At 52.9% G+C, this 142,289-nt stretch overlaps 1 protein-coding gene across 2 annotated transcripts; it reads left to right on the top strand.

Moving 5' to 3' along the window:
• Positions 1-26,238: 26,238 nt before the first annotated feature.
• On the top strand, positions 26,239-125,358 carry PAX7 (paired box 7; the record flags this gene model as incomplete). 2 transcript variants are annotated; one of them, XM_082865689.1, is made up of 9 exons in its annotated part: positions 26,239-26,323; positions 28,843-29,078; positions 29,649-29,778; positions 30,816-30,944; positions 79,717-79,916; positions 87,220-87,385; positions 88,540-88,742; positions 117,892-118,138; positions 125,243-125,358. In XM_082865689.1, the coding sequence occupies 9 exons, from the start codon at positions 26,239-26,241 to the stop codon at positions 125,356-125,358; spliced, it is 1,512 nt and encodes a 503-aa protein (XP_082721815.1). The 2 variants fall into 2 exon arrangements, with proteins under 2 accessions (XP_082721815.1, XP_082721814.1); XM_082865688.1 differs by having other exon boundaries at positions 30,810-30,944.
• Positions 125,359-142,289: the final 16,931 nt, after the last annotated feature.

Below are 142,289 nucleotides of genomic sequence, written 5' to 3'. Positions count from 1 at the left end.
GGTGCCAAGGGGAACGTATCAGCGTCTTTCCCTGGAAGACAAGACTGATGGTCCTAATAGTCCTGAGTAACAGGGAGGGAAGATTCTTCCCAACCAAATCTCAGATTGGGGAAGATGTTTGCCCAAGGTCACACAGCAAACCTGGCAGGTCCAGGGATTTCAGGACAGGATACCTGAGCCAGGGCTAAATGCTGTTCTCAGGGTCCCCTTGTCAGGAAGAGGGAGTCTACTGATCATTGAGGACAAGCGTGCAGAGGCCACACATTCCCACACTTTCTCTATTTCCATCTGTTGCTGCGATCACCTTGTTCTCACCCCTGGGAGCCGTCACCATTTCCCCATCGTGCTGTAATGCCTCATACAGAATGAACATTTGCCTCCAGAAAAGAAGGCACCAGGTGGAGCACGATGGACTTCACTCCAGCCTCACCCGGCAGGCTCACCCGGATCCAGCAACCCTGGTTAAAACAAAGGCACTATAATCTCTCCTTCACTATTGCATCTGAGCTTCCCCACAGCCCTGTGGGTTAGACTCTATGATGGTGCCCATTATACAGATGAGAAAACTGAGGACTGGACAAAAGTGACTCAGCTCAGAAGTATCAGAGCCAGGAGGAGTCCAATGGATGCAAGTCTGCCTGACTCCACAGCCCCGGCTCATCCCTGTTCTACGCACAGGGCAGTATCTGAGCAGGGACGGGAAGAAATCCAGAGGAAGGAAAGGGAAGATCACACACCCTCCCTGGGAACCACTGACCCATCCCCTGTACTTAGGCAGTCTTTTGGAAATTCCAGAGAATGTCTTGTTCCTAATCTCTCTTATAGAAAAAGATTTATTGGGGAATTCCCTGGCGGTCCAGTAGTTAGGACTCTGTGCTCCCACTGCAGGGGGCCTGGGTTCGATCCCTGATGGGGGAACTAAGATCCCACAAGCCGTGCAGTGTGGCCAAAAAGAAAAGAAGATTTCTTGGAGAGACAGAAAAACTAAGGCCCAGAAGAGGCTCCATGACTCTGAGCTTCCTTTCTGCTCCACCCATAGGATTAGAGTTGCCAAATAAGATACAGGACAATATTGGGGCACATTTACACTAAAAAATGGTGCATCGTGTATCTGAAATGCAGATTTACCTGGGCATCCTACATTTTTATTTGCTAAATCTGGCTACTTTACGTGGGACACCGCCCACACTTCTCCCATCCTTTAGGATTAGAAGAGGTGGGGTGACACGAACCCAGAATCGGTGTCACTCCCTTCCCAATCGGGGCTATATTCACCTGGATATCTGCGCCCTGCCGTGAATAAGCATTTGAATGAACACTCAGGAAACTATTATTTTCCACAAAGCGTTGAATCCCAGCCATCTCTAATATACACCCAACTCTCTGGGGTCATCAGAGGAGGAGGGAGTCCAAATTCTCTTCCAAACCCCAGGAATTCTCCAGGCCTCCATGTTGGGGCAGCCAGTGGCTCTTGGAATCAGCCAGGCCTGACCTTGTGACCTTGAGCAAGTCTTATCACCCCCTGGGCCTCAGTTTCCACATTTGTGAAATGGGAGCCGGTTCCCCCTTTCCCTGCAGCCCTAGCCCAAGAAACTTAGCTCCGGAAACATCTCCATGCCCCCCGCCCAAAGACAGGTCACTGTGCATCCGGGGCCCTGGCTTTGGTCCCTGTGACGGCCTCACGTCCCCTCCTCCCGGGTCAGATGGAGGGTTGAAGGCGGGAGGAGAGCCCCTGCCACCTGCCACCTGCCACCAGGAGATGCTGCTCCTGCCTCACTTCCGGTGAGCAGGTAGGCTCTGATGGACACGGCTGTGTGTGTCACATGTTCCCAGCCCCCAGTGTAGGGCCCAGTGCAACAAAATTCCCGCTAACTCTGATTAAACACTGTCCATGCACCAAACCCCACATAAAGCATTCTCTGTGGATTACCTGGTCTAATCCCCACAACCATCTCACACCCTCAGGTGCGTCCATCACCTGATGGTTAGAGAGTTACTTGTGCGGGGCTTGTCTGCCTCCCCCACTGGGTCACACGGGGCCTGCGGCCAACCATCCTGTCTGCACGGCTCACTGCCATCTTCCAGGTCGGGGAAATGGCCTGGCTCGGAGCAGGTGCTCAGGACGTGGTTGGGGAGGGAACCTAGTGCCCGTTATTGCCCCCCTTCTACAGGTGAGGAAACAGAGGCTTAGAGAGATAAAGTCAGTTGCCCAAGGTCCCATAGGGAGGATATTTTGAACCCCAGCAGCCCAACTCCAGAGCCCACGCAATTAACCCCCACCCCATACAGGGGGAGCACAAAGCATAATTGATGAACACATGCACTTATAAATGAATGAACGAATGTATGATTGCAACACCCTCCTTTCTCACCCAGTCCCCTTAGGGGCCTGTGTTTCTCCACCAGTGTGGAGCAAAGCAACCCCTTGAAATCTGGAAGCAAGCACAAGACCTAAGACCCTGACCTTGGAACATCAGCTCACGGGTCCCACTCAGAGACGGGCAGCAAGTGTCCTGAGTCACACAGCTCGGTGATTGGAGGCCAGACATCCCATCCTGCAGGCCCAGGCCCTGGAGCCCAGCCCTGCCCCCCAGCTCTGAGACAACCCTGTGCTTGGTGACAAAGCAGCGGCTGGGGGTTAAATTCAAGCCTTGCTCTTCACTCGCTGTGCTGTGTGACCTTAAGTGCATCATTGCCCTCTCTGAATCTCTCCCACTGTAAAATGGGAATACTGCTCCTGACACACATACCCCACCATGGGGGCTGTTCTGAAAATTAGGAAGTGAAACCACGGACAACCAGCTCAGTCAGAGAACAGAGCTCTGCTCAGCAAATGCCACCAGTCCCACCCGGCCTCTGGCCTCTGCCTTACAAGCGCTGACTGGGGCCCACCAAACCCCAGAGCCAACCTGACAACTCTGTGAAGTCTGCATCAGAGGAAAATAATTGAGGTTAATTCCTTAGCATCTCACACATACCACCCACCTCTCCTCCCAGCAGGCCGAGGAGGATTTATGAGTTAACAGCGGCATTGTCTTGTAAAGGGCTTTGAGATCCTTGGAGAGAGAGCCCTGGGGACATGGAAAGTATGAAATAGGAGGCATAATGGTATTAGCACCCAATTACTCGAGGATGATCACTCCAGCTCCCCCTCGTCTCCCTGTGACCTCCTCCATCGCCCCTGCCAGGACCATCTGCTTGCTGTGTGGCCTCAGGAAGTTCCCACACCCTCTCTGGGAGTCTGGCCTCATTAGCTGTCCTGAGAGCCCCTGCAAATCAACACGCCAGTAATGCACTGCTCCTGCCCCTCTGCCCCTGCGTGGCCCACAGCGCTACCCCAGGGCTACATCAATCACGCTTGGGTGTCCACCCAGAACGGAAGACGGGGAGCTGGCTCCCAGCCCAAGCTCCTTCCCCACCCCCCATGTTAGACATCCCCTGAGCACACGTGGTCAAATGCGTATCAGAGTCTGTGACAGAATAGCTCCCACTTAACGCACTGCAGCGGAGTACCTTCCGTAGCAAGGCATTTAATCTTCACCACAGCTCTGTAACGTACCTACCGGTATCATCCCCAATCTATGGATGAGGAAACCAGAGGCCACGTCCTTGCCCAAGGTCCCACAGTGAGGATGCAGGCGACCCAGGATTCAGATGGAGGAAGTCTAGCTCCTTTCCCATGTTCTCATACTCAGAACTTCCCCATGTGGGCACCTGCCAGCTTTGCATTTGCCTTGCTTATTAAAAGTGAACAAAGCTTTATTGAGCATATACTACACACCAGGCTCTGTGCCGAGTGCTTGTCCTTTATACCTAGCTCACCTCCCGGAAAATGGAGTGTTTCATCCCCAGTTTACAGGTGAAGAATCTGAGGCGTGGGGAGCAGTCCTTTGCCCAGGTGTCATGGCTGCAATGTGGCCGCTCCACTACCTACGGCCCCACCAGATTTCATATCCTTTACAGGGCTTTCCTCTCGGTTTGTCTTTCCACATGTTTGTGTGCAAGAAGGTGTCTATTTGGACTGGCCCCGATTTTGCATCCTCATCCGGCCCCGCCGGTCCTACTCTTTGCTGGGTCCCCAGTGCCTGGAAGAGTGACAGGCACACAGTAGGTGCTCAACAAATATTTATGAATAAAGGTTGGAAGGAAGCATTCTGTAGGCCTAGGAGCCCTCCGCACAGGGGTGGGAATCTTAGACTTAGCCTGAACGAGGGAAGGAGGCTGGGATAGGGGTGGAAACTGCTCAGAGAAGGAGAATCAGCAAAAGCATATCAGGGTAAGGATCCCTCCCTCCCAAAGCTGCACGATTTCTGGGACAAACGGGCGGCACAACTGGCACCCAGAGGGGGAACGCAGATCCCCTCCCCTCGGGCAGCTGGGGGTCCCGGGGTCCCAAATCCCCTGCCGTCGGCCATTCGGCCGCCCTTGCCCCCAGGAGCACGGCTGGCCCACTGTCTTTCCCATCGACGCCACGCGTCCCTTCCGGATAAATGCAAGTCCTCGCCTTCCTTCTCGATGCTGCCGGTGCTCTCCTTGCCTTTGCCCAGCTCCCCATCTGCCTTCTCCAGCTCCTCCACCCCCTCCCTGCCCGCCCAACCCCACAGCACCTCTCCCACCCATCACAAGCTAATTCCTCGGAAAACTTTCCTTGGGAGCAATTTCCACTTCTTATTATGCCCGCTGCGCCGGCCTAGCTCGGTGCTATCTGGCCCCCTACAGCAGGGAAGACGTCTGACACTCGCCTGGAATAGCAGAGGTGACAGGGGGGGCGGCCGCCCACTGGGATTACGATAAGGGCTGGCAGGCCGTTTGGTATGCCGGCCCAGGCCACACGCTCTCTCTTCCATATTGGGGTGATAAAGATGATTTTCCATGCTGGTCCCTATCTCCTATCAAGACCAAACATTCAAATGCAGCCCTACGTTTTAAACCCTCCTTCCCCCTGCAAGATACCACCTCCTCCAAAGGAAATTGAACCTTATGATTTGAAAGGGGAAAAAAAATTAATTGAAGTAGCCAGGTCATTCCCTCCCTATGACTCTCGGATTTAATGAAAAAATGGAGATGGTTTTGAAGCTCGGTGTGCTTGTGGGGTGTGGAGGGAGAGAGAAGGGGGCTGGGAGGTATTTATTGGGTCAGCTCTGAGGAGACTCCCCTCCATCAGGAGGGTTGGGGACAAGGGCACCGTGTCCCAACCCACTTGCCGGTGCTCTGACCTCAAAGTTGTAAAATCAGACATCAGTTCTCAGTCCAGGAGGAAGAGCTTGACCCAGAAGAGAGATGCCGGGTCGGGGGGTGGGCAGGGAAGGGGTGTGACTTCACTTCCCATCTTCATAAAATTTTCCCAAAAGAGAAAGCCTTCAGGAAGGTTTGGGTTCTTTTTCTTTATTATTATTATTTTTTTTAGAGTTTCAGAATTGTTTCCTGGGTTTGGAGTCCGTCAGCAGAATATTTATTGTACTTTATGGTACATTAGTAACGAGATTGTCTTCCCTTTCCACAGCCGACTTCAACCCCCCCTTCTATCTTGGAAGGAGAGTGTATCAAGTAGGAAGATTCCTTTTTTGCCAAAGTCAGCAGCTACGGCAGAGACACCCCAGCTCCCGGACGTCCGGCTGCGGTGGCATCACCCATGGGACCTTGGGGAGCAGGGGAGGTGGCCCTGGCTGGACCTGGCACCCACTGCTGTCCTCATTACTCTGGGCCACCGTCCAACCCCCAGCATCACCATCCCAAATTCTTCAGATGGCGGCAAGGAGCCCCTGCCCCTCGGGGTCTCCCCACGCCCCCAGCAGAGCCCCACACCCCAGAATGGCCTCAGAACCAGGCACAAATTACAGCCCAGACAAGCGTGGATTACTGGCCAGCAGGAAAGGGCTGGGGGGGCGGAGGCAGGATGGGGAGGTGGCCCATCCTCCCCTTCCTGCAGGAGCAAAGGGACAAAGGGGACAGAACAGAGACGCTGGCTGCCCAGCCAGCTGCCCTGCCCACAGCAGCTTCCCATACAGGTTTTACAGGTCTGCCGCAGGGAGCAACATGGCCACAAGCCATTAATTACAAATTGCTTCAGGGAAGGCGAGGCTGGAGACACTGTTTACACATCCCCGCTCCAACTTCAGGTGGAAATTCCTCCTCCGGACAGGATGGGCCCCAGAGCGAGCACTGGGCTCGGAGCAAGAGCCCAGCATATCCATCTGTTCGCTGGGTGATGTCGAGAGGGTCCCTGCCTCTCTGGGCCTCGCTCTTCCCCATCTGCAACAAAGCGGTTGGATTAGATCAACTCTAGAGATATTCCTGATTCTGATCCTAACAATAATTAAATAGTAATAATAACAACAGCCATAAGAACTACCACATGGTGAGAGCTGAAGGGTGGCTGGCGCCGTGCTGTCACATATATTATCTCACTGAATTCTCCCAAGAATACTGTGGGCTGGGTATTATTATCGTCACTGTGCAGATGAGGGAGCCGGAGCAGAAGTAGCAAGTGCGGCGGCCCCGGGAGGCGGAGCGAGGGCGGCGGCCCCGGGAGGCGGAGCGAGGGCGGCGGCCCCAGGAGGCGGAGCGAGCCTTGTCATCAGGCAGGCAGTGACAGTACCCAGACCTCTGTCCCGCCTGACTCCAAACCCTCCTCTCATGACTCTCGGTGTAACCACCTTGGATGGTTCTGCGCGTCTAGGATTATCCATTTATTTTCCAACTTTTCCTCATCAATTAAAACCAAAGAAAGAAATGTGTCTGGACTCTTAAGACTTCCGAGAGTTTCCTGTGCTGGGTAGTACTCTCCTGCGCCTATGCAAACGTCAGCTGAAAGATGGGGAAATCCAGGTCTGGATCTTTATTCTAGGAGGTGGGGAGGGTGTGGAGAAGGCCACCAAGTGCAGTTAGTGGAGGCCCCACCTGCCCACGGACCCTATTATCATGTTCCCCATCTTCTCTCCTCCTCCAGGACCCACCCCCCCCCAACCCACCAGGCTCACCTCTCCTCCCACTGCACCACCAGCATCTGGGGCAGGGCTTCTCAACTTCAGCACCACTGACCTGTTGGGCAGGTAATGCTATGCTGTGGGAGCCTGTCCTGTGCACTGTAGGACACTGAGCTCTGGTCTCTACCCACTAAATGCCAGTAGCTTCCCCCTCCTACCCCCAGAACTATGACAACCACAGTTGTTTTCAGGTATTGCTGAAGGTCCTTTGGGGGACAAAATTACCCCCCCCCATTCCTCTAGTAGCTAAAAGTACAGGGACCAGGTTACCCTGGTTCAAAAGTCCCTCTGCCACTTAGAGGATAGCATTTGGTGAGCCACTTACCTCTCTAAAGCTCAGTCTCCACATCTGTAAAATGGGGATGGAAATAACATGCAAAGACATGGTCTAAAGAGTCCATGAGATAAAGCCTGTAAGGGGCACATGAGGTGCTTAGCCCAGCACCTGGCAAACACGCTTAACCAAGGAAATGGTTCTGGGATGAGAGGAACAGATAGTGTCACCCAGAGAAGATTAACATCAGTGACAGAAGTCACCGGAGCCGGGTCTGATGTCTTCGTAGGCTGGGAACAGCACAGGCTGAAAAATGTGTGGACTTTGAGATCTAATCCTGAAGACCTTGCTGGTCACATTGTCCAGTCCTTTATCAGAAGACCCCACATCAAGGATGGTTTCCTTTCACTAGATCATCAGTTCTCAACCAGGGCAGTTTTCACCCTCAGAGGACATCTGGCATTGTCTGGAGACATTGTTAATCATGACAACTGAGCAGGGAAGGAGCTGGGAGATGCTTCTGGCATCTAGTAGACAGAGGCTAGGGATACTGCTAAACGTCCCACAGGACACAGGACAGCCCTCCACAACAAAGAGTCATCCAGCCCAATATATCACTGGTAACTAGGTTGAGAGACCCTGCATCAGATTGATTAAACCACTTGCTTTCCCTTTTTGCCTTGTGCACTAGGAAGCTCAGAGCAAAGTTCTCAGTTGCCATAGCTTCTCTCAGCCTAGGTTTCTGATTCAACTCCTTCCTCTACTCCCATCTTCAATCTTCTTTTATCCTTCTTTCAATAGGCCTACAAGGTTTTTGTCTCATTTAATTGTGTTTTATTGTTCTAGGGAAAAGAGGGTGTATAAACCAAACCAAAACTAAACTCTATTTGTTTTTTAAGTGATTTTTAAAGTTGTTTATGGTTTGCAGTTTCATTTATAACATTTCATTCTCTCAATAGCTGTGTAAAGCAAGCAGGTGAGGAAACAGGCTCAGCCAGGTGACTTTATGAGTAAATGATGAAGCTGGGACTTACACCTGCATTAAGTGAGTTGTTGGAGACTAAATCGTATTGATTTTCTTACACAGGGAATAGTAATAACTCTTAACGCATTATCGGACTTAACCAATTAATTTTCACAGCAACCCTTTTTAAAAAATGACATTATTACATTATTTCCTTTTTTAAGAGGAGGAAACCCAACATACCTAAGGGACCCAGGTGATTAGCACATTTGATGCTGTCAGCCCGTGTTTCAGCCAGCCCTGTCTTCACCGTGCTCCCTGCCCTCCCATCCGAGCCACCAGGCTGCCTGATGGGAACACCAGCCTCAAAACCGCAGATGTAGGGCTTCCCTGGTGGCGCAGTGGTTGGGAGTCCGCCTGCCGATGCAGGGTACACGGGTTCGTACCCCGGTCTGGGAAGATCCCACATGCCGCGGAGCGGCTAGGCCCGTGAGCCATGGCCGCTGAGCCTGCGCGTTCAGAGCCTGTGCTCCGCAGCGGGAGAGGCCACAGCAGCGAGAGGCCCGCGTACAGCAAAAAAAAAAACAAAAAAAAAAACCCGCAGATATAGGTATATGTGTACAATAGAATATTATTCAGCCATAAAACGGAATGAGGAGCCAATTCCTGCCACAACACAGACGAAGCAGGGAAGAGTTACGCTGAGCAAGGGAGGCCAAACACTAAAGGACACGTATTTTATGGTTCCACTGATAGGAAATATTCACAATAGGCAAATCTACAGAGACGGAAAGTAAATTAGTGGTTGCTAAGGACTGGGGTCAGGGGAGGAATGGGGAGTGACTACTAATGGGTATGTGGTTTCCTTTTGGAGGGGTTAGAATGTTCCAGAACTATACAGTGGTAATGGCTACACAGCATTGTGAATGTACTAAATGCCACCATACAGTGCAGTTTAAAATGGTTAAAACATGGGGGGGTTTTTTTGTTTGTTTTGTTTTGTTTGCGGTACGCGGGCCTCTCACTGCTATGGCCTCTCCCGTTGCGGAGCACAGGCTCCGGACGCGCAGGCTCAGCGGCCGTGGCTCACGGGCCCAGCCGCTCCGCGGCATGTGGGATCTTCCCGGACCGGGGCACGAACCCGCGTCCCCTGCATCGGCAGGCGGACTCTCAACCACTGCGCCACCAGGGAAGCCCAACATGGTGTGTTTTATATATATGTGTGTGTGTGTGTGTGTGTGTGTGTGTGTGTGTGTGTGTGTGTGTGTGTGTGTGTTTTCCCACAATTGTTTTAAATGTAAAGAAAGAATGAAAGAGAGACAGAAAGAAAGAAAGAAAGAAAGAAAGAAAGAAAGAAAGAAAGAAAGAGAAAGAAAGGAAGGAAGGAAAGAAAAGAAAGAAAGAGAAAGAAAGAAAGAAAGAAAGGAAGGAAGGAAGAGGAAGGGAGAGAGGGAAGGAGGGAGGAAGGAAGGAAGGAAGAGAGAGAGGGAGGGAGAGAAAAACCAGTCTGACTCCTCTGGGCCAGGAGTGTATGTGAACATCTTTTTTCTTTCTTTTTCTTCCATCTCTCCATTTTGGAATACTGTTTGCACAACAAACCAATCAAAAAAGGAGGAGGAGGAGGAGGAGGGGGAAAGGAGAAAGAAGAACAAAACAACAGCCCAAACCACTGGAACAGCTGAAGTCTCGCTGACGTTGTGGGGAATCAACAGGTCAAAAAGGTGATGCGATCGGTCTGTCAAAGGGTTATTTTGTCTACACAACACGGCACAGCTGGTTCGAAGTTTGGGGTTTTGTTTTCTTTTCCCTCGCTTTGACTGGCTGCTTTAACTTGGTGAATAAGCAATTTGAGAATGACTAAGGAAAAATAATATTCTTACACAAGCCCAGGTTTCCAAATTGCCCAATTAATAGAAGAGGGAAAGTCCTTTCTTTGAAGGATTTGGCCTCAGGCATTTGAAGCCAGCGTGAGTTTTGGTCCCACTCCAAGCGATGGGAAAAGGATGCAAGGGGAGCCCATGGGGCATCACTGTTCCCTGGGGCCAAGAGAGGAGGGTTTTATATAACAGGTGTGCCAGGGGGCTCATCACAGCATTATTTATCCTGGGGGAAGGGGGAAGCAGCCACAGAAGTCTCAACTGGGATAGCTAATGACACTGCACTGTATCCATACAACGGAACATGACGCAGCTACTAAATACGCTGTCTGGATTAAAACAAAGAAGAATAAAACAACTGAGAACATGAAGGTATGTTTTCCTATAGAGTTGAGTAAAATGGTACTTGAACCCACAGTAGGATTGCAAATGCAGGTGCAGGGAAAATATTAGAAGCAAATACATGAAAACAAGAAAATGCAGAGAATGATTTCGTGGTGGGCAGTCTTTATTTCATCCTACGTGCTTTGCAAAAAGCAAGTTTTTATAATCCAAAAACATTGTTTTCAAATAGTTTCCGGGAATATCAAGGACCAGCCTTCCCTTTGAAATGGCTTCTGGCTTGCAAATGGACTAAACTCTTTGCTCTATGCCTGTCATGGCAGCGGCAGTGGGGGAAATCCGGATCACAGGCAGAGAAGCCATTTAGCTGCAGGCTGCTCCTGGCCACCTCCCAGAGATGCTGCCTCAGCAGAGAGCAGCAGACAAACCCAGTCCCAGAGGGCAATGGAGTTTTGGAGGGGACACATAGCCTCCCTCTGGGAGAACATGGTCCCCTCTATTCTCTGGTTCCACCCATGATGGAATTCTTTCCCAGAGAGAATCAGGACCATCCTTTTCAATCTGAGTGTAGGTGGTTCTCTCCCCCCCCCCCGCACCCCATGCTGCCTTCTATCTAATGCTTTCCGTTCTTGCTTCAGCCGCTTAACTGGTCGGGTGTCCTTGGGCAAGTCATTTGAATCACCACTGTTAAAAAGAAATAAAGTCTGCCCTCTGTCGCCACGGATGCCGAACCCACAGATATGGACCCGCAGATACAGAGGGTGGGCTGTACTCTGTTGCGCTGCGCCATTTTACATAAGGGACGCAAGCATCCGTGACTTTTGTGCCCATAAGGGCTCCTGGAACCAAGCCCCCACGGATGCTGAAGAGGGGCAAATGTTCCAGTAAGAGTCAAATGCGCAAGTCCTCAGAACTCCAGGGTTGCCTGTGACTTTAACCCTGCATTCAGGCCACTCTGGTCTACTTAGTCACCTATCTGGACAACCCTCTGAGGCAGGTGCACCTCTACCGACGAGAAGCAGCTGCCCAAAGCCATACAGCTGGAAGATGGCAGAGTCGGGATTTGAACCCAGATCCCTGGACCCAGGGCCAAAGCCCCTTTGAATTGTTTCTCAGTTTTGTGTCTACATTGTCCCTCTGGCTAGGCTGCGGCTTGGCGATAAATGTCACATCTGTTTCAGTAAACATTTGTGACAAATCTTTAATAATAATAAACATTGATTGGGCAACTACTAAGTGTCAGCCCCTGCGCTAAGTGCTTTTCACGTATCACCTCATTTAACCTTTCATCGGTGGGCATTAGCATCCCCATTTTACAGGTGAAGGTATGAAGGCACAGTCAGCCAATATCACACAGCTGGAGAGTCAGGGGATCTGAACCCAAGAGGGTCAGATGTGTAGAAGATTAAGATTATTAGCTCTATGGCCTGGGATTTACAGCCGGGATCTATATAGGACTGGGGGTCATGGGTTCTAAACTGGCTGCCCTGGGTTGGTTCAGCCAATAAGGCCACCGGAAATCTTGATCCAAGGCTCTGGCTTACAGGTGGGCAGCAGTGCCCTGGGCCTAAAGCTGTTGGCGCCCTGGGTCTCCCACCACTCAGCAGAGGTTGGAGGGGCAGGGAACACTAGCCAGGCATGGACTGGTGGACACTGTGACCCCGCTGTAGGTCAGCGGACATCACCTAGCTGAAGAAGACAAGGTACGATGCTCTTTAAGACCTTGCAGCCCGAGCACATGGCTCACCGACAAAGTGTAGGTGTTCGCTTCCCAACTTTTCACACATCATGGCATGCACAGAAACTGATAATACTTGGGATAAATCAGACGTGCATCTGGAGGCAACCGGCTCAGCCCCCCACTCGCACCCCAAGTTTGGGGCATCAGATCTTGGCGCACGAGGTGGGAGGCTTGGTTCAGAATCATCCCTCCACTGCCCTCTCCCACCCCTACCCTCTAGGACTTACTTTTCAGTTGAAGGAAAAATAAAGAATTTGCCTCTGGAGGGTTTTGAAAGGACTCCCAGTTCATTCCAAGGACGCTCTGCTTTCATGCAGGTTCCTAGCTTTAGTGTAAAAGCTTGGGTGTCCGTGAGCACTTGAAGAAATGTTTGACTTTCCAATGAACACATCTGAATAGCCCATAATTCATATCAAGCCTCTTTTCCAACCACAATGCTCTGAGATATAGAAATCAACTACAAGAAAAAAACTAAAAAACACAAATACCTGGAGGCTGAACGGTCCATATTTCACAACTCACAGCAACCAACCCAGGATCAGTCAACACCTTCTGGTTAACATATCTTTCAGGGAATAAAGACAACTGAAGTCCACTTCTTTTATCTGTATCCGTCTGCATCTTCTATGGATTTCAGCCCACGTCAGTCTTTAGGGCACAGACATGCACAAGTGTGTACCCACACACATTCTCTCTTTACAATTCCGTGAGTTTCTTCCCTAAAATTAATCAATATATGAAACACAGCTCTGGGAACCTTCTCAATCAAACCCAGCTCTGGAAATTCAGAACAGAAGGAAATGTTCAGGTTCCAAGTCACAGATGCAGGCTTAGGGACCCTCAGACCCTATAATTAAACAGAGGAGCACACTGAGTCCCAGAGGGGAAGTGACTTGCCCAAGGTCATCTAGTGAATCTGTGCTGGATCCCAAGTGGGTCCCAGGTCCCCTGGCTCCCAGTCCAGCGCTGCCCAGAGAGGTACAAGAATCAAGGTCATTGTCTAAATTGCAAGGAGATGAATACACTTCTCCATCCCCGAGGAAAGCCAATGGAGGGAATCTTTGCAGGCACAGTTGCCACAGAAAGTTTTCAAAGATTTTCCTAACCTAATATATGTAAAGAAATCTTTGGAGAGCATTCCCCATTAATCAGTTGTCAGCAGCGTTCTAAGGGAGGGGAGGGGAGGGGAAACTAACGCATTTCCCAGAGCCTGTCTTCCGGATTTCAAAAACGAGTTTAGCAGAGCCAGTCACTTTGGGGGCATCTGAAAAAAATGAGAAATGCCTCTCACGCCGTCAAATACTCTAACCCAGCACCATAATCCCTCTGATTTAGTGACCCTCACCCTTTACATAAATCAGCATCATCTGGAAGGCTTGTTAAAACACAGATCACTGCCCCCCACCCACCCACCCACCCAGAGTTTCTGATCGAGAAGGTCTGGCGTGGGTCCTGAGAAGTTGCATTTCTAACAAGGTCCCCGATGATCTGATGCCACTTCTCCAGGGAACCACACTTTGAGGATCAGTGTTCTCTGCCATTGAAATGGTCCAGACAAAAGAGTGAAAAAAACTGCTTTTCCATCTGTTATTCATCTGGGAGGTGAATAACACAGTGGTCAGGCATAAGACTCCAAGTCAAGCAGAGGTATTGGTACCTGAGCTCTGACATAAGCTGCAGGAGTGCCAGCCCTGGGGCTGGCATATTGTGGGTGTAGGGTAAAGGTGTGTTTCTGGATGCTGTCTTGGTTGTTGTGTGGAGGTAAATCACGCGTAAACTATAGCAGTGCTTCCCCACTCCCTAAGTGGAAAGGAAGGGACAGGGTCTAGGAGAACCTCAAGAATGACCCATGATTCTCATTTCTTTGCCTTGATACTGGCTTGGGGGGTAATTAGGTGCTGAGGCACCAACATGGGCCCCAAGTCTGTTTCTTCTCATTTGTAATAACTTTCACGTGGATGTCCTTATTCTTTAAAGTTATTATCCTCATTATAGAACGTTTAGAAAATCCCTGGAGGCCAAAAAAAGAAAACTATCACCCGCAATCTCACCCCTTAGTTGTGCTTACTCATCATTTTGGTCAACATTATTAACATTATTCTGGGATTATTTTTCTTTATTAAAATTTATTTATTTTATTTAATTTATTTTTGGCTGTGCTGGGTCTTTGTTGCTGTGCGCGGGCTTTCCCTAGCTGGGGCGGGCGGGGGATACTCTTCGTTGCAGTGTGCAGGCTTCTCAGTGCGGTGGCTTCTCTTGTTGAGAAGCACGGGCTCTAGGTGCGCGGGCTTCAGTAGTTGTGGCACCCGGGCTCAGGAGTTGTGACTCGAGGGCTCTAGAGCGCAGGCTCAGTAGTTGTGGCACACAGGCTTAATTGCTCTGCAGCATGTGGGATCTTCCCAGACCAGGGCTCAGACCCATGTCCCCTGCATTGGCAGGCGGATTCTCAACCACTGCGCCACCAGGGAAGTCCTGGGGTTATTTTTCTACACATAAGTTTTTGGGGTTTTTTGTTTGTTTTTTAAAGTAGGATCATGCTGTTTTGAATGCTGCTTTTTTTTCACTCAATGTTTCATGAACATTTTGCCAAGTCATTAAAAATTCTGAGAGGTAGTATAGTTCAGTTAAGAAGACAGACCTTGGGGGAATTCCCTGGCAGTCCAGTGGTTAGGACTCAGCATTTTCACTGTTGGAGCCTGGGTTTGATCTCTGGTCGGGCAGGGAACCAAGATCCCAGCAAGCCACGCAGCGCGGCTGAAAAACAAATAAAAGACAGACCTTGGATCTAGACCACCTGAGTTCACACTGAGGTCTGTCATTGACTAGGTAAGAGACCAAGGAAAAGTTAACCTCTCAGTGCCTTCTATTCTTCCCCAATTGGGATGATAACGTTAGTATTTATCTCAAACAGTTGTAAGAATGAAATGAGCTAAGCATTTGGAATGGTCGCTAGCATGGAGTGAAAGAAACATTACCCAAATGTTACGTCTTTTACTACATGTCTTTGTCATGGTTCCAGAGTACTCCACTATGTGGAAGTTTCATAACATATTGGCAATATCCTCTTATTAAAGATTTTTTCCTGTTTTCCCTACAGTAAAAAAAAAAATGTGATGAACATGCTTATTATATCTTTGCCCGTATGCATGATAAATTCCTAGAAGTACAAAGTGATGGCCCGATGATGGTTCTAAACATTTCCAGAGCTCCTGAAACATACTTTCGAAGTGCCCTTCAGAAAGCTGATACCAATGTACTCTGCCACAAACAGTATATGAGAGTCCCAGCTTCCAGAACCCTCAGCAACCCTGGATAGTGTCATTTTCCCCCTCACAACTGCCACTGTGATGGACGAGCATGGTAACTCATTAATTTCTTTTCTTAGGTATCTGGTAAGACTGACAATTTTTATATGCTTCTAGCCCTCACATATGTCTTCAATAAATTGCCTGTCCATGTTCATTGACCAGGTGTTGTTCATCATCCTTATTGATTTGCAAGAGCTCTTTATATAGCAAAGACATTAACCCTTTGCAGCAGAGATGTTGAAAGTATTTTCTCCAGTTTTTCATTTGCTTCTCAATTGTATTTTTGGTGGGTTTTTCCACCTTGTGTGTTACTTCATTCTCCTCAGGTCCATTTGGTAACCAAGCAGGGTAGCCATAGCTTCCTCCCCCATCAGCATCTTTCCTGCCCAGTTCCATCAGCCTAGGGCCCATTTAAGTTTGTAGCCTGGGGCTGTCCCTTGGACTTACTGCCCCCTACATAATGAAAAACCCCAGATTGGAAAGTGGTCTCTCAGATCTCTCCAGAAGTCCAAGATGACCCCAAATCTGCTGGGCTCCTACCCCTGCTGGCTGCACAGGTCACAGGTCATCACGCTCCAATGAACCCCAAAAAGGATAACTCAGGCCCCCTGGTGATAGCAGTTGATGCCAGCCAACTGGTTTGGCAGCTTGCACTTCTAAATTTCCCTGATAACTTTTGGTGGAATGTAGGTTATAGCTCAGGACTGCAAGAGGAAAAATACTATCCAGTTGAGGAAAGCAATGAGAGCTGCCCTTACTGAGCCCTACTGAGTGCCATTCACTGTACGTGCCTTCTGTCTCCAGCAATCCCTACAAGCTAAGTGTTTCTGTGCCTATTTTTAAAATGAGGAAATGGAAGTTCAGAGAGGTTAAGTCACTTGCCCCAGGAAACCCAGCTCCTGAGGACAGAGACTGAGATTAAAATAGAGCTCATCAGGATTTAAAACCTGTGTCCTCTTGCAGAGCCCCACTCACTGGACCTACCTGGATTTAACCCCCAGTTTGCCACCTGATTGCTCTATGACACTAGGAAAGTTGATTCACCCCCTCATCTTCAGCTTTCCTTTATCTGGGGAGCATGATAGCCTGCCTCTATACCACACCATATTGAGGTGAGAATCAAGTTTTTAAAACATGGACATGAAAACCCCATAAACTGTGAAAGTGTTCAACAAAGGTGTAAATGCTAGATGAATTCCACAGAATCACTCATTCACTCACAGCCTTACAATTTATACCAACTTGTATCAACTTGACTCCATCATATATAGCTGGATACTTATATTTACAGGACAGATCACCAACCCCCTTCTCACCCTCATAATCACACTCAATCATTCACTCAACAAATAATCACTGTTTTCCAGGTCCTGGGGGGAGAGGCAAACTGGGTCTGTAACTTTAGGGAACAGAACTAACGCACGCACGTGCACACGTACTCATGCATACACCATGCACACACGCACCCACCACGCACACGTGCACACACATTCTCATCTCCGTTTGAGCTTTCCTTTTGAGCGTCTTTTTCTTCATGGCTGGGAACCTTGACTCCTCTGAGGTCTCAGAGACATGGAATCCCTGAGTTCACTTGAAACCGGGTCCCCACACCTTCCCCCTCCTCCAATGAGCCCAGCCTTCCCGACACATGGCAAACCCGTGTTCATCTGAGTCCCCATACCTGGGGGTACAGGGGGACCAAGTGTGGCCCTGCCCTTCCAGACGTGGCACCTCAGCTTCTCCCCAGCAGAGCATCCCACAGAGGCAAAAATAAGGCCCTTCGAGATCCACTGTGCCTGCCCTGCAGATTAGCTTCTTCTCTGCCTTTAAACCGACACTACTTGTGTCAATAAGGATAAATCTCAGAAACATTATGTGGGGCAAGAAAAGCAATTTTCAGGGTGAAATCTACAGTATACCATTACATAAACTGTAAACCCCACATATTTCAATGTAATAAGATAGTAAAATGATAAAAGCATGTATATTACTTTCCTGTGACTGCAGTAACAAATTACTACAAACATGGTGGCTTAAAACAATAGGAACTTATTCTCTCACAGTTCTGGGGGTCGCAGTATCACTGGGCTAAAACCAAGGAGTCACAAAGCCAAATCTATCCCTTACTTCCTTCAGTTTCTGGTGGCTGCCAGCATTCCTTGGCTTACGGCCACTTCACTCCTATCTCTGCCTCCACAGTCATAGCGCTGTGTCCTCTGTGTATGTCAAATCTCTTTTTTCTCCTCTCTTATAAGGGTACTTGGGATAATATTTAGGACCCTCCCAGATATTCCAGGATAACTTCCCCATCTCAAGATTCTTAACTTAGGCCCATCTGCAAAAATCCTTTTTGACTTTAAGGTAACGTTGACAGGTTCCAGGGATTAGGACCTGATACCTCTGGGGGCTGTTATTCAGCCTCCTTCAGCATGTATAGAAATGACACACATCAAATTCGTGACTGTAGTTTCTTCTAGGGGAAAAGAAAGAGAATGATGGAGGGGAGGAGAGCATGAGGATACCAACCGTGTCTGCAGGTGTCAATTGTATTTAATGTCTGTGTGAAATACTTAATAATTAAAAAAAAGAGTTTTAAACCCTGCCACCTCCTAGCAGTGTGACCCTGGGCAACTTATTCCCCATTTCTGGACTTTCATCTCCTCCTCTGTAATATGAGGATACTGAAACCTACTTCATGAGTGTGTAGGAGCATTCAATAGTATAATGTTTATAAAGTGCCTGGCAGGTGTCTGGCTCATCATAAGTCATCATCATTATTATTGTTGTTGTTGCCTTTCTGAAATTGAGGAGCATTTTCTACAGCACACCTATGCACGCGCATGGGCACGTGTGTGCGTGCACACGCGCACACATGCACACACACACACACACACACACACACATACTTCCTGAGTGAGATAAATAAGTTTTTCTGCTCCAAGCTCTGGTTTCTGAAACTCAGCATTGGTAGGGAGGTGGGGTGAATAGGTGAGCTGAAAACTACAATGGTGGAAGCGGGGTGGGGGGAGTCCCTTTGCAAAGGCACTTTTTGATCTGCTCTAACTGCCGCTATAGAGAATTAGATGGAATTCATTTTTATGATGAAGGAATTAATGGTTATGGAGAGAATCGGGTTCAGGTGGAAGACTTGAATCCAAAGAAGGGAATAAAGCCTTGAAATTCAAATGAAAAATTATTATATAAGCATAAAGGAAACCTATTTTACACCTGTAAGACTAAATGTATAAATATGAACCAACTGCTCCCTCTGGGAAATGGGGATTGTGCTTTTAATTCACCTAGACAAATATGAAGTGCTCTCTCCTTTCCATCTATACATACCAATGAAGACCTGGCACCTGCCAGGGGCTCCAGAGCACCCCCCGGACTGGCCACCTCCTCCCGCAGGCTAGGCACCTTCTGACTCCCCCAGAGCCCCCAGGATGGGGCTCGGCTCCTGAACCTGCATCCCTGGACAAGGTCATCTCAAAGGCTCCCTCCCAGCTCTAGCATGCTCTGGTCCTGCCGTCCCCGTCCCCCAACCCACCCCACCCGCACGGACTCCCCTACAAGATATAATATCCTACGGTCGTTAGGATATTTCAGTTCATTCATTCATTCAACAGCACCTGCTGAGCACCTGCCCTGTACCAGTCTCTGTGTTCAGTGCTGGTGATTACCCAGTTTACAAAACGGGGAAACAGAGGCAGCAAGAGATGAAACGGGAGCAGGAAATAGGGCAGGCTTTAGAGTCAAGGAGGCCTAAGTTAAAATCCCTTCCCTACCAGCTGATAGCTCTTTGACCTTGGACCAGTCTCATTTTGACCTTGGAAGTCCCTGAATCTCGGTTTCCCACTCTGTAAAACAGAGATGCTGAAATCCACCACCCCGAGTGGCTATGAGATTAAACGGGCTTGCCTGAATGCCTGGTGCAGGGTTGCCATTCAAAAACACTAGTTATTAACACTGGTGCCCAATGTCAAAGAGTAACGTGATCATTCATCTTAGCCCTTTCTCGATCTTAGCCCTTTCTCGAGCACGCTGTGTGTTCTAGCTCAGCCCCAGAACTACAGAGATAAATACAAAAGGAACCCCGTGGCCAACTATATAGAGGAAGCAGGAAGCAAGGGAGCCAGCACGCACTGAGTGCCGACAGCAGACCAAACATTAGCCTAGGTGTCTGCACCCAGCTTGCCACTGCTACTCAAGATGGTACAGATTGGCATGTTTTGAGTTCCATTTGAGCATCTTTCTCTATGCATATACGGCTATTCACCCTCCTCATGCTCCGAGAGATTGAGAAAGTCTCAGCCCACAGAAGGCACACCCAGTGTTCCACATCCCTACGAATCACTGGCCTCGTACGATTCAGGCCTAGATCTCCCAGCCTCTTCCCAAGTCCGGGTGTCCTGCTTGAGCTAGAATCATTCATCCATCCATTCATCCAATGAATATTTATTGAACATCTACTAGGGAAATTAGCTGACAGCAGTGAATGCACAGAACAAGTGCTCCTGCATCCAGGAGAAGAAAGACCCCTCCTCACTGAGTAGGCCAAGGAGAGGAGGACAGAGGAGCCCTAGGGACCAAAGGAACCCAATTCCATCAACTTCCCCTTAGCAGCAAGCCCATCTGAGGTGGGAACCCGGCAGTGTTTGATCTTTTCATCCTCATTCCAGTCCCACTCTACCCCCCAAAAGCCTAGGGGCCTGGAGGGAAAGTTCGCCTGGGCTTGTGGGCTTCCCTGGAATGTGTGCACAGCCACGAGCTCCGGGCCAGCCGGAGCTGGGAGCCGCCACCCCTTTTTGATTTGTTTAATGAAAATGCTTTGCCGGTTCCATAGATGCTCAGCTGTGATAAGGTAATTGTCTGAGGGCGCAGTCTACAACCCATTAACACTGGACTCGGTGCAATTGAACTTGGAGAAATGAGCTAAAGGGGCCGGAGAAGGCAGCCCAGTGCGATCTGACACTTGGTCTTCTGTTCAGGCAGCTGGAAGCTTAGGAGATTTCCCTCCCCAGGCTCCTCAATGGATCCAGCAAACAGAGATTTCTGTTGTACACACACATCCATCTCCTCAGATCTGCGTGTGCGCCTCACACACATAACACGCACACATGCCCATGTACACAGTCATTGGCTCTCATACACTCTTATATGGGTGCCCACATGCTCTCAGCCTCACATGTTCCCACATATACACTCCGATACACAGTCACCTCCATCCCACTCCATTCCGCTTAGGCCATTGGGGCCAGATTGGAGGGGCATTCTCCTCTTCCTGGGGAGGCCCTTTGCCCAAGCCAGAAAGGGAAAGGAAAGAGGGGTTAATGGGCAGAGGAAAGGTTTTCACAGATATTGGGGAACACACTGTAAAGATGGCCTTGACTGCATTTCTGAAAGCCAGTGGAAAAGCAGTTAGCAAGAGAGGGAAGTCCAGAGGAGCAGAGGAGAAGGGTGGGGAAGGCTGGGGATGAGGGGGGGCGCCCTAGCAGTCGGCCACATCCAGGTGAGTGACAGAGGCATCTTGGCACCTCTAGGCTTCAGCCTGTCTTACCTCCCAGAATTTCAGGAGGTAAGAGGTTCCCAGGACCAGCCTGAGGAGGAGGAGAAAGAAGAAGGGGGGTGGGGGAGGGGAAGGAGAAACGGAGGAAAAGGAATAGGTGGGGAGGGAGGAGAGGGAAAGGGAGGGGGAAAAGGACGATGGAGGGCCAGGAAGAAGAAGGGGGGGACGAGGCTGCCTGAGATCCCGATGAACAGTGGGCCTGGGAGAAACCTGATTATGAGTATTGTTTTTATTTACTTTGGGAACTGGAATCCAATGCATACGATTCTATTTTTCTGGGGAAAATTAAAACGTCAAGCAGGGACACATCCCAGTTTTCCATTTCTTCCTATTTGGGTTTGGGCATATATTTCAAGGTCACTCTGAGAATTAGCGCTACTTCTTAAGAGGAAAAAATAATAAAAGATGCTGGGGAGTGGGGAGGGGAAGGTGTTCTTTCCCAAGGGTGCCTCTTCTAATGCGGCCCTGAGGAATTCTGGCTTCCGGAACCTGGAGCGCCTGGAGGGAGCCTCCAGAGGGGCCTTTGTTCACGGATATCCCATTTCTCTCCCCACCCCCACCTCTCTCATTATCAAACATTTGAAGACTGAATAATTCCATTTGTCGATGTCTTTGGCCGCAGCCTCTGAAAATGCAAAAGGCCCCGCCGAAATCAAAACCGCTGGTTTTCAAGGTGGATTTATCACTCTTTAAAGGAAGATTTATTGGGTAATCGCTTTCAAAAAGTGCTCATAGCACAGGGATCTGAAAGAAGGAGTGTTCTCTCCCTTGGGCAGGGGGAAGGGACCACTGGCCACCTGGGAGCCTGGAAAAGGAGCCCCAGTGGTGGCCCTTACTGGTCTCATACTTCCCATCACTTCACAGCCAGAGAAAGGCCAACTTCCCCAGCTGAAGTCAACCTGGGGTCTTGCCCCGACCCTTGGGCCTATGTCTTTCTCTCCCATTTTAATTGGGGTTGGAGGGTTCCATTTGGGAACTTGGGGAAAGAATTCCTATTTTTAGCATTGTTGTGGCCCTTAAAAAAGAGGTGGGGGGAGATCTCAGACCAGACAGGGACAGGTGGAGGTAGGGGCCGTGGTTCAAGCCTTTAGAGCACTAGGACGGACTGATTTCTGCAAGGAGTGGGTGGTGGTGGGGTGTGGGATGATTGTGTGCTGGAATCAGCCTGGGCTGGGCCTGGACAATCTGCTTTCAAGAGTTTGAGGTAGATGCCAAACACAGGAGGGTCCCTTCCCAATGGTCTGTGTCCAGTCCCATCTGACCAAAGGGCTCCCCAGGGATTCAGGTCTGAGTTACAGCACGGAGAGCAAGGGAGGCCCGTACATACTTCAGGAAACCATGGAGTTGGGGGAAGCGGTGGACAAAATGGGCAGCGGAGGAGAGGAAACCTCCGGGGAGACGTCAGAAAGGCAAGGAGGAAATGAGACAGTGGGGGACAAAATGATGGAGGAGCCCATGAAACTGACTGTAGGGGGACAGAGAGGGACAGAAGAGTGTGTGTAACAGACAGACAGACAGATGGAGAAAGGGAGAGAGAAGGAGAGGGAGGAGGAAAGAAACAGGGAGAGAGAGAGAGCTTGGGGTGAGGGGCTGAAGGGAAAACTTTCCCAGCCACGTCCATCCCAACACACACCATCGCGCTTACAGCAACGACTGGAGGTCTTAGGAGTTGATTAACGTCCTATGGGGAGTGAAATGGGGCAAGGGGGTTAGCGAGGGGAACTGAGAGGAGGGGGAAAGATCCCCCCTCCAGCTGCAGCCGCCCCAGCTCCCAAGTGAACCCCCCTTTCCCCTGCTGGATGTGAAATCGCCATTTCACTCCGCCACACTTCCTAATTGTTGCAAAAATCATTTGTGAAATTGGTCTCCAACAGGCGAGAACGGCCAAGCTCATTCCGACAGACACCCCCCTTTCCCTCCCCCTCCGCCTGCCCAGCGGGAGGCCACGGAATCCCCCAGCAGCGGAAACGCAGGGCTGGTGCTGCCTGCGCGGGGTTTAGGGGAGTCTGCTCTGGGGGTGTCTCCTTCGCGACTGGACCCGCCGCTTTGAGTCTTCTGCAGCAGCGAAGGGCGGGAACCAGGCCAACGGTTAGGTGGCCCCCGCGCGGGTTGCCTAGGGTTCCAGTGTCCCCGGCTGCAGCCGATCGGTGACGGCCCTGAACCGAGGGGTCCGGCTTTGCGCTAGCCCCATTGCCGAGCCCGCGCCAGCGGCCAAGTCCTCCAGGAGGGACTGAGTCTTCAGCGGCCGCTTCCGGCACGCCCCAGAGGGCTTCTCTCACCACGGGGAACGGACCAAATCACAGCTCACACCTTCTTGTTGGGCGCGTAGAGCTTTGCTAAGGCAATAAGGAAGAGACTCCAAAATCTACATGCAGACACAGACCGTCACTTAGAAGCACACACTTACTCAGACTGGCATACAAGCCGACAGCAGACCTACACACACAACCCACCTTCACCTGGGTACAGACAGACGTGGGCGTAAACCTATGTTCACACACAAACACACTGGCCCATTCCACCCACAGACACAGAGAAGAGGTGCCTTAAATTCCTACTCTCCAAAACAGAAATTACTGGTGGATGAATGAATGAACAATATATATGTGTGTATATATGTGTGTGTATATTACATACTTAGGCTTGTGTGTGTGTATCTGTGTATATATATATAGCCACCTCTGGAGGTCAAGACAGGCCAGACCCTCCAGGAAGATGAGATGTAAAAGGGACTCAAGGCTGACTCGTCTTCCCCAGACATACACATCAGAGCTTAAAAATCATCTTCCAATCTCTCTTGGGGCCAGTGGATACAGTGGGGTAGCACCTCCCAAAAGGAAAGTGTCCCAGAAAACCTTGTAGGGTCCCTATAACTCAGGTAGCCTGGCACCCTGGTTTGGGAAAGGCACTCAGATGTCCTCCTTTCCAATTCTAAAGCAACTTGGCCTCCCCACACCTCAATCCTGGGGCCACTGGGGGCGTGTTTAACAGCTCTTCAGCAGGCCCCCATTTCCAGAAGGCCGCCCCCATTTCCAGAAGGCCGCCCCACCCCTCCATCCCCACCCCCAGCCGGAGAAGCCCCTGGTACTGGGATAGAGGGGAGAGGAGGGAGTTTGTCACATGCGGAGAGGGGCAAAGGTCACAGGTGAGGAAAATGGGAGGGGAGGGGGGCACGCGGGGGCCAGCCTGAGGAGCGCTCCCAGGCCAAGAAGAGGCCGAGCCCAGCACCGGGAGAGGGCGGGCAGGGGGCAGGCTGCGGGGCTGGGGGCGAGCTCGAGGGCTGGGTTTATTTTAATGTATTTTGCTTCCAGCGCTGGGCCGGAGACACTCTTTCCCGGGGGAGACAAAAGACCTGCAGCCGTGGCGCCCCGCCCCGCTGGGAGGGCGTTTCGCCCCCAGGACTCGGTATCCCCGGGCAGGGACTTCTGGTCACTCTGGCAGGGGGAGAGCAGAGAGCTGCAGGACCTCCCATCACCCCACTCCCACTCCCCACTGATTAACTCGGGCACCCTCCCCCTCAATCCAACAGTGGAGGAGCTCCGAATTGGGGAGCTCAGGGTGGTACCAAATCCTGACCGCCCCGTCCCCCCAACTCCCCACCCCTCTGGACCCCCAGATCCCGGGCACCCACTTGCTGTTCCGCCTCAGGGCACCGGACTACCTGCTGGAGAGGGGCTCTGGATGTGGGCTGGGGGCCCGAAGAGGAGCACGGGTTTAATCCCGGCTGGGGATGGGTGAGGGGAGGGGAGGAAAGAAAGAAACGGGTCCCTAACACTCCGCGGACCTCTTTCTAAGCACTAGGCCCGGCCATCATTCTGGGCTTCTCAGACTGCAGGGGGCCAGGCAAGAATGGGACACCGGGGCTCAGAGGCCATTTCCCAGAGAAAGTCATAAACCCCTCCCATGAAGCCACCTAGGCCAATTCCCGGTGGGCCCCACCGGCGGAAATTTCAGAGTGTTGTGAGTGAGATGAGGGTGAAGACGTGAAACGCAGCGGACTCCGATTCTGGGAGGCTCGAGAAGACGCGAGAATCCAAGAGAGCCACCAGCGGGAGGCGGGCATTCCCATGCAGCCGGACTGCAGAGCGGGGCCGTGGGCGACCGGGGACTGGGGACTCCGCGGACCCGGCCCATTCGTCAAAGGAAGACACTGGGACTGAGTTGGCCCCTCCCTACCTCCCCCAGCCCCCACTCCCCGCCGTTGCTCCCTCTGTTTTAACCGGCAGTCCAAATTCTCCCCCAAAAGCGAGGTGAGCCGGGGATCAGAAAAGAGGAAAAAAATATTCGTTTAAGGTTTCTTTTCGTTATTGGTCCTCGGCTGCCTTCCGCCCTGGCCCCCTTCCCTCCTCATGAATAAAAGAAACGTCCGAACCTATCAGATCTCATTCGCTGCCTCCCCTCCTCCTCCTCCTCGTACTTCAGTTGAGCACTTTTGCACAACTTACCCGGCGGATCGCTCGCCCCCTCGCTTTCCCTCTTCTCCTCCCAACCTCGTCACCCCTTATCGCCTCCCCTCAAGCCCAGAAACCCGAGAGGCACCTTCTTCCCTCCCCAAGTCTTCTGGGGGGCGGGGGTGTGAAAGCTGGTGTTTAAGGGAGTAGCGAGTGTGGTCTGAGAAAGAAGGCGTGGAGAGGAGTGGGAGAGGACAGGGAGGGAGGGGAGCGAGAGCGAGGAAATAAATATATAAATAAATACGAAAAAGAAATCCACTCCGCAGCCTCTCGGCTCAGAAACTTTGGCCCGGAGCGCGAGAGCACGTCGCTCGCCAGTCCGAGGCTGGGGGCCCTGACTCCGGCCGCGTCCCCCCCGAGCCCCGCTGCGCGGCGCGGCCTCGTCGTCTCCGGCTCCTGCCCGGCGCATCCGCCCGCACAACTTCTGGCCCAGCGGAGCGGGCAGAGGAGGCCTTGGGGTTGGTGTGTTTGTTTGTTTGAACTTCGTTGTCGCCACCTTCCCTCCCCCCCCCGCAACCTCCGCCCCTGCCTCACCCCCCTCCCCAGCTTCTGGACGCGAGCGACCGCAGCCGGGGGTGGGGGGATGGGGGTAGGGAGTGTTTGCGGAGGGGAGGGGGAAGAGGTTTAAAAAAAAAAAAAGAAGGAAAGAAAGAGATCGCAGCAGGGGTAAAGGGAGCGGACGGGAAGCGATTTTCGCCGACTCTGGATTCGTCCCCGGCGTGCGCAAGAATGGCGGCCCTTCCCGGCACTGTACCGAGGATGATGCGGCCGGCTCCCGGGCAGAACTATCCCCGCACGGGATTTCCTCTGGAAGGTAAGAGCGTCTGGACTTGCCTCGCTTCCCTCCTCCGCCAGGACCTCGAGGTCCTTGGAGAGGTGGCGATCTTCACGGGGTGGTGGCGGCGCCAGCGGCAGCAGGGGAGTCCCCTTCCCTTCTGGATCCAAGTCCGGGCGCCGGACCCAGGAAGTTTCTGGGACCGACACTTGTCCGTTTACGCGTGGGTTTCACCCACCGGCGGCCTCAGCTTCACAGGTCCAGGACTCTGGCCTTTACCCGCGGGGCTGAACTCCGAGTAGATTTCGGCTCCTAGTCAATTTCAAGTCCTAGTGAGTTTCAACTCTGTACGCTATTTTTAGATACTTTCCACCTAATACTTTCTCGGCTCTCTGCGTTCGCCAGCTACGTGCTTTCTACTCTTCATTTGAATTGTTCTTTTCACCTCTGGGATGGTCTTCCAGCCCCTTGTATTTCGAAATACCAACAATGTGTGATATTTTATGTCTAAACTAGGACTCTGCTTTGGGGTCTGGAAACTAACTTGAAACAATAAATAGTAACGATTTTCGCCCAAAAGTTTCCACTCGGGCTTCTGAACTCCGGAAATCTCTCGGGGGAGATCTCAAGACGGCTAGAGGGCAGGGAAATAAATGTACAGACAAGGGAAAAGTGTTAGTTTTGTAATGTGTCCTCCCTAAATATCCGGCATCCGGGGTGAACCGGCTCCGGGCTCCAGCAAGGGCTGGGAGCGCACCTTTCCTACGTTTTTGTTTTGTTTTCTTTTTAAACTAATAGAAGGCCTTCAACCTGTCAACTGAGGGATCACTTGGCTTCTGGGGGTAGGTAGCCCAGAATGTCAGAAGTGGTTAGAGAGAAGTGCGACTTTTATTTTTTAATTACTCTTCTTATAATTATATGAGCCCCTTGTGCGTGAAGGAGAGAGAAGGCAAGGAGGGGACGGATGGACAGGCAGCCTGAGATCTGGGGAGGCGGCGGGGGGGGGGTCCCTCCAGCAGCTAGACGGCGCGGGTCCCTGAATTAGACAGAGGCGAGGAGAGTGGCTCCGTGATCAAGTGCGCGCGAGCAACCACGCAGGCGGGAGAGCGCACAAGCCCGGGGATTTGCCGTAGCACTCTCCTGTAGCGAATGCAAGTAAAACAGGCGGCCGAGGACGCGCAGCGGATTAGGACAATATTTGCCCAACATGACGGAGAATACTGAGGAGAGCCGAGTGCCGGTCGCTAAAGAGGCTCTTGAATATAAAGTTGTGCGCTGGAGAGCTCTCCAGCGCTAATGGCATATCCCGCCACGGAGACCGAGTGACTCGGACTTGGCGACGCACGATTTCTGATTAAATCCGAGGGTGGCTTCAGACACCTACTTTTACGAAGAGGGGTGTGGGGACCGGCAGAGCCAGGGAGGAGGCGGTAGGAACAGCTCAGCAACGGAGCCTCTTCCCGCCTCCTCCCTTCCAATTATACTGTCAGCTCCCTCCACTCGGGCGGCTGTGAAATCGTTCTAATCTGCCAGATCTCCGCAGCCGCCGAGTCCCCAAATTGGGGGGATCGAGGCCGGATTAGTGCACCGGGTGTCCTCCAACCTTCTGGGAGGAAATTGTGTGGACTTTACATTAAAGCTTCCCAGGCGTTCTCCCCTCCCTAGCACACATCAGGCGAGCCTGTCTTCCTGGTTCCCAAAGTCACCCACACCCAGGGACTCTCGCCCATCTGTGCACCAGCCTCTCTGAACCTGCAGGGACAGTTCAGGGGTTTTTGAGGCCAAATGAGTATTTGATTAGAAGCTTGCCGACAATGGGGCATGTCCCCAAATCATCCCAAAACGAAATTCGAACTCTGAGAGGGGTTGGAAAGAAGGAGAGTCCCTCAAGGGACAGCCAGGTGCCCCCAGAAGCAGCAGCCAACGGCATTCTGTTGCTGGTCCCTCTGCTGTGCCTTGGCTGTTCAGTTATGGGTAGGACAGTTCTGCTGCCCAAGCCAGGGCTGTAACTACTAGTAATCAACCAACCTCTTCTGGGCCTCAATAAAATGGATCAGATTTGACCACTTAGAGCATGGAACTGACCAGATGGGCCACATCTCACCCATTATCAGCCTCTATAAAAGGCAAGTGGACCTGCCGCCCAAGCTGTGGGTCCAGAGGACCATTGGTCCCAGAGTCCCCAGGCTCCGCCAGTCTCTAGGCTCTGCCCTCTCACCTCTGCCTCTCTCCCTCTCCTTCTCAGAAGCATTCAGATCCCCCAGCTGTGTCCACATTCCCCATAGTGTGGCAGGACTGGGGACACACAGCATCTGTGGGGACTCTTGCAGCCAACCCTGACCCCTTTCTCCATCTCTGCCAGACCTTCCGTTGGCTTCATGACAGGTTTTTTCCTGACCTCCGAACTACCACAGCTTCAAACATGGGGAACTGAGATCTGCTCTCAGGGGTCTTGGGGCTCAAACAAAACTGGAGTCAAAAGGCCTGTGTACTCAGTGTCTCCTTCCCATCCTCACCCTGTGCCTCTCTTTTTCCTCATCTCCCCCTTCCTTCTCCAGTGTCCACCCCACTTGGCCAAGGCCGGGTCAATCAGCTTGGTGGGGTCTTCATCAACGGGCGACCCCTTCCTAACCACATCCGCCACAAGATAGTAGAGATGGCCCACCATGGCATCCGGCCCTGTGTCATCTCCCGCCAGCTGCGTGTCTCCCATGGCTGCGTCTCCAAGATTCTCTGCCGCTACCAGGAGACTGGGTCCATCCGGCCTGGGGCCATTGGCGGCAGCAAACCCAGAGTGAGTGTCTTTGCTGCAGAACTGGCAGCCAGCCTTCCCGTGGTTGGGGTATCCTGGCTGTGGCCCCTCTCTCTACCCTGTGTCATCCAGCAGCACCGGGGAGGGGGTCTATATGCTTCCTATGGGAAGGACAGTGGAAGAGGGTCCCCATTCCCAGACATCCTCCATTATTTGAATTTCTCAGGGATGGGGATAACTGATGTCCCGATTGCCTGAGAGGCCAATGAGTCATTCCTGTGCTGTCCCGACATCTTCCCAGACCCCCTATCACCATCCCAGACCAGGGGTAATCTTTCCCCAGTCTTGCCTGGAATAGTGAGGGGGGACCCCAGTCCTAATTAGGTTTCTATTTTATTACCTATCACCACCCTATTCCACATCCCCCAATCCCGGCCGCCTTCCTGGGAGCCAGTAACAGGTTTCTTGAAAGGATAAAGCCAATCTCAGAATGGAGGCATGGTGACCAGAGCCACCAGCCTGGCCTGGGGCTCTTGGGAGGTTGATATTAAAAGTATCTCCCTCCTCCTCCCCCATCTTTCCACTCCTACTCTCCCACCTCCACCTCTGAAGCAGGTGGCGACTCCGGATGTGGAGAAAAAGATAGAGGAGTACAAGAGGGAAAACCCAGGCATGTTCAGCTGGGAGATCCGAGACCGGCTGCTGAAGGATGGGCACTGTGACCGCAGCACCGTGCCCTCAGGTGAGAAGGCAGCTGAGCCAGCAGAACTTGCCCGGAGTCTGGCCAGGGCTCAGGTCATGTGGGGCTGGAGGTGGGAGAGGAGTGGGGATGATGGATGACAGGGAACTCAGAGAAAAGTGAGAAGGAAAAGAACCAGAGCGCAAAGAGGGTGAGGGCACAGGAGGGAATCAGAACTGAAAGGAAGATGGGAAGAGGGAAGAAGGAAAGAAAAGAAGTTAGGAAAGAAGGAGAGAGGAGGAGAAGGAAGAAAGAAAGGGAGAAGGACGACGGGAGAGAGGAAGGAAGGGAGGGAGGGAGGGAGAGAGGAGGAAGGAAGGATGGAAGGAAGGAAGGGAGGGAGGGAGGGAGAGAAGGGGGAGGGAAATGCGGAAAAAGTTATCCTATAAAGTTGTGTGGTAAGGGAAGCTCCCCTGGCGCCTTCTCAGAGAAGTGGCCTAGAGAGATGAGTCCATCCTAGGAGGATAGATTGTGATCTCCCTGGATCTTTTTCTCCAAGTCACCATTTCTATTCTGTTGCTGCCACCAGCCACCAGTGGGTCCCAAATGTGGAGGCCCTGAATCTTGCTGCCTGTGTGGGAGAAAGTGGCCCCAGGTGTCTGTGTGTGTACCTGAGCATTCAAGTGTGCAGGGCTGGGATGCACACCTGAGTGTGGGGACTACAGCATCAGGGGCTGGAGGGGCTCCAGGGAGGTCCTGGGGAGGTGGGTGTTGGTGTGAGTGCATCTAGGGTACGTGACAGTGGAAAGCACAAGTGTGTGCAAGGACGTGATAGGAATGCACTAGGCGGGTTCCTCTGCCACTGCCTTGCGACCGTGTGAGTGCCCCAGGTGTGAGTCTCTATGTGAGTGACTGTACTTGTGCCTCCCAGTAGGTGTACATGTTCAACGGTGGGGGTGGGGGGGAATGGGTGTGAATCCTCCTGAGTGTATTTAGGGGAGAAATGGGCTCCGCTACTTCTCCCAGAGTCCCAGGCGGCCCCGCTTCGCGGCCCCAACGACTTATACTCGCTCTTTTGCCTTTGAATTTCTGAGGTTTAGTGAGTTCGATTAGCCGCGTGCTCAGAATCAAGTTCGGGAAGAAGGAGGAGGAAGACGAAGCGGACAAGAAGGAGGACGACGGCGAGAAGAAAGCCAAGCACAGCATCGACGGCATCTTGGGCGACAAAGGTAGGGAGCCGTCCCGGGGCCGGCGACGCCCGAGCTCGCGTCTCCAGCTCACCAGGGTGCGGGCCAGTGGTGGCGCCGCCGCCACCCGGACTGGCGGACAGATCTTTAGCGGGAGGACTCGCCGCCCCCGGAGCAGCCGGGAGCCTCTCGGTGTGTGCGGAGAGCGCCCCCTCGGTGCGGCCCGAGGCCGGGTTGGGTGCGGAGCCCGCGACTCAGTTGCGCGGCGGAGCGGGGTCCTGACGGCCTCTGCGCCCCCGGGGAACCCGGCGGCGGGTTAGGGCTCCGGGCGCCGCGGACTACGCACCCCGTTGAAGACTCCGGGCCGTGTGTCCTCCGGGGCTGGCGTTTTGGCTGCTAGTCCGGGTGTCCGTGTCGATCTATTATTTATAGGAAACTTGGGCAAGGGGGCGGGGGGCGAGGAAAGAGGAACCGGCCCCGCGGCTCTCTAAATGAATTTGTTAAGCAGACCCGCACACGCTCTCTAAACGGTCCCTTGAAACCTCGCCTGACAGTTGACTGACCGCTGCAATCAATAAAAATTAGCGAGGGCCGCGTGGGCCGCCGCCTAATTCTCCGTCCTGTGACGCCGGGGCTGAACCGAGACAGCGCGGAGGTAGCGGGGGAGGGGGCAGAAGGGTGCACTTTTGAGGTGCTTTCCTCTTGGGCACGCGCAGGCGGGGCCAGGAGTTGAGGCCGAGTTCTCAGATGCCCAGGGTCGGAGGATCCCAGTGCGGGAGAGAGACTGAGGCTCCACACGCCCTCTCCCCGCTGCTAGCGTGGTTGCCGAACGGGTCTGGAGTCTGAGCCCCGCTTTTTCTGGAGATGGACTAGGGAAGGCGTTTATCTTTCAAGCGCCTGCGCGCCCAGGAAAGGGGACTGTGCTTTTGTTTATTGATGGGGTAAGTTTCAAGAGAAGGGAGAGTCCTTCCTCAATACCACTCCCCTCGCAAGTCTCTTTGAGACTTGGTTAAGTGTGCTTCAAGGGGGGACGCGGGTAAAGAAAGAAAAACGGAAGACCCAAAGTCACGTAGACTGACGGGAAAAGAAGCTACGGGAAGAGAAGCTAAGCCTCCAGACACACACGGAGGGAGGCAGCAGGCAGACAGGAAAGGCAGTGGCCACTATAACCTGCAAAAAAAATGGTGGATTTGGAAAAAGTGGGGGAGTGTTCAGAACCCTGAAACTTGTAAAAGAGCACAGTCTCATTTGAGTTTCCTTCCAGGGGGTTCTCCTCTCCTCGCCTCCCTGGAACTCCTAGCCTAGGTCTCCCTCCAGCTTTCAGTAGTCTCTCCCAACCTTGAAGATGAACTTCACAGACAAAGCCCGCTTCCAAAGACAACTCCCAGCGAGGCCCAGCCCTCACAGGCCTGGTCTGAGGGGGAAGGATGGTGGGGGGGGGGGGGTATGGGCGGCCCAGTGTGGGAGCAGTCTGGAGCTGGGGAAGAAGCGGGCTATTGACATTCAGGGCCCCAAGTGGAGCCCAGTCCCACTGGGGACAAAAGGGCAGGGAAGAAAGTGAGCGAGCTGTGCCTGGCGCCCCGCTGTGCGGGCCTGCCGAGGGCCTCGGGGCTGCAGCGGGAGGCGGCCTGGGGCTTCCAAGTAAGCCCCTGGCTCGGCAGAGGCAGCCTAGAGCCCGGGGACCCCTGGCGGGGTTGGGGGGGGAGGAGACCCACTCCTTATTTCAGTTCACATTGGAAAGGGACTTAGTTGAACTTCTTTTTCTTGGGTGGGGGGGGAGAGAACTTGAATAATCTTTCCCTGCGAAATACAGCGCAGCAGACACAGCTTCTGAGAGGTACCCCAGGAGAAGTGAAGGAAGTTTGGTTTTATTTGGAGACACTGTGTGTGTGTGTGTGTGTGTGTGTGTGTGTGGCAGGGATACCCCAATGTGCTTCCAATTCAGTCTGTAAGGAAGCACAATAGATAAATTTTTTCTGAGGAAGAAGGGAAGGGAAGGGATGGGAAGGGATGGGAAGGGAAGTAACGGAAAGGAAAAGGGTAGCAAGTTCGCTTTGGAAATCCCTTTGGCTCAAAGGAGTCCAGGGGTTTCCGGTGCTGATCTGGGCTTATAAAACCAGCAGAAAGGCAACTTCGCCGAATAGAGGTTTTCCCTGCAGTAGAACCAGGAACTTCCAAGTCTCCAAGGTTTAAGGAGGAGGCTGGAGGTTCCAGATTGGAAGGTTGAAAGTACTGGCGCTGAGTCTGGAGAGGAGTTGCAGAAATGAAATGAAAGCGGTGGGCCTGATGTCCAGAAAGCCCCGTGGTTTTTGAGTGGCAGTGGGCATGTTGGGCCCTGTGATTGGGAGCTGGATGGCGGTGTAAGCGCATGTCTCTCGGTGTGGCGGTTTGCCCACGGGCCTTTGGATCGGAGCCGTGGATTCTGTGTGGATATGCAGTATGATTGTAGATGGGTGTGATGGGCAGTATGACAGGGGGGACGAGAGAGGGTTGTCTTTCCATCTGTGGACAAATGGTATCAGCTCCGCATTTGAGTACCTTGGCCAGTGGCTGGCATCCCGGCGAACCACCCAGTTGGAAACACTCATCTCTCTCCCAGGCCCTGCATGTCAGTTTCATGGCCAAGTTAAAGGTGAAAAGACCTCCCAACCTCCACCCCAGTGGGCCAGATGGGGAGAGGCAGAGATACCCTTGGGCAGAGCGGGGGGGGGGGGGGGGGGGGGGTGCACACCCACAAACTTTGTTTTGGCTTCTTGCTCTTGACAAATGCCTTCTCCAGGGGTTGCCTCTCTCAAGGCGGGGAGCCGCCGAAGAAGGGGTTTAAGAGCTCTCCTCTTTAAGCGCTAAAGAGAGATCCCTCCCTGAGTCCGTTTTTTCCTATCGTCCGCTTGGCATTTAATAATGTTAAGACTTATTAGAGCTGGTAATGAAAACTGGGACTGCTGAATAGGAAACTGTGTTCGAGAGGGGTGTAATAGCTTCCAGGCATGGTAAGAAACTATTTATCCGCAATCAGTCCTCACTCTCAGAGTTTGAAGCACAAACGTTAAGTTGAAGGGTTTTAAAGCGATTAAATTGAGCTTTTATTTCTGTGCACTTTCATCTCTGAACAGCTCACTCCTGCTCCCCTTGGGCTGATATTCATGAGGCTGTTCATATTTTTTTTTTTTTTTTTGCTTTTATCCTTGTTAAGACTGAGTTATCAGGATTGTTGGTTGTGAGAATTCTCAGACCGCTTTGGATAGGGGCTCCGGCCATGCTCTGCACACCTGGAAAGGTTCCTTGCCCTCATCCACTTGGACTCTCTCCTCCTCACCCCTTCTCCGAGGATCAGGGGAGAGACAGGCAGGGACTCGACTGGTGAAGGATTTGAGGAGGGATGGGGAAAGAAAAAGATCTTCCCAGCCTGAGTCCAGGGAGACTCTTGTGGGAAATTTGATAGGGGTTTGCAAAGAGTCAAACCATTCCTCCGTGGGAGCCGAGGGAGTGAGTGTGAAGAAATAAGCAATAATTTAGAAAAGCAGTAACAACAGTAATAAAGAGTAGAGCACCAATGCCTCTTGCATCTGACAAGGCTCAAGTTTAGGCTGAAACTGACCAGATCAGACCACGTTGGTCTCTAGGGTAGAAGCCCAGCCAGGTCACAGTTAATATGAAATAAGGTGGAAATTCACAAGATTAAAAAGAAGAGTGTGTATTTGCGGGAGGGGTGGAGTGGCGACGTCAAAGTCCACCCGGGAATATGCTGACTTCCCGCTCTGAAAGACCATCTGAGGTGGAGGCCAAGGGTGTGCGTGCGTGAAAGGCAGATTTGTATTTCTTTGCATTTTTCCTTAATTTGTTTTTAAAGCAGCAAACTTACAGGTGTGGAGTGAGAAATGACGGAGAAGGATCGGAAAGGAGGGGAGAGCCCGAAGTGTCGGTTTGAGACACTTGTAAAAGGAGGTGGGAAACAATTTAATTTGGCAGAGCTGCGATAGCTGCTAATGCGGTTTTCGGTCGTTTGCTACACTGGAGGAAGCTGTTTTGATTGTGTGTACAAGGACCTGCCAAATTTAATTAGGCTCCGGGGGAGCGAATGAATAGGGGAAGGGGGGCACGGCTCCCCTCAGCCCACACCGTTTTTTCGGCTTCACACCTGGAAGGGGCATTGTTTACTGGCTGGGCGAGAACGGGAGAGGGGAGGGGAGGGGCCTCCAGGGAGAGGGGCCTTGGAAGAGGGAGCGAGGGAGGGGTCGAAGATAGTCCATTTATCAAGAAACAATCTGCATTGATTTATACCAACAAGTTCCCTCCTCTGTAAATGTGTGTTTACAGAAAGGTAATTGACACTCCACCAAATCAAAGGATTACCCCGGGTTGGCAATCTAATCAAACAGAGTCCAGGCGGGATTTGAGGCTGTTCAGAGTGGGATCAGCTTCGCATAATGGGGGCTCGGAGGAAGATGGGAGGGTGTCAGGCAATTCCCCGGCTTTAGGCAGAGCTCGGCGGTGGATATTCAGTGAGACCAGAGGGGGAGAGGGAGGGGGGTGAGGGCTCCGCCGCGCCGGGGTGGTGGGGGGATGGGGTGAGCGGAGAGGAGGGGTGCGGGGGTCTGAGGCAGATATCTCGGGGGAGGGGGCTCCGGGCGAGGGGCCGAACCCACACTGGGCTGACAAGACTCCCCCTTTCTTTTCTCCATCCCCCCAACCGAAGAAGAGAGAGAGGGTGGAGGGAGCTGGGACTAACGAAGAACAACAATGAGATAACTATTACAAAGGCGAACACTGGCGCGCGCGCTCGCAGCCCCAGAACCCGCGGTAAATAAACAAAGTCGGCAAACTGTTTGCCAGATAAACTCGTGCCTAAATCGAGTGTGACGGGCAAGGAGAGAAGAGACAGAAGGAGATAAGGTTGGAGGGGGAATGAACGAACATAATCTAATAGAAGACATTTAGAAAACAAACTTTAAACAAGGGAGAACAGGCGAGCGGAGGGTAATTATCCGCCCCAGAGAGAGAGGGACGCCTTCGGAGGGCTGCGGGTGGGGTCTCGGAGACCGGAGCCGCGGAAGAGCTGCGCGTTAGGGAGAGGGGATGCCTTTGGGACTCCGCGGGGGACCAGGAGAAGGGTGTCCGGGGCGCGCAAAGGAAGGGCTCAGCTCCCAGATTGAGGTTCCCGCGCAGCCCCAGTCTCCCAAACGCATTTCTAAACAGGGTGGGGTCCCCCGCTGCGAGGGCATGCGGGTTTTCTGTTCACCTCCGGGCACGCACTGCCACACACCGACTGTTTCCAGGCGTCTAAAAGACTCGTGTGCACGGCACAGCCGTTAAAGGAATTAGATATTTACCAGTTTGAAATAAGCCTGGCTAAGAAGAGAGAAGAGAGAGGGGACATTGAAAAGATGAGGCTGGGGGAAGACTTCAAACGAATTCATCATTTGGAATGGTGGAGGGGAGATTTACCAGACAGTATTGGGAAGTTATTTAGATATTAATAACACATTTTCCTGAGGCGCGACCACGGCAGCCATCTGCGCTGCTCTCCGAGCTATTTGGCTGGGTGAAATATGGGCGTCTCAAATGTTGGGAAGAGATAACGCAATCAGGCTAACCCTGGTCCTAAGACGGCATCGCAGCGTTAAACCCGGATTAACCTCCCCCCTCCTACCCCCGCGGCCCCCTCCCCTGTCACAGCTTTCCAAATTTTTCAGTGGAATTTACATGGAAGGATTTAAAAGCACATATAACAGTAGCCTTAAAGCAGTATGGTGATTATTGGGGCTTTTTTTTTTTTTAAAGAATGTCTTTCTGAAAATGATAGTTGTCGCATACTACATTTTATATAAATATACACACATATTTTTTAATATAGGGAAAGAGGACTGAGCAAATGAGATTTCCTTCTAGGCTGCTTCTTTGGAGTTTCTATTTACCATCTTCAGCAAAGTTGATGAGGCTTCATTCCTAATGGGCACCTAAGGATATAAGCATGAAATGTCCAAGACCCCTCCCTGGCTCTGTCCTGGAAGCGCATAGTCTAAAGCCAGATAGAACTCACACCACATAATAGACAGTGCCAGGTGAGGGGGAGCCTTCCTGCTACCAAGAAAAACACAGAAGAGACACCCCAAAGGGGAGGTTCTCCAGGGGCTTTGGGGCCTTGAAGGCCACGACTAAGGGGGGGCACATTCCAGGAATTCCAGAAAAATAGCTCGTCTCCCTCTCCCACTCCAGACTAATGAGGTAATTAGGAAACCCAGTTGGGGATGGGAATGAGAGGGACTGGAAGGTTGGGACCCCCCCCCCCAATTTTTGCTGTTGTTGGCCTTTCTTCTCCTTTCCCCCTTCCCCCAACTCTGGCTGAAAGAGGAAAGGTGGAAATGGGGTCAGCGCTTTCTGACCTGCTCTGGAGCGATTGGCCCCGGCTGGGGTCGGGCGGGGGAGGGAGGGAACTTGCCTTCCCAAATCGAATCAAGGCAGAACGGTGACCTAAGGGGGAAACTTCCCCATTAGTAGATAGATCTCTCCAGAACTTCAAACAAAGTGGGGGGAAGGGAGAGGCGAGGCAGGGAGGGAGTCTGGAGAGAGCGCAGGGGGAGCTGGGAGCAAGCGAAGGGGAGGGGCCTGAAGAAGGAAGAGAAGGGGTCGAGGGCAAAGGGGAGGTGAGGGCCAAAGGAAGGGGTATAGGGAAGGGGATGCCAGAGAGGGGTGGGCTGCACTTGGAACTTCAGCCCCGGGGGAGAGGAAAAGCGTCGCGAGCCGCAGCAGCCTCTAGAGGGATGAGGGGAAGTTGTGTGCACCCCAAGTCTCGCTCCAAAGAGGCCCCGAGGGCAGGCCGGGGCGCCTTGGGCCCTCGTGCCCAGCCCTCTATTCGGCAGCTGAGTGAGCGCGGGTTGCCAGGGCCGGAGAGCCCTGCGGGCCTGCTGAGGATGAATTGGTTCGACTTTCTGAGACTGCGGGTCGGCTCGTGAACCTTTCCAAGATTCGGTTGCCCGGGCTCTGGAGGTGTGCTGGGCCCGAGCCCGGGTCGAGGGCAAGGCAGGGATGGGCAGAGGCCTGGGAGACCCAGAGCCACAGCGGAGGGACGAGAGAGAGTCAGAAAGGAGGAGAGCTTCAGGAGAGAGAGCGCGCGCGTGCACGAGAAAATTCAGAGAAAGACCCAGTGCGGGACGGGAGAACCTTGTCTAGAGCTTTTGAGGACGCTGAGAAACGCGCCGGGGCCGAGGGAGGCGCAGAGCAGCCGGAAGAAAGACAAAGAGACGCAGAGGCACCGAAAGGCTGGCCTGGGACTGGGAGATCAGGAGAGACCTCGGGACCTAGAGACGGCCCGCGGGAGAGCGCGGGAGGAGAGGGCGAGCGCGCAGAGCCGGGTGGCGGCGGGAGGCGGGCGAGTCGCTGTCGTCCTTTTGATCCTCCGCTGCTTCTCCTTATCAGAAGCGCTTTCGGTGACACCGTCACAAAGGCAGTTCATCATATTACAGCGCGGCCGGGCGGCTCGCTGCGATCCCGCCGCTTAATTAGAGGAGAGCCAGTCGGGCCGGCGGGACGGGCGGGAGGCCGACCCCGAGGCGGGGGCCCGGGGTCCGCGCTCCGACCGGGGTGCTGGAAAGGGGCCGGCCTGTGAACCTGGCCCCGTCGGGACTAGCGGCGAGAGGGGCGGAGAACCCTTATTCAGAGCGCCGCTAAATCAATATCCCAGTCCGGGTTTCACTGCCGGGAGAGTGAGGCTCACCGCCTTATGGTTTTTAGCAGCCGCCCCTTCTAAGTTCCCAGGTTGGGGAAGGGGTGGCGCGCAGGCCACCATCCCCACTCCCCAGCTTCGGGACGCTGCAGACTGGAGGGTAAGAGTGAGGTTACAGCACTGCAGGAGCTGACGGCTTCGTGCTGCTCTGATCCAGTTCCTCGCTGAGTGTTCGATCCCTGCCTCTGATAGCCTGCTCTCCCAATCTCCAGCTGAGCCCAACAGGACGAATCTGGGAGGGGCAAAGTGCACTGCGCTGGGCCCAGGAAGTATACCGTCCGTCCTGCCCCCAGCTCACTAACAATGCAATCTTGAACAACTGTCTTAGCCCCTCTGGGTCTCAGTTTCCTTCCATGAAAAACCAGAGAATTGCACTAAGACAAAGATTCTTATCCTTTTGGGGGAACCTGGACCCCTTTGAGAATGGGGTAAAACCTAAGAAATTGGCTATTCACAGAGGTTCATACAGGAGGAATTTTACAGACCGTACAAAGGGGTGTGTGAGCTTCTAGAGGCCACACCCCATTAAGAACTTCACATGCACATGTTTTCTGGTTACTCTGGTATCCTTGAGGGAGCATCTGAGTCCAGGAGCAGGAACCCGAGCCCAGGAGGGGGAGATGGATGGTGGGTGGGGTGGGCTGGGGTGGGCTGGGCTGGGCTGGGCTGGGGGAAGAGGTGAGGCTGAGAGCCTGACCTCTGTCTGGCCCTTGCCGCTTCCTTCTCTTTCCAAAACAGAGGCAGTGAATCCCACCCTCCCATCCCCATTTGGTTGTTGGAGGAGTTCTTTATGAGGTTGTTATATGCAGAGATAAGCACAAGTGCTGTGCTCCCCTTTTGTATGTCTGAAAGAAAGAGACGGAGAGAGAAAAGAAAAGGGAAAAAAAGAAGAAGAAAAAAAGAGAGACATTTTCTCAGGGGGTCAATTTCTTCATTCATTCTGTAAAAATATTGTTGAGCACCTACTAGGTACCAGGCATTGTGTTAAGTGCCCAGGAATACCTGAGACATCAAGAAGGTCCCTGACTTCGTGGAGTTCTGAGCCAGGTGGTGGAGACAGAAAATAAACAGACTGTGCTTCAGTGCATGTGTTTGTGTGAGTGTCGACCCATTATGTCTCCCTGTGCGCCTGCCTCCTTGCCAGACTACCTATGTGTGTCTGGGCGTTTGTGAATGCCGGGGAAGGGGGAAATGAAGTGTCTGAGTGTGTGTGTTTGGGTAACTCTCCGGGCGAGCACAACAGCAGGATGTTTGGGGGCCCTTGCTGAGTTTGGCAGGCAGCCTCCAACCTGATCCCGGGAATCTCAGGCGTCAACCAGGGCCTCGAAGCGCCGCGGGTTCCAGCGGGGGGAGGAGGGAGGAGCAGCCCGGCCGCGGGGCTCCGGAGCCTCTGGCCTTCGCTGCGCTCTTTGTCTGACCAAAGATCAAAGAGGCCCCGGGATCGGACAGAAAAGGGGGTGGGGCGTCCGCACGAGAAGTAGCTTGGAAAACCGCCCCCTGAACTTTCCTGGGGTCCTTTCCGTGGGACCCAGACCCGACAGAGCCCCAGACGAGTGGGCGGCCACCTTTCCTCGGGTCCCTCTCCACGGTCGCGCGGGGTGACAGGTGAAGAGGATGTTATGGCTTCGGGTTCGAATTCAGACCGCGGGTCTCTAGGTGACTGAGGAAGGTGAAGAGAGGGCGACATTCCGCCGAGGTTTTGTGGGGTGGACATGTGTTTGCCCGGTGTGTTGTTTATACTTTTGCGTGGAGATGGGATCAAACCTTCCTGTTCCCTGGAAACTTGTCCAGGAAGTCCGCACCGAATTTATCTGGGCTGTGTAGACAAGAGCATCAGATTGAAGCTGGAGTTTCTCTGTAAAGCGACAACTTTGGGGTTGGGAGGGGTCAGGGGGCGTCTTAAGGAACCTTCTGGAACTGTCTCGTTCCCAGTGAAAGGCTGCAGAAGCGCCTCTATCCCCCGGAGTTGTAACACGGAGTTGTAACCACGGATACAACTGACGACGCTGGTGCAGCCGCAGGACCAGAACCTGACCCCCGAATTTGCACTAAGTCCCACCCCTGCGCCGCCCCGCCCCGCCCTTGCGGTCCTCGTCTTTACAGTTTACCTCCACGTCTGGACTTTTTGAGCTCGGATCCATCCTTCGGAGGGTTAAAAAGTACGACAGAAAAAAAGAAATTCCAATGTACGCGTGTGGGAGAAGGGGCGCAGCTAGGAGAAACCCTCTTCTGCTGCCGCGTTGTCCCCCACCCACCCCCTCTGTACCCCTTTCTCTCCAGCTGCCTGCAAATGCCAAAATTCAAAATCTCTTCTCTCTCCCTCCCATCTTTGGCGGTGGGAGAAGATTCTGAATTATTGCGCCAGCTTTTCTGGGATTTACTGGAGGTGTTGAGAGTGAACCCTAAGAAAAGAGGCTGTGGGACTTTCTTTAATAAGTGGGGCTAAACTTCCGTCCCTCGGGGTCGAATCGTGTTCGGGTTTGGACGTTCCTTTCGATGGCCTGTACAGGCAGGCGACAACAAGAGGTTTAGCTGGTGCGCTGAGAGCTGTGCGCCGTGGGCGATTAACGCGATCAATGCCCCTTGGCGTCTCCCCCTAAAAAACCCCCCAGAACAAAAACAAAACCCCCTTTCCCCTTCTGGCTGCGTGGTGGGTTTGAGTCCCGGGAGCCCATTTTGTAGTGTGGAGCCTTGCATCAGTGCCGGAGCCTCAGTTTCCCGATCTGATTAGTGGGGATAAGAGCCTCTCCGCACCTCCCAGGGCGGGAGGAAATCAGGACCTGGAGAGGCTCTTTGGAAACTGGTCAGCGGGTCCGAGGAGGGGGAGAGGGAGGCTCCAAGAGTTTCTCCTCCGCCGGGGCCGCCCCCTCCTCTCAACGCCCTCCCGGCACTGTCCCCGCTCGCGCCTCAATGGCCACTTTAGAAATACAAACAACTTTAGAAATAAAGTAACCAAACCCCCGAAAGGGGCTTTGAAGGGGCGAATGCCTGGTGGCGCTTTACTATGGTGTGGGCCGAGGCCCCGGCCTAATCCCGCTTTCATTTTCACCGACGGCCGCGGGGGAAGCGCTCCCGGCCTCCCGGCCCCTCAGGAGGCTGATTAGGCCACAAAGAGCCCCCATTATCCCGAGAAGAAAACCGGGGGGCGGCGCGGGGCGGGGGAGCGGGGGGAGCGGCCCGCCCGCGCCCGGGCTATTGACTTAGTGGATGAAGTCAAGAGCGGGCACGCTGGGAGCCCGGGAGGGGGAGGGGGAGGGGGAGGGGAGGGGACAGGGACGGGAGGGGGTGGGGTGGGGGCTGGCCCCGCGCGGGAAGGGGCGGGGAGACCGAACAAAACAGGATGCACAAAACCCCACAACAAAACCGAGCCCCGGGCCAGGGGAAGCCAGGCCCCGGTGGGCTGCTGAGCCTCTGCTGGGTCAGCTGCCCGCGGCGGCCCCCGGAGATGGGAGTGTCGCAAAAGAGCCTGGAGTCGCTGGCTTTCTTGGGAGGGGGTGGTGGAGGAAGCGAGAAAGGTGTCTGTCGCAAAGTGCTCCGTGGCTAGGGCGCACGCCTCTGGCTCTCAGGCCTTGCTTTCCTCCTCCTGAACCCGCGGAGTCGGGTCCAGAGGCCTCCAGAAGTCACCCCCCGCTGCGTCCACCTGCGGGCCTGTGATCAGTGAGGTCTGGTGGGCAGAGGCCACCCCTGTGAGATGCTCTAGAGGAGGTACCTGAGTGGGAGGTGGGGAGGGGGAAGAATGAAGGAGAAGGGGAAGTCCTGGAGCCTGAAAGATCGGGGTAACTTTGAGTGAGGTCTCCTGAGAGCCTCAGTGTTCCCATCTGCAAAACTGTCCCATGGATGACAACTTCACAGTGCGTTGGGAAGGGTCAACAATATAATTACATAAAACGCAGGACCGATTGGGAGACGATAAATATTGCTCTGCAATCCCTTCCACCTCCTCTTCTCCAAGGCCTCTTTCAATCTAGAACCCACCCCTCTATGGCTTCAGAAATAATAGGGGATGGAAATCTATAAGTGATCACCATATCTGGACTGGGGTGGGGCAGCGGGGGGTGAGGGCAGGTGTTCAGCCGGTGCCAATGAATAGTGTTCTTCCTTAACGAAAAGAAATCATCGGGCCCTGTGGGCAGCTCCTCATTCAACAGAGGCCAAGGGAAGAAGGCAGAAACAGAGCCCAACAGACTTGTTAGGGGTGTGGAGGGACTTTCCTCACCTGAGTTCTGCCCCACCCTCACTCCCAGATAAAGGCTGGGCAGCTTTGGCAGGCAGGTTGGGAAGGTGGGCACCATGTCCAGATGGAGGACACGGTGGAAGCATCCTCCGGGTGTAAAGGAGGCAGGTGCGGGTATGTGACACTGGCCCCCAAACACACCCCATCCCCAGTCATAGCTGCCCCTACCCCAAATAGGCTGGGTCCAGGCCCTGACCCAAATGACTTGGAAGCACTTCGAAGGCTGTTCATCCGTTCATCTCAGAAGTATTTATGAAACCCTTCTTTCTGTGAGCCGTTCTGGGGAGGATACCACCAGAGCCTCAGCTGTGGACTCCTCAAGGCTGAGTGAAGGAGTTAGGACTTATTCCAAGGGCAGTGGGAAGCCAAGGCAGGGAAGCAATGGACTGAGCAGAGAATGTACTGGAAGGTGTGGAGAGACCAGCTAAAAGGTTAATGAAAGAGAGAGGTACAGAGGGGATGGAGAGCAAAGGATGAGTGGAGAGATTTTAGAAGAGGGCGGGCGGCCCCAGCCTGGGACGGAGAGGAAGGGAGAGAAGCAGCTGTTTCCAGACTTTTCCACCTGATGCCCAGGTGTACTGAGCCTATGGCTGGCTTGGTCAGTTAAAGGGACCTTGGGATTCCTCTCTACGCCGAGATCCCAAAGGGTAAGACAGAGTTGTATAGACCTTAGAGGTCATCGGGTCATTTTACAGATTGAAAAGCTGAGGTCCAGAGGGCGTGGCCTGAGTGAGCCCAAAGGAGGAGAAGTAACCCTGGTCTGCTGGCAGTTGCACTGGTAAAGGAGAAAAATAAGCTGGCGGAAGTCTTGTTTCTAGGAATTCGAAGGCTTGGGGTGAGGGCGAATACAACCCTTTCCCATCTCTACAGTACGTCATTCTTTGTGTGTAATACGATACACGCTTTCAAGTTCCATTTCAGAGGGGAAAACTGAGGCACAGAGAAATTAGCCCAAGGAAGAAGGGAGGGGGGCGTTCTTCCCTAATAGGGTCTGCGGGACCCTGATGCCTTTACCCACGAAGCCTGAAGGGCACAGGTCCAGCTGTGCTTCTTGCCTCATCTGAACCATGCAGCCCCCACCACCCTCCGCATCCTTCAGGAACCCTAGATCCTCAGGCCCCAGGGAGACTATAGCCTAAGTCAGTACCCCCCACTGGGATCTTGAGACTTGACAGATGCTGAAGATTCGGTCCTCTGAGGGTCTGCTCATCTTCCCGAGAAGAGTCCTTTCAGCAGCCCCAAGGAAAAGTAACCACAGTATCTTGACCAGGGTTAGAATTCAGATGCCCCATGAAGAGAGGCCCTGGCTTCAACACTTAACTGCTGTGTAACTCTGGATGCAATTTCTCCGGTCTTTGCTCTGTTGTCTGAACAAAGGCAAGATGCAATCAGCCTAGTGGTTTTCAAACTGTGTTCCGTGGAGCCTTGGGGTTCCAAACAAGAGCTTCCGGGGTGATGCGGCCCACGAGGATCCTTCAGGCTCTGGTGCTCTGGGCGTGACTGCGTTGGAGGGGAAGAAGTCAAAACCAGCGTTGTTTCCCATTGATAGAGGAAACTCTGGTGAGACGGGGCTTTGTCCTAGGGAGGAGCTGAGACTACTATCCTCGGCTACTCCGGAGGGGAGGAGGGACAAGCTCTGTTTATGCCTGGAATCAGAGCCCGGGGCTGTGGTTATTGGTCTTCAGAGATAAGCTGATATTGCTTATCTGGTGACAAATGGTTCCCCTCCTCTTCCATTGCCCTGATTAGAGAACTTTCTCTCCTGGCTGGGAGGTCTCTCTGGGAAAACAGGCAGAGCTGGGCTGGTCTCTAGACAGTGGGGTTTACCTCTTGAGGCCCTGACCAACTTGCTGCTGGGCCAGGGGGAGGCAGTTACCCTCTCTGTGCTTGATTGGGGTACTGGTGGTGTGGCTGGGTTGCAGCATCATCTTGGCTTGGTCCTGGAAGGAGGATTCAATGCAGGGTGGGGGAGATGGAAAGACGCGTGAGCCAGGAGGGCAGAAGGGTGTGCCCCAGAGTCACCCAGGTGTTTTTGCCAAGGCTACGCACCTGGGCACTTTCTCGATTTGGGACATCGGAGGGAAGTGGCTTTTGGGTAAGCTGCCCAGGTCACTCTGATGGCCACCCCACCTGAGAGCCACTGGTCTAGTGCAACGCCTTGTTTGTAGATGGAGAAATTGAGGCCCAGAGAAGGGAAGAGACTTGTTCCTTGTTGCACAGCAAATAGAGAGCAGAGTCAGAACAGGGACCCAGTCTCCACACTGTTAGACCAGGCACCAGGAATGGAACATCTTCCAAAGTCTCTGGGTCCCTCACCTTTTATTAGTGTCACCTGCCCCTACTGAGGGTGTAATCTGCCAGGGCACCATGCTAGGAACCATGGGGCTGACAGGGAAAGCCCCCTACCTGTCCTGGTGTCCCCAACTCCTGCCCACACCATAGGGATGGCCTTCAGACACGCACTTTCATCTCAGCTCTGGGCCCTCAGCCCTTACATCCAAAGGGAGCCGCTGCTGGGCCACAAAAGGAACACTGGACATGGAATCAGTGAGACCCAGGTGCTGCCTCCCTGCTGTGTCCCCTGAGCAAGTTACTTCACATCTTTGAGCCTTAGTTTTCCCATCCATCCAATGGACATTAAAAATTACAGAAGGAGTGAAGGAGTTAAAACACAGAAAAGATGGCTGGCACATAGGGAGAATGTGATTAAAATGAGATAAAAGACCTGAAAGTAATTTGTGTGCGATAGGGGATCCAAAAAGTTTGCTGAGGGTTTCCCAAGCCAAACACACATTGTTTTATCAGGGGCTCTAAAATATATATGCATATATTTTTTCATATGCATTTGAAAGTTATATTATAAACGTAATATATACTTATAAAATTTCAAATCAGAAAAAAAGTATATAAAATAAAAACTGAGAATCCTCTCCTTCCCCAGAGATAATCTTGTTGAGATTGGGGGTATAGCTGTCTCATATATATATACCTAGATTATATCAGTATCCATCTCTCTATCCATCTAGATACAGATATGTGTTTAAAGGAAAGTGGCGTCGTGTCAGCTTAACCCTGGCACTATAGAGGCTTCAGGGGTGACCATGAAGCCCCAGAATTGAATTCTCAGTCGTGGGTATGTGTACGTATATATGCATTTCCCTAGGGAGGAATCCTTAGTTTTCCTGGGTCTCTTAGGGCTCAGGGTCCTCAAAAGGTTAAGCATCTCGAGTTAGGAGATTTGCAGGTGTCTGTCCTCTCTAAGATGGGGCAGGCAGAAGTCCCCCCCTCCCCCAGGCCCCTCAGTGCCTCCCCCTCCCCTTCATGCACCTGCCTGGGCTTCCGGCCTTCTCTGCTTCAAAGCGGCAGGCTGGGCTTTACCTGACTCACCTCGGAGAAAAGCAGCCTGGCTTGAAAGGGGGAAGTGGCATTTCAGGCACTTAATTAGACCCAGGACAAGAATGGAGGCTGGCTCTCGGGTCAGGCCAGGGGGGATTGTTGGGGGATTAACACCCAGGTAAACCCATCAAGGCTCACCGGCCCCTTGACAGCAGGCAGCAGAAAGGCTGGGCCAGCAGCCTGGAATCACATTCCCCCGGGGGTGGGAGGGGGACGGGGAGGAGAAGGAGGGCCACTCCACCTGCAACCTCCACCATCCTCCTTCCCCTCCCCCACCACCAGTGCCCCAGGAGAGTGGAGCTGGAACTACCACTTTATTCCTACAGTGATGTACTGAGCACCCACTATGTGCCAGGCATTGTTCCATGGGCTGGGAGAACAGCCTGGAACGCACAAGGCCCTGGTTTCCCGGGGCTGGCACCTGGGGGAAGGGAGGCAATGAGCGTGTCCTCAAGTAAGGAAATACTTGCAGAAGGTGGACAAGGGTTTGAAGAAGATAAAGCAGAGTGCTAATAGAAAGTGGCTGAACAGGGAAGTGATGGTAGGTGGGTTATCAGGGAGGCCTGCCTGGAGGAGGTGATATTTGACCTGAGACCTGGATGGCAGGAAAGAGGCAGCCATTTATTGAGTATCTACTTAGGAGAATAGCCCACCTAGAGCTGACTGTAGGTCAGGTGTTGGGTTAAGCCCTTTACAGGAATGAATGCATGAAATCCTCCCAAGAGCACCTTGAAGGAGGGATTATTAAGATGCTCATTTATAGATACAGAAATTGAGGCACGAGAAGGTGCTCAGCTCTTTGGGCACAAACAGGCAGGGATGTCTCATTGGAAGATTGGATGCCTGTGCTCTCAGCCCGTCCACCTCTTGACACTGTGCCAGGTGTCTCATCTCACCTAACCCCTGGCCCTGCCCCGTGGGTATTTGTTATCCCAATTTTGCAGTTGAAAGCAGAGCTCAGAGAGGTTTGCTCAATTCCCTAGAGTCACACAGCCAGCAAATGGCAGAGACAAATAGAATCCGGGCACCACAAACTCTTCCTGCCATGATGCACCAACTTTTGGCAGGCATCTGACTTTGGAATGCCCTCCACTGACTCACAGGGTCCTGTGTCCCTGGGGAGTGGCTTCCCCTGTCTCTAGAGCAAAGGGCTTGTCATTAACAGAAGATTCAGCAAGAAGAGGGCTTGATGATTTTTTTTTAATGGGGTACCGTGCCCACATTTCTGATTTGCATTTGGGCTTATGAACTGAGAAATCCCCAGTGGCCTTGGGAGTGTGTTGGAAGGTAAATGTTGGGATTGCTGTTAAGGGAGTGTTTTTTCTGGTGTGTATTTTGTACTGTGTACACTGTGTACTGTGTACAGTGTACTGTGTTTACATGGTTGCTGATGGATCGTATTTTGGGAGTCAGGGCAGACGTAGAGTGGGTCCTGGTTAGACTGGGTGGGGGGCTTTGTCTTGGGTCATTGGTATGTGTGAGTATGTCCTTGTGATATGAAGTGTAAGGACCGAGTGCGAACGTGTTCAGGGCTGTGTGGTTGTGTAGATATGGGTGTGCGTCTGTTGGCACTGTGAGGTGAATGGCCCTGGGTGTTTATGTACTCCTGGGGCTACACCATTTCCAACGTGCGCGGGCGCAGGTCAGTGCGTTTCTCTGTGGTCTAAATGCACTTGCCCCCATTTTACAGACAGCAACCGAGGCTTAGGGAGCCCAAGTCATCTGCCTGAAATCACCTAGCTAGTAAGTGGCTGAGCCAGGAAGGAAAACCAGGGCCTCCTTGAGTTCCAGCCTCTTTCCTCTGCTCCCCAGGAAGGGTTTAAGTGACAACATAAACGTTCACACGCCAGCGAGCGTAGATGCTGCCTTCTGTCCCGGGGCCTGGTGGATGGACGTGTGTGCGGTCACATGCGTGTCCCCCTCCTCACTCTGGCGTCTCGGTCTCTGCCCATCCCCTGGGCCCCCAGCCCAGCCCTGTTGCACGCAGGGCTTTTCTTTCCTGGGACTGCAAATACGCCAAAGATTAACGCCCGCAGCTGGCTGTAGCACTGAACAATGGCAAGACCTAGGAAGTGAAGAAATCACCAGAGAGGCACCACAGCCGCTGTCCAGAGTCGGTTCACAGCATCTGCCCACTTGACGTGGAGTGACCCATTCCCCCTCCCTTCCCTCCTCTCCCCGCTCCCCTCCCCCCCCACCCTGCCCAGCGCCATGCTCTCAGCTGGAAAGGGAAAACAGTCTGTAAAGAAGTTCTCACTGGAAAGAACACTTCTCACAAGTTCACCGCCTTAGACCAGAGATTAGGGGCCAGTTAAAGAAGGGGAGGGGCATCCCCTCCCAGAGGGAAATATCCAATAAATAATCACATGTGGGAGAGAGGGAGAGAGAGAGAGAGCTGGATGAGGGCGGGGCGGGGTGGGTCTGGAATCCCAGCTGGACACTGTGACCCAGCCTGGGATGTGTCAGCTCCAACTCTGTTCTCCTTAACGGACGACAAAACACAGTATAATAAAGCAAGACCAACGCACAGGGATGCAAAGCCTTTCTCCTTCCTGAATCTCCACTCACCCACTTCTTGGCGAGCAATGAGGGTGACAGACGACCCCTGAGAATTTCAGGGGCTACTGAGGCTAGTGGAGGGGAAAAAAAAAAAACATTGGATAGGCTGGAAGTTAGCCTGTGCTAATTTGCAAGGCTGTGATTATTCGAGATGAACAGATCATGGTCATTTCTAGCGGGATGCAGCTCTGGAAAACAAACTTGGGATGGTGGAGGACTTACTGTGTGCTGGGGGCAATAGTCCCCTTTAGGCCCACAATGCTGAGAACATCACAGGCTTTATTAAGCCCATTTTACAGATGAGGGAACTGAGGGTCAGAGAGGTAAAGTCACTTGCCTAAGATCAGATCTAGAAAAAGAGGCAGAAGGAGGTTGGATCCCGGCCTCTCTGGCTTTGGGTCCAGGACTCAGGTCAGCGCCCCCCGTGGCTGAGGAGGGGCCAATCAAAGGGAGAACTAATCTTGCTTTGCACGTGACTGTCATGACACAGTGACATCAGAAGCACATATGTATTCCTTTCTTTTTTGGCATAATTACGATTTAATTTTAACTCTGCTCTTTCATCTGCAGCTGGTCAGGTTTGTGCAAGCTCCTTCCCAATTCATCTCCACACCACAAAAAATGAAACAATACTATTTTAAAGGACGATGAAAGTCCCTTCTAGCAGCCAGAAGCCGGTCTCCCTGGATTCCGGTTTGCGCGGTCAGACACAAGGGCTGCGCCCTGTCCCAGCCCATGACTGAGAAGCTTAGAAATGCAGGTGGCGCGTCCCCTCCTCAGATGAAGCCACTTAATTACCATGCAATCAATATGCAAACAAGTGCCAAACTGGGTTTGAGTCACATTTCTCGTTGGGGACGCAGTGCGGGAGGAGAGTCCAGCAGAAGGGGGTCCCACCGGGGTGGGCTGGCAGGGAGGGGGGCTGCGGGATGAAGACGTGGGCTTTGACTGGGACCCAGGCACCCGTGGACCGCTCCGAGGCCCCCGGAGCCCCCAGTGTCTGGCATGGGGCCCTGCTCCCACTGAGGGGGCCGGGGTCCATGGCTCAAGGCTGCCGTCGGCGGGAGGGTTTCCAGGCCTGTCAGCTGAAGGCTGGCGGCCTCCGCTAATTCATTTGACTCGGAAATCTCAGTTTGACCAGGTCCCCCCTCCCCTCTTTAAAACAAACTCATTAAACTTGTCAACACTCATTAGGCCTGTAAAACATTGAACTAGAGCCACTGGGGAGACGTGGAGGGTGTGTGTGTACGTGTGTGTGTGTGTGTGTGTGTGTGTCTGAGAGCCTGCACTGCAAAGCTGAACCAGGACCTGGGAGACCCACTTCCAGGCTTGTTGGGGCGGAAGTCACATTCGTTTGTTCATCTGCTTCCCTCCTCCCGCGTTTCCCTTTCATCGAAAGCAGAGCAGCATAGGGCCCGAGGCAGAGCCCCAGAGTCAGAACAGACTTGAGTTCGAATCTGCCTTTGCCCATCTGGCTGTCTGACAGTTCCTTCTCCTCTGTGCCTCAGTCACCCCATCTGTATTATGGGTGATATCATAATAGGACCCATGTCACTGGGCTCTTGGGAAAACAGTGTCCATAAAGTCTTATGACAATGTCCGGCACATTTTAAAAGCACGACGTCTGTGGCTATTACGACTATTAATAATACCTTAAAATGTAAGAGGCAGCTTAGTTTAGAACTTGAAAACATGGATTTGATAAGACTTGAGTTTGGACCTCAGCTTCCTGTTACGGGACTCGGGATCAGGGATCATTTCTCTGAGCCTTGGTTTCCCCAAGTAAAATGAGAAAAAGTGAGGACAAAAATGTGTGTTAGAAAATAGGATAGTGGTGAGAAGTGAGTTAACACATACAGACTCAAAACTAGCACAGTGTCTGGCACGGTAGGAATCTTAGGAATAGCCTTTCTTTCTTGCCCACCCCCAATTCAGCCCACTCCCGCCACCTCACCGTGCAGCGTGGAACGGTGGGGGGGATTTCTAGGTCTTACTCCTTTGGGGAGGAGCATGGGGGGTACTTCCTACAACCTAAAGCAGAGCTTTTCAGGGGACTGGGGCTGGGGATTGAAACCGCAGGAGGAAAAACTGCTCAGAGGACAAAAAGCTGCCCACCCACCTCGCCCCGCCACCCCCTTGACTGAAAAAACACCTCCTCCAGTTTTTAAAAACTGCCTGATGGGAAGGAAACCAAGTGACCCCAGATCCCACACAGAAACTGGACGGAAGGCTCCTGCCTGCTGTCCCTTCTAAGCCACACTTTCCTTATAAGAAATTTCTTCTCTCACCCCGACGCCCTACCGGCGACGAACTCAGCCTTTCTTGCCTCCACCAAGGGGACCCAGGGCCAGCGGCCCGGAGACACGCAGATGGAGGCAGACCTGGGGCCCCATGAATAGCGGTTTTGTCTGGGCTCCCATCTAGGATTTGTGGCTGTAGTTGTGATGTGTTCTTTTTCCCTTTAAAGTGGGGTGTCTGCGGGCTTTCTCCTTTTCTCGCTCTTTCCCATTCCCCTTCTTATTGAGAATGCCTCCTCAAAAAAAAAAAAAAAAAAAGCCACGCCAGCCTTCTGCTAGTTTTCTTCTCTCTCTGAAAATGAGAACATCAGCTATTGAAGCGGATTGATGAACTCTTCCCAAAAGTTTATTAAGAGAAGGTTAAACAAAGGCCCCAAGGCCCGCGGGCAACTGAGCAGTCAGTATATATACTGGGCCCTTTTGTCCCCCCAGGGCCGACGCATGAATACCCCTCAATGGCCCTCTTTAGAGTGACAAGATCAAGCCAGACAACGGCTTGTTAAAAGGAACTGTTTCTCTTTCCCCCGGCCCAGAGCTCCGTCCCCGCTTCTCCTGCATTAATGTACATCTGCAGCAGGAGAAATAATCGGCTGGAATTCTGTCGGTTTTGTGTGGGTTTTTCTTTTTTCCTAAGTACACCCTTCCTCCTCTTCCCTGCCCCCAGCTGCCCCTCCTCCCCCAACCTCCCAGCCCCTCCCCCCAGCCATATGTTGCCCAGCACAGCCTGCTGGAGTCTTCGAGGGACCCCAGGGTGGGTGTTTCTGGAGAAGAGCGAGAGACCGGGGTCTCTTCCCGTCTGTCGCCATCATCCTAACCACTTTTATTGAGCACTTACTATGTCCCGGTGGCTGGAGGGGGGACGGATGTGTGTCATCCCTCAGGTGAGCTTTAACGTCGATGATGGTATTATTTCCCCCAAGTTGTGGACGGGAAAGTGAGGCAAGAGAGAAGGAAGAATCCAGCTGGGGTGCACTCCAGGCCTGACTGATGCTTGAGGCCTTGCCCTGTTTTTCAGGGGCTGCGCTCAGGACAGGGGTTGAAGCCCAAAGCAAATCTTAGTCCCGGTGAGATAGCAGCGGGCTTGTGAACAGGAGGCTATAGCTCAGCTCAGAGAGGATCAGTGTGTTTTGAGAGGGCAGTTGTCTGGAAGAGGCCCGAGCCCCAGGACACAGGGCTGTGGGAGAAGACCTGGCGGGGGTGCTGGGTTGGAAGTGGCCTCGCGAGAATCCTTTCCTGCTTATCACTCAGATAAGCCACTGTAAGGGGAAAATTCCAGATTCCCTCCAGCTAGGATGGGGAGTGTGTATGTGTGTATGTGTTTGTGTACGGGTCTGGCTGTGTGTGCATGTGTGTATATATGCGGGTACATGTGTGCAGTAGTGTGTGTGCCTTTGTGCGTACGTGTGTGTGCATGTGTGTGTGTGTGTCCCGCAGAGTCACTGTCCTAGTGGGTTTCCACGCTTCTGTCTCCTGTACCAGATTAGAACTTTCTTGGATGACAAGGACTGGTTAACTGTGCGTTATTCTGTTTTGATCCCCTCTGGTCGGTACAATGCTGTAGACAGACTAAGTGCTCAATACATGCTTCCTAGATCTGGAACTTTCCTGAGACACGTGAGCAGTCGGAGGGGAAAGGGGCAACCAGGCCTCTGCTGAGCGTGAGGCCCGCCCCTCCCTCTCCTCCCCCTCCCCTCTCCTCCTCCCTCTCTCCCCATCCCACACCTGTCTTAATTTGGGTACTGAGAGGCCTGAAAAGGGAGCATCCCTTATGACCATAGGCTAGAGAATTGGACCTGGATTACTTGCCTTTACCTTCTGAACAGCTTCCCTTGTAGCAGTGCCAGTGAGGGTGTTTGCAGTCATCCTCCCTGATGGTTTTTCCCTGGAGAAAGGGATAGACAGGGGAAGGGAAGGGGGCTTAGGCAAGTAGCAGGTGGAAGGAGAACACTGTTGCCTGGGAGCTAGGAGCCTGGCCTCTGCATCGGGCCTTCCCTCCCTGGTGGGGCAACAGACTGCCCCGGTTTGCCTGGGACTGTCCTGGTTTTAGCACTGCGAGTCCCATGTTCCCAGGAAACCCTCAGTCCTAGGCAAATTGGGATGGTTGCTCACCTTACATCCTGGGGTACAGGGGACAAGTCTCTTTGGCCTTGAGGCTCAGATACGTCACCATCAAGTAGGGTTATCTCAGCCTCATCCCAGCTTTGAGAAGAGGGACCGCAGAGGGACTTGGGAAAGCACGGAGAGCTGTGTGCTCGTCAGGCTGTATCTCGAGCGTGCTTCTTGGGCACAAGCCCGTGTGCTGGGTGGCTGAGGGGGGTCCCTGGATGGGTGGAAGTGGAGCTTGGGGCTAGAGCCTGGGGGGGAGCCTCTTCCCGGGAGGGGCCCCCAGGGTGGGCCTGACTCCCGTTTGGTGAGATGGCCCTTAGCTGTAGACTGCGTTCCAGGCCGGGCTCTGCCACTTGCCACCTGGGTGGTTTCAGCAGAGTCATCACCCGGCCTGTTGAAAGGGAGGTGAGAACCCCTCAAATCCCAGTCTGCTCAGAACAAAGCAGGCCTCCAACGAACGTTAACTCCTCCCTTCACTTCTGCTCTGCTCGTCCCCCCAGACCCCTTATTTTTTTCTGGCTTAAGGACAGAATTAGAGGGAAGAAAACGGGAAATCCAGATGCCGAATCTATCCAGAGACCAAAGCGGGTGGGGTTGAGTGAGGCATAATGGGGGTGGGGTGGGGAAGCGGTTGAAGTATCATCATATTTAAGAAATCTGCCTCTCCTCCCTTCCCCCCCCCCAAGATAAGAGTCACTGTTTCATGGATGGTTCAAGTCAAACTTCCACCAAGGAAGGGCCGTGACCCCCTGACCCCTGTAACCTGTATTTAGCACGTTCAAAAGTCCCTACTAGCCCCAGAGAGCTGACCTGGGCTGGGACCCAGGCAACAGGGCAGGCAGGGCTATAAACAAGCACGGCTCCTTGGGCTCAGGAATCCTGAGTGAAAAAACAGAAGGGAGCTCAGAGGTGGGGCGGGACCCAGGCTGTGAGCACGTGGCCGAGGAGGGGGTGTGTGGGGATGGAGAGGTGAGGGTGGGGGGGCGGGAGGATACCCGGGAGGTGGAGAGAGTTAGGGGAGAAGCAGTGGGCAGCCGACTCCCCAGATGAGAAGGTATTTCTTCTCTCCGACCCTCAGTTTTCTCACCTGTAAAATGGAGCTAAAAATATTGTTCTCATAGGATTTTTGTAAGGATTCGGTGAAATAATGTCGGTGAAAGGAGCTTGCATGAGCCTGGAGCACAATAGGGGCTCAAGAGTGCTAGAAGGGAAAGATGAAAAGGAAAATGTGGTAAAGCAGGGGCACAGAATGGGGCTGGGGGATGATTGAGGATTGAAGTAGTTGACGCCGTTGTCAGTCCATCAGTTAGTCTTTGTTGAGCTCTAACTAAATGCCAGGCGCTGGGCTGAAGCAGGGAACAACATGGGAACATCCGTGCCCTCAGGGGCCCCTTGTTTGGCGTGGGGGACAGACAGACATACAGATATGCCCCCCCCCCACGTTCAGTGTGGGAGGTGCTTGGGGTGGGGCACAGGGGCCGTGAGAGATTCAGGCTTTAAGTTTCATGAGGTGGAAATGAACTTATGGGCAAAGCAGAAATAGAGTCACAGATGTAGAGAACAATCTTTTGGTTACCAAGCGGGGAAGAGGGGAGGGACAAATTGGGAGATTGGGATTGACATATATACAGTACTATGATAAAATAGATAACTAATGAGAACCTACTGTTTAGCACAGGGAACCCTACTCAGTGATCTATGGTGACCTAAATGGGAAGGAAATCTTAAAAAGAGGGGATATACGTATACATATAACTGATTCACTTTGCTGCACAGCAAAAACTAATGCAAAGCGTTAGTTGTAAAGCGACTCTACTCCAATAAAAATTAATTTTAAAACACGGTAGAATAAGAAAAAAAGAGGTGGAAATGAATTTGTTTTTAGTTTTTCACTTTCCTGTGCATCTTTCCAAAACTTTCTGAGCCTCAGTCTTCTCATCTGTAAAATAGGGTGAATGACACCCAAAGTACAGTGTTGGAAAAAGCCAAGTGCCTGGTGCCAGGCCTGCACACAGTGGGTCCTCAGGGTGCAGGTGCAGAGGTGGGCCCGGAGCCCAAGCTGCCTTCCAGCTGCACACAGGAGCCAGGGCTCCGCTCCCGTGGCCGGGCCAGCCTTTGAAGCTCAGTGCAGCTCCTTATTACTGCAATTAATTACCCAGGACAATGGCGCTCAGCCCTGCCCTCTGCCCGCGCCTTCCAGTGGCGGGGGGTAGGCGGAGGGCTCCCTGGGGGGGGGGGGGGGGTGTTAAGCGGCTGCCTGTTTGTTTACGGGCACAGGAAGCTTTATTGGTTTTACACTCCAGCCTGTTTTGAAATCAAAGGACGTTTCCAGGGAGGGGGGTAGAAGCCAGCCTGCCGGAGCCCAGAAAGTGGTGTTATTTATTTTTTGGTCCCTGGTTGAGCACAGCCTGGTCTCGGCCTGCACCGGTGTCCTCAGAGGCTGCTCTGGGGCTGGACAGCAGGGGTGGGTGCTTTGCCAGGGACAGGGTGGGCACTCAAGGGCGAGGGGGGCAGCCTCTCTTCCATGAGCTGCTGGCAGGCTGGGGAGAACGCTGAGTCGGGCGTGGCGGGCAGGAGCCTTGGCTTCCCAGAGCCTGAAGTAAGCACTTCTGAATCGTGTGACCGGGGCCCTGGCCAAGTCATTCATTCTCTCTGAGCTTCAGTGATCTTGTCCTCAAAACAGACCTAAAGATGAGGACCCCAGCACCCTTGCAGGGTGCGCTAAGTGATGCTCAGCGACGTGAAAACATGCGGGAATCTTCATGACGTCGTGGAGTTTGTAGTGGCTTCTTTGTTCTTTCTTTAGTTCATTCATTCATTCACTTATTCTCTTGCCCTGTAAGAGAGGCTACAGCTGCAGGTCAGGCTTCTGCTTAGAATTAGACAAAAGAAAGCTGTTTCTAACATCCTATTAGTTCTTTATTATAAAAGAATTAACGTGCTTCATGTGAGCGCAAAAGTCAGACACCCGAAAAGGATACAGAAAGTAAAGAAAGTTGTCTTCCTTTTCTTTCTTTCTATCCTACAGAGTTAAATACTGTGAATAATTTGGGAGTCAGATCTTCTAGATATTTCTCTGCAGGGGAACGTGCACACCCGTACATATATTTATTTTGACGAAGTGGGCAATATGCACTGTTCTGGGCTTAAAAGTTCAGGTGTCAAGAAAATGTCAAACATCATTTTCTGGAGACTGGTACAAGAAGCTGCTTCCTCTGTGATGCCTCACGGGCCATGGGCTTTGTCAGTTGTTCTGTCACTGTTGATCTGACAAGTGAGACCTGGTGTGCTTTTGGCCCTGTGCCTGTCATTCTCACCTGTTAACTCCAGGAGCCATTGCTGCCCCTATTTCACAGATGGTTAAGACTGAGGACCAGAGAAGTAGAATGTTCCTTCAAGCCCCTTGCTAGAATGTAGCTGAGCTGGAATTTGAATTTGGGTTTTCTGATTCTAAGTCCTCTGGAATATTCTGGGGGGTGCGGAGGAGTTGGTCCCATCCTAAAACACAACTGCTGAGTTCCGAGGACAGACTCCAGATAAGAATGACCCGGCCCCATGGCAAAAGATAAGGAGTACTGACATTCACCTGACGGGCCAGGAACTGTTACGAGACTTTAACATGGCCTTGAAGTTAAGGCCGGCTGGTACCAGCCCATCCAAGATGGCTCACTAATACCACAGCCTTCCCTTCTCTCTCTTATTAAGAGAGAGCAGAGAGAAAAAAAGATGTCAACCCACATCTCATCCATTGGCATTAAGAACATGGGATCCCGGGGCCACAATTCCCTTTCCCATCTAGGATGGTGAAACTCACAGCTCCCCCAGATCCTTGCACTAAGATTGCGATTTGGAGCTGAAAGAAGCTTCTCCTGCATCAGATCCATCTCATATGTCAGCTCTGGAAGCATCTAGTCTGACCCTCTCACTTTCACAGATGGAGGGGCAAAGGCCCCAGAAACTTTAAGTGACTTGCCCAAGGTCATACGGCTAAATTAGTGGCAGCACCGGGACCTATTCCATCTTCCTGGAAAGAAGATCTCATCCCTCTGAGGCAGTGGTGACCTCTCTCCTGGCCCCCACATGGCCTATAGCCACATCTGGGTTTTTCCTTCCCAACTGTTGAGAGTATTCCAGACCCAGAGGAGGGCAGGAGGCATAACAAATGGGGAGCTAGTGACCTGGAAAAGGGAAGACAAAGCCTGTTTGGGGGAGGGTGGGGGAGAAGAGCTGCTCCCGGGGCTGAGGGTGAGGCAGCCGTGGTGGGAGTCCATTTACGGAGTTATCGCAGCCCTCTCCTCTGGCCATTACTTTACAGTTTACAAAGCTCTTCCGAGGCTGTGATCTTTACAGCCCTCTGTGGAGTAGCCTTGTCACCCTGCTTTACCTATGGGGAAATTGAGGCCCAAAGGATGACATCAGTAGCTCAGAGCCACACAGTAAGTGATAGAGTGTCAGTCCAGGGCTGGGGGGCGGGGCATGGGGCTTTGGAATCATCTAGCTCTCTGCCCCCATTTTACAGATGAGAAAGGTAAGGCCCAGAGGAGGGGAGGCCAGGAGCTCACTCTTTGAGGACCTCCTCCCCTAGACACATACTGTTCCCCGAGACATATGACAGGTGAACCCCAAATCCTGTGGGGAAGCAGGACAATGCATTACCTTCCCCAGGAACCATGCCAGCTTCCTGATGAGGCCCAGCCTGAGATACCATCCTTTACTTCCAGTGATTCTAAACATGGCAGTGGAAGGTGGTGGCTAAGCTCCCAGGCTCCAGAGGCAGCTAGACCCCGAATTCCAATCCTGACTGTCCTGTGCTGTGTGTCCTTGGGGAAACGACCTCATCTCTCTGAACCTTACTTCCCTCACTGTGGAGTTTCGTTACAGATCATGGCTGAGTGGTTTACATGATGTGATGCATACACACAGCTCAGCGGAGAGCCTTGACACACCTCTTGATAAACGTGGCCGCTGATTATTTTTACTTCCAAGACAGACTGAGAGGGGTTGAGATTGGCCCAGCTCTCGGCCCCAGTGGCCTTGACAACACACCTGTGGTACGTGCCCTTCCCAGGTCTCCAGCCAACACAGAAGGCCGAGGGACCAGGTGTCTTGGGCCTGCAGCTAGACAGATGTGGGCATGCGCAGGCTCGGGGTTGGGGAGGGGAACGCCGCAGAGCTGGTGAAGTTTCCTGCACCTCCTTTATCCAGAGACTGCTAATTTGACTCATTCTGTTTCAAAATAATCATTTAATCTGCAGCTCCAAACCTCAGGCCTATCCCCAGCTGTTCTCCACACAGTGGTCTGGTTTCAGTCCAGGGGGACCCTGAGCACGCTAGCCTGTGGGGACCTCATGCGCCCTCCAGAAAAGATGTTGTTGGGTGTCCAGCCCCAGAAGGGCTAAGGGCACAGGTGAACACCCCTGCAAGTGCCGCATTCCCTCTAATAGCTGCCCAGTAAGATGCTCCAGGGTGCGCCGGGGCTTGCAGCCTGCCTGCCCATCTTGGCTCCCAATCAGAGTCAACTCCATGGCAGCCGGTGACTGTGGGCAAGGCTTTGGGGTGGAGGAAGGGATTGGTGGGGCCCTGAGACGACTCTGGGAGGCATCCAGCCAATCTCGGAGCTCGGATACCTCCCCATTCATTCCCTGGCAAAGTCCTCGGAGTTCAACCCTTTGCCCAGGTGGTGCATGGCAGCGTTCCACCTGAAGACAGGCTTTGAAAGTCAATTATTTGAAACCGAGGAAGCCAAGGCCTCACGGGCCTCTCAGAGAAAACAAGCTTTTGGCAAGTTCAGAGAAAAGGAAACAGGATTGAATTTCCCTTCCGACTCACCTGGGGGAAAATTCAGACTGCTTGGTGGTGGGAGTACCTGGGAGCCTGGCTCCAGTGGTAGGCTTAGGGGCCAGGGGTGCTTTGGGGTCATCCAGAAAAGCCCCCGAGACATCCTACAGCTTCCCCCTAACAGCTGGTTCTAGGGCTTTGGACTACTAAGGTTGGGCAGTTCTTCCTTTGGTCTGACTTTATTCCCTCTTGCTGCAGATCAGAGCTAGATGCGTGTGCTGTCGGGCAAGCTGCTTTACCTCCGTGTGCCTGTTTCCCATCTGTAAAATGGAGGAGAATAATAATACCCACTCTGAGGTTCTTGGTCAAGTGTAAAGTCCTACAGAAGGGGAAGGGCTGGGGACAAGTTTGTTCTGCGGCTGGCTTCGTCTACATCCTTCAGAGACTTGCAGGGGAAGGAAGGATGCTTGGGACCACACACACCCCTGATCTTGCAGCAGCCCAATAAAGGGAAGTCCTTCTCCCAAGAAGCCTAGACCCTCACACAGTAACGCAGCACAAGGAGGACAAATTCCAGGAGGTAGATTCCGGGGGATGCGACCGCGGGGATTGAGGTTAGATTTAGGGAAATGCATGCTCATTAGTCTCTACAAGTCGTGAGGTCCTGGGGGTGAGGAGGAAGATTAGCTGGGGGACGGGGGTGGGATTTACTCTGAGAATGTGGCAGAGGCAGGGGGATGGTCTGAATGACCTCCCCAGCCCAGCCCAGCCCAGGAGCTCTTGCCTACCTGTCACCTTCAGCTGGGACCCCTGAGCCAGCCCAGCCAGCACCAGGGCTTGGGAAGGGTCCAATCTTTGCTCTTCTCTTCCCCCAGCCAAGGTCAATGGGACACATGATCCTGATTCTCCCCTCTCCTCTGAAATCTCTTAACCATCCATCTCTTAACCATGCCACCTCAAGAGCTAACTAGGAGACGGGAAATTCTGGAGCAAAGCCCAGGAGCCTTAGCTGCACAGGAGAGTCAATGGGGGAGCTTTAAAAAATCTCAGTGCCCAAGTTGCACCCCAGACCATTACATCAGAAGGGGGGCAGTGTTTTTAAAAAGCTCCCCAGGGGATTCTTATGAGCGGCCCAGGTTGAAAACCCCTGGCCCAGAATCAGAGCTGTGGGCATTCCAGCCACATGGATGCCTGAGCCACACCCTCGCAGGTTCAGCCTCCTCACCTGCAAAAACCAGACACCATCAGAACCCTCTTAGGCCGGAAGGCAGCTTAGAAGGGAGAGCATGTGAGAAAGCACGTGGTACCTAGTAGGTGCTCATTAAATGCTTGTTAAAATAATAATGGCTCCCAATCATGGAGCACACACTCAGTGCCAGGTATTTTGCATGCATTTACATAAGCTTTTTTCTGGACCTGGATGACTCCTGGGTTGGCACGTCTTTTCCCAGGGGGAGGGTTGCCTTTGTCCCGGTTTTGGACAAGCGGGTATGTCTGGAGGCCCTGGAGGAGGAGGACCCTGGCTGGTTCTCGTTTGGACACATCTTAGGTAACCTTCGGCAAACAGTGACTCAGCTGTAGCCGAGTCCCTTCCCCAGCCAGGCCTGTCTTCCTCAAGTTTCTTCCTGCAACATGTCAGGGCCCATGAGGATGTAGCAAGCGCCTGTGTCTGTTTTCCTTGGGGGCCCTTGGGAGGGATGGGGGTGAGGGACAGCGGGTCTCTCCTTTGCCTTCCCATCCTCAGACACTTACTTTACCTGAGCACCCACCTGCCTCCTGTATGCTGGAGCTCAGAGAGGCTAAGTACCAGCCCGAGCTCACCCAGGATTCAGACTCCCAGTTCTGGGTCTCCAAAGCCATATCTTGCTGGCAGCCTCTTAGTTCCACCTGGGGAACAAAAGAATGATGCTCTGATCCCCAGCCTGGCCGACACCACTCAGTTCCTGGCACTTAGCCTCACTCTCCTTTTTCTCCTTCCCTCCTCTCAGTCCTGGAGCACCCTCAGACTGGGGGTGGCAGCTGATGGCATTGCTTCCGGGTTTGCAGGGGAGGGCCAGGAGGAATTCAGGGCATCGTCTGAATGCAGAGCCTGCATCCCGAGTCAGTGGCCCCAGGACTTAGCTAAAACCATGACCATACTGGCAGCACCCTCTCCAGAGCCCTGTCCAGGAGGCCTGCTGTCGACCACCCCTCCTCCCGTTGCTGACATACCCTGAGAGTGTCTGTGGGTCTCTGGGACTAGAGGGGGCCCTGACACCAGTCCCGGCTCTCCTGCTGACTTGCTGTGTGACCTCAGGCAAGTCACACCCCGTCTCTGGTCTCAGTTTTTTCAACTGTAAGTTGAGTCCCAATGAGTTGGGACTCAGTGACCTCTCAGGTTGCTCCTAGCTTGAACCAACGGACTCTCTTGAAACAAAAAGGAGATTTCAAACATTTAGAGACCAAGTTCATCTGGGGAAGCCTCCCCTTCCCAAACAGGGAGGTCGGTGCCTGCACCAGACCTGCGATCAACTCACATTCTGCCTCTCTGAGCCTTGGTTTCTTCACCTGTAGATGGAATAATAATCATTGCAACATGTTGCCATAGTGAGGTGAGTTCACTAATCCGCAAAAAGCCTTTGAACAGCGCCTGGTGCATGGAAAGCGCTTCCTGGGAGCGGTAATGACCACTGGGAATGGTTTCTCTGCATTCCAGAGCCCTCCTCTGTAAAGTGCGGATAACAGTGCCTACCTGGTGGGGATATTGCCAGGATTAAATGAGATAATAAGTGCCTGGACCTCAGTGCCTGGCCCATGGTCCCAGTTACTGTAAACTGAATTATGTGTATGGGCGCAGCTGAGTCTTTCTCCCATCTCCAAGCCCCATCATGGGAGCAGGGGCAGTAGGAGCTGGGAAGTGGCGGGACGGAGGGGGTGTAGCCCTGCTCAGGGTGCCAGAGACACTCTGTCCCACATGTCCTGAGTGCCCAGGCCCCGGGGACCCGCTGTGCTCCACCACCCTCTTAGCCCACGTGGGGCCGTGGTCACGCCCGCCGCGCCCTCGGCGCAGCCCCAGCCCGGGCCTCTTTCTGCAGCCAGCTCCCCGACTCCGCCCTCTTGCTTCCCCTTGGGCCAGAGCTCTCAAATTCTAATTTATGAAACCTGTCCACTCAGAGCCCAGATCTGCAGCCCCCCGCGGGCGTCCGTCAATCCGTTGGTCTGTCCGTCCGTCACACGTCATTGCTGGTCTGGCTCCAGCGACTGAAGAGTGGGTGCCCAGCAGCCCGTGTGGGCTGCAGACTGTACAGATGACGGCCCACGCCTGTGTGACACCATCCACCTGGCTCCTGGTCCCATCAGGCTCCACTTAAAGGGATGTACCCTTAAATGTGGAGGGCGAAGGCAGAGCCGGGGATGCTTTCAGAAATGGAAATGGGACCCATTTGTTTATAATTTACTCTCTGACACTTAACGGGAACCCGATGGGACCAATAAAGGCCCTGCCCTCACCCAACTCCCACCTCAAAAGTGCTGGAGCCGGTCCAGTTCTCTGGAGGCAAAAGTATCTCAAAGTGGAGCGAACGGCTTTGCTCCCCCCGGCCCGCCCCTCCCCCTGCCCGCCCGCCCGCCTGCTCTCTCAGCTTTTGAAAGACTCTTCACTGTTCCCAAGATCACTGGGGCTGCCAGCCTTTCCAGGCTGTGGGGCAGGATGGCAGGGGGCCTTGCTTTCGAGGTAGAGGAGGGCCCAGGAGGGGTTTGGGAATGGACTATAGCATATTCTGGGCACAAGATAGGCCAAGAGAGGGGGCCCGGTGATGGAGGAGAATCCAGTTTTCAATTTTCCTCAAGAGAAAAACGAGTGCACGAGAGACAGAATAATTTTCCAGTGTGCAGGCCCTAAGTAAAACCTCCTTGAGACATTGTGAGTTATTAAAGAGGAGGAAAGAAAAGAAATTGTAAAATCAGTTTGCCTTCAGCAGAACGGTACAATGCACTCTTATTTCCAGGGGAATCTAATTAGAGGGCAGGCGGCCCAGCCTGTGGGGGGAATGAAAGCTGGAGGCTGGGTCTGGGAGGCCCCATGGGCTGTGTGGGAGGAGGGCTGCGAGGGTAAAAGTTGGGGTTTGGGGGATGCATTTCCCTTCCCAGCATCACGGGAGGCTCGACTTGCTTGGATTCGAATCTTGCATCTTGGCTCTGACGTATGTCTTTGAGTTAGAGGCTTGATATGATCATCTGTTTCTTCATTTAAAAATGGGAATGAAAGGGCTTCCCTGGTGGTCCAGTGGTTAAAACTCTGCGTTTCCACTGCAGAGGTCACGGGTTCGATCCCTGGTCAGCGAACAGGGATCCCGCATGCTGCATGGTGCGGTTGAAAAAAAAAGGGAATGATAAAATCCATTATTGCTGTAGTTGTCAGGATGAAATGAGGGAATGTATGACCTGAGCTGGACCCACACTGGGCCCTCTGGGTTTGTATATTTCTGTCCTTCCTCATCCATTACCTTACCCGTCTCCACGCCTCCGTCACTGACACCTTCCGAATCTCCAGGCACCTCGATCATCCCCTTGACTTTCAGAATCTCACGCCACCATCTCCCTCTCTTTCACCACTGACCCTCTGAATCTAGCCTCCAGGTCCCCTAGACTCCCGGTATCACACGTCTAGCTCAGCCTCTGAGGTCGCCAAGCCATCCCCCCCTCCTTCACCTCCTCCCTCGACCTCTTGCAGGATACTTCAGATTCTTTTAGTGTAAGATCAACTTTTTTGTTCAGAAATATATAACAGGAAGTAAAAGTCCCGTGAACTGTAAGCACGCGTGCACACACCCAGCGGGACCACGGCTAACGGTAGATGTGGGTCCTTCCACGTGTATTTCACAACGCACAGGATCCAGACCTTCCCATGATGTTCATCCACTTATCGAGGGCTGCATCCCTTCCCCCCAATGCCGCCCCATGCCAGAGGGCACTGGTCTTTTCAGCAACCCTATCAGGGTGATTTGGGGCAAGCACAGTACGGCACTGCAAGGAGAGGGGAAGGAAGCAAAGGACTGTAGAGAAAGGGGCATTGGATTGTGAACGTTCTCTAGTTTCCAAGGCCTTGTCACTGCCCTCACTTAGTGAAAGGCAGATGGAGGGGCAACGGGGTCTGACCATAGGTTCAGACTCCTGATGGACCTGGGTTCAAGTCCTGATACAGCCACATAGAGCTGTGTGACCTTGGATAAGTCATTGCCCCTCCTCTGAGTCTCATTCTTACAACCAGTTCAATATCAGTGCCTGCCAGCTCTGAGTGTTGTGGGATGAGGCCAGTTATGTGTGCCAGGCGTAGCACCTGGCACCAGTAAGAGCATCGCAAATGCCTATTATCACTGTTTTATCCCCGTGGAGTTTTATCCCCACTTGTTCACCAGAACTGGGAAGTCCAGTCCCTCACCATCTCGAAGCATGATTTTGCCCTCTGAGAACCACTATGTTTTCAGATTCCACCCCCTCCCTGCTGGTTTAACGTAACTAACCTATAGCTGGCCACATTTGGGGAAAATAACATTATTTATTCTATCAAGATTCAGCACCCCAGGGTGCGAGTGACAGATTTTATTTTTATTGATCAAAAAAAATTTTTTTTATCAAAAACACATCAAACTAGAAAAGGCGTAAGCAGCAGGATCAAATTGGATTTTAACTCCTTTAAAAACGGGCTCCTCCAACAGCCCACTTGCAAAGATGTCTGAGGCTTTGCAGGGAGGTGCTTGCAGTCCGGGGTGCCTGAGGGGTTCCGCGGCCACGGAGGCTGTTTTGCCACCATCCTTCAGACGCCGCATTAGCATTTGGGCCGCCTCTGAGTGGACCAAACATCTGGATGTGGATGAGGGGATTCAGTGGAGTACCTGTGTGTTGCTTTACAGAGCGTCAATCCTCCAGACCTCTTGGAACCGTGCAGCTGGCTAGCTGGGGCTTTCAGCCTGGTGCCAGGTGTCTGGCGATGCATAAATACATTTCTAATGAGATCATTGTGCAGGATGAGTCTACTTGCCAATAAGCACGTTGGCCTGAAGAGCAAACCTTCGTCAGCATCTGTCGGAACGTTGCAAGTTATTGCCGAGCTCTCAGCATATGGGGGCGGGGGGCAGTGCATTCATTCCATAAATGTGCATTTATTCACTCATTCATTCATTCATTCAGCAAATCTGTGTTGAGCTCTTCCCGTGGGCCAGGCCCTCTTCTGGGCAGTGGGAATAAAGCAGTAAACAGAACAGATAAAGGTCCTCGTTCTTCTGGAGCGGAAACATCACCTCTTCAAATAACTCAAGCTGGGAGGCTGGAAGATGGGTCAGGGAGGAGGCATGTGTCAGGCGTGGTCACTGACTTCAGCCTTTTGAAGTCACTGTTTTGATGCTGTGGCAGCTCTTTCCCCTGTTAATACCAGTGCACATCTGATTGCTGATGGTGGAGGGAAAGATGGTGGGAGAAGGAAGAGGGCTTAGGACAGAAGCCAGGGTAGATAGGAGTGGAAAGAGGTGGGTCCAGAGACTGGGGCAGGGCAGGGACAGGCTGGGCCCTGGTCAGGGTTCCAGACACCCAGGTGGTCTGTCCTGAGTCTGATGACCCAGCCACCGTGGCAAGCTGACGGAGCAAGGACCGCAGAGAAGAAAGTTCACCTGCCAAACTGGCCCCCCGCTGGGTCCCCCTGGGTGAGTGTCTTCTCCCCCATCATTGTGAAAAAGATCTAGGGTTTTGGTGCGGTGAAGGGCTGTAGGCTTGGCACTCTCAGCCGCTCTACCTCCATTGTGATAATAGCAAGAAAAGTATGCTTTTCCCTTTCCCTGGAGCAGCGTGGTTTTTGTTTGTTAGCTGTTGCTACTTTTCTTTGAATTTCTATGGAACAGTGGTTCTCCAAGTGTGGCCCCCAGCAGCAGAGGCGGTATTGCTGGGGTACTTGTTGGAAATGCAACTTCTTAGGCTCCACCTACTGAATCAGAAACTCCCCCCGGGGGAGGGGCCCAGCAATCTGTGTTTCCACAAGCCCTCCCAGGGATTCTGATGCCCTAAGAACCACTCCTGTAGGAGATGCTGGGGAGGCAGCTTGATTAACTTAAAACGTATGCGCTGGCTTTGGCCTGGAGCCCACCTTGGCTAAAGGAAGGCTTTGCCACTGAGCACCCGACAGGTCTCCACACCTTTCTGAGCGTTTACCAAAGAGCACTGGCCCTAAGAGATGCTTGTGAGGATTTCATGAACGGACACAATGCGTGTTGAGTTCCTGGCACCTAGCAGACCCTAAATAAACTGTGACCTCCCCCCGCTTCTATTACTGCATCACGTGACGGAAACAAACAAAAGATGAAAGTATTTAACAGGACAAGTGCTGATCACCTTTGAAAAATCAACCCCACCAACCCCAACAGCAACAGAATCACAGCATCTTAGAATTTCAGAACCACACTATGTTAGAGCCAAAAGGGGAGAAGTTAGTCCTGCCCCTCTTTTCACAGGTGAAGAAACAGAGGTTCACAGAGGCTGTGTACCTGGCCCATGTGACACAGCACACCAGAGCGTCCCTCTTCTCTCTCCACCCCCTTCCGGTCACACAGCCTGCCTCCTTCCCCCTTCTGTCCCGCCTGCTCACTTACTTTGCAGGAGGAGCCCCAAATGAGCCCCTCCCTAGCTGCCTTTTACGAATATCTTTTCAAGCTGGACATCTTGTCCATTTCATCCTCTGCTCTATCACCCATAGCTGGCTCAGAACCTACACCTATGTGTGGAGTGAATGAATTAATATCTGGGGGCAGGAGCCTGGACAGGAGGAGAGGTCATCGGGCCCTGGGAGCCCCCTGCCCTTGATGGGTGCGGTCGATGGCCTGCCGCCATCGACCCACCAGCATCCCAGCACTGGGACCTGGCTCCGAGCTGGTGTCTGCTTCAAGACCAAGTTTTCCAGGGCTGGGGCGTCCGCCTGACATAATACGTAACAGTAATTAAGAAATAAGCCGCCTTGCCCAGCTTCACAGCGATCATTTGGCTAAGTAACTACCATGGTCCAGTGCCTCAAAAATCACCAGTAGAGTACGCTCCTTATGGCCATAAAATTTCTCGTTTTCTGCCTTTCATCAGCCTCCCCCTGCAATCTTCGCCTTGCTTTATTTATACATTCGTCCTCAAACAATGGCAATAAACTCTTTCCCAGAGTGTTGCAAATCAGAAATTTGTCCACATTTTTCCACCACCTTCCACTGTGGACCTGCTCTGCCTGGGAACAGCCCAGCCAGGCCAGCTGGAGAGGCTGGGTTGCCGTAGATTGATGGGGGCACGACAGGATGGGCTTGTGGGGAGCGAGGGTGGGGAGCGGGCAGCAGGAGAATGCACCATGAAAGGCCGGGCTGCCCAGCGACCAGCCATAGACACAAGCGGCCCACGACCGGCTGGGGAGAGGTGGGGGGGGGAGGGGCAGGGAGGGGAGGGGGAGGGGCAGGGAGGGGAAAAGCCTTCCCCCACCTCCTTCCCCTAAGAGAGGAAGAAGGGTTGGGGACTACTGGCAAGCAGGGTTGGCCCTGGGCAGAATACGAGGGTCACGAAATCCACCCTGCTTCACCCCCACAGGAATCAGATGATCTTGGGGTGTCTTGTAGCCCACACTGCACTCCCAGCTTAGAATCCCAATCCCTTCTGGAGCTCCTCACTAGCCCCACCCATCATCATTCTTTCATCCAGCAACAGACATTTATCCAAAGCCCTACGTATGCCAGTGACTATACTGGGTTCTGGAGTGTGACGTAACGAATAAATCAGATACAGCCCAGGCCCCCTTCTCAGGGTCATTCTTAGAGACCCAGGAGGACCTCTGGTTTTCAGGGATGGGGAAAAGGGGGCCCAGAGAGGGGTTTAGACTTGCCAAAGTCACACAGCAAGTTGGTGACAAAGTCAGGAACAAACTTCAGGTTCCAGTCTGGAATCCCCTAGTCTTTCCAAGCAGCCCACAGGCTCCCTGGAGACCCTCCTCTGGGCAAGGTAATGGTCCCCTCCTCTGGCTGGGGTGCCAGCTGCCTGTAGCAGGCCTGGGGGTGTCATGTCTGCAGTGACTACCTGTATTTTAATCTGGATTTCCCGGAGGCAGCAATAGGTGGAGAAGTAACTCACGTTGAAGGCTTTGGTGTTGGTCTACAACAGAGAGGAAGTCTGTTCTGTTAGGTGGGCTTCCCAGGTAAAGCTTTCTGCTCCTAAGGAGGAAGGCTGGACTCCATTAAGCGACATTAAGGGTCTGACTTGTTTTTCCAGTGATCCTGCTTCACTTTCAAACCCACGCTCACAGCACTGCCCACCTGTATGAGTGGTTCTCTTCGAAGGCGGTAGGGTTCTGAGAAATGCTCTTGTTTCCGTGGCGGTGGACGGTAACTGCTATGGCTTTTGTCTGTGTGGGTCTGTGGGGCACCCAGTAAGGTGCACCTTGATATGCAATGTGATGTTAGGTTTCAGAGTTTTCTGGGAGGCCCATTTAAAGAAAGATGGAGGTGGGGCTGGATGGAAGTTGGACGGCTATAAATGGCTCCCGAGGGAAAAGGAATCAGCCCAGAGTCCCGAGAGAGAACCTGTGACTTTGAGGAAGCTTGAGTCATTTCTCCTTGTTGTGTTTGGGAGGGCAAGGTCCATGGTTTCTTCGTTTAACTGACAGCTGCAGTTTCCATGGGAGACTGTTATTAAGAACATTCTAGAATGATAGGAACTCAGAGCTATGCCCAGTCACCCCACCCTGGGGTAATGCCCAGTTATAACAGAAGAAATATAGTTTCCAGCTTTAAGAAGCTGCCAGTCTTATTGTGAAGGTGAAGCCTCTACTGTGGAGCGTCCCCAACTTGATGGGGGAGACCTCGTTCCCATCCTCGAGAAGTTCAAATAAACCTTTTGCGAACTGGATGATAAGATAAACAGAACACAGGCCGTAAAACATTGGGACTTCCCTGGTGGTCCAGTGGTTAAGACTACACGTTTCCAATTCAGGGGGCACAGGTTCGATCCCTGGTCGGGGAACTAAGATCCCGCATGCCGTGAGGTGTGGCGAAAAACTAAAAACAAACAAAAAACCCCACAAACTTAATTGTCAGTCCCCAGCAGGAGTCGAGGCCATGTGCTGAGAGGGTGGCATGGGGGGCAAATGCCACAGGGATTCCAGGAGAGCGCTCAGGGTGTGGCAGTCATGGAGGGCTTCCTGGACTAGGTGGACTTCAAGTCCAGACTTGAAGGATGGGGGAAGTGAGACAGTAGGAACTAGTGTGAGGGCACCATCCCAGGCCACCGCAGGGCACAAAGGCCTGGCAGTGACCTTCAGGGGAGGCACATTTGGGGCAGGGCAGGGAGGACCCTGAATGCCAGGCTCACAGGGGTCACCTTGATGGTGAAGACAGGGACTCAGGGGCAAGCTGCCCGGGTTTAATTGTCAGTCTGCCACTAAGTTAGTCCCTCTGAGCCTCAGTTTCCTCGTCTGTAACATGGGGCTCATAGTAACACTCACCTCTTAGAGTTATCATGGGACCGACCACGTGACTTACCACGAGAAAGGCACATAGCCCAAAACACATCAGCAGCTCTTTTAATGTTTATTCTCCTGTGGCCTTCCTGCCCGGTTGTGCTGTAGGAGACTTTGTGTGGTCACAGAGTCCAGTCTTCAGGGTTCAGTGAGCCCCAGGTTTAAGCCCTTCCTCAGAGCTGAGCCTGGAGGCAGGAGGGTTGATGGATGGAGCCGGGGTCCTGAAACCATTTTGCATCCCACCTTCTGTGACGACTTTCCAGTGGCTGCAGCCTTCCAGGCTCCAGCTTTGAGGAGGGGGAGTGGAGGTTGGGAGGTGGAGGAAGGAGGGTCTGGGCAGGCTTGACTTCCCAGGCGTGGGGTCCTTTCACAGTGGCTTTGTGGGGCTCTGACGGGTGGCCAAGCTGCCTCTTCCTTGCCGCCACGCAGGGCGGCTTCGTCTGGCCACTGGGGCCCCAGGTGCTGCCATTTCTCCTTCACTGATTTGGAGACCTCACCCCAGGCCTCTCCCAGCGCAGCTGAGTGCCTGCCTTGGTCCCTTCCTGCCTGCCAGCATTAGCGCCCCAGCTGGATGGCTTACTTGAGACCCTTGCATCTCTCCTCTCCATGGGCACCACTTGCTCCTGGGATGGCCCCCCCTGGGGATGGGATGCGGGGTCCGTGGATGTGGCTGGGGTTGTGCAAAGCCTCCACCGTAGGAGAATAAGGAAGGAATGACCAAGGGGTATTCGTTCATTTGTTCACGCATGCATGCATGCTTGCATTCCTTGCCTTCGAGTTTTGTGCCAGGCAAATGTGCTTTTGCCCCAGAGGTAGAGGAAGTTCTCATTGTATTCGGGCATCAGTCGTAACAGCAATAATAATAACAACTAACATATGTTGAGCACTTACTGTATACATGGCAGTGTTGTAAGCCTTGTCTTGCAGTAGTTCATTTAATTTTCACGTATGACGACTCTGTGAGGTCAGCGCTATGTGATTTTCCTCCTTTTACAGATGAGGAAATTGTGGCCCAGAGGAGCGAAGTAACTTTCCTGAGTGAGCAGGGCAGCAGGCTGTGGTCACTGCATCAGAGGCGCCCCGTGGTGATTTCTCGAGGTTTCCATCTGTGCAGCTACACCAACAGCCTGAGGGGCAGGCGGATGGCAGTTCTTCCTTCCCGTGGGTGGATGGGGAAATGGAGTTGTCACGAGGACGAGTGACACGTTCAGGGTCACACAGCAGGTCGGGGACTGAGCCCAGAGTGCCGGCTCCCCGCCTGCCAGGCTTCTGCCTGGATGAGAAGAGAGACGGGGTCTGCTCAGCCAGGGCTGGGGGGGCCCACTCTTGGAGCTCAGCCTCCAGACATAGTTTTCTCTCTTCCTTTCCTCCTTGACTCCCATCACTACCCCCATTTTAGAAAGGATGAGAATGAGGCTTGGAATTCAATCACACATTCAGTATCTAGAGCAGTAGGGGGCAGAGCCAGAATTCAAACTCAGGTGCCTCTGATCCCACAGCTTCTGTTCTGCCCACCTCTTCCCAGTGTCTGCCGGTGACAGGCTCGGCCACGCGCTGTGAGGTGGAGCCCCGTTGGCAAAGCCCCTTTCGGGAACTGACTCTGCTGTCTACCCAGCACTAATCACCACTGTTCAGCTTCAACCTCTTGCCCTAAGCAGGCAAACATTAGTTTTGAACTCTGTCCCCAGGAAGTCTCCCCTGACTGAGTGCTGGCTCAGACAGTTCCAGCCCTCTACCAACCCACTCTTCTCTCCCACACGTGACTTGGGCTTGGTTCACAGTTTGGTGCAGACAGAGCTCTGGATCCATCATGAGAAAACATGGCTCTGAAATCTGGAGATGCAACTACACAGTACCATTTCAAACAGTACTACTTCCTTCTTCCTAGATAGTCCCCTTCCTGGCAGGAATGTATAAAGAGTGCCCTCTAGTGCCTGAGGACAGGACCATACTGTGAGCATAGAAGCCACAATCAGAGAATACCCCATGTGGGCCTTGTATTTTGTAATGCGAACCGGCTACCAAAGGTTCAGAGTTTTTAAAAAAGGCAGCCTGCTGGGGTTTGATGGGGACTTCCGGGAGAAGGAAAAGTTTTCTCACGTTTAGGTTATGAACAAAGTGAGAGTCTCACCCAGTCGTCCTGAAGACACTCTCCTCCCTTCCCTCTCCTCCTGGAGTTGGCAGAGTGAAGTTGGGTCTCCGTCAGTCGCTGAGAAATAGCATAGGATTTGGAGTCAGACAGAACCTATTTGGACCCCTACCTCACCAATGCCTCCCGACCCCTCGGGAGGCCTCTTGGAGAGCAGGACTGAAATGAATCCACGGGGACAGTTTGGCTGAGCTCCAGCCGTGAGGGCACAGAGGTGGGCACCCCAGACCCAGATGGAGAGGGTGCCGTCCTCCAGAAGGCTTCCTGGAGGAGTGGTCCCAAACTGAGTGGGAAAATGACTAGGCTTGATGGAAGCTCACACTTGCTGAGCACGCGCTTGTCCCTGGCACTCTTTCCTGGCCTTAATATACTCACTCATTTACTCATTCCTTCCGTTATTCAACAAATATTTGGGTGTCCACTTTATGCCAAGCACTGGAGATTCAGCAGTGAACAAAAGAGACAAAAACGCCCAGCTGCTTGGAGCTTGCACTCTAGTGAGGGCCAGGATGATGCGGGGAGGGGGGTGGGGACGGGCAATAAAATGGAATATTTAGCATATCTGACTGTGCTATGTGCTGCGGAAAAACTGCAAAGCAAGGAAAGTGGTTCTTGGGGGGAGGGGATTCCCATCATTAACCATATTTTAAACGTGTGGAATCTACAGAATCCAAGCAAACTGTGTTGGGAGCCTATGCTTTTTTTTTTTTTTTTTTTTTTCTTTTTTGGTCGCGCCGCTGGGCATGCAGGATCTTAGTTCCAGGACCAGGATCAAACCGCGCCCGCTGCAGTGGAAGCACAGAGTCTTAACCACTGGACCGCCAGGGAAGTCCCAGCAGTGCTTTTCAATGCCCTGCTCCAGCCAGCAGCAAACTGCAGGCCAAGAGGGGAATGGGAAGGGTGTTCCGGGCGGAGGGCACAGCCTGTGCGAAGGCCCACGATTGCTGGGGCCGGAGACAACTGCTGGAGTCCAGGGAGAGATGGACAGGTTCTGGGGCAGGGCCAGGGTGGAGTGGCGGGGTGGGTTCGCAGCTAAGCGGGATGCTGAGTCACCCACTTCTGGGGCTGGGCTGACTGCCTGTGAGGCTTGATGGGAGAGCAAAGGGGTTATTAAGGACTCCTAAGGTCTGTGACCTGGATGCCTGGGTGCTGGTGCTGGGAAGGGTACCCGAGAGAAGTTTGGGCAGAGAAGGTGAGTGGGAGGGGTCGCTTCCAGGGAGGTGTAACTAGGGGTCTGATTCCCTCCTCTCCATCCACCCACTTCACCAGGCCTTGTGTGCTGTCTGGTCCGGCTCCCGCCGGCCCTACTGAGCTGCACGAACCCCACGCTGGTTACAGCTGAGCAGTTCCTGTGGAGGGGCTGGGAAGGCGCCCGCCACGGCCCGGGGCCCCCAGCTGAGCTGTAAATGACTTTTCCATTTTCCAAGACCTGCGCCCAGGCCTGTTTGGTATTCAGGGACACCCAGCCCACACTCGCTGGCTCTCGGCTCTGCCCGAATTACTTGATTAAAACGCATATCAACTATTATGTGATTCATTTCTCTGCTGCGGCTGTGAGCCGGCCTATGTTAAACTGTAATAAAGGCTGGGCTGGGAGGCTGCGGGGACGGGGGAGCTCAGGAGCGGGGTGGGAGGGCATCTCTGAGTTGGGGGGGCTGAGATAAGGACCCCAAACCTCAGGGCCAACTGCTGGCTTCCACGGATCTTCGATGACAAGGACTTGGTTTGGAGAAGGCTCAGCTCCCTCCCGCCTTCTGAGGGAGAGGTGGGTAGGTCCAGAAATTGTGACCATCTCATTTCCATGCTTTTCTTTGGCAAAAGGGAGAACAGAGAAAGTTTGGGAGGGTGGGATGGAGAAGAAGCCACCTGGGTTTTCATGATCAGAAATGGAATTCTCCATCACCTGGGAATTATAGCAAAGTTGGCTTTCACTGGGCTGGGAGTCCCAAGTCCTGGGTGTTCTTCCCGGCCTCACTGGCCTGAGACTTCACCGACCATCTGTAATATGGGGCTAATCCTGCCTGCTTGACACTCCATTGGGAGAGATTAGTGTCGGAACTATGAAAGGGCCTGTAAACTGTAGAGTGCATGCACAAGTATAGGCTCGTGACTACTGCAGTGTGTCAGAGTTTGAAAGGAACTTTCTGAGCATTCTGTCAAGCTCTATTCATTTAAGGAGGCTTCATTAGGCCCCTGCTGTGTGCCAGGCACAGTCTCTGCTGGACTCAAGGATCTCCCTGTCCAGTGGGACCAAGAGACCAGAAGCAGACCAGTTTGATGTCTCCCGATGAGCTCTGAGAGCTCCGAGGATGAGAAGTGAAACCAGCCTAGCCTGGATGGACCCAGGACACCCACCAGCTGGGTTCTGCAGGGTGAACAGGAGTGCACTGATGAAAGGGTGAGGCATTCCGAGCAGAGGAGGCTGGAGTTCAAAGGCAGGGAGGTGTGAGACAGCCCAGCTGGGTCATTTAAGACTCTGAGAGCTGGACAGGGAGTGGTGGGGTGAGTCTGGACATGTGGGCAGGGCCAATGATGGTGGGGCCTCGCTGGTGTAACTGAGGCCCCCCATGTCAGTGGCTGTGAAATTCAGCACGCTTCAAAGGAGGGGGCAGAGGCTGGGGTAGAGAACAGGAGAGCTGCCCCCCAGCGATTTTCTCTCCACTTCCATCAACCAGGCCTGAGCTGGACCCTGACCTGAGCAGACCTGCTTCCGTCCACCCTAAAGCTTTGACAAGCCAGACAGCTCTTGTCACCCGCTCATCCCTTATTCTATCCTCAGGCTGCTCTCAAATCACGGAGCTGTCTTCCTTGTTTATGCCTGTCCTGGCCCCAGTTCATCTGGAAGTAGTGTTTCCTCCATCAGACTGGGAAATTCCTATCACAGGGGTGAGGCCTCCTCCACCAGATTGGAAGCTTCCTAGGCCAGAGACTGTTTTCCCCCCATAAGATCAGGAGGGCCCCAAGGGAGGGGATGTTTCTTCCTTGCTCTGTGGTGGACTCCTCACATCCCTAAGCAAGACAGGATCTGGGAACCCAGAGAGAGGGTCCCTCATCATATTCCTCTCCTGGGGCTATCCAGACCAGCTCCAGGCTCTGTCCCACCCCCACTGGGGCCTTTCTATCCAGAGCTGCTTCAGAGCAGGAAGGCAGGGGCTGCAGATGGCCAGGAGGCTGCTCCCCCACTGGTCACCCCAAATCCAGTCTCTGTTTAATGGATGTGAGCCCGTGTCCCCCTCCCTATATGTCCCTCACCCTGTGCCAGCTGCCCAGGCTTCACCAAGAGGCAACCAGCTTCCAGTGCATGGAGGACTCAGCCCCAGCCAGCAGGGCCTCTCTGTGGCCAAGTCCACCTAATCCTATTAATTTAACTCAGAGGCTAAAGGGTTCCCAGGGGTGGGGAGGGGGAGAGGCAGCACAGGGGAAACCAAAGTGAAGGTGATGTGGTGGCAACAGGGCTCTTTGTGTCCCTTCTCCCAGTCCAGTGGGACCAAGAGACCCATAAACAGGCAAGTTTGATGTCTCCTGATGAGCTTTGAGAGCTCCAAGGATGAGCAGTGAAACCAGCCTGGCCTGGATGGGCCAGGAAGGCTTCCTGGGGGAGGACACCCACCATCTGGGTTCTGCTGGATGAGTAGGAGTGCGTTGATGATCCTTTTTTCTGTTATTATCATCGTTATCCTCATCAATAATAATAATCCTTCACGTGCCCTTTACATGTTCCAAATTACTCCCATAGTCTTCATTTCATTCTGTCCTCACAGCAGTCCGGTGAGGCATGCAGGGAAGTATCATTATCCTCATGTGTACCTCCAAGACAGTGGAGGTCCAGGGAGAGGATGCAACTTGTCCAAGGCCACACAGCAAGGCTGGAGACAGCTCAGAATCCAGGTGTCAGGCCTCCCAGAGAAGGACTCTTGACTAGACCAGAGCTGCCCCAGAGGGTCCCCGAAACTCCCTCTCAACCTGTCCTTCTGCCCCATCCCTCTCCAGGAATGAGCATGGGCTTACTGGCTATGTGGCCACTCTCAAGTTACTGAACCTTTCTGAGCTTTGTTTCCCTATTTGTAAAAGAACCAATAGTGCCAGCTTCATAGACCTGCCATGAGGATGGCATATCAAAGAGTGGCTCCAACCTAGCATGGGGGGTCTCTTCCGCTGGGATGGACCAGGATGGAGGCGGGAGATCTTTTCCAGGGGCCTGTAGTCACAGACTGTAGTCCAGCTCTCTTGAGATCTCTCTGGATCTCCCAGCTACTGGGACACGGCCCTGCTCTCCCCACTCAGCATCCAGAAGGTTGTTATGGCAACCACCATCATCCTAGTGGATCATTCCAGATCTTTTCAATCAACAGAGACTTGTGGGCCCTGCTCTGCCTTCTTTAGTCTGGGTTTCCATCTGGGTGTCTCTGGGCTCGAGGAGATCCCAGATCTGTGCTCAATAAGGGGCAGGAGGGACAGGGAGATGAGGAAGAAATAAACACAGAATTCCATGAGGCACCTAGAAAGCCAGAAGTACTTTAGATGGCAAGAGCATCCAGTGCACCTGGGGCCTGACTGGGCACTGAGGCTGGGCAAGGTCTAGTAACAGAAGCACCTTGAACTTACCTCCAGTCAGTCATTTGCTAACTGCACTCATGATTTTGGTTACAGTCCTACAGCCTATTCTGTTATTTCCTTAATATTTTACTTGGTGCAAAAGTATCTTTAAAAACTGAATTCAAGGGCTTCCCTGGTGGCGCAGTGGTTGAGAGTCCGCCTGCCGATGCAGGGGACACAGGTTCGTGCCCCAGTCCGGGAAGATCCCACATGCCGTGGAGCGGCTGGGCCCGTGAGCCATGGCCGCTGAGCCTGAGCGTCCGGAGCCTGTGCTCTGCAATGGGAGAGGCCACAACAGTGAGAGGCCCGTGTACCACAAAAAAAACAAAAAAAAAACTGAATTCAAGGAAACAAATTCTCTTGTAAATGAAATATGCCTGTCACGTCCTATAAACAGATGGGAACCATAAAAACAAATATCCTAAAAACAAACAGTGTCATTTAATTCTACCTGGAGACTAGTGCCTGCAGAAAGATCTTGAGGCCTGTCCTCTCCTTGCTAAAAAGAGAGACCAGCGGCGCTAAAGACACGCTGTCCTGTGGGGTAGCCACCAGCCCCGTGCGGCTAAGTAAATTTGAAGGAAAATGAAATAAAATGAAAAACTCGGATCTTCAGTTGCACTAGACACATTTCAAGGGCTCGGTACTACACGTGGCTGACGCTACCGTATTGAACTGCACAGACCTAGAACATTTCCATCATCACAGAAAGTTCTATTGGACGGCACTGCTCTAAACTGAACTGAGACTTAATCAGGCTGGGGGTTCTCCCAGGACAGGGCTGTGCCTTCTCCATCAGGCTGGGGCTCTCCATCTCCTCCCCAATCTGACCTCACAGCTCTGAGTACGATCTCTGCCCATAGGTTTTGCCCCCAACAGCCCTGCTCCCCATCTCAACTCCTGTCCGAGCCCAAGGGTCCCCACTGGAGGACAGAGCCCGGTGTCCCATTCCCCATCTACAGGCTGGCCTCCCTTGCTGCCTGCCAATCTCAGCTCTCTCCTTCTGAGGCCCCATGGGCTCTCTCCTTGTCAACGTCAGAAAATGAAGTTATGCAGTGAGTTTCAGGAAGTGAATCCTTGGGATTACTTGTATTTGGCTCTGAGCCCCAGAGGTGCTGGGGAAACCACCCCAGCATGCCAGCTGTGACCGTTCTGGCCTCCTCTTAGTGACAGGGAGCTGGGAAAGGGCAGGGGGGTGGCTGAATCCGACCCCAGGTGTCTGCCTTTAGGGGTGAGGCAGGCAGCCATGAAGGCAGGTCTCCTTGCCATTGGTTCCCTTGTTGTGTGGCGTCACAGTCAGAAGCCAATGAAAAGCAGGGATGACCTCCCGATGGCCGTGTTAGCAGGATGGGGGAAAGGGGGTCTGGGGCAGAGGAGCATCGCCTCTGGGGGATGCAGCCCCATGATGGCATCACGCTTCTTGCCCTTTGACACTCCAGGCCTTTGCACATGCTCTTCCCCCCACCTGGAATGCCTTTCCCTTCACCTCCACTTGACATCTAAGAGGTTGCATTAGGTGTTGTGTTTTTTTCAGGGATGGGGGACAGCTGTCCCTTGTGGGAGGAGCCTAGACCTATCTGTATAACCAACATTTGAAGCCACTGGGTAAGAACAGGATGGGGGACAGGAGAGCAGGGTCTGAGTGTGGGTGTGGACACTTGCTGAGGGACTTTGGGTGTGTGATGTTACTTCTCTGTGACTCAGTTTCTCCCATCTGTAGTGTGAGCACATGATCTCTGAGGCTCTTCCAGCTTGACGCAGGTGAGCTTCCAGAACACAGCTTACGTAGTCTGCACGTGACACATAGCAGGTGTTCTGTCAATGCCCTGGGGAATGAATGAATGACAAAACCTAGATGTACTCCACAAATATCAAAGATGGAGATGGAAAGGGAGGGGAGAGAGAAATGAAGCAAAGGGAGAAAGCAGGAGTGGGGAGGAGGAAGACCATCTCTGCCGCTTTCTCTTCTCCCTTCCCTGGTTTCCTCTTCTCACCAGCCCCCTCCCCCATGCTCCTGAGGGTGCAGCTTCAGAGCCCTGGCTAGGGGGCTCCTTGCTAGCATTCCTTCTGCTGGATCAGGGATGGGCACGAGGCCCAAGCTTGATGGGGGTGGAGAGTCGGTTCAGCCCCCAGGGTGTCTTCAGCCCTGACGGCCAAGGAGCTTGATCAAGCCCTTCTTGCAGCCTCCATCACCTGGGCCTGGGACAGAAGTAAATTCCTGTCCTGACAGCCCATCCAGGGCCCGACTCCTGGGCTCTCTCTGCACAGAAGGAAAGGCCTTCACCTACCCCTAGGCTTCAGGGTGGAAATTAATGGGGATGATGTGGTGGGAGTCATGGCTATGGTCAAGGTCATCAGGTGAGGTCTCCTCCAGCCTGTAAGATCACTCAGTGATCCTGGAACATCCCAGGAAGGGCCTGGGTGTGGGAGTCACGTAGTCCAAACGCTTCATACTGTAAATGGGGAAACTGAGACCCAAGGAGGGGAGGTAGCCTTCCTAGGGTCACAGTTCGGGGCATCTGGGGGAGAACCAAGCCTGGAATCTAGGCTTCCTGACTGCCAGCCCTGGGCACAAGCATTTGCTCCCTTCCTCCAACCTTTCCTTTCTTCCTGCTTCTTCCTTTCGTTAGTTTTTGCAATATTTTCGAAAAATGCAATAGTGTCATTGTTTAAATGACCATCATTTAAGAAATACTAAACTATAAATAAGTTTTAAAAAGAAAACAAAAATTCTGTCACCCTGAAGGTTAACATTTGTTGGTCTTTTGAGTGTAGTGTTCTATTTTTTTTTTTTTTTCCAGAAGTGGGATTGATCTCCACACACTGGTTGTACCTTGCCTTCTTCTTCTTTTTTTTTTTTTTTTTTTTTTTTGCTGTATGCGGGCCTCTCACTGTTGTGGCCTCTCCTGTTGCAGAGCACAGGTCCCAGATGCGCAGGCTCAGCGGCCATGGCTCACGGGCCCAGCCGCTCCACGGCATGTGGGATCTTCCCGGACCGGGGCACGAACCCGTGTCCCCTGCATCGGCAGGCGGACTCTCAACCACTGCGCCACCAGGGATACCCCCTTGCCTTCTTCTTAAAGTCAGGTTTATTGAGGTGCAGTGAATATTCAGTAAAATTCTCCCCCTTTTGGAGACTATAGTTCTAGGAATTTTGACAAGTGTGTTTCATCACGAAACCATCCCGAGTGCTATCTCATGGACATCCTTCCGTGTCAGTAGAAATAACCTAAATGCCCAACTACAGGGGTTATTTTTTTAAAGGAATGGCTGGGCCAAAAGGTATTTAACCAATCCCCTAAGGTTGGGCAGAGAGGTTGCTTTCCAGCCTTCACGCTGATAAATAGTGCCGGGGGGAACATCCTTCCTGTGCTCAGGAGGGATCTGAGGCTCAGTGCCGTGGTGGCCTGCACAAAGCACCCCTCCCTCTCACCGGGCCCCCACCCTCTTCCTCCCTCTCACCTGGCTGTAGGCAACCGTCTGGATGAGGGCTCAGACGTGGAGTCAGAACCCGACCTCCCTCTGAAACGTAAGCAGCGCCGCAGTCGGACCACGTTCACAGCCGAGCAGCTGGAGGAGCTGGAGAAGGCCTTCGAGAGGACTCACTACCCGGACATCTACACCCGGGAGGAGCTGGCGCAGAGGACCAAGCTGACGGAGGCACGCGTGCAGGTGAGGGGGCGCCTGGGGCTCTGTGCTGTGGGCATCATCCGGAGACCAGGATTGGGAAGGTGGGAGTGGCCAGGGTCAGAGGGTTTAGTGGGCACCCCCCAGGGTGGGGATGGAGGTTCTGCAGCAAGTGATCCAGGAACCGTGTAGGCAAGTATTGCCCTGGCACTTGGTACAGAGTAAATGGGCAGCGAATGTTCACTGATTAACTAATCCCTAGGCAGTCCCTGGGAAGCCAGGAGCCGCAGTGAGGACTTGGATTGCCGACAAGAACTTCGTGGGGGGGCGGGGAAGGGGGTAGGAGGGATGGAGGGAGAGACAGAAAGGGAGAGGAGAAAAGGGTGAGGGAGGGAGGAAGGAAGGACATTGGTTCAGCCACAAGAGAGGGAGCTCAGGGAGTAGAAAAGTCTCCAAATCTCTGAGGAGGGGAGGAAGTAATCAGGACACACATTCCAGAAGAGACATAGCTTCCTAAGGTGGGTAATGAGTTTCCTGTTATGGGAAGCATGCAAGCCGACTGGGAGCATGTTCCTGGTGAGTTAGAAGCATGCCGGGGAGGGTGGGCAGGCCTAGAACACGCCCTCTACACCCTCAAAGTGCGTGGCTCCTAATCAGTGGGCCTGGGGGAAGGGAGGGCATGGAAAGAGCAGAGTCTGTCTGGGGTTCAAGGCCTGCAGTGGGGTGGGAGGACTTGCTTCCGCTCCCCAAGCTGTGCTCTCGGATTCCACGAGGTCTACAGTTCTCTAAGTCAGAGTCTCTAGGGGCCCGGCTGGGATGGGCTCAGGCTGGGTGCAGAGGAGGAAGAGAGGGGTCTGATGAGCAGCTCCTGTGGGGGCCCATTCTTGGCCTGGCTTCTCTGTGAATGGGGGAGGCGGGTCTACAGAGGTCCCGCCCCCAACTGTTCACTGGGGGCGCTTCTGTCTTATCCAAGGGGGACCAGCCTTGCTTGGGCACCTACCTTATGCCAGCAGCAGTGCTGGGGGCTACTCCCACGTGACCTGGTGGAAGTGCAGACCGCCTTCTCAGGTCGGGATGGCCACTCCCCAAGCCGCAGGCACAGAAGCTGAGGCTCAGAGAAGCGACATGGGGGGGATACAGAGCTCAGCAGAGGCTGAGCTGGGCCTGGAACTCAAGCCTGATGGATGCCAAGCCCAGGTTCTAGCCATTCAGAAGGAAGAAATGGACTCAGAGCCCGGGATTTGAAAAGCAATAAAGTTCTAGAAGCAAACTGGCATTTAAGCAATCCGGGGACCCGTGTACCTCCCTCTGCCCTCCCCACCCCCATCCTGGAGTGGGGGACCCTTGGCTGCCCCTGAGGGAGATCCTGAGGGGAAGGGGGCAGGTGGCAGCAGCCAGCTCATCTCATTCCTTCCCCTCCTCTCCGGGGCGATACCCGAGCCTGCCCCCCAGCCCCCAGCCTCCCTCCCCCGCCTCTGATCCCCCTGCAGCTGTTCCGGGCACATTCCTGGGTGCTTCCTCATTCCCACGTCTGGTGGCCATGGCTGCTTCCCACCACCTGGAAGCCTGACCGCTCCTTGTAAAATTTCTTGGCTGTCAGGGCAGTGCTTTTATTGGCCCAGGGGACTCAGAAACAGGTGTCACTCAAGGTCCAAGGATGGAGGGGGGCCTGGGAACAGAGGGGGGCAGCCAGAGCTTAGGCAGACTCACAGTGAGGGGACCAAGGCCGCCGTCCTCCACCTCCCCCCTCAGGCTCTGAGCTCCCCCGGGGCGGGGTGGGGTCTCCCCCCTCAGGCTCTGAGCTCCCCAGGGTGGGGCGGGGTCTCCCCACAACCCTTAGCCTGAGAACGTGGCCTGATCCCAGCTGAGGAGGGATCAATACATGTTGAGTTTTTAAAAAATAAATAAAGGCGGACCCCAAAATCAAGACAGGAATAACAGAATATTTGTCCCAGAGAAGAGAAGGCTTGGAGGACACGGCTGCTCTGAGAGGCCCCTCGGAGCGGTGGGGAGACCAGGGCCGATAGGACCATGTCCTAAATCCCATATAAAGGTCTGCAGGGACAAAAACACAAGATTGGGAGCCACAGGCCGGGTTCCCATCGGTTTCTGCCTCTGATCAGCTGTGTCACCTTCAACAGGTCAGCTTCCTTTCCTGAGACTTAGTCTCCCATCTATAAATAAAGGGATCAAGCTAAATGAGCACTAAGACTCCTTAAAGCTCTAGGATCCTAACTTATTGACTATCAGAGCTGTCTTGTGAGGTGATGAGATCCCTGTAACCGGAAGTGTTCAAGGAAAAGTGCAATGTCCAGTGGATCGGAGACCCTGGTGAGAGGGTTCCCACTGTGGACAAGGGAGCAGGGACCTGAAACCCTCTGAGCACTGCTTTGGTTTTAGGGCTGTATACTTTTAAGGTCTTGGCGTCTGATTCTAAGAGCCTGTGATTCTGGGATTTTGCAGTCCTATGCCATCACGTTTCAATGGTGCCGGGAGACGGGATACTGGAGTGGTTCAGAGTGATCTCGGAGCCAGACGCCCATGTGTGAATTCTAGCTCCATCACTTACTCCCTCGGTCCTCAGTTCCCTCATCTGCAAAATGGAGATGACAAAAGTAGGGTCCACTTTGTTCTGAGGATTAAATGATTGCACGTAAACACACAGACACAGAGTCAGGAAGTGCTTGGCACACGGAAGTGCCCTGAGTAGGGGCCATTATTATTAAACTCCACCTCTTCTTAGTGGTTCCAATTCTGGCCACCCTTGAAACTCCAGGGTCATTCATCTGACAGTCATGTTGGGTACCTACTATGTGCCAGACACGGTTCTAAGCACAGGGGATTCAGCAGACAAGAAATCCCTGCTGTCATGGGGCTGATGTCCAAGGAAGCAAGGAAGCAGGCGGGGTTCTATCAGTCAAGTACGTCACCCTCTCTGCCTCCCTTCCAGCCCTGCTCCCCAGCAGAGGGTCGGGAGCCTCCTGGTGAAGCCCCGCAGGGCATTATACGGTGTTATATGGTACCCCCGATGGCTGGTGGAGACGCCCCATCTCAGCCCGCAGAAAGCCCAACCACCATGAAGGGTAGGAAAGGGGCGTGAGGCAGGAGGACGCATGCCTAGGGACCAATGACTCCTTTCCCTGGAAGAATCTTCATTTCTAAACAACTGGGGTCCCGAAGCCAACCTTTGCATACATCTTCCTTGCAGGTGAACAAATCTGTTTCGCCCTGAGCTCCAAGATCCCTGAGCCTGTGTGTTTCTTCTAGAAACAGAGGCTGCAGGTCTGATAGGTCCCGAGGCCACCCCAGGTGTCTCCCACAACTGCCTATGAAAACATCTCACCCTTCAGATGACCAGCACCAAGAGACCAGGGCTGTGTGCAACTCTTTACATATGGCCCCAAATCAGAACCCTGCTGTTTGCCTGGGGGTGGGCTGGGCACATTCTGAACAGAATTGCATTTTGGAGGCACTAGAGGGACTGGCTAAGTAATAACTTACGCCACATCTTCTCATTACACTAGATGACATTTATGATGCATCTCTACGCGCCAGGCACGGCGCTCAGCACCCTACATACATCATCTTCATCATTCTCACTGTAACCCTAGGAGGTAGGGATGATTCGTCTCTCCATTTCGTAGGTGAGAAACCTGAGATTTCACTAAGAGAGGCAACTTCCCAAAGACACACGTAATAAGTGACTGTCCTGGGACCCGAGCCCAAGTCTGTCCGTCGTGTTCTTTTCCTCGGTGCTACATTGAAAGAAGGGCCAGGTGAAATGTTCAGCTCGGTAAACTGATGCTTCCTACAGTGTCCTGCTACCAGGGCTAGGTGTTGAGGGAAGGACCAAAAGTAAGTAATAAAATCCAGCCTCTACTTTTAAAGAATTCAACCCTGAGCAGGGATTCTGGGTGGGACACTGGGGCCACCACTGTCCCTCCTGGAGCCTCCATTTCCCCATACGTAAATAGGAAGCTTGAAGTACATACTGGCTAAGAGCCTTTCCAGCTCAGCCATTGGAGGCTTTCCAGCAGAATAAGAGTTGTAGATGCTGTTCTAAGTAAACACTTTGCCTGTGTTAACTCCTTTGAGGTCCAGAACCACCAAGAAGGTAGGTGGTTATTAGCAACAAAGAAAGTGAGGCCCAGAGGAGTAATGGAATTTGCCCATCTTAGCTAGGAGTCAGAGGCAGGATTCAAAGCCAAGCAGTTGGGCTCCAGAGTCCCTGCTCTTAACCATCATGTCACACTTTGTGAGGACGGAGGTGCCTGCTGTGGTGGAGGCAGCCCTGGGGAGACAGGACAGTGAGGAAGAAGCGAGGAGAGGAAAAAAAAAGCAAAAGACGTGTCCTCTCCTCCAAGAAGTCCTCCTGGATGCTGAGAGGAGTTGGAAACCCCTCCTCAGACCTCCTTATAGCGCCTTGCGTGCCACCTCATCTGAGCTGACTGCACCAGAGAGCAGCTGTCCTTTGACTCATCTGTCGTGTGCCCAGGCCAAGGGCAGCTTGAGGGCTGGGACTGTGTCCTGCTCACCTTCTATCCTTACTGTCCTGCTTGACACAGAGTGGAGTCCCAGGAACAGTTTGAGGTGGGAAGGAGGGAAGTAAGGAGGGCGTGAAGGAGGAGGGAAAGGAAGGGAAAGGAAGGGAAAGGGCGAGAACACTTCCAACTTGGTTGAGTCCTCTTTGTTTGAGGAACAGATGACCCATGCCGAAGAAACAGCTGCATGCAGTGAAACTAGAGCACGGCGTCCCAAACTTAAGTCTTTCTCTGACCATCTTCAGGACTTTGGCCACGTTTGCGTATTATCTGTATTGTCATTTACTTTTTAAAATAAAATTAGTGTTTTTTTTTTTTTTTTTTTTTTTTTGCGGTCTGCGGGCCTCTCACTGCTGTGGCCTCTCCTGCTGCGGAGCACAGGCTCCAGACGCGCAGGCTCAGCGGCCATGGCTCACGGGCCCAGCTGCTCCGCGGCATGTGGGATCTTCCCGGACCGGGGCACGAACCCGTGTCCCCTGCATCGGCAGGCGGACTCTCAACCGCTGCACCACCAGGGAAGCCCCAAATCAGTGTATTTTAAAATAAACATGCATATCACTCTCATAAAAAGGAAGGCAACTGGAAACACTCACACAAGGGAAAACAAGACAGCATGGGAAAGTCCTGCCGGAATACATCACCTGCCAGGGCGTCCTCCCTGTGCTTTAAACAGGGAGACTGGCAAGTGTTAGGAAGGATGCTGAGCGCCAAGCTGAGACTGTCTCTTCCACACGCCCCAGGCCCAGAAGAGATGGGAGTGGTTCAGGGTTATTTATCATCTGTGTCACTCGCCTTTGGGGATGTCTCTCCACCTCGGAGTGGAGGAGCCCCACCCTTTGGGAAATGCTGATTTAAACCAAAGCCGTTACCCACACCCTCCGTCTGAAGCAGGGAGCAGGTAACACTGCCTCAGTCGGACTGGCAGACATCCATCCCGCCCAGGGCGCCCGTGGGGAAGCCCTCGCTGCCTTGGGGAGGTGGGGAAAAGCCAGGACCTTCATTTTATTTGGGAGCCAGTTTTTGGTCTTGATTTCACTGCCACATCTCCTTTTTCTGTGAATCCTTAACGGGTAAGAGCCAGCTGCCCTGTTCATCCAGCTTGGTAAGCTGAACACTGTTTCTCCCCTCGGAGAAAGGACAGCGATACCAGGGGCCATAAACACCCCTCCGTCCCTGCTGAGACCGCCCTCAGGTCAGCAGACATCGTCCAGAGGTTTGGGTGTCTTAAATGATACATGCCAGGGGATCCGTGTCTTCACCCACCACTGGGGGGACTCCCCACTGAGCCTTGTGGCCAAACACCAGCAAAGGCACACCAGAGCCATCTCTGCCTTCCACTGTTCATTTGTTTGTTCGTTCGTTCATTCATTCATTCAACAAGTATTCCTGTAGAGCTGTGAGCCATGGGCCAGGAATTCTTGGCTTCTGCCTGTGAGGCTTAGGGCCTGAAGGGGAAACAAAGAAACAGATAAAGACAATAATTGTTTGTATGAGGCCAGCTCACAGCTGGAGGCCTCCTGGTAGAAGGGGATGGGGACCTGCCTGGACTTACTTTTGAGGCAGGGATTCCTCATTGGAGCAGGGGGGAGGCATTTCTGCTGAGCCCCGCAGGCCGAGGAGCCAGCCCTGGAAGAGCGTTTAGGTTGGAAGGAACATCGTGTGCAAAGTCCAGAGGTGGAGAAGCATTCTCTCACAGCAGCCCCGTTTTGCACACTCATTCTTGTATTAATATTTCTCTGGCTTGTCCCAGGGAATTTGCTGCAAATCCAGACACGAAGGTTCTAGGAAGTCAGACTGATTGAAGTTTGAACCTCACATCTATTACAGACTAGCGGTGTGGCCTTGGGCAAGAGATTTGACCTCTTTGAGCCTCAGTTTCCCCTTCTGTAAATGGGACTAGAAGGGCAGGCCTCACGGGTCTATGTATGGACAGACGTACGAAGAGCTAGCACAGGTCTTGGAGGAAAGGGAGATCCAAAGATGTTAGATTGGGCTTCCCTGGTGGCGCAGTGGTTGAGAGTCCGCCTGCCGATGCAGGGGACACGGGTTCGTGCCCCGGTCCGGGAAGATCCCACATGCCGTGGGGCGGCTGGGCCCATGAGCCATGGCCGCTGAGCCTGCACGTCCGGAGCCTGTGCTCTGCAATGGGAGAGGCCACAACAGTGAGAGGCCCACGGACCGCAAAAAAAAAAAAAAAAAAAAAGATGTTAGGTTATCTTCCCACTGGTGCTTAATCAATCCCTGTGTCTGTGGAAGGTGGGCTTTCCTAATCAAGGGGGCCCATGCAGCGAAAGCCAAGCAGGGTCTCAGGCTCCTGACAAAGAACTAGCTTTCACATCTGAGTGTGGCAGGTGGGTCTCAATTCAGGTGGGTTCTGGATATGCGGCCTCCTCCTTGGGGGCTTCCTGGAGGAGGTGAGGAGTGAGCGTGTGTATGAACAAGGGTGGTCACACATCTTTGAGGGCGGGAGCAGCTGCAGGGAAAGAGCACTGGACTGAGAGTCACTCAGACCCGGCTGTGCCTCTCCGACCCACCCTGTCACGTGGACAAGTCCCCCACTCTCTCTGGGTCTCAGTTTGCTCATCTGTAAAATGGGGATCATGATAATGACCTCTTCATTGGGCGGTCGGGAGGACAGAATGGGATTGTACCTATGAAATCACTTTGCAAACTGTTCCGAGTTGCAGGGAGGTGAGGATCTCCTCCCACGGAAGAGGATGCTGGCTGGATGGAGGGTATAGCCGTGCCTCAGCTCCCTGCCAGGAGCCAAGCTGAGGGCTGTCCATGCTCCGCTCTCCATCCCCCAGGTCTGGTTCAGTAACCGCCGTGCCCGCTGGCGTAAACAGGCAGGAGCCAACCAGCTGGCAGCATTCAACCACCTTCTGCCAGGCGGCTTCCCGCCCACCGGCATGCCCACGCTGCCCCCCTACCAGCTGCCAGACTCCACCTACCCCACCACCACCATCTCCCAAGGTGAGTGCGCAGCCCCATCCAGGCATCTCAGCCACACCTTTTCATTCCCCTCCACCCCCACCCACTCCTTCCTTCCTTAACAAAGAAAGAATAAGAGGGTGTTTGGTTTCTCTTTAATGGCTGTCTGGCTGCTTTCATGGGGACAGACTATTAAGACAGAAGAGATGGGGTCCTGCCCTTGAACTACTAGGCTCTGCACCCAGGTGAAGATAAACAAGGTCGCCTCCAGGCACCTGTTTAGAACAGAGCTTCTCAAGCTGTAAAGTCACATGCATCTCCTGGGTCTTATTAAAATGCAGAAGAGATGATGGTGGGCAGAGAAGAGTAACTCCCCTCCCGCCCTGGCTCCTGGCCCCCAGTCTGCCCTCCCCTTCCCACCCTCCGCCCCCAGCACACATTAAGAATCCTGCTACTTGACTTCTGCCTCGTGGAGCCCCGTGGCCTCCTCTTAAAGGACTGGCAGGCTAGAGTTCTAGAAGCTGAGGAGAGGCCTCCCTGTGATTTTTGATGAGAAATTGAACTGTTGCCAATGGTGATGGTCCCATCTGCCGGAAGGCCTACGTGGAGGGGCTGGGACAGAGAGGAAGAGCAGCCCCGCAGCTAGGAACAGAACGGCAGTTCAAACTCTGACCCCCCACTCACTAGCCTTGTCACCTTGCACAAGGGCCCTGAGCCCACTGAGCCTTAGTTTCTTCATCTGTAAAATGGGAATCACTATTGCTTCATACCCTTAGACACTGTTTGTAAAAGCACCTGGTGAGTGGTCGGCACTCATAAAGCGCTATCGGGACAGGCCTGGGCAGATTGACACAGTCCTCATGGAGATCTGACTTCCAGTCCAGATAATGTTTATTGAGCACCTACTATGTGCCAACCACTGAGAACAAGGCCAGCACATAGTAGGTGACTAGAGGTTGTCTGGGATGTTGATTGGCGGTCAGTCAAGACTTGCCAGTCCGTAGCGTCCTGCCCAGAAGCCAGTCGTCCCATCCCAAGTAGCAAGAGAAGGTGGTCCCCTCCCCTCTCCATCTGATGGATGGAGGCTGGGAGAAGGAGGAGGCTCAGGTCTTGCCTTCCAACCAGGAAGTACTTGCCCTCCCTCGCCCTCTGGGGTGAGGCCACTTGCTCAGGCCCTCTCCTGGGTCTCTCCACAGATGGGGGCAGCACTGTGCACCGGCCCCAGCCCCTCCCGCCGTCCACCATGCACCAGGGGGGCCTGGCTGCGGCCGCTGCAGCCGCAGACACCAGCTCTGCTTACGGAGCTCGCCACAGCTTCACCAGCTACTCCGAGAGCTTCATGAACCCGGCAGCGCCCTCCAACCACATGAACCCTGTCAGCAATGGCCTGTCTCCTCAGGTAGGTGTCCCCACACCCCGCCCAAGGTTCCATCACCAGATGATCGCCAGTCCAGCCAGCGAGGGCTCTGGGGGACACAGCTGACTCTCCCTTGGGGAAGAATGGCTGTTGGACACCTTGAGAGAGTTTAAGTGGGAGGCAGGGATGCTCCTTCCACCTGTACTTGTCACTATTCTGTGACCCTTCACCCTGGGTTTATCTTCTTCAAGCCACAGACCTGGGTGACCCAGCGGGCAGATGCAGAGAAAAAGTTTCCATCACAGGTTTCCATATTTCTCACCACCCAGAGCTTATTAAACTGGCCCATCACCCCCCTCATGGCTGTTCAGTCCATAAAAGTCAGGCATTTTCAGCGCGTTGATGGAAGCCTTGCACCATTTCCTATGGGATGCTGACTGGTTGGGGCTTTGTTCTAGAATCGGGAGTCTTTCCTGGATTCCATCCTGGGCTCCATCTCCCACTTTGGTCACTAGGAGTGACCAATGAGTGAAAGAAAGGACCACGTACTACTGGTGGAGAGAACTGTGGCAATGGGTGGGGAGGGGAGGGATGGTTCTAGCCTGGGAACTCTACTCTCATTGGGTCTTGGAACTCTGTTTACTCACATGTGGTCGGTTGCTGGTTAAGTCACTCATTGCCTGATGGTGCTATTAGAAGCGGTGGGACCATCTTCAGATGAAGCCAGAAAGACAAGTGTGAGGCTGATGTGGTTATTGGAGGGTTTGGGGAACAGGACTCAGTGATGCTCGAAATCCTAGTAAATTGGAAGAACTGCTGAGCTCATTTTTGTCTCTATAACAGACTCTCAAATATCTGTGGGGGAAAGAATTGAATCCAAGTCTCATTTTACCTTGCCTCCCATTTTCTGAGACACCTCTGTCATGTCTGTGGTGAGAACACATGGGGTGCAAACTTATCTGAACAGCTGTAACGTGGTAGAAAAGGTGAGGCTTGGAGGGGGTTTAAATCCCAGCTCCACTGCTCAGGGTGTTAGGCTAGTAAGCATCTTTGAGCCTTAGTTTATCTCCCATTAAACAAAAGAGTAATTAAACAGAGAGCTGCTAACCTCCTAAGAGGGGTGTTCTCTGCATTCAATGTGCTAACAGGTCAAAGCACTTAGCACAGAGCCTGGCACAGAATAGGGGCCAAATAAACATTAGCTCTCTCACCCCTGCCCCGCACCCACCCCCACCACCCCGGCCATTCCAGGACAATATAGGTAGTATGAGAAATGTGTTACCTAAAGAAAAGGACCAAAGAGAAGGTCAGCTACATCCCCCCAGGCCACTTCCACCCAGCTACCTGTTTTTGTAAGTAAAGTTTTATTGGAACACAGCCATGTCCGTTCATTACGTATTTATTTATGGCTGCCTTTGTGCTACAACAGCAGAGTTGAATAGTTTCAAAAGAGATCACACGGCCCGTAAAGACTAAAACGTTACTGGCCCTTATAGAAAAAACTGGCTACCGTTGGTCTAAAATATTCCCCCAAATGTTCGATTTCTGCATGTTTGGGGGTCATTCCTATTTGCCTCAATTAATGTGTGTCGTTGAGGACTAACTGTGTTTCAGTTCCATCATTTACTTATGGGTAAGATCCCTTTCCCTCTCTACACCCCAGTTTTCTCATCCGTGAAATGGGGTGATGTTAGCCCCTACCTCATAGGGTTGCTGAGGACTGAATGAGATGACCTAGGTAAAGCACTTAGGCCAGGTCCAGTGCAGAGCTGAATGCCCGGTGAACCCACGCAGCTGAAGGGAGAGCTCCCAGGGGTGAAGCAGCAGGTCCTCGTGGGCCCCACATTGGGAGGGTGATGCAGCCTGTAGACCAGAATGTCTTTCCAGTAGAACCTAATTGGCCTCTTTGGGTTTCAAGGCCACCAGCGCCATCTCATTAGTGCCGAGGACTAACTGGCCAAGCTAACCTTCCAGAGCCAGGTTTAGACATGACAGGATCCAGAGCTGGCTGGGTAAGGATGGCTGCAGAGACCCACAGTGTCCACACTCGAGAATGTGGTCCAGGCCTGGCCTTATGGTACAAAACATATTGGAGGAAATCTGAAGAGGGGTGTTGAGATCAAGTGGGCCTCCAGCTCACTTTACAGGTGGGGGGCTAGGACACGGCGGCTGGGCCAGGCCTGAGAGTCCGGGGCCCCTGGCCCCCTGACCACGGCCTTCCGTGTACACCCATCTCCACGTGGGCTGAGGTTCGTCCCCAGAGCAGCACTTCTGTCACAAGACAGAGGAGAAAATAGCAAATTAAGGGGCCCCTGGCCTCCGGAGCCTGTGGTTCAGCGATGGTGTTAAAGAGGAGATGTTCCGCGCACTGTCTGAGCCCAGAATTGAACCTCAGGGAGGGAAGCAGAAGAACGGAGAGAGCCTGACCCACTAAGGTGAGCAGCCAGACCAAACCCGGCCTTTTCCCCACTTGAGCTGGACCCTCACCCCTCCTCTGAGAGACCCTCAAGGCTTCCGCCCCGTTCCTCAGGGCAGAGGGGCTGTGCGGGGCGTGACGGATTGCGTGAACTTTGGAGACCCATCGGGAGGTTCCCACCAAAGGTGTGAAGACAGATGGAGGGTCTGCCAGGGGCCGAGGGGACCAGGAGGTGAACAGCTGCTAGAGGGCAGGGAGAGGGCTGCGTGCGGGGCGGACGTGAGGGCAGGGTCAGGCTGTGTGTGCTTCTGCGTGTGTGAACCTCCGGGTTAGGCTACAAACACTTCCTGAAGGAAGGGGGCAGCGAGGGGGTGTTTAGGGTCTTATACAGAAATCCCTGGCATTTCCCTGTACTCCTTCCCCCATCTGACAGGCCAGCTACACATGGTCAGCAGTCTCTGTGGTCTTGGGGTTCTCCACGAAGAGAGGTTCATTACCATGTCTGTCTTCCCAGCAGGAGGGGTTTCTCCATAGCTCACCTGGGCAACAGGGGGAGGATGGGCCCCACTTGGGCTGCGGGGCCAGCATACCCCTCCCTCATCCAGGATCGCAGGTCCACGGTTGCCCAGATAGCCTCGGCCCTTGTTCTTAGAGAAGCCCAAGGGGATGCGGTCGGGGACCCAGCTGGGGCTCTGCCGAGCACCTGCTTGTCTCACCAACCGGCTTGCCGCTGCCTGGAGAGGACCTGCCTCCTCCCCGTGGGTTGCCCCGGGTCCTGGCCTCAGACCCAGCCTGGGAAGTGGGTGCTTCCAAGCCGCAGAGCCTCCACGGAGAGTCTGCCCAGCAGAATCTCACAGAAAAGCCATTTACTCATCTAAGCTCTGGGCCTGTCCTCTGGCTCTAACATAACACACAGCTATGGAGTGCCGGCTATGGGCCAGGCACTGTTCTCGGCACTTGGGATAAATCAGTGAACACAGGGATGAAGGTCCCTGCTCTAGTGGAGCTGGCAGTGTAACAGGACAGACAGACAATAAACATAATAAAACAGCAAGGCATGCAGCATGTTTAATAACAACGTGGACGAGGACAGCTAAGCTTTCTGAGCCGCTGTGATGTTCTGACCCTGTTCTCAGTGCTTCCTATAGACTAATCTACTCGAGCGTCAAACCCTGGGTTCACCCGTCGTTTCCAGAACCCGAGATTGTACCCGCTTACACTGCCCTCCTGCCTCTCAGAAACGCCCACACATGCTCTCTTTTTGAGAGACTGGCTGGCGGCGAGGAGAAATCATCTCGGAAGCCAGTCCCTCCTTCTCAGTGGAAGGGAAAGCTCCTGCAGCCCATGTCATGGATGAGAACACTGAGGCCTAACTCAGGTTAGGGGCCAACAGGCAGAGCTGAGTCATATGAGAGGCTTAGATGACCTTGAGGCTTGGTTCCCTCGGGGCCTAGGCCCTCACCCACCCCCAGAACCCAGCCTGGTAGGATTAGGGACTCAGCACGTGGATGGCCCTGGCTTTGCTTGGAAACAACTCTTAGAAGCAAGCTCAGGACAGCTTAGGACAAAAGGACCCTTTCGTGACATCACTTCGAGTGATCTGATTCCTGCAGGTGGATCAGTTCATCCCAGTCCACGTGTAGGAATCACGAGCAGGGCACAATTTTAAGGGCGGTGGGCAGAGATAGAAAGGGGACACTCAGGTCCTTAGAGATTCCCCGGTCTGATGGGGGAGACACAGCCCCCAACCTGAGGAGCTCTCAGTCTGAGAGGAGGGACACGACTCTGTCCTCAGGAAACCCCTTGTCCTTAGACGCCCCAGTCTGATGGTGGAAGCACAGCCCTGTCTTGGAGAGTTCCCAGTGTGATGGGGGAGACAGGCCACGGGGGCCATTCATAGCCGCAGCACTGACCAGTCAAAGCTCCCAAGCAAAGCATCAGGATCAAGGTTCTGCCGTTTCCGGGGTCACGTGAGCTGAAGGCCACAGGCAGGCTGCCCTGTGCTGGGGTCTTCTCCAGGGCCTGTGCAGGTGTGTTACCAGGGGCAGCCCAAAGCGGGAGCTGCCTTCTCCCCCAGGCTTTCTTAGATGCGGACTATCAGAGTTGGCAGTGGAAACTGAGGCCCAGAGAGGGGGAGAAAATTGCCCAGATCACACTGTCAGGTTAGCAGCTGAGCTGGGACCCGCACCCAGGGCTCTGGACACCTCACCCACAGCTCCCGCCGCTTCATGGGAAGGGGGCGTTTGTCTCCTGCCACCACCCCTCCTCTTGCCTCTTCATGACGTCCCTTGCGCATCGTCCCCTTTGTTCCTCTCTGGAGCTTAACGTGGAGGAACCTGTAAAGGGATTTACATATTTACAATTTCCCCCATGTGGAATTAATGAAAGATAGTCTCTAAGTGTGAAGTTAATCACACGGCTGTGATCACAGTACGCCAAGCCTCGTTGTCCTTTCCCCCCTATAATGGTTACAGTGACGGCTTACGTAGAATGAACGCTTACCGTGGGCCAGCCGTGAATGGGTTAAATGTCATACCGGCTCTCACTCAGCCAGTCTTGGCGGCTACCTTGTGACCTTGGTTTACAGATGAGGAAATGGATTTGTCCAGGGTCATCCATCCATCCGCCCATCTAACAAGTATTAATTAAGCCCTACCACATGCCAGGCCCCGTGGTAGGTTCTGGAAAGTGGCAAAGCTAGGATTCAGATGGTCTGGCTCCAGAGCCCACTAGGCTGTTCTCTTTTATCTGCCCCGTTAAATTGGTCCTGTGGTCCGTATGGGGAAACTGAGGTCTGAGGCCACAGTGGCAGTTAACGGCATGGTCAGGTTCATGGTCTACACCTTCAAGCTCCCCCTTCCTCCCTAGACCTGTAGGAATAAAGCTCAGGGCTTTTCAATTCTTTATGAATGGGGTCTCCAGAATGCCTCTGCAGGGTGGAGTCCCACCACTGCCCTCCTGGCATCCTTTGAGGCCTCCAGGGGAGCCAGTCCAGCAAGGAAAGACACCCCATCAGCTGATCACCTATGGGATGCCACATCCCCTGTCAGCACTTTGCTTCTGTGAAGTTACTCTGGCCCCACAGAACTTGGGAAGAGAGACTCAGAGAGCTTAAGTAACTTGCTGAAGGCCACAGAGCAGGTGAGTGGTGGCGATGCAATTCTAAGGCAGATGCGCCTGACCCACGCACCTCACCTTCTCATCACCCTCAGCGGGATGAGATGGAGAGACCTCTCACACCGCGGACCTGAGCCAGGGCCCTTCGCGCGGTGGCCACTGGAAACTCCCTTTGCCTTTTTCTCCCCTCACTTCCTCTGTGTGTTTTTTTCCCCTTTATTGGCGACACCGCGTTTATAATAAGCATTTAAAATGAGTCTTGCTGGACCAGGGACAGGGAAGGAGGAGGGCGTAAGAGATTTGTCGGCAAGAAGACGGGGAGGGGGATTGTGGGGTGTTAAATAGCCCAGAATTTTTAAAAAACTGATGCAAATCACTGGTAGGAGAGAAAATTATGTGCAATTACGTCCTGATATTGGAAGGTTTTGCCTAGCCCAGGCAACAAGATCTCATTAACAAGCAGAAAATAAGATTGAAATGGTGTGTAAAAGGGCTGAAAAATGAATTTGAATGCTGCGTTTGTCCACAATTACCCCCTCCTTCACACATATTTTATTGCAATTTTTTTATTATTCTTAATCTCTCCATTCCTCAAAGCAGATTGGGGACATCCTGGCATTACTGGGGCGTCGGGAGGAGGTGTGGAGGATTTCCTGCTCCCCTGAAAGGAGACCCTTCTCTCGCACATTTTCCAAGGTTGGGTTTTGGAAGGATCAGAATTCATTTCTCCGGCTTAGCGGGTTGTAGGAACATGAGGCTTTAACCCCAGCCGAGTGAGCGCGCCTCTGGGCCCCGCCCAGCCCTTCCTTTTCCTCCCTTCCCGGCGGCCCCTTTGCCTCCAGCTTCCTTCCCTTCGCCTTCTCAGGGTCCCTTCCAGGCTCGTCCTTTCCCGGGAAGTCTCTCCTGGGAAGCCTGGGGCAAGAGAAACGGCCTGACCTCTGCCAACAAGCAGCCCTGAGTTGGAGTTCTGGTTCTGCCACTATCTAAGTTGCTGTGTGGCCCTGGGGCAGCTTGCCTAACCTCTCTGGGCTTCCTTTTCCTCATCTGTAAAAGGGAGTGATAATCCCTACCTCTCAGGGGGTGCTGTGAGGACTAAGGGAGATTTGAGTACAGTGCCTGGCACGTAGTAGGTGCTTAATAAATGCTCCACCCACCTCCCCCGTCTGTGCCCTGGCCTCCCAACTCTGTTTTACTGCCACCTCATTTCTTCTATCTCTTTCTCCCTTTCCTTCCCACCTGGAAAATGCCTGAGTTGGTTTCCAGTCTTGGGAAGAGAGGGTGACAGGGTGCAGGTGGCACCCCTTTCCGCAGAAAGCACAGGAAAGGCCATCTTCCTCCCTCTGCCCTCAGGTCCCAGGGAAAGATGAGCTGGGATGGAAGGAGTGACCGGCTCCAGCTGGAAGGACAGGCTGTGACGCTGGTTTTTCCCAGGATTAGGGGAAAGCTAACTGAATCACCTCAGCCACCTACCCATTGCTCATGGTGACCACTGGTGATGGTGTGGGGTCAGGGGTCAGCTTGTGGAAAGGACCAAGAACCTGTGGCCAGATTTTCTTGGACTTGAAGCCAAATGCCCTTTTGCAGTATCTGCCCTCCCTGACTGGCTTTCACTGCACCAGTAACAGCCCAGCTCCCAGACCTCCCCCACATCAGCCAGCCACATCTGCCAGCCTGAGTCACAGCCCCGATCAGGGTACTAATCGGAGGTCGTGAGGAGCGTCCACTTACCTCATCAGGCCTCCGCACACCCCCAGTGCCCCTTCCCCATAACTCCCGGCCAGGCCCACCCCGGGACAAGGATGAGCTACAGGCTCAGAGAATCAGCCGTGGGGTCCCAGGCGTCCTCAGTCCTTCCAGCCCCTGGGCAGACAGACCTGCCAAGACCCTGCTCTCATGTCCAGCTCTGCCTTTGGCCATGGTTAACCCACCTCAGTGGGAAAAGCTGAGTTATTTCCCCCCTGGCGGCTGGCCAAACAAAGCCACCTGCTCACGTCAATCAGAGGCCCAGCTCCAGCCCACAGGGAGAGGCCTGGGCAGAGCCTCGTCTCCTGTGAAAACAGACTCGTGTTTATGTCTCTGCCTTTCTCACCCCCTTTTCCTGGGTGGAGGGGACTGAGGGGGTGGTGGACAGAAAGACGAGACCGGGATCAGGAACTTTCCAGAATACTGGTGATGGAGGCGGGTCATGCCTGTGTGCAGGCCCTGCTAGGAATTGGGGGGTCTAGCTTATGGCCTGGCTTCTGGGTGACTGCGGGATCCTTTCTTTTTTCTAAAGATTTTTTGATGTGGACCATTTTTAAAGTCTTTATTGAATTTATTTCAGTATTGCTTCTGCTTTTTATGTTCTGGTATTTTGGCCCCAAGGCATGTGGAGTCTTAGCTCCCCAACCAGGGATCGAACCTGCACCCCCTGCATTGGAAGGAGAAGTCTTAACTACTGGACCGCCAGAGAAGTCCCCAACTTTGGGGTCTTTTTACCATTGAGGGCAACCCTGGCTTTTTCTCCTTAGAGGACTGAGTGGGATTCTGGGAAGACGGCATTTTGAGCTCATCTCCCGGAGTCTGGACAAGGGCTGTGGATTGAGGGCTGCCCTCAAGGGATGCTCTGGGCCTCTTTTTTGTCCACTACTGATACATCTATAGCAATCAAGACCCTATACCGTGAGAAGATGTGGGCAGGAGCTGACCTCTGCCCCTCCCCATGAGCAGAGTAAGGCCTGGTATAAACAGGTGGGAAAGAGGAGACCTAGATGTTTCCACACACCATTTGATGTCAGGGACCACGGTCTTCAGTAGGACCCCAGGCGAGGCAGTGGTACTCTGTGCATGGTGATTCGTTCTAGCGACACATAGAACTCAGTGTCTGGCCCATAGTAGGCCTCCAGCAAGTGGTGAACCCCCAGGAGTATTGCAGGCTTGACTACACACAGCTGTGGTCCGTACCCAAGAGAGTTTTGAGGCAGCTGATCAGTTAGTTTGAATGTTAGTATGTTCAATTGCCTTCAAATCCATTTCTCTGGCTCCTGTTATTAACGCAACGTATAGGGAGGCGCAAAAGGGAAATAACACATGGCTGTCTCTGCTCTTACCGAGTATGTTTTAGGGGAGACAGTACTGCCCCCATTGCACCCCCAAAGAGCAATGAGAGAATCAGTTATTGGCAGTTGAGAGGGATTTCTGGGCAGACAGGGCAGGAAGAGCGGAGGAGTCTGGAAAAGGGAGGGCATTGCCGAAGAAGGCTTCCTGGAGGAGGAGTCTCAAAGGGCAAGGTAGCAGTTGCTCAGGGCAAAATAAGGGAAGGGGTAAGAGGTTGGTGCAGACTGGACAGCAGCAAATAATATGGCAAAGGCTAAAACAGTGTCTAATTCAGATACATTATGGGCTGAGTGAAATGATCATACAGACCAGGTTTTGGATCCCAGGTCTTCTATACTTACTTGCTATGTGACCACAGGCAAGTTACATGAGCTCACTGAGCCTCAGTTTCCTCATCTGGAAGATGGGGCCAATACTGGTCACCTTGTGGGATTTTGAGAAATAAATGAGACTATTCATGTGAAATACCTAAAACTATGCCTGGCAATAGAGGAAGAGCTTAATAAGTGACAGTTTTTCCCTCTTTGCTTCTCCCTGCCCTAATTAGAAATTGGGGGCGAGGGGAGGGAGGAGAGATGGATCGGGAGTTTGGGATTAGCAGATACCAACTATTCTATATAGAACGGATAAACAACACGGTCCTACTGTAGAGCACAGGGAACTACATTATATCCTGTAATAAACCGTACTGGACAAGGGAGAAATTGAATTAGCCATTCTTTTCTGGGACTGGAGGTCCGGCTCAGCCCAGGCCAGGCCTGGTCACTGGCTGGAAAGTCAGGCGATCTGAGTTCCCTCCAGACTTTGCTTCTAACGCACTGTGCGACCTTGGTGGATGCCTCTGCGCTCTGGGCCTGAGTATCCCTATCGGTGCAATGAAAGTGAGAGGCCAGCTTCTAGTCAGGAACCTTCCTGATCAGAGTCCGTGATTCCCGTGGGTTCTTTGTGTGAGCACGTGAGTCCCAGCCTCTAGGTCTCTGGGTGGGGCCAGCCTTCCTCTTCACCCTCCTGGGGCCCCAGCCTGGGCCTGGGGAGCTTCCCAACAGGCTGGGGCTTTAGCCAACCAGACCTGCCTGGCTTGGTGGGAAAGAATGCAGATAGCGGATTTGTCCTTCTTTCTGATTAGCACGGGGCTGGGGCCTCTGAACCAGACAGTCCCGGCAGATAGAGGGGAAGAAAATGAGAGAGATTAGCATTTAATACAGCAGGCGGACTCAGAACTGCTGAGGCCCGTCCCTGGGGTCCCCAGCAGGAGGGAGGCCTCTGGGATGGCAGGGCAGCCGGACCTGGGAGGCCAGGCACGTACCCAGATGGGAGAGGCAGGAGTGACTTTGAGGGTCCCCAGAGGGCCATACTGTCCCCTGCCTCCAAGCCTTAGCACCTGCTGCTCCCTCGGCCTGGGTCTCCTCCACCATCCTGTCATCATCTCAGACTCACTCTTACTTACTTTTAAAGACTTGGTCCCTTCCAGGAAGCCCTCCTGCACCCCCTTATGCTGGGTTAGTTGTGCTTTCCCTGTGCATTGATCACATTTTACCAGTACATTAAAAGTACCTGTGTTGGTAGACAAATACTAAGTGATAATAATAATGGTTCCATTTTCTGAACCCTTATACCACAGGCCAGGTGCTGTGCTAAGCCCGTTATATGGATTATTCCATTTAATCTTCATAACATCTCCTTTGGACGGGGAGGGCCTGGAATGATCTCTGTCTTACAAATGAGGTGGTGGACAGTGGCACCATGCAGTTTAAACAATTTGTCCAAGGTCAGGAACTAACAAGTGTCAGGGCCTGGACTTGAACTCAGACTGCCTGGCCCCAGTGACCATGCTCTTAGCCAGTACATGTCACAAAAATGGTCTGTTTCCCACTCGCTGGTGAGATCTCTGAGGGCCCCAAACTCTTTGATCTCGGCTATTCCCAGTGCCCTAAGGGGCAGGAGAGGAGAGGCGTCAGGATACCAGCTCTGGAATCCCTGGGCCTGTGCCCAATCCCCAGGACCATCACTTCCTAGCTGGGTGCTTCCAAACAGGTTCTTCTCTGCCTCGGTTTCCCCCTCTGTAAAGTGGGGCTAATAAATACTTCCCATCTCATGGAACCAGTCTGAGGAGTAAGCGTGCTGACAGATGCAGAGCAGGTTGGCATCTCGCACGATGCCGGGTAGCTGTTTGCAGCTGGGGGCTCCCAAGGCCACACAGTGAGCTGGCGCAGGGCCAGGCCCCCAGCTAATTCTTCTCAGCACCTTTGAGTTCCCCTGCTCCTTCCTGCCTCCCTGTCTACCCTCCTGCCCTGCCCCAGCCTCAGCCCCAGGGTTCCCCCCTCTCTCCAGACCCTCCCACCAGTCCCTTCTCTCTGCTGGCCCTTGCCCCAGCTGGGAACATTTCTCCAACACCTTCAAGGGCTTGGGACAGGTATTTCGAGCTGCCCTGGGAGTTTTGCTGTGGGGTTGAGGCTGATGGGGAGGAAACAGGCAGAGGAGGCCCCTCTCCTGGGGCTTCTGGGAGTATCTGAGACCTGGGCTAGTGTCCCCCAGGCATCGCGAGTGACCTTTGGAAGGTCAGGCCTGAGTGCCACCCCAGCTCCTGCGGGGTAATTCGGCCAGTCACCACCACTCTCTGCTTCCCTTTCCTTCTCAGTGACGAGAGCCAGCACTTTCTTTGGAGGGAGGACAGTCTCCACCCCAAGCCCTGCGCAGCCAGACTGCCCTCCCCCGTCCTCCTCCAGCCAGTCTCCTCTCCATGTGCCCTCCCTCAGCCCAGAACTTTCTCTTGGGCCCAGCTGATGGGAAATTAACCGCTGCCATCTTTTCTGCACTGATTTTCTTCCGCTTCCTTGTTCTCTCCTTTTCCCGTTTCCTCCCCCCAGTCCCCAGCTCTCCTGCTCCTTTTCCCCTTTTAGCCCCATCTGCATCTGACCCTCTTTTGCTCCATCCTTCCTTCTCTCAAATCCAGTCCCCTTCCCCACTCTCTTCCCCCTAATCTCTCTCATTCTTCTCCCGGCTTCTCCCGCAAACACCTCTTCTTTCTCCCCATCCAGCCCCTCCCCGCCCCCTCACCCTCTACCCGCTCCCGTTCTGTGTTCCCTCTTCTCCCCTTCTCTCCAGCCCGCTGATGGTGAGCTCCAGGCAGGGACCGGGCGCGGTTCCGGCCCGGCAGACCCGGGTCGGGGCGGGGGCATCGAGGTGGGGGGATCGGGCGGGATCCGCGCGGCCGCCCCTCCCCGCGCTCCGCCGCCTCCACCGCCGCCGCCGCGCGCCTTTGATCCATGGCCCGAGGCCGCCTGACAGTGGAAAATGCGGGGAGACAAAACCACTCAGTCAGAGTGATTCCCAACAACTGTCTCCCCGAGATAAGGACGCACTCGGGCTCGGCGGCCTGCTTAATTCCTGCGGCCCGGGCCTGAGATCGGGGAGCAGCAGCGAGCCTGGCCGCCGCCCGGAACGCCGGTCCCGGCGCGGGGCTTGCGGTTGTTGCGGGTTCTGCCTCCGTCGGCCCAGCTGACGCGCGCACCGTGGCTGGTGGCCGGTGGCCGAGGGCCAGGGGAGCGAGTGCGCTCCGCAGACAGGCACTTCCTTGCTTGGTAGCGCCTCCAGTGAGGGCTTCCTCCCTCATTCCCATCCTCCACTCAGTCGCTCCTCTTAGCCAAGGATGCACTTGCTGGGATGTTCTCACCCTCCCTTCTCATCCCTTAGCCAAGCCCTCTTCACTTCCTCCCAGAAGCTTCCCGTCCTCCAGTCTGGGTGGCCGCACTCCTTCCCAGGGTAACAGATTTGCCTCTGAATTCTAAGTTTCTGGATACTGCTCTCCCCCCCTAAAGCAAGAACCAGGCTTTTCTGGGGGCGCGTGGCCCCAGCACAAAGCCTGGCTCATAGCAGGGGTCTGATAAACAGCGGTGGGCCCGCATTGGACACAGCATCCATTGTATGCCCAGCCCCACGGTCCCTGCCTTCAAAAACCTTCCAGTTATTTTGGCAAAAGAAAGCAAAGGAAACCAGGCGCCAGAAGCCTCCACAGAGGAGGGGATGCCCCAGACAAGAGGGTGTGGGGAGGTAGGGAAGTATCTGTGGCCCCCGTACCCACCTGACAAGAGAAATATGTTTCTCGGGGATGCCAGGCTAGGCTGGACTGGACTGACCAGCTGGAGGTCCACCTTGGCTTTCCCACCACCTTCCTTGGCAAACTGGGGTCTACCTTGGAGGTTCAGGAGGTGACGAGAGGTCAGATTAGGTAAAGGGAGAGCAAAAGGGGACCTTCACAATCCCAGCCTAAAGCCCCAGGGCGCTGTCTGTTTGGGACAGAGAGAGCCAGCATGATCGGGGTGATGACAGGGGCCAGAGGTCATGGGGAGGCAGAATCCCCATCTCTGGGGTGCAGGCAGGATCTGGTTTTGTCAAGACTATTGGAGCGTGGGTTCTTAGAATGGTGGGGGATTCAGTTAGAGTCAGTGGTTCTCAACGCTGTGCATCCGAATGATCTGGAATGCCTGTTAAAAATCGAAATTCCCAGGCTCCACCCTGATGGGTCAATACAGGAGCTCTGCTGTGTAAAATATAGCTCTTCTATATTTTAAAGAAGGCACCATCTGAGGCAGCTGGGGTGAGGTCTGGCACATGGAAAGCACCGGATTAGTGAGCCCTCACCTTGTCAACATCGCATCAGCACCTTGACCCTCAACCCCCTTTCTTTAGGAAGTGACTCAGGGGCAGGGCTGTTTGAATTGAACTGAGACCCCTCTCCAGCAATCTCTGGGCTGGAAGGCTCCCTTGAAGTAGTTAACCCACTGCCTTCTTTTATAATAGAGACACCTGCGGTAGCCCTCCACACTTCTCACCGCCTAGAAAGACTCAGGGATTAGCTGGGCTTTTCCGCGGGCACGGTGGGCGTGGCAATGGCCGGATCCTTCCAGAGGGCTGGTGGACCGCACTTACAGTCCTCTCTGCCTCTGCTCCAAGTGGCACAGGCAATCCCTGCTTTGACACAAAGCCCTGGGCAACCTTTCCAAGGATCGAGCACCAGGCAAGGAGAGGGAGACCCGTCCCTGCCTGGCTCCCGTCCCTCCATCCTGCTCGTTTGCTGGGGGCCAGCAGAGAGCACGGAGACTCAGCATGCGGGCGACCCTCTTGCCAGACCGGGGTGTGACCTGCGGCATCGGAGGATTAAGGTCCCACGAGAGCCCTGGCAAGTGTCTTGCACGAAGGGGACGGTCCAGGCTGAAATTGAGACGTGAAGCCTGGGGGCAGATGTTCCTGAGCCTCCCCCAGGGGCTGCCTTCCCTTCCCTATCACAGATAATGCCCCCCACCACGCCTGACTGCCCAGGCATCCTTCCCTGAGCCCCCTGGATGCTGACTCCCACCGCAGCCAACTCCAGTCTCCCTCTCTAGGCCTCTGGAGGAAGCGGCTGTCCCAGCTGGGGTCCCACCCTGCTTTGGCTCCCAAAGAAATGGAGTTACTTCTCTAGCACCTTTACTGTTCATAATAATTACAACAAATCCCCGATTTGTTCAGAACCAGAGGAGTCCACGATGTGCTTTTGCCCCCATTAGCTGTTCAGTCCTCACTGAGCCCTGAGGGCCTGGAATTGTCAGAGGGGCAAAGCTCAAGGTCAGCAGCAAGGGACAATGTTGGAATCCAAAAGCCAGGTCCGCCCAACGCCAGAGATTCAGTTCTGTCCTCTGTGCTGGGCTGCCAGAACAGAACCCTGGCCTCTCCAGGTCTGGTCTGCACTTGAACAGGTGCCCAGGGGCTTCCCATGTTGAGGAAAGCTTGAGAAGTACTGGCTAAAATGACCTCGTTATGCCGTCCCAGCTCTCAGATGCCCCATAAGCTCCTTGAGTGACTCAGAATGGACCACCCTGGGCAGCAGAGGAAGGGGAAAGGAAGGGGCCTTGGAGGGAAGCCGCCGAAATCCCTCAGAGGAAGAAGCAGGGGAGCAGAGGAGATCGGCTGAGGGTTCCTCCAGCCTGTAGTCCAGTGCTGGGCTGACAACCAGTCCGACCAGGGTGCTGGCCTGGCCTCCCGGCCTAGTGGCCTCAATCCTGGCACACTAGGCTCCAGGGCTGATTTGGGAGGTGCCCCCTGTTGGAGGTGTGTAGGAGCGGAGGGCAGAGGGGCATGAATGTGGACAGACAGACCCACAGACCCATAGAGAGAATCAGGGTGTGAGATGCTGGTGGAGAGAAGGGAGGTCAGTCCAGACAGATACACAGAATGGTCAGGGAAAGGGAGGGATGGAGAAGCGGCGGAGGCAGAGGGAGAGAGGCAGGATGAGAGAAGAGACAGAGAGAAACAGAGAGACACCCAGAGACCAAGAGACAGAAATGGGAAGAAAGACAGGGAGAAAGAAAAGGAGAGAGAGTGTGCAGACAGGGGCTGGGATGGGGAGCAAAAGGCAGAAACAGGGAGACACCGGGGTGGCGGCAGTGATGGAGATCAGAGGCACAGTTGGAGGGAGATGAACGCACAGAAGTGGGATGGGGAAGGGAGCCCAGACAGGAGGGAGGACCCCAAAGCTGGAGGAGGGAAGGGGCAGAGGACTTGAGGGAGACACATACCCAGCTCTGCAGTCAGACTCAAGTGTGAATGCCAGCCCCACCTCCTCCTAGCTGTGTGGCCTTGGGGAGGGAAGGAGCTTTACCTGGGGTTCCTGCCAAGCACCAGTGGGACATGGGAACCTGCCAGAGCCCAGCTCCTCTCCATGCTCCTTCTCTCCCCTATGGTCCAGGTGTCCATGGCAGGGACCTTTCCTCAAGCCCAGGCCTGAACCCCAGATGCCCTCCTCCCAGCCCTGGCCTCCTGGTGTGGCAGTGGTTGGTCTCCAAGCCCCCAGAGCCCAGGGTGAAAAGTCTTGGCCTTTTGATGAGTGTTTCCCTTTAGTTCCAGATGCCACCCTGACAGGGGCTCCCCTGTGATTAATGTCCCCACCCCCAAGGCCTGGGACCTGCCCCTCTTCCCCAAGCCAGAGCTGGTGGGTGTGTGGGCAGCTTAGGGACCGAACCTTCCAGAATCACCGCCTGGTTTTCCCTCTTCCTTGACCCTTCCTCAAAGCCACCCTCAGAGGAGCCAGTTAAACTCAGATGAGCTGAGTTTTCATCCAAGTCCCCGTTTTCTCATCTGTGTGATATTCATAATCGTGCAGCCACGGTTAGGAGGCTGTGTCAGCAAAGGGCCCAGAATCCCTTGGGGCAAAGCAGAGAGACCTCTGGGAGCCTGCTGGGAGGACCCTACAGCCCTGATAACAGAAGCACTAAAGGTGGACATAGGGCATAGAAGAACAACTTTGGTTCTGACAGTGACCCCGGGAGGTGAATTAGACAGTCATCAAACCATGTAGGGGGCATACAGGCTTCAGCCATTTGAAGGATCTTATACATAGTGGCAGGGGAGGGGACCATGGATCGTTGGGGGTACTGCCAGGTGGTGTTGGGGACTTCTGTCGGAGTTGGGGACCACAGTTGGAGATACAGGTTGAGTTCAAACTGGTCGTGGTCAAATGGGAGAGCTTTATTTTAGATAATAACTCTCCAGCTGGGATGGGTGGTTACGAGCTGTGTGATCTTGAGCAAATGACTTGACCTCTCTGGGCCTTGGTGTCTTCATCTATAAAATGTGGATGACAGCAGTACCTGTTTCACAGGGTTGTTGTGAGGAGAAAATAGGTTAACACGGGAAATGCTTAGGACCCTGCTTGGTATGGAGTAAGCACTGAAGCCTGTTAGCTGGGATTACAGATGGTTACCTTTGGAAGTGCAGTCAGCGCAGGGTCATGGAGTTGGATTGTATTGGGAGTTGGGAAACTGGCTGCATTGGGGTGCATGTGGTAGAGGATGGGGTGGGCACTCCATTCTGGTTCCTAGCCCACCTTGCCCAACCCCCTTCTCAGATAACCCAGGGCACCGCCTTCCCAGCCCGCTGCACCAGCAGAAAGGTGCTGTCTCCTCCCGCATCTCTCCCAGCCTGGGGCCTGCAAAGAGACAGCATCTCTCCGTGACTGTCCCCAGACTCTTGTTGTTTGGTACATCGGAGCCGTGGGCACGTTTCTGCTAATTTTGTGGCTGCCTTTATCAAATGGGGATTCACAGGCGCTTTATCCTCGATAAGTGGATTAGTCGGTGAGCTAAACAAGATGGTGTGGGACGCAGGGGCTGCTCCGGAGAAGATATTTGTTTCGCAAAGAATGGAGCCGCGTTGCCTTCCCTGTGCAGGGGAGGCAGGCAGGGCGGTGGAGTAGCTGGAGGGCCGGCCCTCTGAGCTCCTTCTCCCCGGCAGGGGAGCCCTAACTCTTGGGAACTCCCTACAGGGCAAGCAGGAAGTGGGAGGGAGGCTGGGTCCCCGGAGAACAGGGTCCCTCTGGGGAGGAGAGAGTGGAACCCCGGGTTCAATCCAGCTACCTGTCATCCCTGGGCTCATTTGGAGAGTGTCAACTCCCTGGGCGGCAGCTTCCTCCCTATCTCCTACCTTCTGATGCCCTTGTCTTCCCTCCTCCCCTTCCTCCTAGCCTTTTGCTTCCCTTTTGTTTCTTTTCTTTCCTCCCTCAAATACCTCCGAAGGCTTTTTGCTAAGTATCGTGAACCCAGACACGGATGAGACGTGGTCCTTGCTTTTACAGACAAAAGAACAAAACCAAACCCAGAAGCCTCCAGACATGGCAGCAAGAGGCAGCCCTGGTTGCACACTGGGCTACTCAAAGTTCTCTCCAAAGTCCAAAGTGTGTTCCCCCGAGGCCCCGGAGGTGGGCTGTAACAGATTTGTATGTATTCGCTTTAAAATGCAGGCTCATTTTGCATGCTTTGCCCCTGTGGAGCTATATTTGTTGACCATCACAATAAAATTAATTAGCGTCAGGGCGAGTCGACACTCCAGGAAGTTGTGCCATGTTCTCTCGTGACTTGGCATATGGTACATGACGCCATGCAACGTCATGGATGTTGAGACTGAGGGAGAGGCAGAGATGACTGGATGTGTGGAGTTTGGGTGACCAAGAGGCTGATGTAATCGTAGACAGATACAGGGAGTGCAGGAGGAGGATTGGATCAGGGTAGATGTATGGAGGTCAAGGCCAGGGGGCTGCCCAGGAGAGAGCTCAGGGCAGAGATGTGGATTTCAGAGGCCTCTCTCTATAGAGACTCGGAGACGGAATGATATGCTCAGGGGGGAGAGGAGAGAAAGCGGCTGGGAGGATGCTTGGTCCAGCTGTTCCTCTAGGCTGGATGAGAACACGGGGGGACCCACATGTTTTCTTTTCCCCCTCCACTTCTTCTGTGGGTGGCTGGGATGTTGAGGTCCCTGCTCTGTGCTGCAGCAAGAATCTGGTTGAGGATGAGGGGGGAGCAGAGACTCTAAGAATGAGAGAAAAGGATGGAGCAGAGCATCCCGGGTCCCCAGCTGGTCCTTAGCAGCGTCTGTCCTCGCCAAGCTGCCTCCAGCTGAGTGTGATTTTGCTATTTATTTACATGTAATTATTGCTATGAGGTGCAGATATTAACGCTGTCAAGAGCAATTTGCTCTGACATTTTTCACTCACTCAGTGCCCCCGCCACTCTCGATGGAGCCCAGGGCTCTCCCAGCCCGGGCCGCTGCTCGCTCGGTGGCCGGGCCGGAACCACCCAGCCGGCAAGGAGTGGCGTCAGTGAGCTCACCCGGCTCCTCCGCAAACTCATTAAACTTCGAAATTGAATTTGGTCTGGGAAAGGGCCGGCTGGGCCCTGCTCCACCCAGCCGAGGCTGGCTCAAGGCCTCCCTGCCCTGCCTTCCCCCAAGAAAACTGGGCCGGGGCTGGGCTGGCCGGGCAGGGGCTGGTGGCTGAGGCTGGCAGAGGGCAGCTGGTGAAGACGGTGGAGGGTCATTGTCAGAGAGGTGGGAGAGAACACAGCCGCCAAGGCGGCTAAGGCATAAGGGTCAGGCACGGCGGCTGGAACCCTCTCGACCCCATTACTGACTCACCCTACAAGAAAACCAGGCAGCTCTAACTTTGGGGGACGTTATTGCAATTGACTGCTATACCCACCTAACAAAGAGACTTCCCTCTGGGGCCCGGCAAGCACCTTAGGCAGCCTGCAGGGTGTGGTACCATGCGTGTAGGAAAGGTGCCGAGCTGGCCCTGCGGTGGGTCCCGGAGATAGATGCTGGAAAGAGAATCGACTTTGGAGTTACACCTTCTGAGTTCAAGCCCCAGTCCACCACCTCCTGATTGTACAGACCTGGGTGAGTTTTTTTTTTAGCTCCCCTGAGCCTCAGTTTCCTAATCTGTATTGGAACAGCCAATACCCATAGTTCATTGAACCTAAGGCTGGCCCTTTCTTGATCTTTTCAGAAGACCTCAACAAAACCTTTGCACACAGCTGGTGTCATTGCTACCACAGCCGTAGCGAGGTGCTGTGGATGGTGAAAGGCATTCCAGTTCTAGAAAGATGAACGTCCACATTGTTCTGACAGCTGTGGTAAGGAGTGAGTGGCAGTGCCGCCCGCCCGTAGTAGGTGCTTAATTACGGAAGGCGACGATCAGGTTTCCTTGTGAGCCTCTTGATAACCAGGGGCTGTTTTATACAAGAGGACACTGAGGTTTGTTCCTTTTTTCACTCGTTCTTTCCACTTAAGGGACTTTCTCCTTGGAGAGGACCAGCAGGGCCTGAGCCATCATGGCCGTGAGTCCCTAACGCGTTGTGATACGTGCCAGCTTGTCTGCCCAGGTACTAACGAGGCCTCCCTGCCACCACTCACTCCCTGCCATGGCCAATCTGCGTCCTCGTCTCTGGTAATTACTGAGGGGGAGAACTCCCACCACGCCAGGGGGCCCGAGAGCCCAGGCTACCCTGTCCCCCTCCTCCTCTCCCAACCTGGGCCCGGCCAAAGTCAAGGAGGCCCCCCCTCCCGCCTCAGCCCTCCCGGCTCCCCCTCCTCCCTTCAGCTCAGCCAATTAGGCCCCTGACACCTGGAGCCGCTGACAAACTGTTTCTGTCACTTGCTCTCTGTCTTTCATTAGGGCCGCAGAGGAGGGGGAGCTGGAGGGGAGGGGGAGGAGATGGGATCTTTCATGCTTAGTAAGGCCAGATACATTAATTACAAAACGGCCATTTGCCGCGTGAAAGTGTGCTAATTAAATTTATGCAATCATTATCTTTAAATAGTCATATCTTTCCCGGCGATCGGCCCCTTCCTTCTCCAACCCCACCACCGCTCTGAGAGCGGAGTTGCGCTAATCCCCATCCGCCATTATCACGCCATCAGAAATGGTCTCTGAATCCCACCGCACCCCATCAGCTCCAGCACCCACCAGGGACCAGGAGCCCTTGGACCCATCCTGGCACAGACCCCTTCAGACTGGGGCCAACCCAGGATCCACCTAGGGAGGGGGAAGCCAAAGTCTGCCCCCACCCCACCAGTGTTTCTAGATGCTTCTAGAAGTTTCCACATATTTGGAGGTTGACATCTTGTAGACCAAACACTGGAAATTTGTGTGTGTGAGAGAGAGAGAGAGAGAGAGAGAGAGAGAGTCTTAGCTTCTTGGACAATGAGTGGGAAGTTGTTCTGTGCATCCCGCCATTTTCGAAACAGCCTTTAGCTAAGCCGGCAAGGACCCCTGGGGAGAGGAGGGACCTTCCGTTTATTTTCATCCACCCAACTCTGTGCCAGGCCCTGTGCTGGGGATAAAAGATAAGTAAATTCATTCATTCACGGATTCACTCACTCAATAAATATTTGTTAGACGTCTACTGTGTGATGGGCACAGGGAGTAAATAGGAGAGCAAATATGCCTCTAGCCGCTCTTGGTCCAATCCAAGGTCAAGGTCAGTCTGTGCCCAGGGGAGAAAGGGGGACCATGGCAGGGCGGAAAGTTTTCTCTCAGTGATGCCCTTTTTTGACTTTGTCTCTCAGAGTATCTCCCTTCACACACCAGGAGGTTCTTACCACAGCCTTGGCTGAATCCTTCCTCTGCAGAAATTATCCTCCCTGCTTTCCTCTCCCATCAAACAGAGCCTGACTCCTGAGTCTTTTTGGGTGCAGTCTGTGGAACTCCCACGTGGAGGCAGGAGAGAAGCTGGTGGACTCTGGCGGTGGGGAGGGCCCTCCTGGCCAGAGGTGACAGTCAGGGACAACCTGTTTCCCGAGGGCCCTCTGAGCTTCTGAGGTCCCCAGGCTCCAGTGTGTGCCCTTGGTGAGATCAGCTAGAGGGGCAGACTGGACATGTGCCCAGACACACGTGCTGTACCCATTAGCAACACTCACACGTGAGAATCACAAACGGTACTCACACACATGAACACACAATACTATCACACGAACTCAGGAGCACACATACAGAACTCACATCTGCAGACGTACTCTCGTGTACATGTGTGCACGTATGAGACACACATGCACACACAGACTCACAAACACACATACAAAATTCAAATATACATACACACAATACTTTCACGTGCACCTGCATGCGTACACACCCACGCTAGTCTCACACATGCAGTATCCCCCATATGCTCCCGTATAACACACACACACACAACACACACACATGCACAGTGTTAAGAAGGACCCAGAGCCACATATGGTAAGTGAAGACCACAGCCATTGCAGGGCAAGAGTACCGGACTAAAAGTCAGGGGTCAAGGGTTCTTGCCCTGGTGCTCATCCCCTAGGTGATTCTGGGTGAGCCCCTCCTAAGCCTCAGTTTCTTTATCTGAGAAATGAGGTAACAGCGCTTCATAGAATGGTTCTGAGGCTTAAAGGGAGATGGCTTTGGAAACGGTAAGGTGCCGTGCTCGTGCAAGAGAATGGCCTTCATGGAAGACTGGGTGGGGACATGCGTGAGGGGAACAGGAGCCAGGGGGCTGGGGCTGGGGTCGGGCAGGGGAGGGATCCTTGCTTGGGCACCAGCTCTCCTGGTTGGCGGGGGGCTGCTGTGTGAGATGTGGCTGGTGGAGGGCGTGGCAGGCGAGGGCCACAAGCAGAAAGATGGAAGGCGAAGTGGGGGGCGGCGACAGGGGGGCCTGCGGGAAATCTTGTTCGGATACTCCAAGTCAGCACCCAAAGCCCATTACCGCTGTCCACAGGAGGCAGGGAGAGGGGAGGGGGCCCAGATCCTCTTAGCGGAGAATTGAGCGCGAGAGAGGGGGAGCAGCGGTGGTGGGCGGCTATCCGGGTAGGTGATTTCTCGCACTAATCCCAGCATGGAGCTGGGAACAGGCGGCGGGATGGGCAGGTGTGCGTTTGTGTCATGTGTGCCTGCGCTGTGTGGTGTGTAGGTCTGTTTGCCCGTGTGCATCTGCGAAGTGTGTGGATGGTGTAGGGGCGGGCAGTTGTTCATGTGTCTCATTCTTTGTGTGTCCGTGTTGGCTTGTCTGTATAATGCCGTGCTTATCCCGGTATGAGTGTCTGTGTGTACTCTGTGTGCGTGCCCGTGATTTCACCCACATGGGTGTGGAGGTGTAGTAATACTGTGTGTGTAGCAATAATAGTGATGATCTGAGAGCAGTGGTTCTCGTAGTTGGCAGCATACTAGAATCATTGGAGGAATGAGCTTTTCAAAATCTCGATTCCCAGACCCTCAGACCAACTAATCAGCAGCTCTAAGAGGTGGGGTCCTGGCATCAACATTTTAAGACTCTCCAGGTGATTGCACTGGGCAGCCAACATGGAGAAGCGGTCTCCGGGCGGAGAAACCCCAGGGTAGCCGCCCTGTGGTTTCTCCCCAGCTCTTAGCCTGCCCTTATGGGGTTTATCTGGACACAGAGGTGGACTTCAGACCCCAGACCCTGAGAGACCAGGGCAAGTCATGAGCTGGGCTTCCCCGGCTCATCCTCAGCCTGGGACAGTCTGTGGTCCAAAGAGACATATTTCATGTAATGCAGACGGAAATTGTGTTCCATTCCTGGCAAGCTGTGCCCTTACCTTCTCTCCCTGACAATGGGAACAGGCTGCTCCCCAAACATGCCCCTCTCAGCTCTTGTGGAAGTCAGGAGGATGAGTTAGTAAGCGGGTGGACCAGGCAGGGCTGCAATCAGACCTAAGGCTTGGAGATCAAAGCACTTGTGTGCCAAGCGCTGTGTGCCAAGCCAGCTGGTCACTTTGGGGCCAAACCGGAGCCTACCGGCAGGAGGGGTGGCCGTCGTGAGCCCCAGGACCAGCTACACTGCCGCTAGTTTGCGGGGACAACTCTGCCCGAGTGCAAACCATTGCCCCTCTTTGAGCCTCCGTTTCCCCATCTCTGAAGATGTGCCAATCTCCGAGGTGCCTCCCAGCTTTCATGTATGTATTTAGATGTGCTTACGTGCAGGTGTGTGCACAAAAGTGCATTGATGAGTTTAAGAAGGGTAGGTGGGTGTACGTGAAGTTTATCATGACAGTTTATCAGAGTTTTGATGAAAAGCCATGTGGTGATCTGGAGAAGAGGTGTTTCGAGTTGTCTCACCTTCTGGGATGCAGGTCTGTGTCCCTGTGGAGGTGCAGTGTGGGCTGCTCTGTGCAGTGTGTGTGTTGTGTGGGTGTGTGAATTCTGGGCCTCGCTAGTTCTCAGCTCGAGACTTCATAGATTCGCCACTCTCTACAAATGAGCACATTCAGGGACCCTTGGGGACCAAGGCAAGCCATGCACTGGGCCTCCCCAGACCATCCCCCGGAGGGGTATGATGTGTCCACGTGACACATGCCTTGCTCCCTTTCCAGAGCGCAGGCAGCGTGATGCTCCGTTCAGAAAGCACCCACTGTGTGCCAGGCCCCCTGGGGGAGAAGAGATGGAAAAGACAGGGTCCCTGACAGGGAAGAGGGCCCTGACAGGGAGGAGGGCCCTGACAGGGAGGAGGTCCCTGTGTCTGCCTCGTCTCAAGCCATGTCCCATCTAATCCAGGTGGAATGTAGGGGGAGAGGAAGAGGAGGGGGAGAGCTTACATTTACCGAGAACAAATAACACGCCCGGCACTGCGTAAGCATCCTATGTGCATTGACTCATTTAATCTTTCCAATAACCCTATAGGTAGCTACAATTACTATCATTCCCATTATACAGATGAGAAAACTGAGGTCCAAAAAGTTAAAGAAATTGCCCATGGTCACAGCTAGTCAGCGGCAGAGCAGGGATGCCCATGCAGATATCCTGGCCCCCAATGCTGCAGGCAAGCCCCTCAGAGCACTCACTGGCCGAGTGTCTTTGGGGAAACCGCTGTCCCTCTGAGGCCTCAGGGTCCCCTTCTGGCATTGCAGACGCGGGGCTCCCCACCTGCTGCCTGGTCACTGGTCCCGTGGTCCTTGGCCTCATTCTAACCCCAGTCTCATCTCCAGGTCCACCGTCCCGACCTCACCAGTCTCGGCCCCTGCCCCTCCCTCCCCCACTGCATCCTGCCATGGGCCCACTCACCCACCCTGAACCTGGCCATGGAGCCCCGATGACGGTGATCACCCCTTCTAATTGCAGCCTCGCTCCCAGAGCCACGTTCGGTTATCACAGAGGGTGCAGATCTCACAGCTCAGCCTCCTCTGTCCCAGGCCCTCGGGGCCAGCTCAGGAACGGAGGGAATTAATTACATTTTTCCCATCCCCTTCTTTTAAAGTAGGGGAGCGCCGGCACGTCCCGGGGGAGGGGGCGGTGAGCAGAGGATGTGGAAGGGGGGCTGGTGCTTGGCTCCCGCAGCCCCCACCCCCCAAAACCTAGAAGCCTCTCCCCGGCGGCAGAAGGTGGCGGGGTGAGACCGGCCCCTTATTGATTTAGTCTGGTGGAGGCTGGGACTGATTTAGAGCAGAGGGAGAGGAAGGGGCTTGGGGGGGGCATGGCGGGTAGAGGGGGAGAGGAAGGGATGGCTGTCACTCAGCCTGACAGACAGCCCAGAGATTTGCCTTCAGATAAAACCTTACAGATGTGGAGGTCGGTATTGATTTTGAGTTAGTAACGGTAACGTACCAAGAAGTGATACATTAGTGAAAGCAAGGTCACCGGGGAAAAAAGTAAAACCCACCGGGGGAGAGGCCTTAGCATACTTGAGGGGGTGGATTACCGCATCAGACCAGGACTTCCTCAAGTTCAAAAGTTTGCAGGCCCCAGACCTCAGCTGGGCCCCTAACTCTGGGCAAACGCTTCCTGCTTCTGCGGGCAAAGAGGGACTCCCGGGGGCCCATGGGCCAGCCACAGGCCGGCGAGGGCCACGTAGGCCTGCGGGGCTCTGTGCAGTGCGGTTGCCGAGGGCCTCTCTCTCTCTCGTGCTCTCCAACACAGCTTGCTGTGGGGAAGGAACACAGCTAGGGGTCAGGGAGACACGGGTTCAAATCCCAGCTCTGCCACTTACTGGCGGTGTGATCTCAGGCACTCCTTTTCACGTTCCTGTGCTTCGATTTCCCCATCTGCAGAATGGGGGTAATAGCCCATTTGCTGGAGAAGTCATTCAGTGCTCCCCTCTCTCACCTCTCTTTATTTATTTATTTACTTTTTGTGGTACGCGGGCCTCTCACTGTTGTGGCCTCTCCCGTTGCGGAGCACAGGCTCTGGACGCGCAGGCTCGGCAGCCATGGCTCACGGGCCCAGCCGCTCCGCGGCACGTGGGATCTTCCCGGACCGGGGCACGAACCCGTGTCCCCTGCATCGGCAGGCGGACTCTCAACCACTGCGCCACCAGGGAAGCTCCCACCGCTCTTTAGATGGGTCCAATCCCATCAGCTTGGAAGTGGTCATGCCTTGAGACAGGGGTTGGATGCAAGGGAAACCCTTTGATCCCCAGGCCTCCAGGCACTCTGGAAGAGAGCGGGCACATGCTGCACATCCCCCATTCACACCTACCCCAGATGTGGATTTGATTTGCTGTCCCAGGGCAAATCCCATTGAACAAGTCCCATTACAAGGAGCGCTCCCTGGGCCTGAGCTGATTCTGGGCTGTCTCTTAATGACCCAGGGTCCAAGCCCCCCAAGCCACTGGGCACCACGTGAGCTCCTTCTGACAAAGCATTCCAGGAAGGCTTGCAGCTCCGAGGATCTTCAGTCTTATCGTTGACCTTCTTGCTGTGTCTCAAACCTGAGGTGTTCCAACCTCAGGGCCTTTGCACTTGCTGACTCTTCTGCCTGGAAAACTCTCTGCTCTGTCTTCCCTTGGCTGGTTCTTTCTGGTCTTGCTGAATCTCACCTCTCTGGGGAGGTCTTGCCTGACTACTCCGCATACTCTATTTTTCTTCCAGAGCGTTTATCAGTATCATAAATTATATTATTTGTTCATTTATTTGTTGTCAGCCTCCTTCACTCGACTGGCAGCTCCAGGAGGTCGTGGAGCTGCTGCTGTTGATTACTGCATCTCAGCGCCTGGCTTAGTGTCTGGCACATATTAGGTGCTCAATAAATATTTGCTAAGTGAATATGCATGAATTCAATGGGATTTTCTGAGCTTATAGTATGTAGCAGGTACAGTGTAGGCACTGAGGCTGCAATGATGGATGAAACACAGTTCCATCCTGCCCTCAAAGAGCTCACAGTCCAGCCCTTTCTCTAGCCTGGCACATAGTAGCAGTCTGTGAAACGTTTGATCAATGAGTAAGTGAATGAATGAAGGCTGTCTTCAGGAAGCACTATATGGTTTGGGATAGCTGGGCCATAAAGTGCAAGGTAGGAGTGGGTGGGAGGAGTTGGGACAGGCAGGTAGAGGTCCAGTCACAGGAAGACTTTGCCCTGTTTATCTGGGGGGTACGAGGAGCCACAGATAATTCAAGCCGTCAGATTTGGTGGTGGTTGTCTACAGGGCTCTGCCTTGCAGGATGAGTGCTGGGTCTATGCACAGCTCCCAGCCCATCCCCCAAAGCACCCATCTCCTCTCCCTAACCACAACCGCTTTGTCCCCTCCATCCCATCCTTTCTGGGGGTGGCATCTGGGTGCTGTGCAGGAGGTAAGGATTAAACTGGGGTCTCACCAGAGCTGACAAACCCTCACAAGAGTCTCCCAGCCCCACACTTGTCGTCTTGAAGGAAAAGAAATGGGGGCCTGTGTTGTTTTCCCCAAGCCTCTAAGTTTATTCCCGGGGCCCAGGCCTCCTTGAAGGGAAGAGCAGGGTTAGTGTTGATATGGGGTAGGGAATGAGATGATGGTGATTTTCTTAATTTAGATGGAAGGTGGGAACCTGACAGGCAACCTGGAAGAGAATTGGTCTCCTAACCCCAGGGCAGTGTGAGATTCCTGCGTACCGCGCCCACCCCCGCCAGGCCCACCAAACACACACACCAGCAAATTCCTCAGACCCAGGACCCCATCTCAACACTCCAAGGGCAACAAACCCAGCTCAGCGGTGCCAGACGCCCTCACACACCGCCCCCTTCACCGGCCCCTCACCAGCACCCCTGGGTGGACCCTGCCATGAGAGAGGCCTCGGAAGTATGTTCAACAAAGAGTGGGTTTGGGAGAACTCGGCTCCCTAAAGACACCCAAACTAGTCCAGGTGTCTCCTTCTCCCAGACCCATCCCCGTGTGTCTTTGCCATCTCACTGGGTTGACACCCCATGAAGTCCCACCTAAACCCCGCCCCCAGCTGCGGTGGAGACAAAGTCCGGCCCCAGCGGGCCTGGTGCCCTTGACTTTGGCTCTGGGAGAGGGTGGAGAAAGAAAGGACAGAGGAGGGATGACCCCCAGGGCTGAGGGGAATGTTCTGGGTACACTGTGCGAAGAGTCAGGGGGAGGCTGTGCTCATGGCATTCCGGAGGAACCAGGCACCCCAGGGGTGAGGGACCCCACTGCACACCCCCACCAACAGCTGCCAGGGAACAAACATCTGGGGTGAGAACCCCTACCGTGGTTAAAACCCATCTTGGAGAGTCAGACTTGCCATTATCGGGGGAGTGGGGTCAGGCCTGGACTGCTCCCTGGCAGACCTGCTGTGAGATCTGGGGAAGCCACAGCCCTTCGCAGGCCTCAGTTTCTCCATCCGAGAAATGGGCCTTATGGCTCCACCTCACACCTCTCTGCAGGGCTCTGCACTGGGAGAGTCACACGAGTCTGTTGCTAAGAGGAGCGAAAGGTAAGGAGAAGGGGAAGAGGAGCATTAGAGGATCTGGGGCTGCTGATACCTGAGCACTTTCCACACACAGAGCCTGTCTCAACCTCCCAGCCACACTCTAAGGATGGGGGTGGTCACAGGGGTTAAGGGACCCCTGGCGGCTGCACAGCCAGTAAGTGGAGGAGCTCAGTGTCTGCCCCTGGCCTGAGGATTCCACATCCATGCCCTCCACCCCGCCCATGCCTCATGCCTGTGGCAGGGATGGGTCAAAAATGGGCAGGTGAAAATTTTCACAAGGTGTCTAGTTGGCAAAAAGATCATTGCTCCAATGCCCGAAGCCTGCTTTCTCCCCAGGGGGGTGCGTGGGGACATCAGAGAGCACACCGTGTGCCCAGCATGGATTGCAGCATGGCCCTTCAGCTCCGTGCTGAGCAGATTATCAGCAAGACTGACCACCCCGGCCCTGGGGCCTCCCTCCCCATAAAGGGTGGCATTACCAAGAGGCCATCAGGATCCCGGGCCCTGCAGGTCAGGTCCACAAGGGCTGCCTCTTTATCCCCCTCCCCGTCATCTCTCCTGGATTGACCAGGACACCCCACCTGCACCTCCCCCCGCCCGCACCTGCTGCCTGCACCACCTTTCCTACTCTATCTCCAGTAGCTGGGCCACCGGGATGCCTGGGCGCCCTCCTCTGGGCTCCCACAGCCCCCTCTGCTGCCTCTACCATGCCCCTCATCACTCCATATTCTGATGATCTGTTGCTAGTTGCCACCCTCACCAGACCCAGAGACTCCTCCGGTCAAGGTCAGGGACCATGGCTCTTCGTCCTCTGAAGTCCCAGGGCCCGGCCTGAGGCCTAGAGCCATAGTCATCATCAATGCATGTTTGTTGAATGAATAAGTGAACACACCAATGAACCAACACCAGGTTTTTAAGCTGAGTTTCTAGAGACAAGCCTCACCCTGTCAGCTGGGGTTGCCAGCACTGATGGTGAGTTCCTGTTTGCTAAACCAGGCCAAGCAGGAAGGGGGTGATGGTCACAGACACCCGGGAGCTGGCAGAATCAATGCTATTTGAAAGCATTGGCCGTGTAGGGGCAGAAGCTCAAAGTCAAGAGCGTAGTAGCACAGGATGGGGGAGTAAAGCTGGACAGATCCAGAGTCTTTAACCTTTGTGTTGGAAGATGGGGGCATCCCAGTCTGATGGGAGAGACATAATTAGCTGGTTCATTCATTCATTCAGTCAGTTATTTGTTTATGCATGTATGCATTCATTCATTCAGCAGACAGAAATAAGGTGTCCCTCAGAGCCAGGCCTAGGAATAGAGAGGGGAACTATGCCTGCCCTCTGCCCCCAAAAGCTCTCAGTGGAGGGAGGCTCCATGGGCCAGGACTTGACCAGAGAAACTGCTAACCATCTTGCCCACAAAGGCAAGCAAGCCACGTAAATGGAGGAGCTCAAGGCTGCAGGGACCTCAAGGGAGCAACTCCAGCAAAGGCCTGTCCGAGGCCAGCCTGGCATCTCCCCTGTTCACCCTCGCGTCTGCCAGGTCCTTCCTCCGAGCCCCGCATGCCTGCCATGGCGCCAGCACTGACGGTCTCTCCCCCGCAGGTGATGAGCATTCTGAGCAACCCCAGCGCAGTGCCACCGCAGCCCCAGGCCGACTTCTCCATCTCTCCGCTGCACGGCGGCCTGGACTCGGCCACCTCCATCTCGGCCAGCTGCAGCCAGCGGGCTGACTCCATCAAGCCGGGAGACAGCCTGCCCACCTCCCAGTCCTACTGCCCGCCCACCTACAGCACCCCCGGCTACAGCGTGGACCCCGTGGCTGGCTACCAGTACGGCCAGTATGGCCAGAGTGAGTGCCTGGCGCCCTGGGCGTCCCCCTCCCTCTCCCTGCCCCGCCCACCTCCAAGGACCTCCCCCTTATGTGTAGAGAACAGCAAGGTGGTGCTGGGGTGCTGGTGCCCATTTCATAGGTGAGGAAATGGAGCTCCAAGAAGGCGGAACGGCTGTCCTAAGATGATGCTGAGACACTCCTACTGTCTTAGAGCCGCGCTGCCCATAGGAACATAATACGAACCACCAGTGTCATTCAAATTCCCTAGTAACCACATTTTACAAGTGGAATGATTTTTACTAACATTTTTTATGTAACCCAGTATATCCAAGAGGTGATCATCTCGATGTGTAATCCGTACAAAATTAGTAATAAGGTTGTTTTTACATTCTTTTTTTCGTACACGGTCTTTGAAATCCAGCCTATTTTCATTCAGATGCTATTTTCATTGGAAATACTTGATCTGCATTTAAGTTGCATCAAATTTACAACTGAGGAAGTAGATTTACACACCCAAGTTGTTCCAAATATACTGAAAAGTTTCCCAACCACTAAATCAAAGCGAATTTCAGTTTTTAAATTTAAGTTGGATAAAATGAAATCAAAAGGTAACATTCAGTTCCCTGGTTGCCCCAGACACATTTCAAGTGCTCCGGAGAGCCACGTGTGCTGGTGTCAGACAACGCCCGCGCCTGCGTGGGAGATCCTGCCCCTTTCTCCCCGCCCCACCTCTGCTATAGGGCAAGGCAGTATCTTGAGTTATCTCCCCTGCGCCCATCCTCAGCCTTGGTTTCCCCAAACCGTGAGCTGGTCTCAGGCGCCCATCCCAGCTGCCACACCCTTGGCACCTGGCCTGGGGTCAGACCCTCAGACCAAAGGCTGCAAAAGGCGGGCTGGGCCACAGCCTCCAGCTGGATGGGGATGGACGGACAGACGGACGGGGCAGCAACAGGGTCAGTCAAGACAGCCCGGGGAGCCAAGGTCACAGGCTGCCCCTCCTGCCCCGCCCCCGGCAAAGGCGTCACCTGCTGGTGTCAAACCAATCAGAAGGGCATGTGACAAGAGGGTGTGACCTTCCAGCCCCAGGGCTTTTCTGTGCTTCTCTGCCCTCAGTGTAGCCCTGACCCAGCCCCACTGACCTCTGCTTCCTAAGCCCACACCCACCCACCCATCCTCACGCAGCCTTGGCCTCCACGGCTAAATGAGGGCCAGCTGTGCCGGCCTCCGCCTCCCAGCCGTGTTCGCAGCCCCTTCCCTGTATATGTGCGTGTTCACATACGTGTATCTGGGCGAGTGCGAATACATGCGTCATGGATACCTTACAGTTTGTGTGTGTGTGTGTGTGTGGGGGGGGGTGGGTGTTTCGGCATGCATGTGTAAGTGCACACATCTTGCGTATAGGTGAGTATGTTTATATGTATATATGTGAATGTGTGAGTGGCACATGTGGGTATATGTGTATATGACACACGTGTGTGAGTATAAATGAGCATATCGTGTGCACGTGGTTGCATGTGGGTTTTCATGTTAACACTCCTGCACACGTTTGGTCATGTGAGTATATGTGGCTACAACCCATATGCACGTGTGTTGAAGTGTGTACATGTGGCTCAGTGTCTATGTAGGTGCCTGTGTTTGACCTACGTCACTATGTGGAATGTATAACAAATATGTGTGCATGTGTGTAGGGGTGTGTGTAAGTGTACGAATATGTGTTGCAGTATGTACATGTGTGTTCAGCATGTACATACGCTGGAGTGTGTAAGTGTGTGTATTGGGGAGTGTGTGTGTGTGCAGAGTACATACGGCTGTGGGTCTGCTTGAGTGTGTGCATAGGTGTGGCTGTGTGTACTGGTGTCCAGTTGTGCATCTGGGTGTGAACACATGATGCTGTCTGTGTGTATAACTGGGTGTGCATGTGTGTGCATGGGGTCATAGAACACACGTGTGCGTGTATATCTGAGAGCAGGGTGCCTACATGTGCACGGGAGTGTTTCCAGAGGGGCCAGGGTGACCCCCTGCCCCAGCCCGTGTTCCCGGGCACGGAGCGGGACACACATGCTCTTGATAAAGAGTTTAGAGCAGCTCCAGTGGCGGCGGCGGCAGCCCTGGCCTGGGGCAGGCGTTAGTCACACCCGGAGCCCTGTGCCCCACTCCAGGGGCGCCTGCCCAACTCGGAAATAAAATTAACCCCAAAGTCAGCACGGGGGCCGCGAAGGAGGGGGGATCAAAAGGAAAAGGGCCCAGGAGGCGAGAAAGGAGTTTTGTTCCCCTTTGCTGGGGAAAAGCTGGCCAGTGATTTCCTCCCCTGTCCCTACTCACCCTCCCACTCACCCCTCCATCCTCCCTCCTCCCTCTGGCTCCCCCTCCTCCCACTCACTCCCCCTCTAGCTCCACCCTTGCTCCCCTGGCTCCTCCAGGGTCTCTCAGAGCACCTCCTGGGCCACCTTCTCCTGCCCTCCCAACTCAGACCCCATACCCCTCCACCCACCCCACAGAGGCTCCAGGGGCAGGCTGGGAGGGGCCTGAGGGAGAGTCTGCCCCTCCACCACCACGGTGTGGGCAAGTCACCTGCCTCTCTGAGCCTCAGTTTTGCCATCTGTGAAATGGGGGCCCAGGGATTAGACTCCATCGTCTTGATGTTTTCCCCTGGTACCATCCCCCTCACCTTTGACATCCTGGGACAGCCCAGGGACACACGGTTTTCCCACTGACCACTGCCCCATGTTCATGGGTGGCCAAACCCACCTATGACTGGGCTCCCACAGCTCATGTGTGAGAGCCTCATGTTCCAAGCCGTGCTGTGTATGCCCAGGGCCACCTGTCATCTTCTCACATCCGTCCCATGCATGAGGTTAGCCCACTGGGCACTGGGCGAAATGCATGTTCCTCATTTCGTGTAATCCTCAAAAATCCCAGGTTATTTGCTCTCAGGTTACAGATGCAAAAGCTATGGCTCAGAGAGACTAGGAACTTTCCCCAAGGTCACACAGAAAGTGAGTGATGGACTCCAGGTCGCCTAGCTTCAAACCTAGTTCTCTTTGGGCCAAACCACAAACCTGTATAAGATCCTGAGTAACGATGCACACCTTGACCCACCTGGGTGTGGGTTCATGTGCACAGCTTCACATGCACCTGTGCATGGACAGAGATTTATTTCTCTGTGGGTATTCACTAATGTGTGTCTATACATAGCTTCAAGGGAGAACTATTCAAGATGTATGTGTATAAAGAAAGGAGAAATAATGGTTTCTTGAGCATCTACTATGGGTCTGGCATTCCATCCTGACGGCCACCCTGTGCAGGGTGCAGGATTATTCCCATTGGGCAGATGAGGAAATGGGATCCCAGAGAGATTGGCTGCCTGAGATCACCCGGTGGTACGTATCGACGTGCACACGGCCACACCTTTAGCCACGGAAAGCATCACTTTCAGGTGTGCCTGGAGTCACGTGGGCCAAACTCTTAAGCAGCAGAGTCCACCTCCTCTTCCCGGGCCTCTCATCTTCCCAGGGACACCTTCACACCTTCCCTTCCTGCTCCCTGCCATCGTCCATCCATCCGTCTCTCCCTGTCCCTAAAGGGGGTGGGGGCAGGGGGGCAGGGACGGGGCACATGGCAGATTAATACGGCCCTGGTGTTCCCAGAGGCCAGGGCCGTACTAATGATGGGGCTGATAGAACGCAGAAGTGTGAAAAGAATTTTAATAGATCTGACAAGTCTAATAAGAATTTGTGTCTAGAAGGGCCCTCCTCTGGGGCCGCGGGCTGACGAGACGCTGACGGCTGAGATCTGTTTACTGGTTGGCATCGCTGCCACCTCTCCTGCCAACTCCCGATTAATCTAATTTGAGACATTTAGAGCCCAGGCTCAGGCGCGCGGCAAAAGAGGGGAGACGCAGAGAGACAGGAGGACAGGAAGGGCCATTGACAGACGCCATAATGAGAAATGTCACAGCCCTGCCCCTCGCTGGACCCCGGCCTGACCCCAGGGAGAGGCAGACTCTGCGGGATGATGGGTGCCCTTGAAGTAGGCTGGGTCGTAGGTAAATTTTGGCTTGGTGTTTCCTCGCTCATCTTGACAACAAGCACCTACTGTGCGCAGGGCTGTGGCTGGTGACAGGGAGAGGCTAAAGAGGAAGAGACAGAGTGCCCAGAGGCACAAGCAGGACAAATTCAGGCTCCTCCAGCTCCCGTGCCATGCGCGTGCCTCTGGGCCAGCCATCTTTCTGAGCCTTGGTTTCCATGTTTGTAAAATGGGAACAACCGTATCTAAAGCATGGGACTGTTGAAAGAATCAGATGAGATTTTGTCCGCCTAGTACCTAGTGGTTCCCATCCATCATTGTTATTCAAAGCCAGGCCTTTCTGCCCCACCTGCAGGAAGAGCTGTGCCCTTAGACGAGTCACTTCCATTTCCTGAAGTAGAAAATGGGGCCATTGCAGGCTTTGGGGTATAGAGTGTTCCGTACACTCTGAAGTGCTGTACACGAACAAGGGTGATGCTATAGGAGGCTGCTGGGTGGGGTTGGTCGGGGATGAGTAGCAGCTGGCATCAGACTGCCTGCATTTGAATTACGATTCCATAATTTAGGAGCCCTGGGATCTTTCAAGTTATGCAGTCTGTCAGGGCAGGGCCTCAGTTTTGTCATATGCAAAATGGGGATGATAATAATAATACCAACCTCACAGAGTTGTTGCGAGAATTTTAAATGAGATGATGCACATGAAGTGCTTAAAACAGGACTGGCAGAGAGCCAGCTCTGGGGAAACGTTAGCTTCCCCTCTTCCCCTTCCTATTATCACCCTGACAGTGAGGGCTTCTCGTGGGCAGGACCTGGAGCCCAGATGAAACTGGCTCCAAGTAGCTGAGATGGTGTGGCCACAGCTGCCGGGTCCTCCTGAGGCCAGAGATGGGAGATTTTCCCACCCTCACCCAGAGCAAGGGCTAGATACAAGGCAGGCCACCACCACTCTGTCCTACCTGCTGGGAGCCTGGAGGCTGAATGACCTCAGAGGCAGCACCCAAGGGGCCCAATTCAGTCCCTAGAGCCTGGGAAGCTGAGGGGCACAGGGTCCACACACTCCAGAAAGACCCCAGGGCTCTTGCACATCCTTTAGGAATCTAGGAGGCCATGCCCTGAGCACTCTGTGCCTGGCATCTTAAAGCCCATTATCTCATTTGATTCTCGTAACAGCCCTTGAGGAGTCTGGAATTTGTTCTCCCCATTTTACAGTCAAGGAAACAGGGCTGGAGAGGCAAAGTGATTTGCCCAAAGCCACATGAGCAGGAGGTAACTGGGCCTCTGAATTACCCCATTCACTGTTCCTTTCCTTCTTGCCACCATCAAAGGGCATGTCTGCTTACTAAGCCCCAATCCCGGGAGCCCACATCTATCCAACTCACTATGTACCAGGCACAGTGCTAGCTAACGACTTTACATACATTTTCTCATTTAATCCCAATTGCCCTTCAGCCTAGGTGCTATGATTATCTCCCAAGGAACCTGAGGCTTGGACAGGTGAGTTGGTATGCCCCAAATCACACGCTGAGAGTTGACAGGAGCGGAGTTTGCGTCTAGGTCATTTGAGCCCCTAGGCAATACAGCCTCCTGGAGCTCAAATTATTTTTTAGAATTTTTTTTTTTTTGGCCATGCCGGGTGGCATGCGGGGTCTTAGTTCCCCAGCCAGGGATTGAACCTGAGCCCCCTGCAGTGGAAGCGTGGAGTCTTAACCACTGGACTGCCAGGGAAGTCCCACTGGAGCTCAATTATTGATACAGCCCATCTCACCTCCCCAGTTGCACTCCAGCCATGCCCATCACCTCCTGGCTCTACCCACCCATCCCAGGCAGGAGCCCCCAACTTTGAGGAGACATGTAGAGTGTTACAGGGCCCCTCAGTGGGCAAGTGACAGAGAGGGTGTTGGGCCAGGCCTCGTGATTCCTACCATAGTCCCCTCTCCATCTTCCTCTCGCCTCTGGATCCGAGGGGTCCAGGGGGTTGGATTGATCACAGCCACAGATTCTGGTTTGGGAGGTGGCGTCTCTGTGCCTTTCAAGAGGCCTTGGTCACATGCCAATCGTCATTTGGTCAGGGATGATTTCTGCTGCAGCCCCAGGCAGGCACAATTAGGACAGTGAGGACAGAACACACGTAGACATACCTGCACACACATATGCACTCACCCGGACACATGGACCTGGCTTAGGTAGAGCTCACCTGTGCAGTTACCTGTACATGCACAGGTGTTCCCACTGTTTTTCTACACATGTAGGTGCACACCACTCACCCACATCAGTGCACATGTACATGTACTAGTGTTGTTCGTGCCCATTACTACATCCCGGAGATTCTCGTTTCCACGGTTCACCACACGCAAGTACACACCCTCAAACTCTCATTCTTCTCCTCTGGGTGACCGGAAATGACAAGGCTGAACGTCTCAACTCCCTGCATTACAGGCTCCTAGCTCCTCCTCCTGCGTGGACCCCTCAGCTCCCCGGAAAAATCTCCTTTGATTTTTGAGTACGAGGTCTTGCTTTGCCTCATCCATGAGCTGGGCTTAGGGTCCAAAAAAGGCAGAAGGACCTTGTCCTCATTACTACCTGGATGCCATGGGACTCACTGGATGTCCCCCAGAGCAGGGATAGGTGGAAAGAGGAACTAATTCTTCTCTAAACAATGTGATACCCTCTGTACTTCCCTACAGAATCCATGAAAGAGCTGGGTAAATAATGTGTTAAGCAAATATGTGCTGAATGATTGGAGAGGAAGTGAGAGAAAGAGCTTCATGAAGAAATGGATGGACGGATGGGTGGATGGGAGGATGTGTGGATGAACAGATGGAGAGGCAAGGAGTGGATGGACAAACTGATGAATGGATAAATGGACAATGCATAGATGGATAAATATATGATTGGATGGATGGATGGATGGATGGAAGAAGAGATGGATAGATGGACAGAAGGATGGATGGATAAATTAATGAAGGAATAAATGGATGGATAGATGGATATATGGATGGATGGATGGATGGATGGATGGGTGAACGGATGTGGGGCAGATTGAATAATAGGCAAAAAGAACCTCAATTTCTAGGAGTTTATCTTTTTTTTTTCCAGCTGCTGTTGATTACCTGGCCAAAAACGTGAGCCTCTCCACACAGCGTCGCATGAAGCTTGGGGAGCATTCGGCTGTGCTGGGACTCCTGCCTGTGGAAACTGGCCAGGCCTACTAGGGCCCCTGGGGCGACTTGCCCCAGGCCAAGTCCCAGCCTAACCCTTACTGATCCCTGAGCCTCCCAGCCTCAGTCCCTTCATTGCCCTGGGGTCCCAGGAGGCCAGGAAAGGAGCCCATTCCCTTCTCATGGCCAGAGCTCTGGAGACGAACAGCCCATCCACCATTTGCCTGTGATTAGGGACCTGGAGCGGCCCCCTTGGAGTCTGCCCCCTCACTGTCCCCCCAGGAGGGTCTCTGGTCAGCCTGCAGTCTTCCCCCAGCCAAATCCTGTCGTGGCCTCTGTGCCATTTCAGACACAGAGATCACAGCTCACCCTGAATAGAGTACCTTGAGCGCCCAAAGGAGGATGGTGTCTGGGATGACGTCCTGGAGCCCTTTGGCCCCAACTCCAGTTGGTCCCCTGGCCAGAGGAGGAGGTGGAGCTCACAGGGCCGCTCTGGGAGTGCTGGGAGCCGGCCCTCCCGGGTGGGTGTCTGGCTCAGGGCCAGAACCGCGGCCATTCCTCCTCTGAACACTGGGACTTTAGCAGAAGGGGGGACCTTAGCCCTGAGGCATTCCCAGGGAATCACCTAGGAATTCTGAGGACTTCAGGAGCCTCTCCACACACCTCTGCTGGGTGGAGGGGGGAATCCAGCCCAGGCAGGGGGACTGGGACCACCAGGAACAGGCTTAGCCGGGGGCGGGGCCGTGTGGGTGGGGCTTGTCGGCAGTGGGCCAGCCCAGGGTACCAGGACCCAAGCCAGGCATCCGGAAGCAGCTTTGGGCTCTTAGACTGAAGCCCCAGTTCCAACTTTGCCCACCCCACTTAGGGCCTGGGGAGCCCACAGAACCTCCAGTTTTCTCATTCACTGAATCAGATGGCAGGGGGAGGGGATCAAGTCTTGAGGACACATAAGTGAAGAGGCAGGCTCAGAAGGGGTTTCTGTAACTGGGGTCCCTCTGCTTGTGGGCAGCAAACCTTTGTTGCCAAAGGCTTCAGCTCTATGCCTCCAAGTCCACAGCCCATGGAGCTTCGATTTCTCACAGAGCCTCCCTCAGAGACCCAGGCCTATCCCCTGCATGCCCTACCCTCTAGGAATGGGGCCTCCATTGGTCTGGGAATCCCTTTAAGCTGCTGGGGGTGCAGAGAGCTTCCCTTGGGGCTCTGGAGGAGGGTTCTTGGATCATCAGGGACTGGCTGCCCCACAGACAAGACCACAGATTCTCCTTGGCATTTGCGGGGGAGGCATGTCCCTGTCCCACCCAGAGGTGCATCTTTCAGTGTTGACACATTCTCAGCCAAGATGCCTCTGTCTTCTGATGCAGCACAGCTGGGTGAAGAGATGTGGCCAATCTTTGAGCCACCACCCCTGGGCAGAGAGGGACACCAAAGGTTCCGGAGAAGAGGGCAAAGTTGCCTTCCTTGGCCACTCCAGTTGCTCTCCCAAGCTCCCCTCTCTTTACAAGTTGAGACCTTTGGGGAATGGTTCCAGCCCCTGACCGTGGCCTCCCTTGAACTTTTCACCACCTTCACCTGTTGAGCAAAATTATATTCATCTTCTCCATCGCCATCATTATAATCTACACTTAGATCACCTGTATCAAGCGTTGCTGGGTCAAAGGCACTTGAGATGGGAGACACAGCACTGAATCCATGAAGACCGGACCAAATTGCTTGGCCCTACCTGGGCACCTGAGGCCACCTCTTTGCTCAACCCATGCCTCTTGCCCTCAGCCAACAAGACACTCCCAGAGGGAAGGGCTGCTGCTTTGAGAATCAACCTGAGTTCCTCCCTACTGGGGAGCTGGGTTGGCAAGATACTAGGACACTTTCCTGCATGGACATCACCTCTGTGACAAGTGCTTACCTGCTTCTCATCTTCAGACTCAGTAATACCAAGCCTGTCCTGGACCGTGACCAAGGTGGCTTGTATCTCTGGTTCTGAGGAACCTATTATTAATTGGGGACGAACAGACTCTGGTAGCCGCGGACACCCAGACATGTGTGGCCCATCAAGTTGAGCCAAGGTTTCAGGGGAGCCTCCACGGCAGACTTCGGGTTCTTCACGCTCTGGACAAAAAGGAAGGGCGTGTTGTGTGTTGGTGACCCGGCCCAGGCTTTTGTAGCTGTCACAGCCAGGAAGCAGTTCTTCCTTAAGATCAACCACGATCTTCATCCACATTCCTTAAGTGGTCAATCTTTCCCCCGGGAGGCCTGTCTCAGAAATCCTTTGAGCCGCCTTAGATTACCCAGGAGCAGGGATCTCAGGCAGGTGACATCAAAACCACCCAGCCCTACCCCCAGGAAGTGACATTCCAATGCTAGGACCAATGACAAGTATCTGCCCCCCATGGCGAAATGGGAATAAACCAAATGATTTCTCATTACGTCCACTGTCTCTGGAGTTCTCCCAAGCCACCATCTTGGTAGAAAATGGGTCTTATTCCCCCAGGGGCTCCACGCTCCTCGGAAATAGACCCTGACCCTGACAGATTTTCCTAAAACCCAGTGTATTAATGTGTCTAGCCAACTCAGTCTATAAAATTCAGTCTTGTGTTGGCAGCTTGCAACTTCACCAGAAAGATGATATTGGGTGAGAGTTACAAGGCCTCAAACTCTTGAGGGTTGATCACAGGCTGAGGAAGAAGGCCTGAATCCCAGTGGCTAGGCCAGCCCGGAACAATCCCCATCCATCCCTGTAAATAGAGTCCATAGCAAAATAAAAGATATTTCCCCCAACTTATCACAAGTAGCTGTTGGTCCTACCTATGGGGACCCCCTCTTCTGAACTCATTGTACATTAGTTGGAAATGTGGTGATGTGCTGTTCGTTTATAGGAAGTTGACTTTATATATATATATATATATATATATATATATATATACACACACACACACACACACACACACACACACACACACACACACACACACACACAAAATGGAACTAAACCCCCCACAGTGCGTGTCATGCTAGTGCCAGGGACCATCTGTAGGGATATATCTGCATATCGTGTGTTTCAAATTATACATTCCGGGCTCTCTTGGGTTCTTTCATTTTTATTGCTTTGTTTTTCATTTGGTATTTCTCTCTTGCTATTGGAAAAAAAAAAAAAGAAGTGATATGTAAGAACCAAGCTATGCTTTTATACTCTTACGTTTTCCTTGATTTACATTTGCCGTTCTTTTGCCAGAGGAACATGAAGGAGAAGAGAGCTAGAGGAATGAGAGAAGAATCGAGAGAGGTTTGCCCAGAAGAAAAACGAGAAGGTCAGATTTCCAATCTGACAATGGCTTGAGAACACCGTGGGTCGCAGACATCGATCACTCCACCGAAATTCTATGCTGTTTGCGATGGAACGGGTGAAGAATTCTGAGATTCGGATCCTGGGACTTGGGAAACTCCGTGATGGCCCCAAAAAGACACGCTCTGGGGCCTCTCTCAGGCTGATATTCTCCTCAGGCTCCCGAATTTGCCCTTCACTATTGGATGCTTTCTGAGGTTGACAGATCTTCTCCCCTCCTGCAGAGGCACCGAACCAAGGCCAAATGGGGGTCCTTCAGCTGCCGTCTTGAAATGCTCAAAGACATCTGTATATCGAATGCTTTCTCTGCCAGCTCTAACGAGGCCAATCCCCTACCTGGGAACTATCTGCATAGCACTCTAGATCATTCCTTCTTCCTAGTAACTGGTTGCTTCCGTGTTTGACTCACAGCCATTTTCCTCCATGTGGGAGTGAGTGTGTGTGCATGAGAGTGTGAGTGGTGTGTCCGCGTGGGCGTGTGTGGGCGCGAAGGTGTGTGTTTAAATATAATCGCACCATAATTTATTCAGCTATATGAAGTAGTAGACTAGAAAGAGAAACTGGCATTCGCTTTAACTACCTGCTTGTAAGCGCTTCCTCTGTAACTCAGGCGTAACTGTTACATATACATTAAAGAGAAATTAAAAGCATCTCCGAGATTCCGTGTACTCAATTGATCGTCGTGGTGCGGCTGCCCTTAAAAGGGGCTGGGGGCCGTCCAGAGCTTTGACCTAGTTTATTGGGTGTGGAGGAGTTAGAACTGCATTTCTCTTGCACCCCACCTGGCCCCCCAGTGCTAAGCAGATGCTGGACATGTAGCGGAAGCCTCAGCAGTATTTCATTAATGGATGCCATTCTCAAGTATCTCTCTGGGAAAACCTCAGTTCTCTTCACCAGGAAAAATTTTCCTGCCACTAAACTTAGAACCCTCTGTGGTCATGTCCCAGTATATAAAATTTGGAAGGTGGGAGAGAGCTCAGAAGCTTACCTGTTGCCGTAGAAACAGGGCCTGATGTGGAGATTCTGGGCAGGTGAATTATTGAGGGAAAGCCCTCAAGAGGAATCCGTAAGGGAGTAAAGGAAGCAAGATAGGGCTGGGGAAGGAGCTGGCAAAGAGGAGGTCTTACTTGGTGTCTAGCCCCACCTGATACTGCAGGGAGTGCTGGAGTGTGAATCGTAGCATGGAGTCAGTCTCACCTTAAGACCAGGGGACTCTTGTTGCACAAGTCAGTCATTCATTGGCTGCTGGCTGTCCCTGGGGATGTGGATGGTGGGTAAAGGGCCCATGTGGCTAAGCACCTCTGGTTAAAGTGGCTCCTATGGGCTGAGGGCAGTTCTCCAGAGAAAGGTGTGGAAGTGAGCCCTTAGCAACAACATTCATATCAGTTAGGGGACAGGTGCGCTGGCCCAGTAAAAGGGCCTCTGGGCAGGGCCAGCACCATCTACTCCACATGTGTTCCCCTGGCTCTACACCAGGGCACCTGTGTCATTCCAGTGGGTAATCTGAACGGGGCAGCAGTGAGGTGGAAGAGTTTTGGGGAGAAAGTGTAGATGAAACATTGGTAAGGTGGATGGGAAGGAAGGACCTGAGTCCATCCAATCCAGCCAAGTTCTCTTCCCAAGTTCAGACCGATCGGAAGGCTGCCACGCATCCTTCTCCACATAGAATCCCTGCAGTGTGATGAGCTCTGTACCAGCCCCCTACGGAATCAGGCAGTTTATGTCAGAACCAGGGCTCCCAACTACGTTTCACCCAGGTCTGTCTCCCTACCTACCACCCCGACCAAGCAATTGTCATTCAGTAAATCAGGAAGAGATGGGGGAGAGTCAAGAACTAGTCAAGTTCCATCCTGACCTCTGCATATGACTCTCTGTGGGTCCTGAGACAATTTTCTTCCCTTCTCAGGCCTTATTTCAGTATACTTTTTAAAAAACAGGCTAGGGGGCTTCCCTGGTGGTGCAGTGGTTGAGAGTCCGCCTGCCGATGCAGGGGACACGGGTTCGTGCCCCAGTCCGGGAAGATCCCACATGCCGCAGAGAGGCTGGGCCTGTGAGCCATGGCCGCTGAACCTGCGCGTCCGGAGCCTGTGCTCCGCAACGGAAGAGGCCACAGCAGTGAGAGGCCCGCGTACCGCAAAAAAAAAAAAAAAAAAAAAAAAAAGCAGGCTAGATGATATCTAAGGATCTTCCAGTTTACCAAGACAATAAACTGAGCCAAAGGCTGGTCTTGGAGCAGCCCAGAGAGTGTCCAGAGAGTGGCTTGGAGCTGTCCATCACCGGTGCTAGGGAAGAAACACAATGTGCTGAGTGCTGAATGTAGGACGCCAAGTTGCTCCAGACACAGACCTGCCCTTGGGGACCCCCAGAGAGTTCTCTGACCCCCTCTTAGGGAGCTTTCCTATGGATCCCACTCAACAACCTTTGTTTATAACTCCAAGGAAAACTGAGAAACGTAGCCCCCTGCCCAGGCACACTACTATCCAGAATCAAGTCAGGTTTCTGTACCTAAGAGAAAAGAGAAGAATGAATATTAATCAGATAAGTGTAGCAGTCAGCTGCTGCCACAGCAATGCTACATAACAAAGCCATCTCTGTTCCTGGTCTCATTTGTCAGGCACACCTTATGGTGGGTGAGTTTCACTGCCTTTCCTTGAGAAAATTTACTAGTGAAGGAAAGAGTCTCCTGAGACAGGAGATAAATGGAGCCAATGAGATGAGGAGGGAAACAGAACAGAGACTGGGGCTTCTGAGTATAGTCCTGTCTGTTACAAAGTTAAGTCTAGAACGTCTAGTCCTCCCAAGAATTCAGCTTCCAGAACTCTGTCCTGTCCACTCCCCAGGCTGTCATTGACTCACTCTGAGCAGAGAATCACTCCTGCTTCTGATCATGTAAATAGCTATGGCAGGGAGCAGAGAGTCACTTCCCAGAGGCACCAGGGAGAGAGCATTCAAGCCTCCAGTCACCTCCACTCTCTCCCCTGGAATGAGTCAAATGTGCTTTCTCAGGTAAAGCCCTGCCCTTGGTCCCAGATGCCCTCTGTGTGACTGTAGGCAAGCCACTTCCCATCATCCTTTGAACAGAGATAAAGTCTGTCCCACTGTATCAGGTTGGAAGGCAGTAACCAACGACCCCAAATCTCGGTGGCTTAAAATACCAAAGGTTTACTTTTTTTCTTGTTCATATTCACGTTCAAGACTCTGATGAGTCAGCCTGCTAGAGAATGGGCCTTATCCTGAGTGTTACTTGTGGCTGGTACCAGAAGGAAAGAGAGAGGTATTGAATCATGCTCTGCCTCCTAAAGCTTCCACCCAAGTGACACAGGACACTTCTGCTCACCCTCCATTGATGAAGCAAGTCCTATGTCCACATGGACTTGAAAGGGAGCAGGGAAACCTAGTCCACCCTGTGCCTGGGAGGTGGGAAGCGGAACTATTGGAAGCAACCCTCAGGACCACCACCTCCACCTGCCACAGAGGGTTTACACTAGGATCACATGAGGCTAAAGATGAGAAAATGAAAGCAAACATCTCCTTAAGCACCTGCTCTGTGCTCTTCTCCTGCAAGTAGGGAGGGCCAGGGAGTAACACTAAAAGGACAGACGTAGACAGTCTCTGCTCTGTGGGAATGGGTACACAGTCTACGAAGTTTCTGTGATGTGCCCAGGCACACAATTTTTGTCATATCATCAGCATAAAACCCTTGTGAGGTGGGGATCTCACCCTTAATGTTTGGAGAAGAAACCAAGTGTCAGAAAGTTAAGATCACTTGCCCAAGCTCACACTGTTTGTTAGTGGAAGAAACCGAGCTCTCCAAAAGAAGGCTTCCGTGTCACATTTCAAAATAATTGAAAATTAAAGTGCAGGAGAGAAAGAGCTGGGGTCTCGTCTGAGGGTGGATGCCCAGGGTCCCTACCCCACAGAAACCAGGGAGAGCTGCCTTCTACAATCTGACTCAAACAGAGAGTCCTTTCAAGGTCAAATAGCCCTGCAGGTCAGCCCCTCATCTGGTGATGAGACAGCACCCAGGCAACGCACGGGTATCAGCAATGCAGTGGCCCCTCCCAGAATCCATATCATATTCATCCTCTGAAAATAGGGGCATGTTGGCTATGAGCTTTAGAGAGATAAGACAGTAACATTTATGGCGCCTACTATGTGCCAGATGATCTTCATCTATTGTTCTAGTTAACCCTCCCGGCATCCAGATGAGGTAGGCACTGTGGGTCCCACTATTCAGGTAAGGAAATGAATCCACAGAAGTGAAGCAACTGTCTCAAAGCCCCCCAACCAGGAGGGGGAGGAGCACAGATTCAAGCCCAGACCTCTCTGGTCCAGTGCCCTGCCCGTCATAGCCAGCTGCCTCCCCAGAATGGAAATATGACCTAGGAGGGCAACGCTTCTTGAAAAGAAGTGTATCAGCTAGCCATTGCCACCCCAGAATGGAAATATGACCTAGGAGGGCAATGCTTCTTGAAAAGAAGTGTATCAGCTAGCCATTGCCACAATAATGCTGCATAATGAGCTGCCTCAGAATCCAGTGGCTTGCAACAAGCATTCATTCTCACCTTCACCTGTGGGGAGGTTGACCACGGTCTGGCTAATTTTGGCTTGGATGGTGTGGTAGGCATAACTCTCTGTTCTCCACCAAGACTCCTGCCCCTTGTTGTACATGCCCTATATAGTCCCCTGCCCTTGAGTGTGGCTGGGATCTGTGAAGATGATGAGATGGTCACTATCATGACATGGTTATGTTATCTGGCAAAGGTGATGGGATAGTCACTCATGTGGTTACACTACATTACATAAGACTCCATCACAGCAGAGTGGAGTGAGGTTTTCCTACTGCCTTTAAAGAAATGAGATGCTATGTTATGAGAGGGCCATTGCTACGATATGAGGTCACCCTCTAGGAGCTGAGAGTGACCCTTGACTGACGGCCAACAAGAAAGTGGGGACTTCAGTCCTACACAAGGAACTGAATTCTGCCAACACCCTGAATGGGCTTGAAAACAGATTCTTTCCCATCAAGCCTTCAGCTGAGATCACAGCCCCTGCCAACACCTCGACTTCAGCCTGGTGAGATCCTAAGCAGAGGACCCAGCTATGCTGTGCCCAAATTTCTCACCTACAGAAACTATGAGATAACACATGAGTTGCCTTAAGCCATTAAGTTTGTAGTAATTTTTTATGCAACAATAGAAAAATAACACAGATGGGCAGCTGGGCTTTAGGCTCTAAGTCTGACAATAACTTTTCTGAGAGGACCATGAAGAAGGAAGATACTGGGCCATGATTACAAATCACCAGAGTTCTAAGGGCATTGTGGGTGTGGGGTGGTCCCGTTTCAAGCCCCACTTCAAGCTTCTTTCTTATCAGATCTACTAACAACCCACTGGCCACGGCAAGTTTCATGGGCAAGCCCAAAGTCAAGGGCTGGGGAGGTCCATTCCACACATCTTGAAGCACAGAAAGGGTATGGATGTCGAATTCTATCACAGGGGAGTTAAGGACTGGGACCCATTATACAAGAAATTTAGCAAAATAAAAAGATTGTCTGCTTGGTTCTACCTCCTCTACTTCCATGGGTACACAGGTGACCAATAAGCAGTTACCTCCATGTATTTGAAGTCCGTGAAGCCCCCTTCCCCAGCCCTGCAAATCTATCTCTTGAAGAAAGGCTCAAAGAGAGGCAAGGGGGATCTAGGAGAAGTTAGGGTGAGGATTAGGGGATCAGTATGAGGTTTGCGTGTCCTCAGGAGCAGCTTTGGATAAGACTGGTGTTGGCACGAGCATCCCCAAGCAGAAGGACTCAGGTAAGTGGTGGGGTAGGGATGGCTGGATTCCTTGATTCTCTGGGCTGGGCCACACCTGTCTGACCCTATAGAACTTCCTCCTCTTGTGAAGTCAGGCTTGAGGCCAGCCCTTGAGCTACCCATGCCATAAGGATAAGCATTTCCTACGTGCCAGGGACTTTACGTACATCATTTTTTTCCTACGTTTTTAAGAGGGCAGACTCTGAAGTCAGACATCCTATGTTCCCATCCTAATGTCACAACCAGCTAATCTTGGGCAAGTAGTCTAAACTCCTCTGAAGACTCAGTTTTCTTGTCATTTATAAAACTGGCATGATGATGATATCAACCCCCAAGGTAGTTACGAAGATTAAGTGAGACAGAATACAGAAATGTATTTAATTTCTTTAGCCCTGTGTTTCACAGACTTATGTGACCACAGAATCTTTTATCGTAGGAGTGCTTATTAACATTATGGGGAGGTTCCTGTAGCTTCCTAACAGCCAATGGAACATGGGAAACCTGGTAAGTTACCCAAGTACCAATGTCAATGAGAACTAAGAAACTCGCTAAAGGAAGGTTCTCCCTGGTATCTTCCTAAATAGGACAGGGTGATATAATAAATAACAACTCAAGAATAAACTCCTGAAATGCATTTAATGTAATGATTGATGTAGTTGGATTTAGGTCTGTTATTTCATTATTTTTCTGCTTGTAACCTCATTTTTTTTTTTTTTCTTGCGGTACACGGGCCTCTCACTGTTGTGGCCTCTCCCGCCGCGGAGCACAGGCTCCGGACGCGCAGGCTCAGCGGCCATGGCTCATGGGCCCAGCTGCTCCACGGTATGTGGGATCTTCCCGGACCAGGGCACGAACCCGTGTCCCCTGCATCGGCAGGCGGACTCCCAACCACTGCGCCACCAGGGAAGCCCTGTAACCTCATTTTTAATTCCTCTGTTCCTTTTTTCCTGCCTTACTTTGGATTTTTAAAATACATTTTAGTATTTCACTTTCGTTTATCTCTTGGCTTTTTGGCTCTCTCTCTTTTTTTTAATGGCCTTTCCCCACACATCGAAGTGTTTATTCAAAAGGTTCATTTTAAAAAAATATTTTGGCTGTGCTGTGCAGCATTTGGGATCCTAGTTCCCTGACCAAGGATCGAACCCTTGCCCCAGCATTGGAAGCACAGAGTCTCAACCACTGGACCACCAGGGAAGTCCCTCTATCTCTTTATATTAGTTCTTAGTGAATGGTCTAGGGATTATAATATACGTACCTAACATCGTCACAGTCTACTTAGCATTAATATTTCACAACTTTTTTGGTTTTTTTTGCGGCATGCGGTCCTCTCACTGTTGTGGCCTCTCCCATTGCAGAGCACAGGCTCCGGACACGCAGGCCCAGCAGCCATGGCTCACGGGCCCAGCTGCTCCGCGGCATGTGGGATCCTCCCAGACCAGGGCACGAACCTGTGTCCCCTGCATCAGCAGGTGGACTCCCAACCACTGAGCCACCAGGGAAGCCCCTCACAACTTCTTATAAAACATAGACGCCTACAACCCTTGATATTATAGTTGTATGTGTTACATGTACATACATCGAACCTTCCCAAATAATGTAATACTTTTTAAAAACAAGCATATATTTTAAAGAACTTAAGCGGAAAAAAATGGTCTGTTATATTTACCCAGATATCTACCATGTCTGCTGCTCTTCCTTTATTCCTGAAGTTCCAGGTTTCCCTCTTATATCAGTTTCCTTCAGCCAGGACTTCCTTTAGTCTTTCTTTTAGCGCATGTCTGCTGGTTAAGAATTCTCTTAGTTTTCCTTCATCTAATATCTTTAATTCATCTTCATATCTGAAGGATATTTTTGCTAGATATGGAATTCTGGATTGATGGTTATTTTCTTTCTGTAAAGATGTTGTCTCAATGTCTTCTGGTCTCTATGATTTCTGATGGAACACTGCTGTTCTCTTTTACGTAACATGTAGTTTTCTATGACTGTTTTAATGACTTTATCTTTTACTTGCAGAAGTTTGATTAGGTTGTATTTGGGCATGGTTTTCTTTGGGCTTATCCTCTTTGGGACTCACTAACCTCTTGAACCTGTAAATGTATGTTTTTCACTTAAGTTTGGGAAATTTTCAGCCATTATATTTTATTTCATATTTTTCCTATTGTCTCTTACTCCTCTCATTCAGGGATTCCAATGATAGATATTAGATCCTTTCTTATAGTCCCACAGGTCTTTGAGGCTCTGTTAATTTTTAAAAATTTTTTTCTCTGTTCTTTGGATTAGATAATCTCTATTGATCTGTTCTCAACCTCAATGACTGTTTTCTCTGTTATCTTTATTCTGCTGTTAAACTCACCCAGTGACTTTTTAAATTTTTTCTGATATTGTATTTTATAAAATTTCCACTTGGTTGTTTTTGTAGTTTCTATTTCTCTGCTTAGAATTTCTATTGTACCTTTCTCTTTATTTCAAGAATGTTTACTTTACCTCATGAGGTATGATAATAAATATAAAGTCTTCAATAATTCCAACATCTGGGTCATCTAGAAGTTAGCATCTGATGTCTTTTCCCTTGAGAACTGGTTTAGAGTTTTCCGGTTCTTGATACACCAAGTAATTTTGAACTTTCTGAATATTACATTCTGAGTCTCTGGATCTGTTAAAAATCCTCTGAAGAATTGTTTGTTTGTTTGTTTTGCTGTTTTAATTTAGCAGACAATCAACCCATTTAAATTCAGATCTCAATGTCTGTCTTGTCTTCTGTGAATGGTGGTTTCAACCTCACTCCAGTGTTCAAAGCCTTTGCTATGTTGTTTGGGTCTGCCCCCTGTTCACGTGCCATTCAGGGGTTGGTCTGGGTCTTGAATAGTGGTTTATATCAGTCTTCAAAGCCTTTGCTACATTTTGTTTATTTTTAAAGTCAGAACTATGTTTTTTATTATTAAGCAAATGCTAATGAAAGCACTGAGAAAAGACTTACTTATAAAGATGAGAAAATTGAACATAAAACTGTATTTTGGTTGCTGATAGAAAAATCTAAAAAGTCAAAGAGTCTAATAAAGAATCAACTAGACTTAAAAACAATTTGTTAAGGTGGCTACATATAAGATAACTATACAACAGACAGAAGATTTTCTTTATTCTAAGCAGTGATTGCCTAAAAGCAGAAGTAGGAACACATATTCCATTCACAGTAATGAAAAACATTATTTAGGAATAAATTTTAAAAGAAAGCCACAGAAGTCATGTGAAGAAAACTGCAGTCTTACTGGAAGACAGAATAAGATTTGAACAAATTGAAAAGCATACCTTTTTGTAGGTTTTTTAACCATTTTTTTAATTGAAGTATTGTTAATTTACAAGTTGTGTTAGTTTCAGGTGTACAGAAAAGTGATTCAGATATATCTATAAGTATCTATCTATCTAGATATACATATACTCTTTTTCAGATTCCTTTCCATTATAAGTTATGACAAGATATTGAATATAGTTCCTTGTGCTATACAGTAGGTCCTTGTTGTTCTGTGTGTTTTCACGTTGTTTTGTGTTTTCATCTGTGCTCCACGCACACGCAGCCTGAACAGTGCTTGCGTCAGTTCACACGCAGAGTTACGTTTTCCCCGTCCCCATTTCTCTCCTCTTGGAGATTTCCGCCATAACTTCTAACTCCCAGGGGCCCCCTTTTCTGGTCCTTCCGGCCAGAAAAACAGGGTTCTCTCAGTGTTTTAGCCTCCCAGGATGTCACCTAGCTGCATGTGACTTCACCCACCTTCAGGGAGACAGCACAAAAGATTTTAAAATAATAAAACCCTGGGATTCTTCCACACTCTTCGCAACATGAGGCCCCTTTGCCTGGTTTCTCTGTCCAGAGGGGTAGATTTTCCCTCCTCTTAGGCATCCACTTGCCACCACTGCCCTCATGGTGGTGCAGCAACTCTGCAAGGGTTGGCCTCAGGGCATAGCTTTTTAAAACAATAAGAAGAAAATAGAGATTTCTCTCATACCCTCTGGCTCACAGGGACATTTTTTCCTGGTCCTATGGCCAGAAAGACAAGGTTTTAGAGCTTTCCACCTGCAGGTGAATGGGATCCGGGTGGCCACTGGTCCATAACCTTTCTGCCCATGGACCCCAGGCTTCTGTGCCTTCTTGGACCTCAAGTTCTGCAGGCAGTTTTAATGCTTGGAAGTGCCTAACATCACCAAAGGAAGCTGCTAAAAATACTGGGTTTTTAATGATGCTTTTTGGGGGGGGGGGGTTGGGGGCTCATATAGCTTTTTTTAAATTGAAGTATAATTGATTTAAAATATTGTATTAGGTTCAGGTGTACAACATAGTGACTCAATATTTTAATGGATTGTGCTAATGACAAATTTATAGGTGTTGGATACTGCACTAAGCATTCTGCATATACTACCGCTCTTCATTCTCGAGGCAGCCCGTTTTATGATGAGAGGTTGGGGTGCTGCTCTGAGTCTCATCCCTAGGGAGTAGTGGAGCAGAGTTACGCCCAGGCCCAAAGGATCCCAGAGCCTGCCCTGAACCACTGGGTTTACCACTTCAAAGCCATAGCCTTCCCATGAAGCAGTGGACTGACAAGGCAGTGGATCCCAGCTGTTTAAAACTTTTAAAACAAAAGAGAAGACATTTCTTTCTCTGTCAGAAAGAGGACCAGGATCCCAGTGGGAATTAGAAGCTGAATCTGGGGTGGCTGAAAAAAATTATGAGTGCAGTGCCAGGCTGAACTGAAGAAGGACATATGTGTCCCATCTGTTTGAGCAACTTAAAAACAGTTCATCTCAAAGAAACATTTTCCTGAGAGGCTGGTCTATGGCAGGTCCTGCTCAAGGTGGTTCAGAAACAGTTGGGAAGTTGGGAAGAGACACATAGAAAACTTCACTGGCAATGAGTGGGGCTCTGACCGAGGGAAGCCCGGGGTGAGTGGTTCCCATGCCTGGATGCCACCTGGAGGCCATTTAAAGGGCCAATACCAGACCCCACCCCAGCTAATTACATCAACATTGTGGTGGGGTGGGGTGGGTAATTTTCGAAGTGTCCCAAGCGATTCTGAGTTGCGATCAGGACTGAGACCCCCTGACTCTCTGGGAGGAGGCTTGAGGTCTACCTAACAGTGTATCTAGGCTCATGGGGTGCTGAAGGAAGGTGGGAAACCAGGGAAACATAAGACATAGGAACTTTATTGAAATCCATGCTGGCTGCCATGCGTGCTTGAAATGAAAGTCAAGAAAAAGGGGGCAGTGCAAATGCAAAGACCCCCCAAAGAGGCCAAGACAAATAAGCCACAAAGTTGCGAGAGTAATTTTATAAACGATGGTTGATAGTTCTATAATCTCCAATCAGATTAATTCTCATTGTCTTATTTTATCATTTTCTTCATCCATTAGCATCCTCCATGTTGAATGTACATCCTTCAGCAGAGTTTTGAAAAACGGCTCTGTGTGCGCTACGAATTTACATAAATATCTTTGTGCTGCGGATTGTCTTCCGTTTCTTCCGTCCTCAGGTGACACTGAACTTCATCCACGTGACTGTGCTGGAGCATCAGCTCTGTGTGCTATATAGCCTTCCATCAGATGTTACCTCTCCAACCCCTGAGGGGTGCACGCCCGGGTGGCCTCCAGCTCCACACACCCCACAACTCCACAGACAGTGCTAAATGAACATCGCAGCGCCAGCCCCCTTGCAGACCTGGCCTAGCACCCAGCAGTGGAACTGTGAGGCCATCAGGTACAGCCGGATAGCCCGAGGCTGTCCTAGGGGGATCTCATTGCCATTTTCCACATTGGTGGTTTTGTCCCAGGAGGACAGATTGGCCCATGAATCCCAACTCCAGAGCACACAAAGTCCATTCACACAGTGTCACATTCAACTCTAGTTCCTCCATGACAGAAGAACAAACACTGTGAAGGTAGGGGTAGGGTCCCCAAGACCACCCTTGCTTTTGACTCTCACTTCTTTCAGTCTTTGGGGGTCAAGACCATGCTTAGGTTCAATACTTTGCTGGAAGGACTCACAGAACTCATTGAAAGTGGTTCCACCCACGGTTATGGTTTAGGACAGCTCGAGGATGCAGATTAAAAACAGCCTAGAAAAGAGATGCTCGAACAGAATCCAGGAGGGCTCCAAACACAGAGCTTCCTGCCCTGTGGAGTCACAGATCATGTTACCTCCTTCCGGAAAATAGGTATGACAACACCTGTGCACACAGGCTATTGCCAACCAGGAAAGCTCACCTGAGCCTTGCTGTGCAGAGTTTTTTTGGGGAAGCCGAGGTTGACTGCCCACGTGGCTTACCTGCAGTCTCCAGACACTAAAGGCTGATCCTTTAGACAGCCCCTGTTATATCTGCCAGGAGAGACGTGGCTCTGTGCAGAGACAGACAATCCCCAAAGGTTGGTGGCCCTACACAATCAAGGTTGGTTTTCTCCTTCGTGTTCCTACACCATTTGGAATGCTTTGGCCCCCAGGTCACTGTAGCTGAGAAGGGAAGTGGGGCTGAGGCACACTGGCTCTTAATTGCCTCAGCCCAGAAGCTACCCATCATCTCCTCTCCTGGAATTGGCCGCATGGCTCCAACTCACTGCTGTAAGGCAGTCTGGGAGATGTAGGGCCACCCGTGGGATATTTGTTGAGTGGAAGCCCTTCCCCCAGCAGCAGCCTTCTGAGCATGAGATGATCCCCATCCTTTCCCATCAACCCAGGGGAAGTAGATGGGCACTGATTGGGAAACAGTTCTCATGGAGTCAGTCCATCCATGCCCTGTAACCGGCCAGAATTCCTGGAGAGCTCCCAACACCCCGTGCCAACTCCTGAGAGGCTGAGAACATCGAAATAATTCAACCAGCGCAGACAGCTGATGATGAAGGAACGGGGCTGTCCCCCCAGGAGAACAGAGGGAGTGAGGGAGAGGGCTGAATGGGCAGGAGCGGCCTTTCAACTGTGGCTTCTGCAAGGATCTTGCTAGCAGTTTGGCCATTAGGAATTCCAGATGAGGCTTTGTCACAGCTGAGGCCAAGAGGGCACTTGCATGGACTCAGAGTCCTTCATGGGGATTAGGAGTTTTGTCCTCACCTAGCTCTGTGGGCAACCTGGGGTTAGAGTCCCTCCAGGGCCACCATAGGGCGTAGAGCTTCGCTGGTGACCAGGGCTGGAGGTGAACAAAGGATACTGCTAGGAGGAGCTCTGTGGTGAAGCTCGGTCTCCCCATCCCCTTGCAGACACTGAGGTCCTTGCAGTGAAGAAAGACAAGCTGCTATGACCCCAGAGGAGCCCTGCTCTCAGCCAGGTCCTTACTCGGTTCAGGAACTATCACATATACTCGGTATTATCTCATTCAATCCTCACAACAACCCTGCAAGCTACAAATTATTATCCCCTCACTTTGCAGATGAGGAAACTGAGGTCTAGAGAGGCAAAGAAAATTACCCAAGATCATACCAAAGGTAGTGAAGCTGGGATTTGAACCCAGACAATGAATCAGTATCCACACTTCTAAATGCATTGTATGATGGGAAATCCTACAAGAGTAAAGATGTAGCCATCACCTGGCTTCAATAATTATCAACTCACCACCAAGCTCATTTCATCTCTACCCTCGCCCACTTCCCCTCCACATCCATGCTTTGGAGCAAATCCCAGATCCCACCTCATCTTATCCTTAGATATTTCAGGAAGTGTCTCTAATAGATGAGGAAGAGCCCACATTCTTAACCACAGGGCCTGGCACGGAATGGACATCAATAAATATTTGTTGAGTAAGTGAATGATATCTAAGGGCCCATCAAGCTGAAAATATATCTACAAGTCTCTAAAAGGC

This window comes from Leucopleurus acutus (genome assembly GCF_964270905.1).
Source record: "Leucopleurus acutus genome assembly, chromosome: 2".
Lineage (NCBI taxonomy): Eukaryota > Metazoa > Chordata > Mammalia > Artiodactyla > Delphinidae > Leucopleurus > Leucopleurus acutus.
This window is presented reverse-complemented; position numbering and strand designations above follow the sequence as displayed.